Below are 114,886 nucleotides of genomic sequence, written 5' to 3'. Positions count from 1 at the left end.
TGTTGTACATAAAAGTTCTACTCTTCTCATTTGATCACAGTGGAATTCAACACACATTCTTACATAGCTGCATGATCCAGGTTGGGTCAAAGAGTATGGACGATGGGAAAGGGGAATCTTTCATGTATGGGTATTGTGAGTGAGCAATTCTCTTTCTGCTGGGGTTTCTAAGAAGTTATGTGTGTCCTTCTTGTAAATAACTTGGAACTGACCGGACTTTTGCAGCAATACAAGATATTTTTTAAGCTTCTGGGGCTGGCCATGACTAAAGTAAACATCATTCTTAGAACACTCAGTCATAGGAATCAATAAGCTCTCCTTTTTTCCTTAAGATGGTTTGAATTTCTATCATTTGCACCTGAAAAAAAAGTCCTAACCAATAAATAAACTTATGTCACATATGACAATCTCCTCAATAGTGCTATGAATAATTACCAGTCCTTTTTTGGTCCCATACCAGAATCATTTCCTAATAAAACTAAGTAGTACAACAACTTTACATTTTCTTTCTCAGCAAATTTCACTGCTGTTTGGATGCTAATTTTCACATCATTGGCATGGACCAGCATTCCATAGGCGAGTCCCAAATTTTACATTCTGCAGTATTCACATAACCACCACAAAGCAGCAGACCACCTGATCCTACAGAGAAATGTAAAATTGCATAATAATAACAGACTTTAAAAGATGAGCAAATTAGAAAATATTTTTGCTGACCGAAGTTTTACCCAATTTCAGAGAATTAAACATTGTTCCCTTCTGTAATTTTATCTATTTTATATTGTAATGCCAACTGAAAGAACAACCAAATGTAAAAAATAGGGGCTGCTGTATCTTCCACGGGAACAGGAGATAGTCACAGTCCAAATCACAACCTCCAAAAAGAAATTAAAGAAAAATATTATTGGGACCAAAATGGCAAAAGGTGACAAGAACAAATGCAAACTCCTAGAGACACTTTAAATAATTCAGAGGTCCTTCAAAGTAGGGAGAACAGCTCTAAAAGGATCAAAGATACCTGGAATGGAGGTGTGAGCAGAGTACAGGTGTCTAAAGCAAGCCTGAGAAGTGAGGGAAGGCTAAATAAGAAAATTCATACATACATCATCCTTTCAGGAAGCAAACAAGAAGACAGAGAATACACCACAGTCATTGTGGTGACAGCTAATCAAAGTCCATGAAAATAAATTAATAATGGTGAGATATATCATAGACACCTGAAACATAGGGCTTTACTGTGAAAACTCAAGATTTTCTGCTTACCAGACATAGGAAAGGTAATAATGAGTGGAAACATTTACGAAGGAGACGACAAAACAGAGGTGATGAAGATGTGTCCTAAGCTTCCACTGCTTTAGTTTATACCTCTCAGCTTTAATATATTTCAGCAGACACTTCAACCAGATATATGTGCCCCATTCAAACTTAGTAAAAGTCAGAAAGAAATAAGCGTGGATGACATACTCATAGGTAAAAAAAACTAAACATGTAGGAAAAGAGCAATGTAAGAAGGGCGAGAAAACCATCAACAAAGTGAAAAGGCAACCCATTGAGTGGGAAGAACCTATTTGCAAATGATATGTCTGTTAAAGGTTTAATATCCAAAATATACAAAGAACTCATACAGCACAATAGCAAAGAAAAACAAGTTGAGTTAAAAATGGGCAGAAGACCTGAATAGGCATTTTTTCAAAGAAGTCATACAGATGGCCAACAGGCACATGAAAAGATCTCAACATCACTAATCATCAGAGAAATGAAAATCACCTGGTCAAAGTTAATAGACCAATGACAGAATGGGAATCTGACATTTACAATACCTAAAATCAATGAGGGGTAACTTTAGAATATATTAGAAATATATGATACAAGAAATTTCTGCATATTTACAATGAAATGTATGATTTCTCATTAAAAACATAAAAAGGATATGAACAGGAATTTTGTTGGAAGGGAAAGGAAAAAAGCTAATAAGTATATGAAGTATAGAAAGAGATGTTTACACACATTAATAACTAGAGCAATGCAAATTAAAACAATAGTGAGATATGAGGATACAGGGAACTACATGTGCTGTCTGGGAAGAGAGACAGGTATAGCCATTCTGGAGAGCAGGTAAAGTGACTTTGGACTAGAGAGTAAGACTGTCTCCACTGCTTCTGGACTTCAGTTTTAAAAAATACATAATAAGCTTAAAGTAATGATTACATAGCAAAAAAAAGCGCAAACCAATGTTTTTGAAAATATTGATTTTCAAAGATGGATAAGGAATTTTACAAAGATAATGTTCTATTTCTTAAGCAAGGGTAGGTTTTTTTCATAGTTATTCTTCATTATATGTTATAAATAACAATGCATATGTTTTAAATGTTGAATACAAATTTTAGGGGGGAAATGGGAAAATCTGCATATCTTTGTATAGCAGTATAGAAAAAAAAACTGTTGAGTAGTATAAAACTGTTAAATAAGTTACCTTAAAGTAACTTAAACAGTGCATTATCATTACAAACCCACAGAAAATTACTAAAATGAAAAATTCACACAACACTGAGAAGGATTTAGAGAAACCAGAACTCTCATTTATTGCTGACAGAAATGGACATTGGTGCAACTACTTTAGATAACCCTTTGGCATAATTGACTAAATCTGAACACATGTATATCCCACAATCTAACCGTTCCATTCCTAGGTATATATTTTTATGGGAAATGTACAAAAATGCCCAAGGCAACACTATTTATAATGGTCAAAAAATACCCAAATGCCTATTAACAGCTGAATGGATAAATAAATTGTTGTTTAGTCACCAATTGAATATGATACAGCACTGAGAAAGAACAAAGTACAACTACCCAGAACAAGGAAAAGGAATCTCACAAACATAAAGTTGAGGGAAAGAAGCTACAAAAGAGTGCATGGTATATGATACCGTTTATATAATGTACAAAAACACTAGTTTTAGAAGTCAGGATATTGAAGAGGGACTTCTAGAATGTTGGTGGTTTTCTGTTTAACGATCTTGTGTCATGTACAATTATGACCCATGATCATTTATATATAATTCTTCAATAAGACATTTTATCAAAAAGACCTTGCTAAATAGACTTATAATCACTAACTTAAGATTTTTTTAAGAAGCATCATTAAACACACGGCAATGAGTCAAAACTCTACCATCCTTCCCACATAAGTACAATCATTGACACCTGAAGGTATGGAAATTTAGTCTTCTTTCAAACTGCTCACAAAATGTAGTTCAGATATGATTATTCAAACTATGCATGCCTCTTTTCATTTGATATGGCACTCTGTAAGCAAATGCTTTTATTAATAAAAAGTATAAACTTCGTGTCACGTTCCATCTGTCTTTGTTCCTATGTGAAATTTCATTTACCAAAGAACTTCTTTGTTTTCAGTCCTTTAAAGAATAAGCAAAACTATTTTAGCTGTTAGAATAGTGGTTACTCCTTGGGGAAGGAATGGAGCATGAGGGGGCTCCTAGAATGCTGGTGCTGTACTGTTTTCTTATCTATATGCTGCTCACATTGGTGTATTCACATTTATAAACTTAATGTGCTTTATATATATATGATTTGCACGTTTTCTGTATCTGTGTTATAATTTAATAAATATTTATATTTTTAGAAAAACAAGCTTAGGAGAGGAGATTGATGGAGGATATAAAGGCTATTGACATTTTCTCTGTCTCTGTGCTATATGAATGATTAAAATACCACATCTTATTTTGTAACTTAAAAAGGTAAATAAAATTACATTTAAGTTATTTAAAAAATAAAAAGCATCCTATGGGCATCCTGGAGACAAATCATGCAAATGAGAAAATAAGAATAATATTAAAGTCTTGCACATAGTCATATGTTTAAAATGACTGAAATAATGTTTATGAAGTCCTTATGAAAAAGAAGTGCAATTCAAGACTTTTTTAAGACTTTTTATATTCAGTCAAGTTGACATTTTAGTATAAAAGAAATAAATTCATGAATATGCAAGAAATCAAGAAATAGAGTCCAAAAGCCTGTTTTTAAAATTTGATTATGAACTTCAAGGAAAAATATCAAAATTAAGATCTCGATACAGAGAAGCCACAGTTGGAAAGTACCAGTGATTAAACAATAATACACTCAGATGTAAAACTAAGATTTACAGAAAATAGAAAAATTAGTTATGAAATTGAGCATAAATGTTAGAACCACAGAATACATGTTAAACCGCAGACAACCAGGAAGTGATGAAAGGAGGGTGTTGGAGGTACACAGCAGAACTGACACAGTTTTTATATTAAAAACATGCCTGGAACCTGACTTGGATGATGAAACGAGAACTGAGGTGACTTGTGTGATCTCAAGGCAGAAGCTTTAAGAAATTGTATGCAATTTGCATCTCTTTCCCTCTGTCCTAGTGACTGGTAGTCCCACATGGCCTGGACCCTGGGGCTAGAACAACATGTACTGTCAATCCATGGGTTGCCCATTAAAAACAAGTAGCATGAATGAGAGGTAATACAAACAAGTGTAAACTATTGTTACAGAAACTTGTTTATAAAACATAATATTCATTTAAATGTTTTACACTTTGTATATGGTATGCACAATTACAGTATTTTGTATATGTTTGCATTTTTACATATAAAAACAAATAGAAATATCATCTTCAGCCATTGAGATTCTAGGATTATCTATTGCTGCCACTTTATCTAGCTGCTTGGGGCTCTAAAACGTTCCAAGGCACAGTGCTGACTTCTGGAACCTGGCAGAAAATAGGCCTTCAGTATTCCTGCATATCAAGAAAATATTAGTTGACAATCAAAAATCATCAAACATACACAGATTCTTGCCTTCAAGAGTGAGAATGATCAAAAACCGAAACCAAAAGATTGACAATCACGTGGACTTTAGATACTGAAATTATCAATCAAAGAATATAAAATGTGTAACTGTGAATAACCCAAAATGCATGTGAAAGAGAAATAGAGGAAATAAAGAGAAGGCATAATGTATCTCTAATCTGAGTCTGAGAAAGAATATATAAAAGGAAAAAGAGAGAGCTCTTGAAGAGATCATGGCTGAGAATTTTTCAGAACAAATGAAGATAGGAAGCCAGGAACACAGAAGGCATGTAAATGACTAAATATACATCTACACCTTGGCATATATTCATAAAACTTAAGGACACCAAAGACAAAGAGAAAATTTTAAAGCAGGCAAAGATAAATGACAAATCACCAGCAAAATGAAGACGACTAGACTTAAGATGCCTTTTAAGCGAAGATGGAAACTGTTAAGGTGGTGGAATGCTCTCCTTATATAGCTAAGAGTAAATAAAATCAGCCTCTAATTGAGAACGTAGAAATACTATGTTTGAAGAAAAAATATTAAAAAATTATTTTTAGATAAAAAACTAAGAATTTACTAAAAATAACCAATTCAAGTAATAAGCTCACCCAGAAACACCTTCACTGACACACCCAGATATAAAGTCTAGCTAAATATTTGTGTTCCTGTGACCCTGTCAATAAATAAATATAATTAACAATGAATGTTTCTATAAAATAACAACAGAAGGATAGTCTAAGGTGCCGTTAAGTTGGTAAAGCTATAGATATATTTAAATAAATATTGCTTTTTAAATTTATATAATTTTTAAATAGCAGTGTTGAAGGAAAGTTGTTCAATTATTGAACAATAATAGCATGTAAATTGGGAAAGGCATAAACAGATATATTAAGTATTAAAATGTTCCCTTGTTGAAAGGTGAGTAAAATATAGATTAACTTTATAAAATTTAAAGGTAATCATTTAAATAATAAAAATAGAGGTAGAAAATTGAATAAGAAAAGGAAACTGAAAAATGAGATCTTGCTATTTGCGACAACATGGATGGATCTAGAGAATATTATGCTAAGTGAAATAAGTCAGACAGAAAGACAAATACCTCATGAACTCATTTATATGTGGAATCTAAAAAACAAAACAAAAGGAAAACAGACTCATATATACAAAAAACAAATGGGTGGTTGCCAGAAGGGATGGTGGAGGGAAGGGTGAGCAAAATAGGTGAAGAGGATTTACAGGTACAAACCTGAAACTCACATAATATTATACATCAACTATATTTCAATTAAAAAAAAAAAAAAGTAGTTTCCAACCACCCTTGCCCTTCTCCTGTGAACTGTTGTTAGTGACAACCATCATGTTGTACTGCCCTATATAAGTTGAGTTCCACACCAGACACTCTTTTTAGACTTTAGTACTTGGATAAATTTTCTCTCAAAAAAAAAAAAAAATCAATGTACTTTCATTTCTTAGAAAAGGCATTTTCATCTATTTTCACACTGAATTTGCAGTTGTTAAGGAGAAATATGTGAACCAATGTTTCCCTTTGTGTCCTGGTTGTTAGGAAGCTCAGTGCCAAATTTAATATTAAATTATTGTACTATGGTAATAAAGTTTTTGCTTCCTATAAAAAGAAAGAAAAGAACACTGAAAAATTCAGAAAATGAGAGAAATAGAAAATTATAGAAATAGGGAATAATTATTATAAGATGGCAGGGAAAAAAATAGAGACAATTGAAAATCACAATTACACTAATTGGGCTGAACTCAGCAGTGAAAAGCCAGAGTTGTTGAATTGAACAGAAAAAACTCCATTACACTGCAAAACATTAGCAGAGGTAAAGAGGATCAGCACGTAATGGCAAAATGTGTATTTAACAATTTATAAAAACTTTTAAATTTTATCTAACAACATACGAGGGAGGAAGAAAGGGAGGGAAAAAAAGAGAGAGGAAGAGAGATTGAGAGGGAGAGAAGAGAGAGCAAGTAAAATTGACAAAAGTATCATCATTCATGTTACTTTATTATATCTATTTTAAAAATAAGCAATTTGAAGGCTCTGATCACACCATTGCCAAATTAGAACTAATAATATATACAGAATATTGTACCTTCACACTTGAAAAATATACATTTTTTCACGCACATATAGAATATTTATGAAAAGTGATGGTGTGCCATGTCATAAAAGTAGTTTTTAAAACTTTCAAATATTTGCTAATATTGGAACTTGTCTGATGACGTTGCAATTAAGGAAGATAATGATAACAAAGGATGACTAGAATAAAACTACATTTGGAAATATAAAAATTAACACATGCAACTCGTGGTTTATAGAAGAAATCACTGTGGAACTTAGGCAATTTTTAGACATTTAAAATAGAGGAAATACTAGGTATCATAACTTGGAGTGTTGGGTAAATGGACAGACTAAAATTCTTGCATTAGGAAAGAAGTGTAAAAATTAATGAGCTAAATATCTATCTTATGATATTAAAAATAAAAAAACAGACTAAATCCAACCAAATAAAAGGAAAATAATAAAGATAAGAACAGGTCATAATGAAGTTGGAAAAACAGATGACAAATAAAGTCAAAAATTAATTTCTGGGCTTCCCTGGTGACGCGGTGGTTGGGAGTCCACCTGCCGATGCAGAGGACACGGGTTCGTGCCCCGGTCTGGGAAGATCCCACATGCTGCGGAGCGGCTGGGCCCGTGAGCCATGGCCGCTGAGCCTGCGCGTCCGGAGCCTGTGCGCCACAGCGGGAGAGGCCACAGCAGTGAGAGGCCCGCGTACCCCAAAAAAAAAAAAATTAATTTCTTTGAAATGACTAGTAAAGTAAATAATCCTTTGATAAGATTAATCAGAACTGAAAGGAGAATGGGTAGAATTAAACACTATTAAGAATGAAGTATTGTACATAAATAATGCTACAGAGGTTAAACAAATAATGAGGCTATTATGAACAAATGTATGCCAATATATTTGAAAATACGTGAAATAAATTCCTAGAGTTCCTAGAATTATTATTTAAGTAGAAGTTGATAAAAACTGATTTAAAAAGAAAGAGAAAATCTGAACAGTCATAAAACCATTAAAGACATTCAGTCTTCAGTTGAAATTCACGTGCTGACTGTAAGCAGTCCTGAGAATTCTCATTATTTCACAGCATGGACGAGGCATGCATGGACTCTGTGGACCACAGCCAGGAGCCTGGGCAAGATGAGAGTCTCCAGAAGGGAGAATAAGCCCTGTCTCCACTTCATGTCACATATATTTAAGTTAGTTTAAGGGATGCTTGCGAATGCATAACTTAATTAACAAAAAATGTCTCAAGAAATCCCCAAAAGAACAGTACAGGGAGGTCATTCTAAGACCAAAATCTGCAAACCAAGTGCTATAGGGAAAACCTTGAACGCCAGGAATGCTGTCATCAGTCAATGGTTTTGTTCCACTTAAGCTAGTCAGATCTTTGCTTTGCTATCAAAAGGGGCACGGACATGAGCCTCCAAACCATCCTGATGTGTCTCTCATACCCTGGGGAGACTCAGTAATTGTAAGTCATTCTATTGGTTCTGATTGACACAAGCTCCTAGTGGGTTTCACGGTGTGTCTGGGAGTTGAGATGTTTGCCCACTATTTTCTGAGAGTGGAGCATCAGTGAGAAGCCATGCAGCTGGATCAAGTGGGATGTGGCATAGACACACTTAGGAGGGATTCAGATTTATAAGGCATTGCCTAAAATCTTTGTAGAAAGATATTTCAGGCTGTTTGTATATGTCTGTAATAGAAAGAGGAAATATTTTATTTACTTTCTTCCCCCTACTCATCTCCCAGGGTCAGGGATTTTTATATCCAACCAGCTAAAGTCTGAATGCCCTCTTGGGAATGAGACAGACTAATTGTCCTGTGTCCAGAATAATGAATTGAGTAGGGACATAAAACCATCATGTTGTTCTCATAAGCAATCTATGGGGCTGAGAAGTGGGTCCATAAAACCACTTGAGGCAAACTCAGTGTCCAAGGTCATGTCTGCTCAGGTGTCCTTGTTTGAGCAATACAATCTTTGCCTCCACCTACTGAGGTTAAAGCAAGCATTTAAAAATTTTTCCTTGTATCTTCAGAGATCAGAAAAAGCACACACACGCACACACACACAGTAGATGTTACACATATTTAACAACACTGCTATGAAAAGGAGGAAGACGTACTGTTTCTTCTCAAAATTTTTTCATTCTCCACTCCCTGATTCATGGGTTTCTAGGAGTACTGCCAAGGCAGAAGGGGTATGGCCATGTGAAACTTACAAGAATTTGAAGACAATCAGATCATTTGTCCTTGCTTGTATAATCACAAATAATAAAGGCTTTGAAAATAACACTGGCATTCTTATCTGGTTGCATTTTCTTGGTACCTCTGAGTGTACTATGTGGGCTACACCAGAAGTAATAGCTCTATGTTCTTGATTGGGCTTTGTCGGAAAATACTTTGACTGAAACATAGTCCCTTTACTTGGACATACATGTGTGTGATGTCAAGATTTAAGTTCATGAACAAGTTATTATATCCGGTTTCATATAGATGTATTTTTAGTATTATAGCCCTAAGTTCGTATCCAGTAGCCTGACAATTTTTAGGCTTTTAGTGTTGGCCCACGAGTCTGTGTAAAGATGAATTTCAGTTAGTGTTGAGATGATGTGCTCTGTGTCTAGAACACTTTTGACGTTCAGCCCACTTTGCAGAGTCTCACTGCTGTGGGCTATTGGGGGGTCCATCATTATGTTGGAAGGCTGCATTAGTCCACTAAATGCATCCTCTTTGTGTCTAAAGGTGGATTTGTTAGGGAGGCCAAGGATGCAAGGCCCTGTTCGGCTCTTATTTGGAGGTTCCATTAGAGAGTCATGACTTGTAGTGAGACAATCTCTGAATCTACTGGGCAAGCTATATATAGGCCCTTTCATGCAGAATCCTGGAGGCTGAGGGGTACTGATGGTCTATTGCCAAAGGTTCCAATCAAAAAGCTGTGAGGCCATACACAGATATGTGTAATATCGTGGGTTCTGAAGGAGGTATGGGCTTCAGGACAGCACTTGAGGTATTAATGTTTGGATTCATTTCAAGGCCTCTACCTCAAGAGATTAGGCTTTCTGTCTGTTGGCATGGTGCAGAGGCCGCAGCAAAATTTCCGCTTGTGCTATATGCTATCTGCAACATCCAAAGAAGTCGGTCAGGTGTTGGACCTAACTTCTTTATACCTGCTGGCTGAAGAACCAACAGTTCATCTCTACCAGTTGTATGAGTCACTTAGGGCTGCCATAGCAAGATACATAAACTGGGTAACTTAAACAACATGCATCATCTTCTCACAGTTCTGGAGGCTGGGAGTCCAACATCAAGGTGCCAGGGTTGGCTTCTAGTGACACCCCTCCTCCTGGCTGGCAGATGGTGGCCTTTCCTCTGTGCATGTGTGGAGGGAAGAGGATCTCTGCTGCCTCTTCCTTTTCTTACGAGGACACCAGTCCTATCGGATTAGGATCCACTCTTATGACCTCACTCAATCTTAATTACTTTCTATAAGACCCTATCTCCAAATACAGTCACATTTTGGGTAAGGGTTTTGAAGTCTGAATTTGGGGAGGTACAATTCAGTCTATAACATAACTATAAATTACAGTCCAGAAAGTTCCCAGGGTGGTAACTTGGTGGTACCGTGGACTTTGGCTTCATTCAAGGTTGATCCATTTTGTCACTTGTGCTAGGATGGCACATGATGTGATGTAAGGAGTTTTCTCAGAATTGTTACATTCAAAAATCATCATTGTAAGAAAATCTGAACATACACTGAGTCAGTATTGTTTTACTATTTGTCCAACTTATTAATGATTTGTCATTCACATGACTTAGTTTCTTTCTTCAGAGTCACTGTTATTTCAGTGTGGAAACGATAACCACTATAGGCCTCTGCAGTGTGAAGTGGCTCCATTGTCTGGTCAGGGCTGTTAAAATCAGATATAACTTGAGACAGTGTTTCCACTTCCACTAATCCCTCTGTGAAAAGACCAAATACTGTTTCTTCTCCTAGTCTGAGACATTGTCTCAATTGTTCAAGCTAGACAAGCATCCCAGTGACCATTCTCCGTCATGCATTACTCTGACAGAGGTCACCAATAACTATATCCAATCAAGATATTTTTGCATTTAAGCAGCTGGAACATTTGTATCAACAATATAGAGAACCTTTTGGAAATTCCCTGGCAGTCCAGTGGTTAGGAATCTGTGCTTCCATTGCAGGGGGCATGGGTTCAATCCCTGGTTGGGGGACTAAGATCCCTCAAGCTGTGTGGCAGGGCCAAAAGCAAAACAAAACAAAAAAGAACAACAACAAAAAAAACCCAAAACAAACAAAAACCAAAAACAATATAGAGAACTTTTAGTTCCAGCAAGTCTTCACTGCTGTCCTTACAAGAAGAAAATCTGGATAAATTGAAAATCAACAATTTTTCTTGAACCCGAAAAAGAATTGAGTTTGCAGACAAACCACTACCCTGAAATCTGGAAAGAGAGGTAAATCCAGAGAATCACAACCAAGATCTGCTTATCTGGAGCACAAGTCACTTGAACCATGAACTGGTAAGATTTAATTGATAATGTTGACAATTGTTGGAGACTAAGTATGGACTAGAGTAAGATGAGAAGCTCCTGGGGGCTTTAGCCTTGTAGGAGACCCCCACACTTTTGTGGGCTTTACTTCCCGGAACCCCATCAGGTTCTCAAAATGAAGATCTGAGAATTATTCCCCTCCTGAATCTGCAGGGACAGAGGGAGAGTAATCCTTGCAAAATATGCCCAGACCTTCTCCATAACAAAGCCCTTCCCTCCAAGAGGAAAAACTTGACCTGAGCCTTATCCCAGAATCATAGGAAGGACATTCCTCTCACTCCAGCCCCCTCTGTCCTTCCTGTCTTACATTGAGAGGAGGGATTTTTCTAAAGGCTATACAAGAAAAAAAAAAAAAAAATCACTTGTGAAAGTCACCAGCCAAAGATTAAGGCTCACTATAAGAATGAGACTTAAATGGAAAATTACAGAACATTCACCCCACACACACACACTTTGCCACCACACCAACAGGGTTCCTGTTGATCACAGATGAAACTGCTATAAGACACATTCTTTCCGTAGACGGGTATGTAGGAAAGCCTGAAGTCCAGAAGGGAGACAAAACCAAGGATGCTAGAGAAATTTGAAATCCCTGGCACCTATAGCTTGATTAAATATGAAACAAAGCTCAGATCCTGATAAGATCATAAATTCTCATGGTAGAGGCCTGTTTACCTCAATTCTTATTACCTGATATAACATGTCTAGAATTCAACAAAAAAATTACTAGCTGCACCAAAAGGCAACAACAACAAAAACAGTCTGAAAAGACAAAGCAAACATTAGAACCACACTCAGATGTTGGTATTATCAGGCAGAATATCTTAAATAACAGTGATTAATATGCTAAGAGCTCTAATGGGATAAAATAGACATGCAAAAACAGAGGGGTAATGTAAACAGAGATAGAAATTCTGAGAAAGAATCAGAAGGAAATGCTAGAAATCAAAAACACTGTAACAAATTTAGAAATGCCTTTGGTGGGCTCATCAGTAGACTGAATAAGGCCAAGGAAAGAATTGGTGAGCTTGTAGATTGGTCAATAAAAACTTTCCAAACAAAAATTCAAAGATAAAAAAATGAATAATTTGAAAAAACCACAGAACTACTAAGAACTCTGGGACAAAACAAAAAGGAATAACGTATGTATAATTAGAATACCAGAAGGAGAAGAAACATAGAAGAGAGCAGAAAAAATAATTGAAGAAACACTGGTCAAGAATTTTCAAAAATGAATGACAAACTCCAAACCACAGATAGAGGAAGCTTAGACAATAGCAAGCAGAATAAATACCAAAAACTACTCCTAAGCATACCACATTCAAACTTAAAAAAAAAAAAAGACAAAGTAAAGAGAAAATTTTAGAGTCTAGGGGAAAAAAAAACAAAACTGATTTCTCATCAGAAAACACAGAAGAAGAGAGTGGAGTGAAATATTTAAAGTGTTGAAAGAACAATCTACCAACCTAGAATTTTATACCCAGCAAACTTAGCCTTCAAAAACGAAGAAGTAAAGACATTGTCAGACAAACAAAAGCTGAGGGATTTTATAATTGATAGACCTGCCCTATGAGAAATGTTAAAAGATTTTCCTTAGGCAGAGGAAAATAATATAGGCCAAAAGCTTGGGTCTATATAAACAAAGAAGAGCATCAGAGAAGAAAGAAATGAAGGTGAGATAAGATCTGTTTTTCTTTTTTTTTTTTTAACATCTTTATTGGGGTATAATTGCTTTACAATGGTGTGTTAGTTTCTGCTTTATAACAACGTGAATCAGTCATACATAAACATATGTTCCCATATGTCTTCCCTCTTGCAGATCTGTTTTTCTTATTTTTAATTGATCAGCTATGTAGCATGGCCGAAGAACTGCAAGTACAGTCCAGACACAAAATACAAAATAAAAGCCATATAAAATCTGGTCTCTGGCAAGTTCAAGAATGTTTGAAATCTTCCACCTGCGAGGCAAGTGGGGGACCAGATCATATACCTAATCTTTATTCCTGATCCCATCTCTGTAATTTTTTTGAAGTTCAGTCCAGGTTTTTGTATCAACATGCTGAGGATAAAGTAGACTTTCTTGGGATGGAGTTGGTGAATCAAGAACTTTGTTTTATATATGTTAGGCTTAAGATGTCTATTAAGTAGTCATTGATGCTTCAATTCAGGGAGTCTCTTGACATAACTATATTAATAAAGCAAAATTCAAGACACCACTGATAGTGCCATAGATCATAACAGATATTTGGCAAACTTCAGTTATTTGGTTTTTTAATGAAACAATTAAATAAGAATAGATGGAAATTTGATGTTTGATGATGAAACACTGCAAGAATATATATTGTCAGGATATGACACTATAGCCACAATTATGACAAGCTTTAGCAAACAAATTAAGGTAAATAATGTGTATAAAATATGGATATGGTGACAAATTCATTAAATCTTGTTGTAGCCAGATTTGGTTCATTGAATAGCTCCATTGATGCATTAAGAAATATAACTCAAAAGAAAGTAGTTTTTCAGAGCTGGAATTCCTTATATGTTAGCAAAGTGAATGTTTCAATATTATACTCCCCTTCTCTCCCAGCCTTCATTATAATAATTCAGAGGAGAGACAATTTAAGACTTTAGCCAAGACAATAAGAGATTTACTAGAGAACAAGGGAGCCAGATAATAAAAATTAGTGAGTTAAAAATTCACAATTTGATTAGGTGAAACACAGGGGATTTTTTAGGGCAGTGAAACTATTATGTATGGTACTGTAGTGATAGATGATGACATGCATTTGTCAAAAGCTCATAAAACTTTATATCACAAGGAGTAAACATTAATATATCCAAATTCAAAAAAATTACAAGGTTGAGGGAGCTCAGAATGAAATGCAGAATGTAAAAGTTATTAAGTATATTACAAATGTGTGACCGAACCTCACTGTGGGGGGGTGGCAGGGAAGAAAAGCTGCTGACCTAAGTAACTTTAGAAATGATTGGACCTGTAAGACTAAAGGCAAAGGAACTGTGTGTAAGCTCTACTCTAGTTGGTAAAATTATTTCTCATGTGGACATGGGTTAATAATTCTGAAAATGCTATGCATGTATACTGGAATTAAATAAAACTAAACAGATGTTAGATGTGGGAACCAGGCTTCTCACCATTGGAAAGGGAGATTATAGATAAGCAAGAAGGAAGGCTAGAATAAACCTTGTAGAACAGGGTTATAGTCAGAGCCATTAGCCTGAATTCATGTTTGGCTTAATACATAGATGGGTAGATTTAGAAGTTATTATAGGTATATGTATAAACATAGACTGGGATACACACGTATATTTCCTAGCTCTGCCGGCTGAAAGATCCTAGAAGAAATAACACTCCAGTAAAACAAGCACAGTTAGTATCCAGATCTTTGTTTCTAATACTATTTTCCAATAAAAGGAACCAGGGCTCCTCAGAGAAATCACTGATTCTAGGGCTGGGGCAGAAATCTACAAGATGATCCTGAGTTCAAGATCGTCTTTTAGTACTAGAAAGTAAGGAAGTGCTCAAAAACCAAGATGATGGGGGCATGCCAAAAGTACACTGGAGTCAACCTAAAAGAACTCTCGATGGCCAAAGTTGGAACAATTTGAGAAAATATATAAATATGTAGTACTGGATTATCACCTAAAAAATAAACTAAATATCCACAAATCCATGCTGATGTATTTAAATGATCGAATAAATAAATAAAGGAGTTAAGAACACATTTTCAGTATGGACGAATTCCAAATAATTTATGTAAAGACTCTCCCATCAAGAGGTGGGGCTTCATTCCCCACCTCTTGAACATGAGCTGTGCTTAGTAACTAGTTTCCAATGAATACAATATAGGAAGGGGGGAAAATAGCTTTGTGTGGAAACCTTACAAACATCACTTCAGCTTAATTGAAGTTAGCATCATCAATGATGTCATGATGATAGCATGTACCTTTGATATGATGTAATGAGAATGACACTTCCTTTTTTAATCTTCCTCCCCAAACTCATAACCTCCATACAGTCATGAGAAAAACAGCAGACAAACTCCAACTGTGGGACATTCTTCAAAACAGCTGATCGTTCCCCCTCAAAATTGTCAAGGAAATACATCTAAAAATCTGTCAGTCCAGATGAGCCTAAAAAGACATGATGACTAAATATAATGTGATATTTATATTTAATATAATTTGGATGGGATTCTGGAAAAGAAAGAGGACATTAGGTAACAGCTAAGGAAATCCGAATAAAGCATGGAGGTTAGTTAAATACAATGTATCCATATTGGTTCATTAGTTGTAACAAAAGTACCATGGTAATGTAAGATGCTAACAATGGGGGAAACAATAGAAGTATACAGGGGTTCTTGGCACTGTCTTTGCAATATTTCTATGAATTTAAAACTATTCTATAAAAAGTTATTAAAAAGTTAACACAAAGAGAAATAGTAATATGAACATTCCTATATCTATTAAAGAAATATTCTACATCATTAAAACCTGTCCATCAAGAAATAGTGTAATAGAAATTCATGAAAATTAGCCTGGTAAACACTTTGTCATTTTTTTCAAAATTCAGTTTCAGTGTCTTCTCAATTCTGTAGGCTTTCTTAATGTATTATTTATGTCCCTTTTCTATTCAGTTTTATACTTATTGATATATCTACCTATGTCCCAGTTTTACTGTAAGTTCCCAAGCAGGGACTATGATTAATTTTCTCTACATAGCCAGTGTCCAGCAAACATAAGTACGTGTAGTTACCGGTATGTGCTTATTAAATGTATGGAGATTCAGATTATGGAAGAAAAAGAACTAAAGCCAAAGTTACTGGAATAGAGGAAACAAGAAGATAAAACAAGAAGACAGAGCCAAACAAGGTTAGAGAAGATTAAGAACAGAAAAACTCAGTATCACAGAAAACAAGAAGGGGGAGTTTCAAGAGAAAAGGTCAGTAGTTTCAAATGCATCAAAGAGAAGATGGGGAATTTTTATTAAGATTGAGTGTTGTGGTTGAACCATGTCACCCAAAATAGTACGATCAAGTCCTAACCCCATACCAGTGAATGTAACCTCATTTGGAAATAGGGACTTTGCAGATGTAATCAAGTTAAGATTAGGTTAAACTAGAGTAGGGTCCCTAATCCAGTGCTTTGTGTTATAAGAGAAAGAAGAGGAAGGTTTATTCACGTAAACACAGAGACAGCACACAGGGAAGACAGCCACATGGTGATGGAAGTAGAGATTGGGGTGATACCACTGCAAACCAGGGAATCACAAGGATTGACGGCAACTACCAGAAGCTAGAAAAAATCACTGAAGGATTCTTCCCCAGTGGCTCTGGTGGTGGTCTGGCTCTGCTGACACCTTGACTTCAGACTTTTGACCTCCAGAATTGTGAGAAAATAAATTTCTATTGTTTTAAACTACCCAGTTTGTGATCATTTATTATAGTAGCCCCAGGAAACCAATACCTTGAAAGGGACTAAATGATTAGAGAGTACTAGGAGTGTTCCAGATAATTGTTTTTGAGGGAAGACAAAAGCCAAAATTATGAATAGCTGGGAAATGTATGACAGGTAAAGAAAATAATTACGTGATCATAAACCACTACTGCAAAAATTTTTAAGTGGTCAATCCAGAAATAATTTATGTTAACTACACATCATAGGCAAGACTCACTTTATTTTCCCCAAGAAATTATTATTTCCATCTTGAAGTACATAACTTATTAGATATTTTTAGGATAACTTTCAATAAAATTACAGTCTACCAAAATGCAGCTTAATATCATTATACAAAATACTGTGTTGAATCTCTATGAGTCCTCATTAGAGACTGGAAAAAGACCGATTCTAAGAGTTTCCTCTGTCCAGAGAAAAAATTGATGATGAAGTTTTTGGAATAATACACACTTGGAGTCAAAAAGGTGGTGAGTCTAAAAAAAAAAGGTGGTGAGTCTAGTGTTTAAATATTCAACTGTGGGATCAGACAGTTTGGGTTCTAATATAATTAAATAAGTTGCTTAACCCTCTCTGAAATTCAGCCACCCTATGTGTAAAAAGGGAATGATATCTCGTAAGGTTTCTGAGGGAGTTAAAGTACGTAATACAGTACCTGACACACAAAAATTAATCATTATTAATTATTAACAGATTAATAGTGTCTGGAAGGTTGAAGCAGTGTTAGCGCAGGGGCAATCAAGTGACTTTGCTCACAGATTTCTAGAAAAGCCTCGTAAATGTGCAACTACGTTGTGTGTTGTACCCTATGGTGAATGCCTGGAAAAAGGACATTAGGGAAGGGACAGCCAGTTTTCTCTGAAGGCTTTTAGAGCTTTCTGCACGTGCTCCATATGCTTGAATAAGTTGCCAAGGAGACAGCAACTTGTTTTTTCTTCTTCCTCTAAAGGGTTGAAACATTTGGAAGAGCTTGCAATCTAGTTTTAGAAATGCACCTAATAAAATAAATGCAATAATTAGGAATTGAGGCCATATGTGTTTTCACTTCCTTACAACTAGAATTAAACAAATCCAGAGTCACTGTTCTTCACTTCTATGCAAATTATTAAATTGGATTATGCTGGCGGTGTCCCCATAGGAAGAAGTAAAGGTACTAGCCTCCTAAGGAGTGGGAAACGGAACTCTGGAATGTTTAGGGCTTCTCCATGCAAGTGAGGAGATATTCTAAAATAAATCTGAAGGATGATCTTTATCTAAGGCCGTGCTTGTATAGTGCAACTTGTACATTGTTTTTCAGGATATCAAGGAGGAAAGATGACAAGGAAATGTGTCAGGATGTTTTAAGCTCTTTCCTAAAGGAGATCATTACACACCTGAGTAGGTAAGGGGAGGAAAAGTTAACCTCAGATCAGGAACAGTGATAGAAAATGACAAGCTGTTCCTGGTTTAAATTAATTAGAGAAAGGATAATGAACTCTTCACAATTTCTTTTCCTATTTTTTGCAACTCTAATTTGTATTTGCAATAGTAGTGGTGCTCTCAAAATGGTTTTATGAAAAAGAAGGCAACATTTTCTATAGGCTGACATTGATATATACTCAAAAGAGGAAGACGTGAGACAACAATTACCAAATTATATACAATTGTGAATGCAGAATATACCTCACTCATCTCCAACTACATGTATTCTCTCCTTGACTTCTTGGTTGAGTCCTCCAAAGCCTGTAATGCCAACTAACTCAGTGGAAATATGATGAAGGGGGAAATTAGAGTAGAAAAAGACAGTAGTTTATTCTCTTGCAATTCAGACATCTTTCCAATTTTTACAAAAATATACGACCTCGAAACAACATCACTAGGGTCCCTCTCAGGTCCTTGATGGTGTCTGTTCAAACGATAAGCTCTGAAGTGTAAACTCCACCAGCCTCAAAGGAAATCAAGCTCTTAACTGTTTTCATCAGTTTTTCCCTTTTTCCATCCATTGAGCTTCTGTATAATTGTTGCATGTTGAATTCATCCAGTTATCTGCTTAATTTGTTCTCCTACGTCCTTTTCTCTCCATCCATCCTAACACAACGGCCAAAGCAATGCTACTTAAACTGCATTTCCTACATTCCTTTTCCTTAATTAGATCTATCAATGATTACATATTGCTTATAAAATAATTTACAAATGTTTTATCTGGAATTCAAACCTTTCCTCATTCAAAGCCCCTCTTACTTCTTCCACAGCTTCCTTGTGCAAAACCACTGCTCTGCTGTCGATATTCTCATTAATTCTAGAATACTCTCTACACTTTTCCATACCTCAGAGTCTTTGCTTGGATGTCCTCTTCCCCTAAATTAGAATTTAATAAGTAAATATTCTTGAGACCCTCCCAAATCAAGTCTTTGGAAGAAATTTCTCTTTCCTTCAACTCCTGTGGTACATATTGACCATAATAGTCATTTGTTACTTAGTATAGATATTACTTACTTATAATTTTAAAATAGGAGAATTTTTAAAGTCTCTTAAGTCTTATAAATTTTTCCTAACTTTCTGCCCTACAAATACATAGAACACATTTGTTGAGAATGTGGCAACATGGATATTGAGAATAAATACAGGTGTTTGGGGCTTAAATTTAGTACTAACGGTTAACTATTTGCAGTCTGTTCTTGCTAATGGTCATCTAATATGGTTAAGTCCCCTACATAGGAACCTTCAAGTTGCGAACTTTCAAAGATGCGAACGGGCCCCTGTATGCCAGCTGTGGTACTGCACTACTATACTTTTCAAGGTACTGTACTGTAAGATTAAAAATGTTTTCTTTATTTTTGTGTTTGTTTGTCTTTTATGTATTATTTGTGTGAAAAGTATTATAAACCTATTACAGTACAGTACAGTACTATATAGCTGATTGTGTTGGGTACCTAGAATAACTTTGTTGGACTTACGAACAAATTGGACTTACAAATGCGCTCTCGAAATGGAACTCGTTAGGGGACTTACTGTACCATATAACAACTTTGTGTTATGAAATAATAACATGTTGGTAATTTTCTTATGTTCTTCTAAATATCTTTGAAATAAATACTTGGTTTTAAAAATATTGATGAAAATAAAAAGGAAACAAAAGCACTCAACTGATGACTTGGCCATCAGTCTTTGAAATCAAATAGAAGAGAAAAAACAGTAAAAATAACACATCTAAAAGATATTGTTGAAATTAATTTGAAGCCATTATTTTCACTTGAACAGTGGAGTGGCATCTTAAATGTTCAACAACTGCAAATAAAGTGAAAATCTGTAAAGTAAAATCACTTCTGAAAATACTTTAAATTCTCCATAAACATATATGTGTTTGTGTACGTACATTAAAAACCTGTATGGTAATATGTTTACATAATTATAAAATAAACACATAAATGTGAAGGTATTTACTAAAATACATTTGCAAATATTTATAGCATTTTAAATTATATAAAGGAGTTATTGACAATTTAATTTATATGCATTTAATAGTATGGGAAGCAAATCATTTGAAAGGCAGATCTGTATGGGTTAAAAGTAAGATTCAGGGAATCTGATGGCTGGGTTCCATTGTGGTTGTAGCACAATGTCTTTTGACTTTGAGGAAGTTGCTTAAATGGCCTGTGGCTCAGCTAAATGACCGATTGTGGCATGAAAGTCACTCAACTTCATTCCTTATCAGTAAATGCATATTAAAACCTCAGAGAATTACTGCTGCCTGCTCACCAGAATGTCTAAAACTACAAAGATGGAAGACATCAGTGTGTTGAGGGTGTGGAGCAACTTACACACTTGCTAATGGGAATGTCAATTGATATAGACCTTTTGGAAAAGTGTCTGATGGTCCCTATCACACCTAGAGATATGCATACATTATGTCCTAATATTCCACTCCTAGGTATGTACTCATCAGAAATGAGAACACGTGTTTCCCCAAAACCTCATAATGTGATGTTCACAGCAGAACTATGTGCATTGTCTCCGAACTAGAAGCTACCCAGATGCCCACTGACAGACACACAGGTAAATAAAATGTGGCATATTCGAAGAATTGAATATCATACAGCAATAAGGGTTAATAATCTACAGCAACACCCAACAGTGTGCTGGAATAATCTAAACATAGTTTTTAATGGAAGGCTCCAAGCACAAAAGAATAAATGTCTTATTCTCTGATGTATACAAAGTACAAAACCAGGCAAATCTGTCCCCTGTTCACAGAGATCAGGAGAGTGTGTCATGGGGCAGGGGGGAGGGGGGACTGAAGTGGAGGCTGGGCCTTTCCTCAGAGACTGCTGTTCTTCAACCTCTGTGCTCTTAGCACGTGTGTCTTCACTTTCTCCGTATTCAGCAAACCATTTGCTTACATTCTCTTTACGCATATTATATTTCAGTACAAAGTTTAAAAAATTCAGCATTTCAGTTTCTTGATTTTTGAATTATTAAACTCATTCATACCTAAGGAGAGTGAGCCTGTTGCTTTATACACACATTTATAACAAGTCCTTAAAAGACTAATTTCATGGACTGCAGGTGAAGCAGTCTCCCCAAATCAACCAGCACTGCCTTCCTGCCAAAGTTTAGTTCTGTTGTCTGGGTCTTGATTGTGAAAGCATTGCCTAACCTCAAGTTCTGTAAATGATTTCCGAAAGAGCTTTTATTTATTTATTTATTTAAATCTTCTGAGGTCTACCGACGGTAGATCTGAATGGGGTCTAAATAATTGGAGGGTTTATGAAATGCAGAGAATATCACCAGTTATGCACATTCCAAGAACCTGAACGTTTCCAGTGAAGAACATGCCTGGGTTTTATAAAAACAAAGCAAGGGCAGGTCAGGACATTAGCTTTCAGTGGGAGTGCAGGCTCAAACTCTGGCACTGCTGGGGCTCCTGGCTGATTGTTTTCTTTTACTTTGCAGAAGTTTCTGATGGGCGGGACATCTAGCAATGGCTTTAATCCCTAAGCTGGGTTTGGACTTCCTTCTGGAGCAAGTAGTTTCCTGCACTTTCCATAGTTTTTAACAGAGGAGAGCCTGACACAGTGTTAAGCACTGTCAACTACTACATGTGCCCCTGAAGGGTCCCCAACATGAGATTTCCAGCAACAGTTGTGTGGTTTATGTTATGGACTGTTTGTGTCGCAAAAGGTAAGATTAAAAAAGGAAGGCTTTTTTTTTTCTATATTGCAAAACATTTGCTTACATGCTTTTTACGGTGGTAATGAAAATTTGGTCTAGAAAATGTGTTTAATTACTGTGCTGTAGCCTAGTATGTGAGATGCTTTTGACACTGTTCAGTTTAAAAAATATAAGCAGCTTATTTGAATGGCGTATCTAATTATTCATCATAATTTTATTTAATGTAGAAGTTCAGAAAATGTTTTAATAATTACCTTCAAAAAATGTGCCATGTCATGATCATTTCCCTTGTGATTATCCTAATATGTAATTTAATTTTTTTGCCTAGAATTTTCACCAAAATGCCTATGTGAATGTATTAAGAAGTAGGTGAACATAGAACAAGAAAATGAATTAGACAATAAAAGCCTTCAAGCTGCAATGATTGGACTTATTTCAGATAGAGATGTGAACTCTTGCTAAAGAAAAATTGATTTATCATTTACAATTGATATTGCCATGGCTTTAAAAGTCTTGGAGACAGCCATCACTTGTATCGTTTGAATGAAAATGTATAAATTTGAAAAAAAATTGAATATGCAACCTTTGTAAAAGTTACTCAATAGGATTTTCTTCCCCTATGGTTGATATAAGATATGCTAGTAGGAAAGCCTTTAGGAGTAGTGAATCTGAGTGCAGGAGTTTTTTGCTGATACCAGTAAGAATTTATGGATAATTAAATTTACTTCTATCACTTTTCCTTGATAGATGAAAAAGTTTCTTCTTGGAGCAAATTTGGTTTCCTAGTTCATGATAGGTAACCAATAATGTGATACATGTTTGACTGACATTTTTTAAAGTTATTCATAAATTCCCAACATTCTTCACTAGGTCAACAAATTTCAATTGAATGCTTATTTCAAGTCAACCTCTAGGCAGTGAGGAATATTAGCAAATAAAACAAAACCCCTGTCCTTGAGGGTCTTTCAATCTAGAAAATAAAGCCAGATGTCTTTTTTAAGTTGTATCCTTTAGTAATTTTTTTCAGGCTTTTCTCAAATGTGTTTAAGCGTTTTTGAAAGATAGTCTTTTTCTCAGTTATACACACTATATGCTATTGCTTGATTTTTAGCTTGTAAACCTTATATCCAGCCACTTTTTAAACTAGGTGTACAATCATTTCCCTGTCCATAAGAACATCACAACTAATAATAACTAATATTACAACACAATATACCCAAATATGATTATATTGGCAAAGAGTTCTGGAGCAATGTTAATGTTACCAATAGCAAACATCTTTTTCTTTACACAAGTGTTTTTGTCTTTTCTTTAATAGGAATACTCTTAGTGCTTCACAATTTCCATATTGTTTACTGAGGTTTTACGTAGATTGCATTTGTCATGCACGGAAGACTTGTTTGGTTCCTAGCTCAGGTTTAAAGCTAAGAACCCATGCTAAATTTAATGAAACTGTTTCAGTGATGACAAAGTGGAATTTGAAATATTATTAAAATTGGGTGCTACAAAGTGTAAGTGATAAAAAGTAAATAATAGTGATTTTAAAACTCCCTGCGTCCCTAATTGATTCCAGCTGATTCATTTCACTTGCATTTTATATTTCATGAACGTATGTTGGAATGTGACAGCAGTTTCTGCTGGTGAATTGAGCTTTAGCACTACACGCATTACAGTGAGAGTGGCTGTAAATCTGGCCACTTCCCAGATAAAGTACAGCTTTGGTATTTAAAGTAACACTTACATTAGCCTCATGGCTTTCCCAAAAGCACACACAACGCACAACCAATTCCATCAGTCTAGCCCTAACAGAAGTTTTACTCAACAGAGTGGCCTTGATCATTAAAACTATCCACATCTCCTTCAACATTTGCCTCTGTTTTTGTCTCCCACGTAGAAATGACGATGGAATACAAATTGAGAAACTGAGAAATACTAAACTGAATACTGAATGCTAAGTTGAGAAAGTGAGAAAAGACGGTTGTGTATACTCTCACGATCTGCTTTACTCAACTAGAAACTGCATTTCAGCTTTTCCTAAGTGGTCTCCATCCTGTTAAGAGTGAACATTCCTCAAAAATACTAATCACTACTAAAGAGGAGTAGTAACCAACAGCAAGAATTTATAAGCTCAGCTTTCTATTTTTTCCCCCTTTTTAGAAAAGGATATTGGAGACCAAGCAGTACCTTTTTAACGCAATGGGTGGTCTGCGTCTTCATCCCTAGCTGTACAGGAACGTCAGCTGCGTGCGGGGTAGTTCACCCAGGCTACTAAGAGCCGGGTCAGCTTTACAGAGTTCAGAGTAACCGTTCCTGAGTTATACCACATCGTTTCTGCCTTCTGGAATATCTTGTGACCAAGCTTTTCAAGAACTTTTAGATTTAAGATCCAAAAAGCTTATACTCTTTGAAATTAGCCATGGCCCCAAAATTCCAGGCTGCTTAAAGTAAATAAATCAAAACACAATTGAAATATGTCCAAGTGCATGCTGGCTATGTTGTTTGGAGAGATGTGTTTCCTAATTCTGGAGGTTTAAAGGGCAAAAATGTTCTTTCAGGACCTGAAATATGTTACATATCAGAGAGCTTCTATTCCAACAGAGAGAGGAGAATTTATTTCTTTTTACTATATTGTTTCAAGTACAAGATGGTTTTGAATTTGAATTAACTAATACAAAAAAATCTATATTATGATCATAAGAATTAATTATAAATTCATAAAAGTTACTCTTTTTTAAGGATAGATGTGAATATTATGTATATTCATCTAATCCAGAAAACTTGTGATAGCAGTTTATAATCCTAAATTCTATGTTTCAGTTCCAGTGTGATAAATAAGAATTCCCCGTCTCCAAAAAAATCCCACATTTTCAGAGGTAGTAGTGTGGGTATTTACCTATACGGTGGGATCTAAAGTGGAGCAATGGCCCAATTGTCTTCAACATCTTCCCTTCTCCTAAAATGTTTTACCTATTAATAATACCATAAATTCAACCAGTCTGAAACTTATATGGAGTGACAATACTCTGAGTAAGAGTTGGGACAGTTAAATTTAGTGTTATGCACCACAATTATGTGAATTATTATCCACAGTAAGTTTTCTGTCTGATAACTTTTCTGCAACAATTTTAATGGGCAGAGGTAGAAATGAATGAGGATGAGGTAAGAACAGAACCCAGCAATCCTGGAAGATGAGGTTTTCTCAGGAAGGAAGATCTGATAGGGGAAGCAGTCTCGTGGGTACTCTGAGCAGGGGTAGAGGAAACACTCCCAGGAATGTCACGAGAGCGAGAGCCTTGCTGACTTTAAGTTTAGGCACAGCCTGGGAATGCACTTGCTACTCTTCTGCCTGCGCGTAATTTCAAATTAGAACTAAATTATTTAAGTATTGCTAACAGTATTCTTAGCTAGAAGTAAGTTTTCAAATATACATGGAAGCACAGTTTAGGGAGCATTCTTTATTTGGGGCCTTTGGGTGCTAGGGCTGGAGCCTCGGTCCGAGTTGGCCCACTTGTTTATCCCCTCCATCCCTGACAGTTTCACAGCCTTGGGCATGTTTCCTTCTTTCCAGCTCTGTTTCCTTCTCCTCACCCCACACACCATCCCCACCTGCCTGCCTGTGAGAGTCTGCCAACCAGCCTACCCCGTGCTCACTTAACTAATGTGCACTTTGCCCACTTCTTAACAGCTTTAACCAGTCTCAGAACACAGTGTACAAAACGGACGCGATGCCCCTGAAAAACTAAAGTGTTACGTTCTAGCTTAAGGTTATAAGGAAACACTATAAAAAATGGTTCAGAGGGAGTAAAGTAATGGGACAGAGAAAAAAATCACAAAACTAATAAAAAGAAAGGGAAAGAAAAAGAAGTGACAGAGCACTTTTATTTGTTTTGACATTTTGACCGAGAGAGCCAAGTTTCTCCTAACCCTTGTTAAACAGAACTGTAATAGATAGAAAAGTGATTATAGAAATGCTCCTTCAAAGGTTCCCCGAAGTTTTTTGAGCTAAATTAAAATGATTCCTGACTTCAAAAAGTATAACATACCTTCAAACATAGGACACATAGGATGTAGAATGGAATTTTACAGATGTTAGATTTCTTGGGTTCATGCAACAGAGGTTTAAGTGCACTAAACGTTTGTTCCCTTATCTTATCTTTTATGTTTGTTGCCGTCTACAATGCCTTTTCCCCAGGTTATCCATAATCTACAGATAAAATTGAAAGTCTTCGGGATAGCTTCACATTCACTCATCCATTCATTCATCTGTTTATTTGCTCATTCAATGATGATCTTTTTTCTTTTGAGTGACTGCTAAGTAAGTACCAAGCACCGTGACAAGCACTTTCCGACAGGAGGTCACTTAGGAGGCAAAACAGAAGGGACGATTATTGTATTTTATCATATAAAGTATTTTGATGGAGATAACTGAAAACACTGTAGGGTCACGTAGGGAAGGCAAGATGCTCAAATTGGAATGAAAGGATGGAGTAGGGTGGTGCTAAGAAGTTGGTTTGTAAGAGGTGCAATGAAGAGAGAGAAATATATCAGGGTTGTGATGACATCATGGGTAGGTTTTGACGGATTGTGGTAACGGTCCTTATTCTTGGGGAAGTTACATTCTGATGCGAGGATAGATACATAAACATAACTATGAACCATGAATTATGTTGTGAAGGAAGTAAAGTAGGGGCTGAGGGGAAATAACAGAGATGGGGTAGTGGGGTGTCTTGCCTACCTTGCCTAGAGGTAAGTGGACCACTTGGAGGAAGTGGCTGAAAGCTCCGTGAGCTGTTTGTATATTTGGAGATTAATCCTTTGTCCATTGCTTCATTATACAGCAGAAGCTAACACAACATTGTAAAGCAATTTTACTCCAATAAAAAAATAAAGAAAAATACACCAAAATAAATAAATAAATAAAGTTTGTGGAAAAAGCACCAGAGTTTTAAAATATCATTTGAAGTAAAAAATGTAATGAATATGAGAGCTCTTTATATGTAGTAAATATGTATACACAGAGTAAATATTGTGAGAATCTGGTAGAAAGACGGTATGAAAGAGGTGTATCCTTGTCTTTTATGTCTGGGTGTTAAAAGCAAGTAACACACATGATTACTCTTTGGGTAAATGCATTGCTTTAATAAAAATCATTTAAATTGAATAAGTTAATTGATAGGAAAATTGTATTACTTTTTTCCTTGCATGAGCTTAATAAAAGGATAGGAATTAAGTTTATCAAAATGTTAATATATTAGTGAAAAGTGGTTCAACTCCACTCACAATGTTGGCATCTACATTTGAAATTTAACTAATTTTTCCAGTAACCTAAACGCCATGAAATGGATCTGAATTTAGAAAGTGGAAAACACACATATTATCCTGTAGTTAAACACAAAATTTCCATGTAAAAACATGATCCTTAAGTTGAAAAAACAAACCCAAAAACTCGGGCTTTTTTGGGGAAAGACAGTTGCTGGTAGGAAGAGGCGCAGGCGGTTTGTGTTGTTTTATGGTAGGGTGTTAGCACCATCTAGTGGAGTAAAAGTATGTTTACTTAAATTTTAGAAATCAAAACTAATGTGGAATCATCGATTACAAAGTTTCCTAACAAATGTGCTAAACATTTGCAAAAAAGTCAGAGAACAATTAGTGCATATGAAAGCCCACACAAGTGTTATTTATTACACAAAAATGAAGTTTCATATGGAGTTTCTGTTCTACGAAATGTAGAATGTGTTTGTAATGGGATCCAGCTCCGTTGATTATTTTTTCCCCTTGCCTTTACAAAAAGAAATTCTAGAATAGAATGTTAAACCATTCTTATAAAACCAAGTAAGAAAAGGAGTTTAACAATGAAAATTATATCAATAAATATATATATGGTGAGAAGTATCTGAATTTGCCAATTTAAAAGTAATATGTTAAAAGTCAACTAATGAAATCACCCTTATATCAAGGGTAGTTGTATCTAAACTAACCAGCAAGAAGTATTAAAAAGATTAGCAATTATAATCAGTAGGCATGAGCTTCATTACTAATTTTATGTATTCCCTTCTTTATATGTCATTTTGTTAAGGAATTACTTTTTTGGAAAAAAAGAATCATACGGTACATGCAGATTCTATTACTTTAGTATCTTTATTGTGAAGTATATGAGTGAATAAAATATGAATGTACTGTAGTTTAAAATAGTTATAATTACCCATGTCAAGAAGTAGAGCATTCCCAGCATCCCCCAAATACCCTTGCGTTTCATCTAGATTAATACCCCTTTTTTCTTCTAGAAGAAAACATTACCTTAATATTTATGGTAATTATATTTTTGCTCTTCTTTAATACTTTTTAACTGTCTATATACACGTACCTATTATATATGTCTGTTCATAACTACAATTTTCTGAAAAAAGTAAGGATTCAATTTTATTCCATTTCACCTCCACTGGTTTCTAATTGCTAACCTGCCAGAGTGGGTTTCAATTTGAGATTGTCAATCACATTTACACAATACACTTGACCTCTCCAGTTCCAAGGTTACTGAGCTTCAAGAGATAATACAGAATAGGAGTATAGCAGCCTGTACAAGAGCTTGATGAAGATTTCGGAAACCCGGACACATTATCTCTTTGAATTTGTAGTTAATAACTAACCTCCTTACTAGAGTGAAAACACTTTGAGAGCAGATATTTTCTCTCTTTATCCATTTTTTTTTTCCTTCAGAGCTTATATTAGTGCCCAATATTTCCTGAATTTAAGAAAGAATAGTATTAGAGAATGCAGTGCAGCAGTTAAGAATAATATAGTAAAGTATAATTATTTATCTGGAAAGTTATTCTTACAAATCTATGTAGATTTAATTTCTGTACAGTAAAATATATATCTTATATATATTAAGACTTACATTTGCAGATAAATGAAGGCTAACAGTGATATTATGATTAATAATAATAAGAAATATACATTTTGGCCTTAATCCATGGTTCCTGGCACACAGCTCCAAAACTCTTATAATTTCCTAATGAATACAGAGCAAAGGAAGTATCTTTGGTTGATAATTTTTGGTCTTTTGTTCTCAGTCCTGAAATAGCTCCAGAGGATCAGAGGTGAAAGTAGTGTCTTTTGTTATTCACAAGCCTCTTTCAACCACACCTAAGTTTATGTTAATGAGGTAATTTTTGGAAAGGCCCTAGAGAACCAAATGATGGGGGCTGGTTGCCAGGAGGAACCAACCACTTGATTAGAAGGTTGGAACTTTTAGCCCCACCCTCCCCACCCTCCCCCAGTCCCCAGTCTCAGGGGTTCTGGGAAGGGAGGCAGAACTGGAGGTTTAGTCAGTCACCAAGGGCCAGCGATTTGATCAATCGTGGCTATGTAATGAAACCTCCATAAAAATCTCTAAAGAATGGCATTTGGAAGCTTCCAGGTTGGTGGACACAGGGAGGTGCTGGGAGAGTGACACACCTGGCCCTCCACACCCCTTCTTCCAAGTCTTGCCCTATACATCTCTTCTATCTGGCTGTTCCTGAGTTGTATCCTTTCATAACAAACTAGTAAACTAGTAAATTAAAAAAAAGAAAAGACTTACATTTGGATGGACCTGTATAGTTTCTTTTTTAATAAAAAATAACCTAAACCTACTGCATTTTTAATAGTTATTTAAACACCTATTGTGTTTTAATTTTTTTGTAGATTGTCAAGAACCCCCTCCAAGAAGAGAAACAGAAATTCTGTCAGGTTCTTGGACTGAACAAACATATCCAGAGGGCACTCGGGCTACGTATAAATGCCGCCCTGGATACAGAACTCTTGGGAGTATTGTAATGGTATGCAAGGATGGAAAGTGGCAATCTCTTCATCCTTCGAGGATATGTCAGAGTAAGTCGTTCCTACATTTGTGAAATCTGTGAAAACTTTTAGTTGTGAAAATGCTGGGTGCTACTATGGAAATGCTGGCTGAATTCTATCACTATTGTCATTTAAATACAAAATGATGCATCCTCATTATTTTCTTTTTAACTTTTCATTTTATATTGGAGTATAGTTTATTCACAATGTTGTGTTAGTTTCAGGTGTACAGCAAAGTGATTCATTTATACATACACAAGTATCTATTCTTTTTCAAATTCTTGTCATTATTCTTAACAAGGTGTTGTCATCTTCCAAAACGTACAGATAACTTTGCCATTTTTCACTTTTCCATATTTTCAATTCTGTCCTCTAATACAATATCAAATATCCCTGTCCTCAAACTCATGTAAATTGTTACTCCCCGTGCTGCATACTAACATTACATCCTTTTTTTTTAATTTTAGAAAAGCCCTGCGGACACCCTGGAGACACTCCATTTGGTTCTTTCCATCTTGCAGTAGGAACTCGGTTTGAATACGGTGCAAAGATTGTTTATACCTGTGATGAGGGGTATGTAGCCAATAGAAAAAGAGGCTTCTAATTCAGATAATTCATAATGGAAATAGTAAATAGAAACTGTACTAATTTATGTGTTTAAGGTTACTATATTTTTCTATGAACATATTTATAAGTAACATACAAGCAACCTGAAAATTTAAACTATAATGGAAATGATTATATATTGATACAATTATCATCTCCTCAACACTGAAAAATTAAAATGAATTATGATTACTCTGGGAGAGTGTAGTTATAGGAGAGTGGGAAAATAGCATGCATATAAATAAAAATTCACTGCAGTGAGCCCTCACTACATTCTATTATGTGCAGAGTATTATAGGCGTTTGATATGTCAGGGGGATCAAGAAATTACACATGGAATCATTATTCTCTTTCCATTTATTTCTTGAATTGAGGCAGTAAAATAAAATATTTTAAAGCTTAGGCTTTGGAGTAAGCCTATATTCCAAAACTCTACCACTTAATAACTATATGTATATTTTTAAAATATCTCTTTACTCCCATGTCCTCACTTATAAAAGCAGAAACATATCAAGTGCATCACAGGATTGGTGGGAGAAATAAATACGACACACGCTTGTGGCCCTTAGAAGAGTTCCTGGGATATTGTAAACACCCAATAAGTATTAGTTCTTATAACTTAGTCTCTCCTTGGTCACTACCAGAGGGAGATTTTTCAAAGAGTTTTTGCCCCAATCTCTGAAATATCCCTTTCCAATCCAGGCTAATCTTGTCCCTTTAAGTTCCACCCTTGACCTAGCAAAAGGGGTCAAAACTCATAAACTTCTCCTACTAGATTCCCTGAATCTCAGTAATAAATAATATTTATAAAATCTCAGTAATAAATATATTTATAATTATAATATCTATAATAAAGAGGTTAGTGACATACATGCTTTGACTCTGGCTCTGTTTAACTCATCTTTGCCACGTTCATCTTGTATTAACTATGGATAAACTGTCATAGACCCTGTAAGAGCAACTGTTTCCACCACCCAGCTTGGGCTTTCAACAGGACTAGATATTTGTCAGTGAAATAAAAGTCCTTGGACTGTTGTAAGGTCAGCATCAGAGGGGATATAAGTCTTCTGACCCAATAGTGGAATCTGAACATAGAGTGGGTTTACTGTACCCACGGTTTCTGCCAGCAAACCCACCCTGTGTGTCCCCTTGTCCCATCCCCCTTTTGTCTGCTGTGTACCCATTTAGCTGAATACTAGCCACTTACCAGAATACTCAATATGGAAGACCAGTTTGATCCTCCTACAGGGAGGGAGTCTTATAAGAGGCCCTCTGCACAGTGTTTCTTGTATTTTGCCAGCTTGGGGTTGCAGAAACACAAGCCCTTACTTTTCTCCAAACCAACATTTGGACAATCTCTCTATCTTTCTCTCTCCCTCGATGTACATGGGCCCTAGCATTACTGACCTTTTCGAGTCGTCTTAACAAGGGTCCTTCTGCCCGGTGTTCTTTCAGCCAATAGAATGAGACTGAGTTGGGTTCAGAAGCAAAGGAAAGCTTCATTTTTAAAAAAATTATTTTTTATTGGAGTATAGTTGATTTACAATGTTGTGTTAGTTTCTGCTGTACAGCAAAGTGAATCAGTTATACATATACATATATCCCCTCTTTTAGATTCTATTCACATATAGGTCAGATTGTCATACTGAGTGAAGTAAGTCAGACAGAGAAGGAAAAATATCATATGATATTGTTTTTATGTGGAATCTTAAAAAAGGGTATCAATGAACCTATTTACAAAACAGAAATAGAGTCACAGATGTAGAAAACAATCTTATGGTTACTGGGGAGGCGGGAAGGGGAGTGGGGAGGGATAAATTGGGAGATTGGGATTGACATATGCACACTACTATATATGAAATAGATAATTAATAAGGACCTACTGTACAGCACAGGAATGCTTCATTCTCCCAACAGGTTGCAAGTGAGCAGGGCTGCTTTATAGGGTCTTGTCAGCTGGGAGGGGGCAGGGCAGCCGCTCTGCTCAGGATCCAGACCACAGTGCTGGGTGCAGCATCTCTGCACACGGCCTGATGCCGCCATCTTGGATGGAGTGTCGTGTGCAGGGTCTGCACATGGCCCTAAGCTGAAGTTTAGGGGCAGCCGTTTTGAAGGAGGAACTCTAGTTTGAAGAGCCAGGTGCAATTCCTCTGCAGGTGCGACCCTGTGAGCCAGTGAAACTAGACTAAGCACAGCGGGGGTGGGGGAGGGGGAAAGGTTAGATTTATTCCCCAGATTCTAGTTTTATTCCCCAGAAATTGTGAATGGGCTTTGCTGGTGACGCTAGGCGGTTTTGTGTAGAATTTTGCAGAACTCCTGAGAGAGATTTGGGCGAGTGGATGAGTCCCTGGTGTAGATGGAAAATCTTCACCAGGAAATCATCTTTCTCCGTTATAAGGTAGAGCCAAGAGAGGAACCAGAGAAGAACCTTTAATAACCAACTATTTTGTTCCTTCGTGTGACAGAGGCACAGAGTAAAAGTTTGACTCCAAGTTCTGTGACTCCCATTTACTCTGTTGAAATGTTTTCTTGCTGTAGAGAATTAGGAACAAATCAATCCCAGTCCAAGAAAGACACAGTGTTTTTTGAAGGAGAAAATTTCTTTTACTTGTGTAATTTGCAGAACAACTCTTATTTGCAGACAAAGGAAACATTTGTCCACGTAGAATTCTTTAGAAGTTCATGAAAGACCATTTTTCAAAATTCTCTTTTGTGGTTATCAAAATGCCTTCCATTATTTATTTTTTGAGAAAAAGGTTTTGTTTGTTTGTTTTGTTTTTTGCCTCCAACCGTCCAATGTAATAAATATTGAGAAGGATGCTTTGCCTTCATCTGAAGCATCTGGGGATGACTGGACACTGTACACCTGCCCAAGGACCTTGCGTTAAAGTACAGCATCTTTGGTTTTAAGATCAGACTTGATGAGTTACTATAATTCGACACTGAATGACTTCTGTAAGCCAACTTGACTCAGTGACTGCACTCTGGAAAGCATCTCGGATCTCGGGGATGGAGATAGGGAGATGGAGACCAGTGCTGAAAATAAGCCACACTAAGACATTTTTGTTAGCACTATCCTTGATCATGTAAAAAGCCCAAAGCATCCAGAAAATATCACAATCATGGAGGGTAGGAGTATGGATAGAAATATGGAAAAAGAGTGGACGGGGGTGACATACAGTGACCTGCTGTTTACTATCATGTTTTTATCTTCTGTTTTTGGTGATTGTTCGTGGAGCTTATTACATTGTTAAATGTACCTCATTAGTGAAAAAATAAATTAATGAAGGAATAAAAGTGCATTGTGCATGAAACAGTAATGAGTTTGTGTCATGAACCAAGGGTTATGATTATTCCAAGTCCATACACCTGAGGGTTTGAGGGCCTTTCTTAAGAAAGGAAGGAGGGAAGTATATGCTGTTAATTTTCCATGAAATGGTATCAAACTTAAAACTGGGCATAAACACGCATTAGCTCACAACTCCGTTATTGTTGGTTTTCAGGTATCAGATGCTGGGCGAGGTGAATTTCCGTGAATGTGAATCAAATGGATGGACCAATAATATTCCCATATGTGAAGGTAGATGTAAAACTGATTTACAAGTATATTAAAACATATACTTAAAATATTAGGATTTTTTGAAATGTCTTACATCAAATATTCATAAAGTCTATAATTAAATATTTCTTACTCAAATTATTTTTGTGGATTCTACTGTAGTACAGAGTGGATATCTAGTCCTTTTATTGCTACAGTATTATGTGTTTCAATAACCAAATATAAATACAGGCTCATCTGATCTAATGGTTAATGTATTACAGATTAGAAAAATCTATTTTTTTTTCCTTTTGGATTCTAACCACTAGAAATAACACAAGTATCACATCAAAATGAAGCTGAGAATTTCAACTTTATTCATGAAGAGGCACTTGCCCAAATAACGACCCCAGTGCAGGGATCTCTGGTAGCGGCTGAAGTGGAGAACATGATTTAGCCACCTCCTCCCTCTTGCCTGGCAAGGGGAGTTTTCCTCTGGTCTTAGTTGTACTGAAAAGAGGCAGGAACTAAGGAAGACCTCTGTCCTTTCTTACTGATCCATAAAGCAAACAATGAGAATGAGAAAATGTACATCCTGTTCCCAAATTTTGAACTAGTAATTCCAGTCTCTAGTCATCATGAAAATAAGAGATCAATCAGAATTGTTTTTCAAAGTTCCATGGTGAGGAGTAAGGAGAGAGGGAGAAGAAGAGAGAAGGAAAGGGAGACAGAGAAAGAGAGAGAAAAACAAGGAGGAAGCGGAAGAGGGAAAAGGGGAGGGGGGAGGGGGAGGAGAAAAAACATGATGACTCAAAAATCCCGTTGTCTGAAAAAGAGAGTGGATTTTTCATCTGCGGAAATGAGGGGAAGGACATCAATGTTCTGCGGAACATCCACATTGGAATCACCTGGGGTGCTTCTTAGAAACTGAAGTTTTTGGTTAGTAAAGATGTATGGAATCAGTATCCCTGGGGTGATAGGGCAGCCATAGAATTTCCATTTAACAAGCATCCTGGGTGATCATTGTAAAATAAAGATTGAATATCATAAGCTAAGGGATACTGGAAAATATTAAGGAAAATCAAAAAAGTGCTCAAGTTATTTTGATATGGAAAAAGGAAAATTAAAAACTATTTATTTATTGAAATAAACATAATCAGAAAGTTTGCTTTTACACCTTTTAGGGATACAGTTTTACATTATTGTGGGACTTAAATGGAAATTTTGTATTTAATTATCCCAAACTTTATATTTCTCAATTATTTAAGAAACACTTGTTTGCTACTACAAAATATATAAACTGTCATTCAAAAATTCAAAGTAGTAATTTTCTTTGTTCACTCTCATAGAAAAGAATCAGAGATAAACTTACAGTTTTCTTTTGTTTGTTTTTTGGGGTTTTTTTTACTTAGTAGAATTTATTTCTGGCTAACAGGTATATCAAATACATCTTTAAAAAATTTAATTTTCTCCAATCTTGCTATTGGTTATATATATGTTATATTTCTATATACTCATTTTTCATAATAAAATTTTCCAATTCTGTTAAAAAAATTTATATTTATTTTTTCAGTTGTTAAGTGTTTACCAGTAACAGAACCAGAGAATGGGAAATTTTTCAGTGGTGCCCTGGACCCAGACCAAGTATATGTTTTTGGACAAGCAATACAGTTTGAATGTAATTCAGGCTACATACTTGATGGCCCTAAACAAATACATTGCTCAACAGATGGTATTTGGAGTGAAGAAAAACCGAAATGTGTAGGTAAGATACACTCACTGTTTGATTATTTGAATGAGTTTAGTTTTTTTCATGAAAATATGCCTTTCAAAACACTGTGCATCCTACAGAATCTGAGAAATACTAACTCACTAGCATTTATTCAGCACTTACTATTTCCCAGTAAGTGATCTAAGTTCTTTACACGTGTCATCTATTTTACCTTCCAAATGACTATGTGATTCATGTACTGTTTTCACCACTATTTTATAATTGAGGAATTCATGGTGCAAAGAAATTAAATCACATGTACAAAATTATCATGGCATATATGGTAGAGGTTAAGATTTAAACGTAGGTTATCTGACACTAAAGTCCATGCTCTTAACTATAATTAAATTGTAATTGACTCTTATGACTAACATAAAATCTTAAGCATTTCTGCTACGTTTAATATTAAAACTCCAGAATAGGTCGTTTTTTTATTTGAAAAACTATCATTATTTATTTCTATTGATGTGTCATGATAACATTGTGTTTTTGAATAACACTTCTAGGAAGTGCCCCTGTTTTATACTTGCACTGGGAGTTTAGCATAAATATTGCTGAACTGAATTGAATCCACTAAATAAATCTTTGTCTTTAAAGAAAAGTTCCATAGTTAGCTAGAAGTTAGCATTTCTTTAGTTTCAATACTACTGACCTGTGCCTGATGGCCAATATGATGATTCTGGCTTTTGTAATAATATATTTTGGTCAATTTATTTAAAAGTACCATACTTCGTTTGACCAGTATTTCTTTGGCAGAAATTTCTGCCATATTTGTTTTTTAACATTATCTAAAATCCCCAAATTATTTACACTTTCTTAGTCTAGTCTCTCCTACAGTGAGATGAAGAGAGAAGCGTCCCTCTTCCTAGGAAGTCTTTTTTACAAAACTAGTTCTTCGAGTTAATAATGGCAAACGTATTTATATTCAGTGTAGCAATTACTGTATACTCTAGAGGTTCATGGATGGGACTTATTTCTTGCAACTAAATTTCTGTGGTTAGTTAAACCTTTCTGGAATGACCGATGCAGAAGATAAGTCTTAAAGGAAGAATGAGAATCTTTCAGATGAAGTTGAGGAGGGCAAAAGCAAACCAGTCAGAAGAAGTTAGTGGAGAGGAAGGGACAATGGCCTTGAGGCCTCTTTGAGCATGAAGCTCCCCTATTCCCACTGTTCTCAGGGGCCTTAACTTAGAATGCAGGCAGGGAAGAAGTTAGTGATGGAGTGAAGATTGGCAGTCCAAGGTTCTGCGGGGCTACATACACCATGCTGAAGAATTAGGCTTTTATACAGACTGAATTGGGAATCAATGAAGCATTTTAAATGGAACAATAAAGTGACAAGAAGAAAAGATCATTAAGTTACAAACAGGAAAAAAAGATTAAGATGAAGGGAGAATAAGATCTGGGAAATTAATCACTGTTGCTGGAGTCCCAGAGAAAAATTTTGGAGTGACGATAGTGTGAAAGATGATGGCCAGCTCTTTATTTTTTTTTTTGGACGGAAAACTTGGATGGATAGCAAAACCACACAAGCTGATCAGTTGCTTTTTGGAGATGTAATAACAATGAGATATATTAATTTCTTTGACAAAGTGTTTTGTCAATAATTACTCTATTATCAATAACTAAAAAAATATGTAATTTTTACAGGTCACTCAGTGAAAATACATATCACATTAAACCTATTTCATTTTTTCTTTTTTTTTTTTTTTTTGCGGTACACGGGCCTCTCACTGCTGTGGTCTCTCCCATTGCGGAGCACAGGCTCAGGACGCGCAGGCTCAGCAGCCATGGCCCACGGGCCCAGCCGCTCCGCGGCACGTGGGATCTTCCCAGACCGGGGCACGCACCCGTGTCCCCTGCATCGGAAGGCGGACTCTCAACCACTGCGCCACCAGGGAAGCCCTAAACCTATTTCTGTATTCAATTTTATATATACAGTTAATGAATGTTACTGGCCACTGTTTATTTCAAGAGGACTAATTTATCCCCAAACTAAATAAATTAGCAACATGATTTAAATCAGAATTTTTACTTACTTCAAAAATGAATGTTAAGAACAACCGATAAATTATTCACCAAGCATTCAAGTCAAAACAGGACTTTTGTTTAGTTGTCTGATTTACCTAATGGAAACAAGAGTTGTATCTTTATATAATTATGTTTGGGACACAGTCCTTTAATATATAACAAACCTGTTGGAATTTAATCCCTTTTCTTTAGAAATTTCCTGCAAACAACCAACCATTTTAAATGGTTATCCTATATCTCAGAAGGAAATTTATAAGGCAAATGAACGAGTTCAATATAAATGTGCAAGAGGTTTCGGATATGGGGAAAGAGGAGATGCCGTATGCACTGAATTTGGATGGACCCCAGTTCCTTCATGTAAAGGTAATGCTATGTTTCTCTTCTATATCTTTTGCTGTATATTTTTACCAGTTGTTTTAATTCATATACTCCTTCTGGTTAAGCAGTTTATTTTTTCTCACAATGGAGTATTAATGTTTATAGGAATCAACTATTACAGAGACATAACATTTTATGTGTGCAAGGCCTGTTTTGAGATCAATTGGTGTGATTCTCTCACTCTGAAGATACACATAAACAGGACCAGAAAAGTTCAATAGCTCATTCAATCTTTGGTCTATGGTCACAAAGCAAATCTAGAGCAGAGCCAGGACTGTAACAGGTTTTCCAATCCCCAGGTATATATACCTCTCAAATAATTAGAGTCCTCTCATAAAGCCCAACATTTCACTTTAAAAAGTAAATTCTATTAATACCAGATGAGGTAATCCTCCATGGATAATGGAATTAAGTAGAAGAAACTGGAGATTTCATTAAGCACAGGCTTCATATGAATCAACTGTGGTGATGGCGCTGAAAACAGCTCCTCTTTCAGGCTTCGTAAGGGAAGGATGTTACCCAGACTCAAAGAGTTCATTTCAACGGTGCTCTTTGCCCACCAGAAATTATGTCTGCTTTTTTGTTTTCTGCTTAGCCTACCTCATTTAGAAAGGGATAGTTTCAACTATCATGGCTTAGAAGAGAAAAATATATCAATAAATAGTTGAGGAATGTAAGAAGTCATAAGAAGAGCAGGCAGATACAGCTATAGCATGGTAATAACAGTGTTGAGTCACTTGCAAACACTTGTGAAAAGGAAGGAGTTAGCTTTTGATGAGGGCTGCTTCACCGAGTAAAACAAGTAACAGTATCGTCACACATGACATCCGAGACAAGTGACTTCCTAAGAGGGTGACTTTTACAGGTATTGCCACACTGTGATCTTCACCTCTTAAGAGCCCTCTGAACTTTAAATCATGCTATTCGTAATAACATATATAAACCTTGCTTTGGTGATCCTCTTTTACAAAAACTACAGATAGCTTTTGAGCTGATTTTATTCTTAAAAAAATTTAGTTGAGCCCACAAGCAGCTCCTTGGAAAATACATCCTCCTGAATGACCTTCACTTTCAAGCATTGTTAAGAAAATATTTAGAAAGAAGTTAATGAACACAAGACAGCGATAACTGTTACCGAACCAAAACTTGGGTCTGCTCCCCTGCACACAGTAGAGCTAATCTACTGACACCAGGCTGTGGTGAAGGGAAGTGCAGCATTTATTGTAAGGCACCCAGCAAGGGGTCCAGGGCAGCTAGTGCTCAAAAAGCCCAGCCTCCCCGATGGGTTTCAGCAAAGCATTTTTAAAGGCCGGGTGAGGGAGAGGTGTCTCAGGGTATGTGATCAGCTCCTGCTGATCAATCAGCAGAATTGCTGATCATAACCAATCAGTTATCTGATTGGTTGATGGTGAGGTAACAGGGCAGTGTCACAGGGGTTAACATCATCAGTCCTCAGGCTCCAGGCATGGGGACTACATGCTCATGGTCATCAAGTAGTTAACATCTTCCATTTGGTGGGGTTTTCAAATGTGGAAAACAACTCAGGAAATGTGCATCAGATACTATTATCTAGGAAGTTCAGAGAGGAACTACAGCAGAGGATATGGGGGAGGGGTCTGTCCCAGGAAGGCCCCACAGGGTCCTGCTCGGTTACACAACCATATGAGATCTCTGTGAGGCTGATGCTGTGTGGAGTCCAGCTGTTTATCTCCATGGCATTCGTGGCTCCTGAGCAAAGAAGGTGGATGCACAAGTTCTCTGGTGTCAAACTCTGCCATATATGCTACTTCCAGAGCCCCTCTTCTATCCATCCAATCACCAAAATAGAGCTTATAAACCACTTATTTTATATCAGGACTCTTGTCCTGTATTGAGGATAAACATTAGAATAAAGTTTCAATGAATTCCAGGTTTCGATGAATTCAAAGTAAAGCTTCAGGAATTCAATTTTACTTGGACATAGGACTCAGGATAACATGACGTAGAAGTTATTGAATTATTCCTTTTTCTTGGTCACTTACCTACCTACTTAAAACTCCTCCTTAGAACAGATCCGTTTTAGTAGTGGGAAATCTCTTTTTTTTCCCACAGTGTTACTACAATTTCTAGGCTTACTTCTCTTAAAACTAGACTCCTTTACACACACACATTAAAGAATCCACATTTATAAGACATTTTCCTTTTAAAAGTTCATTTTCCCAGTCACAAGTCATAACCTAAAAATTCAAGACTGTATGCTTTAAGGTCCTGCTTTCTTTAGCGAGAGAGATACCAGGATTAGGATTGGTACTCTCTCTTTTACAAGATAATTTGCTAAAGATCAATATAAGTAAAGAGTGGTTCACCCCAAATTAGATAAGCATGCTCTGTCTCTTAAAGATGCTTCATTTTATTAAAATGCAGTTTACATTAACTAGATATAGAGAAGTCTTTTATTAAAAGAAACTCCACTCTCTTACCTCAGCTAATGACACAAATACCTCTCCCTATTTTCATGGTACATTGGAAGGATCTACCTGCTGATAATGATAAATTCCAGATCTACATATCTTATTTTGTAGAACTCTACAAGAAATTTGGAATTAAGTCATAAAAGTAAATTTAAATAAAATAGTCTAGGATAAAACACTTAAATTGTCTTCTATCTGGTCTATGATTTGTACGTGTCAGGGGTTTTATTTGAGGGTGATTTGTCCAAACTTTGGTCTCTGTATCCAATAAGGGATAGTCTCTGACAACAAGTCACTCACAGGAATAAATAAAAGTACCAAGACCTGTTAAATAAAAGCCACCTTTGATGCAAATCTCTCTGTTCCCTGTACAGACTGGATTTTTTACGATTCACAACAGAGTGTTAACCTTGAATTAATTATTCTTATTTCAAGTGCTTAATGGTTGCTTCTAAAAGTAGAAAAAATTTGGCCTTACATATTCAGACAGTCTCAAATATTATTATTATTATTATTTTAATAGAAGCACCTACCTAGGCAAACTTCTCTTAAACATTGCCCTGGCAATGTTTTAATAACATTATTTATTTTAATGGAGATCATGATTATTTTAATGGAGATACCTAGAAGTTCTTCTACTCTTAATTAATTTAACAAAATCTCCCAATATTATTTAGTAGGTATCTTAGTGAAACACGTTTATTTATATATTGTGACTTTTGAGTTCAAACTTTGGTACTAAGTTCAGCTGTAGCATGTAGTAAAAACTAAGACATGGGGCTTCCCTGGTGGCGCAGTGGTTGAGAGTCTGCCTGCCGATGCAGGGGACACGGGTTCGTGCCCCGGTCCGGGAGGATCCCACATGCCGCGGAGCGGCTGGGCCCGTGAGCCATGGCCACTGAGCCTGCGCGTCCGGAGCCTGTGCTCCGCAACAGGAGAGGTCACAACAGTGAGAGGCCCACGTACCGCAAAAAAAAGAAAACAAACAAAACTAAGACATGTAAACTGGACTTCACTGCATATATGAAAATATGATAGATATAGCAGAATGAAGTGAAAGAGAAAAAACAGAAAAGAATAAATGAACACATTTAAGGTTCATTTGAAGTTAGTGTTAATTAGTGAAGATCTGTTTCACATAAAACTTGTGTTTAGGTGATCACATGTAATTTCTATTATTTCTAATATAATTGTTGCTAATAAATATATTATCATGTTAGCAACAGAGGCATACTGAAGCTTATCTGGCAGAATGGAATATAAATTTAAGACCAATTAGGAGACTACTGTACTACCTCTAAGAGCTGACCATACACAGTGGAGGTGTCTTATGAAAGGGAGGAGATATATAAGCAATAATACCAACTTTATAGAATATGGTGTTTGACTGAATTTTGAAGTGATGTGGAGGAAGGAATATAGGGGTAAATTTCCAGGCTTCTGTCATGAGGCTCTTGTGTCACAAATTCCAATGTTATATACAGGAAGAAAAGCATATACTGAAAGAAGGATGATGATTTAGTTTGATATATGATAAGCTGAGTATGCTTTTGAGTTTTACATATGGACCTGTCCAATGTGAGCTGCAACTGGATATATAGACTGAAGAATTTATTAGCATAACAGGGAAGCTTTTTGTCATGGACAAGTCTTGAATTACACAGAGAATATGATGAGGAAAACAACAAAATCAAGGACAAATACTCATGTAGATCCAAGTACAAGGCATCTCTCTTCATTCATACAACACTTACAGGGTCTTCAGGGAAGATGTTTCTGGCGTGGTGATAAGCATCGCTATGAAGATTTAGAGGAGAATCGTTCAAGACACAAGGAGCAGAAAGTGCAAATGATAGGCATAAGCTTGGCATGTGTGAAAACCAGACCGAAGGCTAGTGTGGTGGTAGCACAGAAAATAAGTAGGAAAGTGGTAGGGGATGCGATTGGAAAAGTAGGCTGGGCCTAAGAATTAAGTGGAGTGGTGGAAGAAGAGGAGTAACTATAAGTAAACTAAACAAAATTAAATCGTGTTGTTCAGACAAAGGTAAGGAGAAGTAGGACATACAAAGGTAATGCACTGGGGAACTTCAAGAAGTCGGTGATCAGCAGTGTCAAATATTACAGAGTTTAGCTAATAATATACACCAGACACTGTAATATGTGGAATACAAAGATTTTTGAATTTGGAAATTGGAGGATATTGGTGACTTCTGTCAGAGCAATGTCAGCACAATGGTGGTGTGAGAAGCCAGATGGAAACAGGTTGAAGAATAAATGGGAGGAGGAATAGAATACCTTAGTGTAGTGTAAGTGTCTGCGACATTAAACTTTTGATTGCCAAGGCATACTTTTTTTTTTTTTTTTTTTTGCGGTACGCGGGCCTCTCACTATTGTGGCCTCTCCTGTTGGGAGCACAGGCTCCGGACGCGCAGGCTCAGCGGCCATGGCTCACGGGCCCAGCTGCTCCGCGGCATGTGGGATCTTCCCGGACCGGGGCACGAACCCGTGTCCCCTGCATCGGCAGGCGGACTCTCAACCACTGCGCCACCAGGGAAGCCCTCTATGTTCTTCCTTTAATCACTGCAGCTGTGGGGAAGAGAACATAAAAATTCACACAATGACTGTTACAGTCACAATGACTGTTCCTCCCTAAAGGAAAACATATTACTTCCATATTCATTTCGTTGTCCTATGCAAGCCATGTGTTTATGTCTACTTCAAAGGGGCAGGGGTATACTATCCAACCAAGCGTCTGGAGGGAGGAGACTCAGAATATTTGTAAATAGTACTTGTGAGAATGACAGAAGCTGAGGAACTTGCAGAAAGTAGAAAGAATAGCTGAAGTGATATACCAAGAATCCATTGCCAGGTATGGAATATCATGAAGCATGTGTTGGCTTTGGAGAAAGAGGATTCAAGAATCCAGGGGGCACAAATACATTAGATGAGAAATACAATGGAGGGAAATATGAGTGATACAGCAGGAAGGGTATGAGGCTGTGCTCATTTTAATGACATTTTGTGCTGTACTAAGAACAAATAACATCCACTTTTACATTTTTATATGCTTGATTATTCTTAATGGATAGTTATTTCTATATTGTACACATATCTTTTTTCTTTTCAGAAATAACATGTGATCCTCCTTATATTCCAAATGGTATTTACACACCTCAATTAGCCAAATACAGAGGTGAATATAAAATCACTTATGAGTGTAAAAGTGGCTTTGCTCCTGCGATCCAGGGAAATGTTGCAACATGCACCAGCCAGGGCTGGTCACCTGCTCCAAGATGTTCCTGTAAGTTTCACTCACATCTTGACCTACTTCTTAATTCTGAAGTTTCTTTCTCTTAAACACACAAAAATGGGGACAGAATAAATCCAAGTATTTGCCCTACTTTGTTTGCAAAGTAGAGGTTTTAGAGGCATTCTTCGCTTTTCAAAGTAGACAGTTCTAAGGAGGAATAAAAACATTTTTGTAAACTAAAAACTCTTTAACTTTTTTGCTACTCAAAGTTAAATATATGTCTGTGTGTATGAATATATAATTCTCAAATATAATTCTAATATCTGAACTAAAACATTGAGTAAGACTTACATCACCTAACACCTAGTATATTAGTTATCTAGTGCTGTGTAAAAATATTCTCCCAAAACATATGGGCTTAAAACAACACACCTTTATATTCTTAGAGCTCCTATGGGTCAGGAATTAGGAAGTGGCTTAGTTGGCTAGCTCTGAATCACACTTCTTGGGTTGCAGTCGGGGTGCTGGCCTGGGCTGCAAGTCACCTGATGGCTCATTTGCTTCCTAGGCTCTCTCACCTGGCTTTGGGCGGGAAGCCTCAATACCTTACCACATGGGCATCTCCGCAGATTGCTTGAGAGGAAGCTATCTTTCCCCAGAGCTAGTGATCCCAGAGAGAGCAGGAAGTTTCCATACCATTTATGACCTGGTCACACACTGTCACCGTCACTTCAGCCATATGTATTCTTTAGAAGTGAGTCACTAAGTCCAGCACATTCAAGTGTGGGGAATTAGGCTCTAATTTTGGGAGGGAGGAATGTACAAGACATTGTGGAATTTTCTAAAACTATCACATTTAGAAAAATGTCACTCAACTGAACAGAGTATTTTATTTCTAGGGATGCTTCCTTTACCTTTTTTCAAGTGTTTTCTGTCTCTACAATCATATTCTTTTTCTTTATACATCACAGTTTATTGTAAAGATGCACTACAGTTAAACTCGATCTTGCATGAAAGAAAAATGTAATGATACAAATAATAGATCAGTGACCTCAATATTAATTCCAGGCATAAGTCCAAAATGATTTTTCAAAGTATGAGTCCCTTAAAAAGGAAGCTATTATCAGTATGAAACAGATTTCAATGTGCATAAGAAATATAAGAGAAATATTTAATCATGTTAAAGTTTGGTTTAGGAATATGGCAGATGAGCCTGACTGTACCTCAACAAGTTTATCCCACAAGGGAACTTCCGAAGTTCTTGCGGACAAGATGGGGAAATTGACCAATTAGATGGTTTATCAGATACTCATAATTTCATTAAATAAGCCTATCTGATTATCAGATTCAGGACTGTGTTCTCAGGCCTGCTCCATTCCTCTAGTTTAATGGTGTAGAGGAGATGCAGTACAAATTCACCGCTGGAATGATACAGGGGTGCTGAAAGAGAATCTGCATTAGGACAGATTCATCACTCAGAAAGACTCCCATGTGTGAGGTTGGATCTAATAACATGAAATTTAACAGTGATAACTGTAAGATCCTGGGTTTGGGCCATAGGAGTCAGCTGCACAAGTACAGAAAGACTAGAAACACTTTTAAAAATTAAAAGTGAATATTAAATATTAAATTAAATTAATATTAAAAAAGTGAATATTTTAATCAGTTTTGAGATCAGTCTGAGCCAACACTGTGATGGCACAGCCAAAGCTGCTCATGAGACCAGAGCTCGTGTTGGTAGAAGTGTGAGAGGGTAGTGAGGCTGTTGTAAGTCCTGCCAATGTTAGTGCTGATCTGAGCACAGTGGAATAGTACACGTGCTTCAGGAAATGATCTGGTTAGAGAGATACAAACACATTCACATGTGACCGAATGAAAGACAAGAATAGGAACAGGGCTCGGGCCAGTGATAGTAATAATACTTACTTTCAATTATGCCCTCTGTGTGTACCTTTTAGAAACGAATCTCAATGGATTATTTAACTGTATTCCTATTGTATGAAGAAACATAATGAAGTGGATAAACATACTAGTTCTGAAATCAGATCATCAGGATTCAAATCTCTGCTCTACAATTTAATGGCAAAGTTAATTGAGTTCTTTAATATTTGGTTCTTGCAAATACAAAGACCCAAGCTTGCCCAATGTAGAATTATTGTTAAATATACATATCTTGACATAACATGATGGAATTTGTAAAATCCATGGATGAGGGGAAAATCTTCTAAATCTCCAAAAAGTAGTGTGAAAAAAACTAGTCTGTTACTTAAAAAGAATGAGAGTAAATAAGCATTTCAATCTTAAAAGAGTGGGAAGCTTCACAAAAGTGGGGGAAATCTATCAATGATGAAAGATACAGACTATAGGACAAGAATCTATACCAAGAGAAGGTATTATTCCCAAGTCTTTGTAAAGAAAGACATTAGGATATGCAAAGATTCAAAGTTTTTAATTCACATAGCAAGTCTGTAAAAACAGCTTGAGAGATTTCTGTAATCATACAAAAAAGAAAACGGATCATTGATCTTAAGGAAGATATAAATGGTAATGAATATTGTGTGTGCATGTTGTACATTTCTTTAATGTGTTGCATATGTGTTCTTTTAATATCATATTTCATGATGTAAAATAAATACTAGTGTAGTATTAAAAGTATTAGATTATCTCCAAACCATCCAATAAAAAGGGTAAATTTTTCTGAAAAATATTATATATAAAACTATTATAAACAACATAACACTTAAGAATACATGTGAAAATCACTCAATATATAAGAATAACAATAAATGTAATTATATTATACCTCATTTAAAATATTTATAAGAAACAGTGAAAAAACATCATTCTCCAATTAAAATTAGAAATAAGCATTCAAGTGTTTCCCTTAATCGTAACCATTTGGATATTAAGAATTATTCATTCATTGTTCATTTCTCTGATTAGATAAAGAAGGGAAAATATGCCTTAATGTCTAGTTTGAGAGTTAAGTAAGAATGTTTTTTTTCTGTGTAATGTGATCAATGGATCAATGGATCAACTGTTGTGCTTCTCTACACTTATCACACATTTCCAATAAATAGAAAAGTAAACTAATGAGTGTTAATCTAAAAACAAAAACTGTTTTCCTACATTGACTTGGTCTGAGAATAAAAGCCAGGATCCTGATTTTTGATGAGAATGAAAGAGAAAGAAAAAGAAGACAGATGAGCTGCATGATAAAATTTGTACTTTCATCTCTCGATTAAGATGCTAATTTAGTCAACCAAGGCTAGGACTTATGTACTTAAGGATAATTAAATCAATAGCTCTGTATAGTTTTCTACCAAGAGAGCTCACATATAAATTTTATGTAATATGACCCACAAGACATAACTTGATCTTCATTAGCAAGGACCTCCTTACATACCTCAGTCATCTGAGTTTTCTATAACTTTTCTTTTCCTAGAAACTCTAATGCAATGAGGGTAATTAAGCTAATAGGAGTATAATTCATAGATGAAACATCTGATCTCTAATTTGATTGCTTACTAAGGTAAAACATTATTCATACCGTTTTTTTTTTATTCCAAGTTAAACCTTGCGATTTTCCAGTAATAAAACATGGAAGCATTTATGAACATAGGGGATACTTTCCAGTAAGATTAGGTCGTTGGATCCACTTTGACTGTGATCAGTATTTTGTGCCACAAGATCGCCGGCCTTACCTTACATGCACACGAAATGGATGGTCTCCAGAAGTACCGTGCCTCAGTAAGTAAACCTCTTAATTTTATGTGTATAAATCTTCCAAAGAGTGGAGAAACAATAGTACATAAGTGAGTACAATTAAGTCTTACACGACAAAAATAAGGCCAAGGGTCAAGTTCTGTGAGCAAAAAGACCCAAATAAGCCTTCTTTTTATGAGGAGCTCTCCATGGAAATCACATGAGAAATATAGAGACTTCATAAGAATATCTGCATCATTTACACATATTGTAATTATAAAAACTAAAGATAAATAACATGGTATATTGATTTTTTTTTCTTTTTTAACAAACACTTGGTAGTAGCTTTCATTTTCATTAAGTTATTTGTTCTTTTTGAATACTAATGCATTGTCAGGTAAATACCATAAAGTTAATTTTTAATGTGCTATTTTACCAAATATATGTTATTTTTTTTCTTTTCTCTTGTCTTTATGATCCTTAGGACAATGTATTTTCAATTACTTGCACAATGGACATTACCCATATTACGAAGAAAAAGTGTTACAAGGTAAAACTGTGAGAGTTCACTGCTATGATGGCTACAGTCTTCAGAATAACCAGAACACAATGACCTGTACAGAGAATGGCTGGTCTCCTCCTCCCAGATGCATCCGTGTCAGTGAGTAAACTGGTCCAAGATCCCAGTATATTTATAATTTTCTAAGACTCCGCTATATTATCCACTGCAAAGTGTTTTTATCAACTTTTTCTTGTTTTGCCAAAGGACTTATTTAGTTTTATTTTTTACAAGTGTGTGTGAGTGTATGTACAGACTTCTTGATAAGTATATAACAAAATAAATGTGCCTATTGATAGACATCAGTCAAGAATACAGGGGGAAAAAAAAAACACAAAGAAGAAACCTATAATAACAGAGAGATGTCAGCAAGGTGGCCGAATAGGAGTTTTACTGTCTCTCCTGATACAAACTTTGACAATCATGAATCGATAAGAATATCTTTGTGGGATTCTAGGAGTCTAGCAGAGAAATTATAGCACACTGTTGGAGCACAGAGATTCAAGACTGAATGCATCAAAGAAGGTTAGAGGAACAGTTTCACTTTACCTGTGTCACCTCTCCCCTAAAGTAGCACAGCTTAGTGCCCAGAGAGACCCCCTCAGCACAGGATTTCACCTGTGGGGGAAAACAAGAGCATGTGAGTAAGGGCCAGCTTCCTCAACTTGCAATACTGATCAAAAGGCCCACTTCTCTTTCACCCCGTCCAGAATAATGGGGTAATCTGCATGACTGAGGGGTGGGGAGAGGCCAGGAGTACAGCATCCAGGGCTAGAATTCATCAAGAGACAAGGATCCTACTGACCATTTTGTAGACACCACCAGCTGGCTGAGGTAGAGGTGAAGAAGTTCAAGAAGATGACAGAGGGCCTGGGGCCCAGCATCATCAGGGACCTCGCTGTGGCAGGACTGGAGATGCAGGTAAAACTGCTCCAGAGCCTGGGCCTAAAATCAACCCTCATCACCGATGGCTCCACTCCCATCAACCTCTTCAACAAAGCTTTGGGTCTTCTGGGGCTCAGGTCTGAGGCCCAGCCCCCAGACAAGAAGGCAGCCTCGGGGCCCAGAGCCCAAAAGGGCTTGCTTCTCCCCTCCACTGCTGGCTCTCTAACTCTTAGAAGCAACATGTCATGCCTTAGCCCCCTACTGCACTGACAAATAAAATTGACACTTCTGGGCATTTAAAAAAAAAGGAAGCCCACCCTCTAACCATTGCAGACACCTAGTTTGTGAATCCTTCTCACCCATGGGCACCCTCAACACATCCACATCCCCCTGCCCCATGGCCAGCTCCCTGTGTATGTCCCCAAGGTGGCGATGCAAACTTTTGCAGATGACTAGTGAGACATCTAGAAGCCAGCCTGACCCTGTGGGATTGTGAGAAAATACACAAACATGAGCATTTGTCATTGCCCCAGGGAAAGCAACCAGGAAGCTGTCAGCACACAGACTGGCTTTGCCAGATAGAGGGAAGCATACAATCTTCAAAATTCTCTCCCACAGGGATCAAGATGTGTGGAACTGGTGTGTCCTTAAAAAAGGTCTGGAAAAGCCTGTAGCAGTGTGACAGAATGTATTTTCCTCCCCGGTCAGTCTGTAAAGACTGGAAGAAGCAATTGCTTCTTTAAGTGTGAAGACAGCAACAGGCGACTTCAAGAAACAAAAAAATCAAAGGACTACAATACAGACAAAGGAGCATATTAGTTTTCTGTTAACTGACCTCAAATAATGGATATGTACAATTTATCTGATAGATGCTTCAATATAGTTACTTTAAAGAACTTCACTGAGATGCAAGAAAACACAGGCAATTCAAAGAAGTCAGATAAACAATAATTGAACAAAACAAGAAGTTTAACAGCGAGATAGAAAACATAAAAAAAAAACAGTAATTCTGAAAGTGAAGAATACAATGAATGAAGTGATAAATACAATGGAGAGCATCAACCACAAACTATCAAGCAGAAAAAAAACCTCATTTGAAAGTATCCTGTCAGAGTGAAGAAAGCCTACAGGAATGATTGGAGACCATCAAGAGAAACATTGTAGAGATTATGGGCGTCCCAGGAGAAGAATGGGAGAAAGAGCAGAATGTTTATCTAAAGAAATAATGGCTGGGAAGACATGGACATTCAAGATCATGCATTTCATAAGTCCCCAAACAGATTCAAACAAGAGGTATTCTATATACAAGACACATTGTAAAAAACTGTCTAAAATCAAAGGCAAAGAGAATTTTTGAAGCTGAGAGAAAAACCTCCACAAACAAAAGGGATTCCCCATAAAGATATAAGCAGGTTAATAAAACTGCAGAAACACTGCACACCAGGAGAGAGAGGGATGAAATATTCAAATTACTGAAAGAAAAAGACCTGCAACTGAAGAATTATTTGCCTGGAAAAGCAGTCTTGTAGCAATGAACAGAATATAAAGACTTTCCCAGACGAATAAAAACTGAAGGAATTCATTAGTACTAGATCTGTCTTACAAGAAATGCTGAAAGGAGTTCTTCAAGCTGAAAGAAAAGGATATTAATTAGTAATGTGAACCCATGAAAATATACAACACATACAAAATAATGTAAATTGTGATATCAAAAACAAAATAGGTGGGGAGGAAAGTGAAAGGGTAAAGTGTGTATGCAATCAAAGTGAATTTGTTGTCAGTTACAAATAGACTGTTAAACCTATAAGATATTTTGTGTAAGCCTTGTGGTAACCACAAAACAAAACCTATTTTAGATACACAAAAGATAAAGGAATCAAAGTGTACCACTACAGAAAATCATGAATTCTCATGAATTCTCTAAGAAAGGGTGCAAGAGAAAGACCAAGGAACAATATTTACTATATGGTGGCCAGAAAACAGTTAATGAGATTGTATTAGTAAGTCCTTACCTATCAATAATAACATTAAAAGTAAATGCATTCTATTCTCCAATCAAAAGGCATAGAGAGTGCATTAAAAAAAAAAGGGAGAACAAACAGAAGATCCAACTATAAACTACCTAGAGGTAAAACTAAACTGAAACTCACTTCAGCATTTAGGACACCCAAAGGCTAAAGTGAATGAAAAGACAATATTCCATGCAAATGGACATCAAAAAAGAGCAGGGATAGCAATAGTTATTTCAGAAAAATAGACTTTTAGTCAAAACTGTAAACAAGAGACAAGGAGGGATCAAATCAAGAGGATTTAACAACTGTAAATATATATGTATCCAGCATGGGAGCACCTAAGTACATTAAGCAAATTCTAACAGATCTAAACAGAGAAATAGCAGTATAATAATAGTAGGGGAGTTCAATACTCTACTTTCAAAAATGGGTAGATCGTTCACCCAGAAAATCAATAAAGAGCAATTCGACTGGAACCAAACTTAAACAAATGTACCTAACAGACATATCAGAACATTCCATTCAACAGCAGAATATATATTCATCCTAAGCATACAAAGAACATTCTCCAGGAGAGATAACATGCTAGGTCACAAAACAAGCCTTAAAAACCTTAAGGTGATTGCAAGTATACCAAACATTTTTTGGACCACAATTGTATGAAACTAAACAATCAGTAACAGGAAGAAAAGTAGAAAACTGACAGTATGTGGAAACAAAACATTTCTCAACAATGGGTCAAAATAGATATCAGGGAGAAATAAAAATAAATTCTAAAGGAAATGAAAATTTAAGCACAACAAAAGCAGTCCTATGAGGAGAATTTATAGTGATAAAATCATACATTAAGAAAAAAGGAAGATCTGCAAAAAACAAGCCAATTTTATACTCAAAGAAAAAGAACAAACTAAGCATGAAGTTAGCAGAAAGAAGGAAATAACAAAGATCAGAACAGAAATATATGAAATAGAGGCCAGAAAATACAACAGAAAAGATCACAACATACCTGCTTTTGCAAAAAGATAAACAAAATGAACAAACCTAAAGCTAGATTAAGGGAAAAAAAGAGATAAAACTCATATAAGTTAAATCAGAAATGAAAGATGAGAAATTACAATTGATGCCACAGCAATGCCAAGGATCATAAAAGACAACTATGAACTATCATATGCCAACAAATTGGATAACCTAGAAGAAATGGATAAGTTCCTAGAAACTTATAATTCAACAATACTAACTCATTTAACAATAGAAAATCTGAACAGAATAAAATTAGAAATAAAATTGAATCAGAAATTTAAAATCTTCCAATGAAGTAAAGCTCAGGACCAGATGATCTTATTGGTAAATTATACCAAGGATTTAAATAAATGCCAAACCTTCTCAAACCATTCAACAAAACCCAATGGCATATTTTACATAAGTAAAATAAATAATCCTAAAATTCATATGGAAACACAAAATACCCCCTTTTCTTGAGAAAGAACAACAAAGCTGGAGGCATTACACTTCCTGATTTCAAACTATAGTTTGAGAGCAATAGTAATCAAAATAGTATGATTCTGGCATAAATAATAGACACATAGCCAATGGAATAGAATTGAAACCCAGAAATAAGCCCATGTGTCACCTAATATTTAACAAGGCAATCAAAAATACACAATGGGGGCTTCCCTGGTGGCGCAGTGGTTGAGAGTCCGCCTGCCGATGCAGGGGACACGGGTTCGTACCCCATTCCGGGAAGATCCCACATGCCGCGGAGCGGCTGGGCTTGTGAGCCATGGCCACTGAGCCTGCGCGTCCAGAGCCTGTGCTCCGCAATGGGAGCAACGGGAGAGGCCACAACAGTGAGAGGCCCGCGTACCGTAAAAAACAAAAACAAAAAACAAACAAACAAACAAAAAAATACACAATGGGGAAATGATGGTGTCTTTAGTAAATGGTGCTGGGAAAACTGGATATGTACAAATAAGAATGAAATTGGACCCCTATATGAAAACACCAACAAAAATTAACTCTAAATGAATTAGAGACTTAAATATAAGCCCTGAAACCATAAATGTCATAAAAGAAAACTTGGGGAACTAGTTTCTTGACATTGGTTTGGGCAATGATATTTTTTGATATGTCACCAAAAGCACAAGTAACAAAAACAAAATTTAAGTGGGACTGTATTAAACTAAAATTTCTGTTCAGCAAATCAACAAATGAAAAGGTAAACTATGGAACTGAAAACCATATATCTAATAAGAGGGTAATATTTTTAAAAAAGGACTTTTACAACTCAATAGCAGAAAAATCAAATAATCTGATTTAAAAATGAGCAAAGGATCTGAGTGGACATTTTTCTGAAGAATACACGCAAATGGCCAACAAATACATGAGTAGATAGTAAAACAATTACTAATCTTCAGGGAAATACAAATCAAAACCACAATGAGTTATTACCTCACACCTTTTAGAATGTCTTTTATCAAAAAATATAAGTGTTGGTCTTCCCTGGTGGCGCAGTGGTTGAGAGTCTGCCTGGTGATGCAGGGGACGCGAGTTCGTGCCCCGGTCCAGGAAGATCCCACATGCCTCAGAGCAGCTGGGCCCGTGAGCCATGGCCGCTGAGCCTGCGTGTCCGGAGCCTGTGCTCCGCGACGGGAGAGGCCACAACACTGAGAGGGCCGCGTACCGCAAAAAAAAAAAAAAAGTATATATATATATATATATATATATATATATATATATAGAAGTGTTGGCAAGGATGTGGAGAAAAGGGAATCCTTGTATACTTTGGTTGGAATTTAATTTGTTACAACTCTATGGAAATCAGTGTGGAATTTCCTCAAAAAAATTAATAGAACTTTCACATGACCCAGCAATCTCATTCCTAGGTATGTATCCAACAGAAATAAAATCAATATCTCAAAGACATATGTGCAGTCCCATGTTCATTTTAGCATTATTCACAGTATCCAAGCTTTGGAAACAACTTAGGGGTCAGCAAATAAATAAATAAATAAAAGAATAAATAAAGATGTGATCTATATATGTAAAATGGACTATTACTCAGCCACAAGAAAGAAAAGAAGTCCTGCCATTTGATACAACATGGACGAACATAGAGGACATTATGCTAAGTGAAATAAGAAAGAAAGAAAGAAGGAAGGAAGGGGGGAAAGAGAGAGAGAGAGAAAGAAAGGGAAAGAAAAGATTGAATTCATAGAAACAAAGAGAAGGAAGGAAGAAAAGGAAGGGAGAAAGGAAGGAAGGAAGGAAGGGAGAAAGAAAGAGAGAAAGAAGAAAGAGAGAAAGAGAAAGAAGAAAGAAAGAAAGAAAGAAAGGAAAGAAAGAAAGAAAGAAAAAGAAAGAAAGAAAGGAAAGAAAGGAAAGAAAGAAAGAGAGAAAGAAAGAATGAAAGAAAGAAAGAAAGAAAGAAAGAAAGAAAGAAAGAAAGAAAGAAAGAAAGAAAGAAAGAAAGAAAGAAAGAAAGAAAGAAAGAAAAGAAACAAAGGGTGGAATGGTAGTTACAAGGACATGAAGGTGAGGGAAATGGGGAGATGCTGGTCCAAAGGTGTAAGGTTTCATTTATAATATGAATAATTCTGGGGATGTACAGCTTGGTGATATAGTTAATAATACTATACTGTATGCTTGAAATTTGCTAAGAGAGTAGATTTACAGCATTCCAAGCACACATACAAAGAAAAGGTAATATGTGAGGTGATAGATGTGTTAATTAACCCTATTGTGATAAATGTATATGTATATCAAATCATCTCATTGTATACACTATACATATAAAGTTTTAATTGTTAACTATACATCAATTAAGCTGGGGGATACCTACAACATACACAAAAGATAAAAAGAAAGTAAAAAATTACAAAACAATCAAATAACAATGAAAGGTAGAAAGACATTGAAAAAGCAATTGCAGAGTAAGCTAGTTAACAAAATATCAATAGTAAGTGCTCACTTATAATGATTAATTTAAATTTAAATGGACTACACTCACCTATCAAAAGGAATAGAACACCTGAATGGTTAAAAAAACAAGACTTAATAATTTGCTGTCTATAAAAGGCTTATTTTAGAATTAAAGACACAGATGGGCTAAACATGAACATACGGAAAATGATATTCATGCAAATAAAAGCCAAAAGACAGCAGGAGGGGCTGTCAGAAAAAATTGACTTTTTGTCTAAACTGTTTCTTGCAACAAAGAAGGTTGTTATATAATAATAAAAGTGTCAAATCAACAGGAAAATGGATTATAAACATATAAACACCCACCATTAGAACTCCTAAATATATAAATCCAATATTCACAGGTCTGATTAGAAGAAATTGAGAGCAATACAATAATAGTAGGAGATTTTAATACTCCATTTTCAATATTGGATAGAATGTCCAGACAGAATTTTAATAAAGAAAAAGCAGACTTGAACAACACTGTAAACTAAATGAACCTAATAGATATGTACAAAACTTTCCACTCAACAACAGAAGAATACACATTCTTCCCAAGTCCACATGGAATAATCTCTAGAAGGATATGACCTGTTTGGTCACAAAACAAGTCCTGACAAATTTTAGAAGAGAGAAATCGTGCCAAGTATCTTTTTTAACCACATTGAAATAAAACAAGAATACAGTAACAGAAAAAAAGAAGAAAAGAGAAAATCTACAGATATGTGCAAACTAAACAACAAACTCTTGAACAACAGTTTGATCAGAGAGGAAATCATAAGGAATTTTTTAAAAATCTTAAGACAAATGAGAACAAAATAGGACATACGAACAATAACGAGATACTGTAAAAGCAGTACTGAGGGAAGTTTTTATTATAAATGCATACATTAAAACAAAAGAAAGATCTTATGTAAACAACCTAAATTTATACTTTAAAGCACTAGAAAAAGAACAAACTAAGACCAAAGTTAGAGAAAGGAGGAAATAATGAAGATAAGAACAGAAATAAATCAAATGAAGAATAATAAAAAAAAATCAACAAAATGAAAGGTTGGATTTTTGAAAAAATAAACAAAATTGATAAAAGCTTAGCTAGACTAAAAAAGGTAGACCACTCAAATTTATGACAAGTAAAATCAGAAATGAAAGAGGAGACATTATACAGGATGACTCAAGAATAAAGATAACCATAGGGACTAATGAACAAAAATATGCCAACAAATTTTATAACCTAGAAGAAATGGACAAATTCTGAGATACATATAACCTACCAAAACTGAGTCAAGAAAAATATATATAAAGTCTAAAATGTCCAACAACAAATAAGGAGATTGAAGCAAGTCTCCACCAAAAAAAAAACCTCCCGAAAGAGAAAATACTGGGAACAGATGGCTTCATGGGTGAATTCTTTGAAGCATTTAATAAGAATTGGTAACAATCCTACTAAAAACTCCTTAAAAATCAAAGAAAATTTACATTCCCACCAACAGTGTTCCCTTTTCTCCACACCCTCTCCAGCATTTATTGTTTGTAGATTTTTTGATGATGGCCATTCTGACTGGTGTGAGATGATATCTCATTGTAGTTTTGATTTGTATTTCTCTAATGATTAATGATGTTGAGCATTCTTTCATGTGTTTGTTGGCAATCTGTATATCTTCTTTGGAGAATGTCTATTTAGGTCTTCTGCCCATTTTTGGATTGGGTTGTTTGTTTTTTTGTTATTGAGCTGCATGAGCCGCTTGTAAATTTTGGAGATTAATCCTTTGTCAGTTGCTTCATTTGCAAATATTTCCCCCCATTCTGAGGGTTGTCTTTTGGTCTTGTTTATGGTTTCCTTTGCTGTGCAAAAGCTTTGCAGTTTCATTAGGTCCCATTTGTTTATTTTTGATTTTATTTCCATTTCTCTAGGAGGTGGGTCAAAAAGGATCTTGCTGTGATTTATGTCATAGAGTGTTCTGCCTATGTTTTCCTCTAAGAGTTTGATAGTTTCTGGCCTTACATTTAGGTCTTTAATCCATTTTGAGCTTATTTTTGTGTATGGTGTTAGGGAGTGTTCTAATCTCATACTTTACAATGGAATATTACTCAGCCCTAAAAAGAAACGAAATTGAGTTATTTGTAGTGAGGTGGATGGACCTAGAGTCTGTCATACAGAGTGAAGTTAAGTCAGAAAGAGAAAAACAAATACCGTATGCTAAAACATATATATGGAATCTAAGAAAAAAAAAAAAGGTCATGAAGAACCTAGGGGTAAGACAGGAATAAAGACACAGACCTACTAGAGAATGGACTTGAGGATATGGGGAGGGGGAAGGGTAAGCTGTGACAAAGTGAGAGAGTGGCATGGACATTATACACTACCAAATGTAAGGTAGATAGCTAGTGGGAAGCAGCCGCATAGCACAGGGAGATCAGCTCAGTGCTTTGTGACCACCTAGAGGGGTGGGATAGGGAGGGTGGGAGGGAGGGAGATGCAAGAGGGAAGAGATATGGGAACATATGTATATGTATAACTGATTCACTTTGTTATAAAGCAGAAACTAACACACCATTGTAAAGCAGTTATACTCCAATAAAGATGTTAAAAAAATAAACTTGGTTAGACTATGACTGTCCCAGATTAAAACAAAAAAAAAATCAAAGAAAAGAGAATACTTCCAAACTCATTTTATGAGCTCAGCATCAGTCTGATAGCAAAGCTAAAGATACCATAAGCAGAGAAAACTATAGGCTTATAGAAAACTATAAGCAGAGAAAACTCTAGATTAAAAAAAAAATCAAAGAAAAGAGAATACTTCCAAACTCATTTTGTGAGCCCAGCATCAGTCTGATAGCAAAGCTAAAGATACCATAAGCAGAGAAAACTATAGCTAAAGATACCATAAGCAGAGAAAACTATCTGAACACAGATGCAAAAAATTGTAGTACAATGATAAAAGAAATTAGACATAGATAAATGGAAACATATCCAGTGCTAGTGCATCAGAAGCTTGAGTGTTGTTAAAATATCCCTACTACCCAAAGTGATGGACAGATGCAATTCAGTCCCTACCAAAATCCCACTGGTGTTCTTTATAGAAATGGAAAAAAATCATAAAATTTGTATGGAACCACCAAAGGCCTGAATAGCCAAAGCAATCTTGAGCAAGAAAAAAAAGCTGAGGACATCATGCTTCCAGATTTCAAATATATTACAAAAATTACTGTAATCAAAATAGTATGCTACTGGCATAAAAACAAATATACTGTCCAATGGAAGAGAATACAAAGCCCAGAAATAAATCCATGCATTTATTAATAATACATAATTGAGACACAATCAACTTATCTATGACAAGGGTGCCTAGAATACACGACTGGGAAAGGATAGTCTCTTCAAATAGTTTTACTGAAACTGGATATCCACAGGCATAAGAAAAAAACTGGGACCTTATTTCACACCACATACAAAAATCGACTCAAAATATATTAAAGATTATATGTAAAGTCCCTTTATCATTATATAATGCCCTTCTTTGTCTTTTTGTTATAGACTTTGACTCTGGCTACCCCACCTTTCTTGGCATTTCCATTTGCAGGAAATATCTTTTTTCATCACCTCAATTTTAGTCTGTGTGTATCTTTTTTTTTTGCGGTACACGGGCCTCTCACTGCTGTGGCCTCTCCTGTGACGGAGCACAGGCTCCGGACGCGCAGGCTCAGCGGCCATGGCTCACGGGCCCAGCCACTCCGCGGCATGTGGGATCTTCCCGGACCGGGGCACGAACCCGTGTCCCCTGCATCGGCAGGTGAACTCTCAACCACTGCGCCACCAGGGAAGCCCTAGTCTGTGTGTATCTTTAGCAGGCAGCATATAATTGAGTCTTGTTTTTCTATCCAATCAGCCACCCTATGTCTTTTGATTGGAGCATTTAGTACATTGACATTTAGAGTGATTATTGTTAGGTACGTACATATTGCCATTTTCTTACATGTTTTTTCGTTGTTTTTGTAGTACTCTCTGTTTTGTTTTTTGGTTTTTTTTTTAATTTTTATTGGAGTATAGCGGATTTACAATGCTGTGTTAGTTTCAGGTGTACAGCAAAGTGAATCGATTATATATATACATATATATGTATGTATGTATATATATATCCATTCTTTTTCATATTCTTTTCCGTATATGTTATTACAGAATATTGAGTAGAGTTCCCTGGGCCATACAGTAGGTCCTTATTAGTTGTCTATTTTTATATATACTAGTGTGTATGTGTATACATTAACCCCAATCTCCTAATTTATCACTTCTCCCTGTATTTCCCCTTTGGTAACCATAAGTTTGATTTTGAGATCTGTGAGTCTGTTTCTGTTTTGTGAATAAGTTCATTTGTATCATTTTTTTAGATTCCGCATATAAGTGATATCATACAATATTTCTCTTTCTCTGTCTGACTTACTTCACTCAGTATAACAATCTCTAGGTCCATCCATGTTGCTGCAAATAGCATTATTTCGTTCTTTTTTATAGCTGAGTAATATTCATATATATATATAAAATACCATTATATATATATGGTGTATATATATATATATATGGTGTGTGTGTATATATATATATAATATATATGTATTATATATATATACCACATCTTTATCCATTCATCTGTCAACAGATATTTAGGTTGCTTCCATGTCTTGGCTGATGTAAATAGTGCTTTAATGAGCATTGGGGGTGCATGTATATTTTCGAATTATACTTTTCTCCAGATATATGCCCTGGAGTGGGATTGCTGCATCATATGGTAGCTCATATTCAGTTTTTTAAGGAACCACCATACTGTTGTCCATAATGGTTGTACCAGTTTACATTCACACCAACAGTGTAGGAGGGTACCCTTTTCTCCGCACCCTCTCCAGCATTTATACTTTGTAGATTTTTTGATGATGGCCATTTTGACTGGTGTGATGTGTTACCTCATTGCAGTTTTGATTTGCTTTTCTCTAATAATTGGTGATGTTGAGCATCTTTTCATGTGCCTCTTGGCCATCTGTATGTCTTCTTTGAAGAAATGTCTATTTAGATCTCTTGCTGATTTTTTTTATTGGGTTGGGTTTTTTTTTTTGATATTAAGCTGCATGAGCTGGTTCTATATTTTGGAGCTTAATCCCTTGTCGGTCACTTTGTTTGCAAATATTTTCTCCCATTCTGTGTGTTGTCTTTTCATTTTGTTTATGGTTTCCTTTGCTGTGCAAAAGCTTTTAAGTTTAATTAGGTCCCATTTCTTTATTTTTGTTTTTATTTTCATTACTCTAGGAGGTGGGTCAAAAAAGATATTGCTGTGATTTATGTGAGAGAATGTTCTGCCTGTGTTTTTCTTCAAGAGTTTTATAGTATCTGGTCTTACATTTAAGTCTTTTATCCATTTTGAGTTTATTTTTCCGTAAGGTGTTAGGGAGTGTTCTAATTTCATTAGTTTACATGTAGCCATCCAGTTTTCCCAGCACCACTTATTGAAGAGACTGTCTTTTCTCCATTGTATATTCTTGCCTCCTTTGTTATAGATTAGTTGAACATATGTGCATGGTTCTTTCTCTGGACTTCTTATCCTGTTCCATTGATCTATATTTCTGTTTTTGTGCCAGTACCATACTGTCTTGATTACTGTAGCTTTGTAGTATATTCTAAAGTCCAGGAGCCTGATTCCTCCAGCTCCATTTTTCTTTCTCAAGATTGCTTTAGCTATGCATGGTCTTTTGTGTTTCCATACAAATTGTAAAATTTTTTATTCTAATTCTGTGAAAAATGCCATTGGTAATTTGATAAGGATTGCATTGAATCTGTAGATTGCTTTGGGTAGTATAGTCATTTTCACAATATTCATTCTTCCAATGCAAGAACATCATATATCTCTCCATCTCTTTTTGTCATCTTTGATTTCTTTCATCAGTGTCTTATAGTTTTCTGCATACAGGTCTTTTGTTTCCTTAGGTAGGCTTATTCCTAGGTATTTTATTCTTTTGCTTACAGTGGTAAATGGGATTGCTTCCTTAATTTATCTTTCTGATCTTTCATTGTTAGTGTATAGGAATGCCACAGATTTCTGTTCTTTAATTTTGTATCCTGCAAATTCACCATATTCATTGATTAGTTCTAGTAGTTTTCTGGTGGCATCCTTAGGATTTTCTGTGTATAGTATCATGTCTTCTGTGAACACTGACAGTTTTACTTCTTTTCAAAAGTGTATTCCTTTTATTTCTTTTTCTTCTCTGATTGCCATGGCTAGGACTTCCAATACTATGTTGAATAATAGTGGTGAGAGTGAACATCCTTGTCTTGTTCCTGATCTTAGAGGAAATGCTTTCAGTTTTTCACCATTGAGAATGATGTTTTCTGTGGGTTTGTTGTATATGGCCTTTATTATGTTGAAGCACGATCCCTTTATGCCCACTTTCTGGAGATTTTTTATCATAAATAGGTGTTGAATTTTGTCAAAAGCTTTTCCTGCATCTATTGAGATGATCAAATGGTTTTTCTTTTTCAATTTGTTAATATCGTGTATCACATTGATTGATTTTCATATATTGAAGAATCCTTGCATCCCTGGTATAAATCCCACTTGATCTTGGTGTATGATCCTTTTAATGTGCTGTTGGATTCTGTTTGCTAGTATTCTGTTGAGGATTTTTGCATCTATGTTCATCAGTGATATTGGCCTGTAACTTTCTTTTTCTGTGATATCTTTGGCTGGTTTTGTTATCAGGGCGATGGTGGCTTCATAGAATGAGCTTGGGTGTGTACCTTTCTCTGCAACTTTTTGGGAGCGTTTGAGAAGGATGGGTGTTAGCTCTTCCCTAAAAGTTTGATAGAATTTTCCCATGAAGCCAGCTGCCCTGGACTTTTGTTTGTTGGAAGATTTTTAATTACAATTTCAATTCCATTACTTGTGATTGTTCTGTTTATATTTTCTATTTCTTCCTGGTTCAGTCTTGGAAGGTTGCACCTTTCCAAGAATTTGTCCATTTCTTCGTGTTTGTCCATTTTATCGGCATATAGTTGTTTGTAGTAGTCTCTTATAATCCTTTGTATTTCTGCAGTGTCAGTTTTGATTTCTCCTCTTTCATTTCTAATTTTATTGATTTGAGTCTTCTCCCTTTTTTTCTTGATAAGTATGGCTAAAGGTTTATCAATTTTGTTTATCTTCTCAAAGAACTAGCTTTTAGTTTCATTGATTTTTGCTATTGGTTTCTTCATTTCTATATCATTTATTTCTGCTTTGATTTCTTTCTTCATACTAACTTTGGGTTTTGTTTGTTCTTTTTTCTCTAGTTGCTTTAGGTGTAAGGTTAGATTGTTTATTTGAAATTTTTCTTGTTTCCCAAGGTAGGATTGAATTGCTATAAAATTCCCTGCTAGAACTGTTTTTTGCTGCATCTGATAGGTTTTGGGTCGTCATGTTTTTGTTGTCATTTGTTTCTATGAATATTTTGATTTCCTCTTTTATTTCTTCAGTGATTTCTTGGTTATTTAGTTGTGTATTGTTTAGCCTCCATGTGTTTGTATTTTTTAGTTTTTTCCTGTAATTGATTTCTAATTTCATAGCATTGTTTTTGGAAAAGATGCTTGAAAGGATTTCAATTTTCTTGAATTTACTGAGACTTGATTTGTGACTCCAGATGTGATCTATCCTGGAATTTTCTGTGTGCACTTGAGAACAAAGTGTATTCTGCTGCTTTTGGGTGGAATGTCTTAGAAATATCAGTTAAGTCTGTTTGGTCTATTGTGTCATTTAAAGCTTGTGTTTCCTTATTTATTTTCTGTCTGGATGATCTGTCCATTGGTGTAAGTGGGGTGTTAAGCCCCCCACTATTATTGTGTTACTGTCGACTTCCCCTTTTATGGCTGTTAGCATTTGCCTTATGTATTGAAGTGCTCCTATGTTGGGTGCACAAATATTTATAATTGTTAAATCTTCTTCTTGGATTGACCCCCTGATCATTAGGTAGTGTCCTTTAATGTCTCTTGCAACAGTCTTTATTTTAAAGTCTATTTTATCTGATATGAATATTGCTACTCCAGGTTTCTTTTGATTTTCATTTGCATGGAATAACTTTTTCTCTCCCCTCACTTTCAGTCTGTATGTGTCCCTAGATCTGAAGTGGGTGTCTTTTAGGCAGCATATATATGGGTCTTGTTTTTGTATCCATTCGGCCAGTTTGTGACTTTTGGTGGGCATTTAATTCATTTACATTCAACGTTATTATCAATATGTATTTTCCTACTACCATTTTCTTAATTTTTTGGGTTTGTTTTTGTGGGCCTTTTTCTTCTCTTGTGTTTCCCACCTAGAGAATTTCCTTCAGCATTTGTTGTAAAGCTGGTTTGGTGGTGCTGAATTCTCTTAGCTTTTGCTTGTCTGACAAGCTTTTGATTTCCGTGTTGAATCTGAATGAGATCCTTGCTTGGTATTATAGTCTTGGTTGTAGGTTTTTCCCTTTCATCATTTTAAATATATCCTGTCAATTCCTTCTGGCCTGCAGAGTTTCTGATGAAAAATCAGCTGATAACCTTATGGGGATTCCCTTGAACATTATTTGTTGCTTTTCCCTTGCTGCTTTTTGTATTTTTTTCTTTGAATTTAATTTTTGTTAGTTTGATTAATGTGTGTCTTGGCATGTTTCTCCATGGGTTTATCCTGTATGGGACTCTCTGTGCTTCCTGGACTTGTAGTTTAGTTTTATAAACTAAAACTAAAACTTATAGTTTTTGCCTATGATCTCTTCAAATATTTTCTCAGACCCTTTCTGTTTCTCTTATTCTTCTGAGACCCCTACAATTTGAATGTTGGTTTCTTTAATGTTGTCCCAGAAGTCTCTGAGACTGTCCTCATTTCTTTTCATTCTTTATTCTGCTCCTTGACAGTTATTTCCACCATTCTATCTTCAAGCTCACTTATTTTTTCTTTTGCCTCAGTTACTTTGCTATTGATTCCTTATAGTGTATTTTCCATTTTCCATTATTTTGTTTTTCACCACTGTTTGTTTATTCTTTAGTTCTTCTAGGTCCTTATTAAACATTTCTTGTATTTTCTTAATCCATTCTTCCATTCTATTTCTGAGATTTTGGATCATCTTTACTATCATTACTCTGAATTGATTTTCAGGTGGGTTGCCTTTTTTCCTCTTCATTTATTTGGTCTTTTAGGTTTTTACCTTGCTCCTTCATCTGTGACATATTTTTTGTCATCTCATTTTTTATTTTGATGGGTAGGGCTGTGTTCATGTCTTGCTGGTTGTTTGGCCTGCTGTGTCCAGCACTGGAGTTTGTAGGCAGTTGGGTGGAGCCAGATCTTGGTGCCGAGATGAGGACCTCTGCGAGATCTCATACCGATTAATATTCCCTGGGTCCTGAAATTCACCGTTAGTCCAGTGGTTTGGACTTGTCACTCTCACCACAGGAGCTCAGACCCAATCCCTGGCCTGGGAATGAAGACCCCACAAGCCATGCAGCATGGCAAAAAAAAAAAAGAGAAAAGAAAAAAAGGCCAGAAAAGGCCTTGGGGGTGGCGGGGATTAGGCTCAGGGCCTGTGCTGCCAGAGGGGGCCCAGGAGTGCAGAGTTTCAGGCCCAGGCCTCCAGCAGGTTTGCCGGGTCAGAGTGGGGAGGGGAGACACTGGCCATGTTCCCTTCTTATCTCCTGATCCCCTGAAGGTCTCTCCCCATTCCCACTGATTCCCTGACTGTGAGTTGGCCCCTCCAAGCATGGTAATGCCTCCCCTCCCCCAGCTGCCCCTCAGGCATGCCTGTCCCATCCCGCCTCCACTTTTCCTCTCCTCCTCCTCACCCCCTCCACGTCCTACCTTGTCACATAGGGGTTCCTCCCTTCCCCTTAGGTGTCCAAAGTTCCCCACCAGCGCCTCCTAGGTGCCCTAGTTATGAGGAGACACGAACTCTGCGTCCTCCTACTCCTCCATCTTATCCATCCTATGCCTTTTTATTGAAGAATGTAATCCATTTTTATTTAGAGTAATTATTGATAGGTAATGACTTACTAATACCATCTCTTTTTTTAAGACTCTTTTGTAGTTTCCTAATTCCTTTCTTCCTCTCTGACTGCCTTCCTTTGTGAATTAATGATTTTTATAGTGGTATGCTTTTAATAAACTTCTCTTTACCTTTTGTGAACCTAGTGTGGTTTCTTGCTTTGTGTTTACCATGAGACTGAAATAAAACATCTTACAGAGTCAGCGGTCTATTTTATACTGATGAAACATGAGCATCAACCACATACAAAAACTCTTTCCTTTTACCCTCCACCCTTTTGTATATATATATATTTAAAATATATTTATTTATTTGGCTGCACCGGCTCTTAGTGGTGGCATGTGGGATCTTAAGTTTCAGTGTGCGGACTTCTTGCGGCCTGCATGTGGGATCCAGTTCCCTGACCAGGAATCGAACCCGGGCCCCCTATATTGGGAGCACGGAGCCTTACCCACTGGACCACCAGGGAAGTCCCACCCTTTTATATTTTTGATGTCATGATTTGCCTCTTTTTATAGTGGGTACTTATTAGCCAATAGTTGTTGCTATCATTTTTATATTCTTGTCCTTTAACTTTAATATGTTAAGTGTTTAACATTCCATATCAAAGTACTATAGTATTCTGAATGTGACTGTATACATAAATTTACCAGTGTATTGTGTATTTTCATGTTATTAATTAGCATTGTTTTACTTTACCTTGAATAACTCCTTTCAGTGTTTCTAGTAAGACAGGACTACTGGTGTTCAATTCCCTCAGTATTTGTTGGTCTGGGGAAGTCTTTATCTTCCATTCATTTCCAAATGACATTTTCCAAATAAAGTATCCTTGGTTGGCAATTTTCTCTTTCAGCACTTGGCTTTCTCCTGGCCCACTAGGTTTCTGCTGGGAAATCTACTTAGAGCCATATGAGGGTTCTGTTGTAAGTTCCAAGGTCTCTTTCTCATGATACCTTTAAGACTTCTCTTTTTTCTTTGATTTTTTCTGTTTTATTATAACATGTGTTGTAGAGGACCTTTTTATGTTGAATTTTATTTGGTCACCTAAAAATGTCATGAACTTAGATATTCAAATCTCACCCTTGATTTGGGAAGTTTTCAGCCATTATTTCTTTAAATAAGCTTTCTGCCCCCATCTCCACCTTTTCTCCTCTGGAACTTCAATAATTCACAGATTGGTTCTGTTGATGACATACCATATATCATGTAGCCTTTCTTAATTCTTTTTCATGCTTTTTTCTTTGTTCTCCTCTGACTGGATAACTTCATTATATCTGTCATCTATCTTACAGATTCCTTCTTCTGCTTGTTTCATTCTGTTGTTGATGCTACTCTATTGCATTTTCATTTCATCATTGGAATTTTCAGCACCAGAATTTCTCTTTGGTTCTTTTTTTGGATTTCTATCTTTTTGGTAAACTGCTCATTTTGTTCATGTATTGTTTTCCTGATGTTTTTCAGTTGTCTTCCTGTATTTTCTGGTAGCACATTGAGTTATTTAAAACAGCTATTTTGAATTCTCCATTGGGTAAATCACAGATCTCCAATCTTTGAGTTTGAATACTGAAGATTGTTGTGATACTTTGTTGATGCCATATTACTTGATTTCACGTTCCTTGAAGTTTAGTGTTGTTGTGTTTGCTTTGGAAGTACCAGTCTCCTTTGGGGGTGAGAAAACTTCCTTCAGCCCTGCTACAGACTTTTAGACTATCTCAGATCTTCTATGGGAACACCAGCTCACACTTCTTCTCCCTCTAGTGGCAGAACTTCTGTGCTTGTGTGCCTTGTCTAGATCCTACAATGCACCAGGATGGGTGCTGACAGCCTGTCTTTTGTTTCCCCAAAGATGGCACTACATCTTAATCTTGTATTCTCTCCCTGGCCCACAGATTTGAGCCAAATTTCTGTGTGTGCTCACTAGCTGTCTATCAAAGCTTGCTTTTACCTCCAATGTCAGTTGCGCCCACAGGGGCTGGCCACAAGATGGGAGGGTGTGTGAGTGAGGCAGACAGAGCCCTGAAGGGGCCAGTGGGCCAGTTGAGTGAATAAGAAGGTGAGGCATTCCCAGCAGCTTTTGAGTGAGTTCTTCGATGGAGTTTGCAATGCAGTTAGTAGGATCAGCCTCCCTTTAATGCTCTGTAAGTGTCCTGTCTTCTGCTTTCATAGCCTCTTCCTGACTCCCAGACATATAGCTCATTATTAGTACTCTGGACGGAATGAAAGGGAAATGAGCCTTTTGGCAGATCCCATACAGATGAGGAAGCTGCAAAATCATACACACACTCCCCCTTTCCCCTGTGGGAGAAATCAGGGGCCCAGGAAGTTTTCTATTAGCCTTAATCTGTGCCTCCTTTGGGGGAGGGGTGATGAAGGTAAAGTTGAGCTATTCCTCCTACCCAGTCCAATGAATCCAAACTTATATATTTTTTTCTCCAGTGTGTGCTGCAGCTCCTCCTGTGAAAACCTGGACTTTCACATAAGTACTCTCCTCCATGTGTGACTGTTTAAGGTAGTGTTTCCAGTGACTACTGGACTGAGGCTGAGAGAGGATAGAGCTGGTTCATGGGCCACTGCAGACACCACAGTCAGGACAGAGATCTTTCTGCCTTTTATTTCATGCGTATGTGGGTGAGACACCTCCTGGGTCCCTTGGAATATTGTGTTGAGTCCCACACCTCCCTCAAAGACAGGTTTGTTTGTGGATGGATGTCAAATTTCTGTTGTCAGATCAGGAACAAAAACAATGAATGTCTTGTGCCACCATGATCCCATGTTTTCTGGTAAGGGTTTAAAGTCTATTTTATCTAACACAAATATCACTTACCCTGCTTTCTTTTGGTTACCATTTTCATGGAATATCATTTTTCATCCTTATATTTTCAGCCTGTGTTTTTCCTTAAAGTTAAAGTTAGTTTCTTATAGAAAACATAAAGGTGGATCTTGTATTTTTATCCATGCATCCAGTTTATGTCTTTTAGTGTTGCATTTAATATATTTACATTTAAAATATTTTTGTTGATAATTTTTTTCTTTTTTTTTTTTTTTTTTTTGTGGTACGCGGGCCTCTCACTGTTGTGGCCTCTCCCATTGTGGAGCACAGGCTCAGCAGCCATGATTCATGGGCCCAGCCGCTCCGCGGCATGTGGGATCTTCCCGGACTGGGGCACGAACCCATGTCCCCTGCATTGGCAGGCGGACTCTCAACCACTGCGCCACCAGGGAAGCCCAATCATTTTTTACTTTTATCATTTTATTACTTATTTTCTGTTTGTCTTGTAGTTCTTTTGTCTCTCTTTTGCTTTCTTGCTATCTTCCTTTGTTTCATTGGGTTTGTTTCCTTATTTGTTTGTTTGTCAGTTTAAGTAGGCTTTGATTCCTTTCTCTTTTCCTTGATGTAATGTATAGGTATACTCTTGTTGGAGCTTACATAAAATATCTAATTTTTACAGTTGTAAACTTTTATCGCTCTCCCCTTCCATGTTAAGTTGTTGACACCACAATTTACATCCAATTTTGTTTGCAACCATTTATATAATTTTTTATATTTATTCATAATACTTTTGCCTTTTAACTTTTATACTAGCATTAAAAGTGATGTGGGGGGCAGTGTCAAGGTGGTGTTGTGTGGAGACGTGGAGTTAGCATCTCCCCACCACTAGGGTGCCTGCTGGCTGCTGGTGGGGGACTCTGACCCCCCAGGAGACAGGAGGAACCCCCAAGTGAACGTTTAGGATGTGGGGGGATGGAAGGGGGAGGAGAAGTTGAGGCCAGACAGGATTGGCACTCCAGAGGTCAGGGAGATCAGGAGAGGCAGGTGGGAGGGACACTTGCGAGGAGCAGGAGAGGAGCAGAGGACAATGACCCCACCCACTCGAGCCCAGGAAGCCTGCTGGGCTCTCAGGTGAGGTCCCCTGCCCTCTGAGACCAGGGATGGGGGGCACGCCTGTGCCCCTTCTGTTCCTTGAGCCTAAGCACCACCCCCCACAGCTCCCAGGGCCTTTTCTAGCCCTGTGGGTCCTAAGCATAGGCCCTGCCCACCACCCAAACTTCGCCCTTACTTAGGCCCCACCCTCCACAGCCAAGGCTTTCCTCCTCCTTTTTTTTTCCTCTCTCTTTTCTTTTTCTTCTTTTCCCTCCTCCGCTTTTGTACTATTGTGGTACTGAGGTACCTCCCGGTTGTTGATTCATCTGTATTTTTATTTTTATATTCTTTCTAATATATCTGTTAGTTTCCTAGTCTAATTTTATTTTTTACTTTGTTAATGTTCTCTTTTTATTTACCACCCCACGTGGCTTGGGGGATCTTGGATGCCCCATGAGGCAGGGGTTGGGCAAATCTTCTTCCGTGGGAGCTCCAAGTCCAAACCATGGGACTAAAAGAGAACCTAAGACCGCAGGGAATATTCATCAGAGTGAGGTCTCAGGGAGGTCCTCATCTCAGCATCAAGACCCAGGTCTACCCAACATCCTATAAACTCCAGTATTGGAAGCCTCAGGCCAAACAACAGTAAGATAGGAACACAGTCCCACTCATTAAAAAAATTAAAAAAACAGACAGCAAAAAAATATGTCACAGATGAAGGAGCAAGGTAAAAAAGTACAAGACCAAATAAATGAAGAGGAAATAGGCAATCTACCTGAAAAATAATACAGAGTAACGATAGTGAAGATGATCTAGAATCTCGGGAATAGAATGGAGGCACAGATTGAGACGATACAAGAAATGTTTAACAAAGATCTAGAAGAACTAAAGAACAAACAAAAAGAGATGAACAACACAAAAACTGAAATGAAAAATACACAAGAAGGAATCAGTAACAAAACAAATGAGGCAGAAGAAGAAATAAGTGAGCTGAAAGACAAAATGGTGCAAATAACTGCTGAGGAGCAGAATAAAGAAAAAAGAATGAAAACAATGAAGACAATCTCAGAGACCTCTGGGACAATGCTAAACATACCACATTCGAATTATAGAAGTCCCAGAAGAGGAATAGAAAAAGAAAGGGTCTGAGAAAATATTTGAAGAGATTATAGTGGAAAACTTCCCTAACATGGGAAAGAAAATAGTCACTCAATCCCAGGAAGCACAGAGAGTCCCATACAGGATAAACCCATGGAGAAACACACTAAGACATATATTAATCAAAGTATCAAAAATTAAATTCAAAGAAAAACACTAAAAGCAGAAAGGGAAAAGCAACAAATAACATTCAACGGAATCCCCATAAGGGTATCAGCTGATTTTTTCAGCAGAAACTCTACAGGCCACAAGGGATTGGCAGGATATACTTAAAGTGATGAAAGAGAAAAACCTACAACCAAGATTACTCTACCTGCAAAGATCTCATTCAGATTCGATGGAGAAATCAAAAGCTTTTTCTGACAAGCAAAAGCTAAGAAAATTCAGCACCACCAAACCAGCTTTACAACAAATGCTAAAGAAACTTCTCTAGGTGGGAAACACAAGTGAAGAAAAAGACCCACAAAAACAAACCCAAAATAATTGAGAAAATGGTAATAGGAGCATACATATCAATAATAACCTTGAATGTAAATGGGTTAAGTGCCCCAATCAAAAGACACAGACAGGCTGAATGGATACAAAAACAAGACTCATATATATGCTGTCTACAAGAGACCCACTTCAGACCTAGGGACACATACAGATTGAAAGTGAACAGATGGAAAAAGATATTCCATGAAAATGGAAATCAGAAGAAAGCTGGAGTAGCGTTACTTGTATCAGATAAAATAGACTTTAAAATAAAGCCTTATAAGAGATAAGGAGGGACACTGCATAATGATCAAAGGATCAATCCAAGAAGAAGATATAACAATTATAAATGTTTATGCACTCAACACAGGAGCACTTCAATACATAAGGCAAATGTTAACAACCATAAAAAGAGAAATTGACAGTAACAAAATAATAGTAGGGGACTTTAACACCCCACTTACACCAATGGACAGATCATCCAGACAGAAAATAAATAAGGAAACACAAACTTTAAATGACACAATAGGCCAGATAGATTTAATTGATATTTATAGAACATTCCACCCAAAAGTGGCAGAATACACTTTCTTCTCAAGTGCACACGGAACATTCTCCAGGATAGATCACATCTGGGGTCACAAATCAAGCCCTGGAAAATTTAAGAAAATTGAAATTGTATCAAGCATCTTTTCTGACCACAACGCTATAGGATTGGAAATCAATTACAGGAAAAAAACTGTAAAAAACACAAATACATGGAGGCTAAACAGTGCACTACTAAATAACCAAGAGATCACTGAAGAAATCAAAAAATACCTAGAAACAAATGACAACAAAAACATGATGACCCAAAACCTATGGGACACAGCAAAAGCCATCTAAGAGGAAGGAAAGTTTATAGCAATTCAATCTCACCTCAAGAAACAAGAAAAATCTCAAGTAAACAATCTAACCCTACACTTAAAACAACTAGAGAAAGAAGAACAAAGAAAACCCAAACTCAGTAGAAGGAAAGAAATAAAGATCAGAGCAGAAATAAATGAAATAGAAACAAAGAAAACAATAGCAAAAATCAATAAAACTAAAAGCTTGTTCTTTGAGAAGATAAACAAAATTGATAAACCTTTAGCCAAACTTATCAAGAAAAAAAGGGAGAAGACTCAAATCAATAAAATTAGAAATGAAAAAGAAATCAAAACTGACACTGCAGAAATACAAAGGATTATAAGAGACTACTACAAACAACTATATGCCGATAAAATGGACAAACACAAAGAAATGGACAAATTCTTAGAAAGATACAACCTTCCAAGACTGAACCAGGAAGAAATAGAAAATATAAACAGAACAATCACAAATAATGGAATTGAAATTGTAATTAAAAATCTTCCAACAAACAAAAGTCCAGGGCAGCTGGCTTCATGGGAAAATTCTATCAAACTTTTAGGGAAGAGCTAACACCCATCCTTCTCAAATGCTCCCAAAAAATTGAAGAGAAAGATACACACCCAAGCTCATTCTGTGAAGTCACCATCGCCCTGATACCAAAACCAGCCAAAGATATCACAGAGAAAGAAAGTTACAGGCCAATATCACTGATGAACATAGATGCAAAAATCCTCAACAGAATACTAGCAAACAGAATCCAACAGCACATTTAAAGGATCATACACCATGATCAAGTGGGATTTATCCCAGGGATGAAAGTATTCTTCAATATACGCAGATCAAGCAGTGTGATACACCACATTCACAAATTAAGGAATAAAAACCATTTGATCATCTCAATAGATGCAGAAAACTCTTTTGACAAAATTCAACAGCAATTTATGATAAAAACTCTCCAGAAAATGGGCATAGAAGGAACTTACTTCAATATAATAAAGGCCATATATGACAAACCCACAGCAAGCATCATAATTATGAAAAACTGAAAGCATTTCCACTAAGATCAGGAGCAAGACAAGGATGTTCACTCTTGCCACTCTTCTTCAACATAGTTTTGGAAGTCCTAGCCATGGCAATCAGAGAAGAAAAAGAAATAAAAGGAATATACATTGGAAAAGAAGAAGTAAAACTGTCAGTTTTCACAAATGACATGGTACTATACATAGAAAATCCTAAAGATGACACCAGAAAACTACTAGAACTAATAAAGGAATTTGGTAAACTTGCAGGATACAAAGTTAATGCACAGAAATCTCTGGCATTCCTATACACCAACAATGAAAAATCTGAAAGAGAAGTTAAGGAAACACTCCCATTTACCATTGCAACAAAAAGAATAAAATATCTAGGAATAAACCTGCCTAAGGAGGCAAAAGACTTGTACTCAGAAAACTATAAAACACTAATGAAAGAAATCAAAGATGACATAAACAGATGGAGAAATATATCATGTTCTTGGATTGGAAGAATCAATATTGTGATAATGACTACATTACCCAAAGCAATCTACAGATTCAATGCAATCCCTATCAAACTACCAATGGCATTCTTCACAGAATTAGAACAAAAAATTTTACAATTTGTAGGGAAACACAAAAGACCCCAAATAGCCAAAACAATCTTGAGAAAGAAAAACGGAGCTGGAGGAATCAGGCTCCCCGACTTCAAACTATACCACAAAGCTACAGTAATCAAGACAGTATGGTACTGGCATAAAAACAGAAATATAGATCAATGCCACAGCACAGAATGCCCAGAGATAAACCCACACACATATGGGCAACTAAGTTATGACAAAGGAGGCAAGAACATTCAATAGAGAAAAGACAGCCTCTTTAATAAATGGTGCTGGGAAAACGGTACAGCTACATGTAAAAGAATGAAATTAGAACACACCTTAGCACCATACACAAAAATAAACTCGAAATGGATTAAAGACTTAAATGTAAGACCAGACACTATAAACTCTTAGAGGAAAAACACTCTTTGATATAAACCACAACAAGATCTTTTTTCACCCACCTATTAGAGTAACAGAAATAAAAACAAAAATAAACAAATGGTACATAATTAAACTTAAAAGCTTTTGCACAGCAAAGGAAACCATAAACAGGACAAAAAGACAACCCTCAGAATGGGAGAAAATATTTGCAAAGAAACAACAGAGAAAGGATTAATCTCCAAAATATACAAACAGCTCATGGAGCTCAATATCAAAACAACAAAAAATCCAGTTAAAAAATGAGCAGAAGACCTAAATAGACATTTCAACAACGAAAACATACAGATGGCCAAGAGGCACATGAAAAGATGCTCAACATCACTAATTATTAGAGAAATGCAAATCAAAACTGCAATGAGGTATCACCTCACACCAGTCAGAATGGCCATTATCAAAAAGTCTAGAAACAATAAATGCTGGAAAGGGTGTGGTGAAAAGGGAACCCTCTTGCACTGTTGGTGGGAATGTAAATTGATACAACCACTATGGAAAATAGTAAGGAGGTTCCTTCAAAAACTAAAAATAGAACTACCATATGACCCAGAAATCCCACTACTAGGCATATACCCTGAGAAAACCATAATTCTGAAAGAGACATGTACCACACAATGTTCATTGCAACACTATTTACAATAGCCAGGAGATGGAAGCAACCTCAATGTCCATCGACAGATGAATGGATAAAGAAGATGTGGCACATATATACAATGGAATATTACTCAACCATAAAAAGAAACGAAATTGAGTTATTTTTAGTGAGGTGGATGGACCTAAGAGTCTGTCATACAGAGTGAAATAAGTCAGAAAGAGAAAAAAAAATACTGTATGCTAACACATATATATGGAATCTATATTAAAAAAAAAAGGGTACTGATGAACCTAGTTGCAGGGCAGGAATAAAGATGTAGACATAGAGAATGGACTTTGAGGACACGGGGTGGGAGGGGGAGCTAGGCCAAAGTAAGGGTAGCATCGACATATATACACTACCAAATGTAAAATAGCTAGTGGGAAGCAGCAGCATAGCACAGGGAGATCAGCTCGGTGCTTTGCAGTGACCTAGAGGGGTGGGATAGAGATGGTGGGAGGGAGGCTCAGGAGGGAGGGGATATGGGGTCATATGTATGCATATGGCTGATTCACTTTGTTGTACAACAGAAACTAACACAGTATTGTGAAGCAATTATACTCCAATAAAGACCTATTTTTAAAAAAACTTATTTACCCATCACTGTATTCTATATTTGTCTCTATATTTACCATTACCAGTGAGTGTCATACTTTCTTACGCTATTGTGCTGGTGTTTAGCACCCTTCTTTTTCGACTTGAAGAACTGCCTTTAACATTTCTTGGTATGCACATCTAGTGGCGATAAACTCCCTAAGCATTTGTGTGTCTGGTCATATTTGTACCTCCCCTTTATTTGTGATGGTCCAATTTGCTGGTATAGTATTCTTAGCAGTTTTTTCTTTTAGCACTTTGAGTGTATCATCCCACTCCCTTCTGGCCTCAGCGTTTCTGCTGTAAAGTCACCTGGTGGTTTTACGGTTCCCTTCTTTGTGATGTTTCCTATTGCTGATTCAATATTTTACTTTGTCTTTGACTCTAGACAATCTGATTATGTGTATCAGTCGGGGTGGGGGGTTGTATTTTTTTGCAGTTCATCTCACTTCATTCGGGCTTAGTGGATCTGAATGTCTGTTTCCTTTCCCAGATTTAGTGCATTTTCAGTTGTTTTAATATGTTTGATTCAGTTTTCTGCCCCTTTCCCTCTCTATTGTCCTTCTCAGTCTTCTGTAACATATATAGTGATCATTTTGGCAGTGTCCCATAAGTGCCGTAACCTATGATCACTTTTTTACTGTTTTTTTCTTTTTGCTTTTCTGAGTCAATTACTTTTAGTGACCTCTGCGTCCACTGATCCTTTTTTCTGCTTGTTCTAGTCCGTTGTTGAGCCCCTTTATTTAATTTTTCAGTTTATTTATCACATTTAAATAGAACTGGTAGAACATTTCCCAGTTCTACCATTTCTCTTTTGGTAATTTTTATATTTTCTATCTCTCTGTTGAAATTCTTACTTTGTACATGTATTGCTCTCCTGTCCTTGGTAAGCATGTTTATGATGGCTATTTTGTGGGTTTTGGGGTTTCTGTTTGTTTTGGGGGTTTTTTGCCACTGAAAAATGTATTTTATTTCTAAATATTCCCTAGTAATAAACCCACAAGCTTTAGTTACAAGAGGGCGAACATCAGAAGCAAGGGAAGAAGCTGAGTACTTAGGCTTGGACATGGGAGCTGCCCGTGACACTCACCTGGGACATATGTCAGGCCCAAACCACCTCTGCTTTACTCTTTTGTCAAATTTTTTGCTCTCTGACTGCTATTTTGAATTTCTGTTGGGGAAATCACTGTAAATGTAAATCACCTGTCAGGTGATTTACATTTAGTTAGTGTTGGTTTATAGATACTTATCTTGTTCTTCTGACTGGAACGTATTTCTCTATTATTATTTTTCTCGAATCTCTGTGTTGATATCTGTGCATTAGATGAAACACCCACACCTCCTAGTCTTCACAGACTGGCCTCATAAGTAGAAAGCCTTCATCAGTCAGCCTGGCCAGAGATTCTGGATGCCTCTCTAACCTCTATGCTCATCCAAACTGCTGTCTTTGTACCTAGCATCTTCCAGGGGTCTAGAGTATGCCAACTCCCATCTATGTCCTGAGACAGGTGACCTAGAAGCCAGAAAAGCTGCTGAAGCTGGCAGCTGGACTTTATCCCCTCACTCACTCTGCACTGAGCTGGGGAGAAGGGCTGTGGAAATGCCTGCATGCTCCTTCAAACCCTGTGCTCTTCCAAACCATGCTTTTGCTCTCTGTAGTCCCCAGGCATCAACAAATTCTGGGCTTCATCAGCTCTCAGAGAGAGGTTAGTTAGGAGCCAGTTCCTTAGGCAGCAGCCAGAAAAGACGAGGGTCTAGGGCTTCCCTGGTGGCGCAGTGGTTGAGAGTCTGCCTGCCGATGCAGGGGACACGGGTTCGTGCCCCGGTCCGGGAGGATCCCACATGCCGCGGAGCGGCTGGGCCCGTGAGCCATGGCCGCTGAGCCTGCGCGTCTGGAGCCTGTGCTCCGCAACGGGAGAGGCCACAACAGTGAGAGGCCTGCGTACCGCAAAAAAAAAAAAAAAGGATGAGGGTCTAGATGTGTAGTCTAACTCCTTCCATGGAGAAACTGGGAGCTGCTCCCTTTGCACTAAGGTAGGGGATGACCTGTGAGCAGTGCTAGCACAGCCATTCCACTTTGTCCTCAGTAGTCCCAGGAGACTGGAAATGCTGGGCCCTCCCAGAGGCAGGTGAGTTAGAAGCCAGACCCTGGACTAGCAGTTGGAAAACTGGAGCCCTAGATTGTGGTTCAAACTCTTTGCTCCTCCAGGAGAAGCTGGGAGTTGAGGGTTCCCTCCCAATTATATGGTGCTGTGCCTAGGTGGGATTTATTGTGAGAGTGTGTCTCAGTTTTTCCTAACAGTTAGGATTTTAGCATTTTCTCACTTGCCTTGAACGCAGGAGCCTCTCAACCAGTGTTTTGAATAAGGGGAGCTGATACGTGCATAGCTGTTAATTCAGTGTGTCTGTGGGGAGAGGTCGAGGCATCCTATTCCACCATCTTACTAATGTCACTCTATTCTTTCAAATTTATATATGTTGTGTTTGTTTGCTTTTCTTTTTATAGTTTTTAAGTAAAAAGAATTATTGATTTTCAATCATTGTTTTCTATTACAGATTTTCAATCTTTATTATTTTCTATTATTGCTATTTAATGTTAAAATTCCCCTCTCAGCACACTTTCGTGTCATTTCATAAATCTCATAAAATTTTACTTATCATGTTTTTATTTTCATTCAATTCAAAATATTCACAGTTTTCTCTTTTGATTTCTTCTTTATCCACGAGTTATTTAATAAATGAAGCTGAGCTCTGTGAAGAGACCTAGTAAGTGACAGAAATGTACTTTACTATTTCAAGTTTAGTTATACATAGTTTGACGAAGCATCATTTAGTCCTTTGTAGACTGAATACATGTGTTGATCATTGTCATCTCCATTGAACTCCATATATTGACATGGCTTTAAGCACCCAGTTTTGATGACAAACATTTCAAATTCTCAGATACAAAGGCTATGGTAACTGTGGTGGAAGATTCCGAGATCATCACCTGATCTGAGATACCCCAATTTGTTAACTGTGTTCTGGGTTGCTTAAGAGATCCAGACTAAGCAATGTTTTGAACAAGTCCCAGGAAAGGAAACCCATTGTTACTAGAGTTCTGACATGCTGTAGGATTCCAGATCCATTAGACAAACAGATTTCTAATAATTTCCTAGTAAGGATTCTGAGTACTTTAAATCTTGCTTTGTTCTAAAAACATGAATAAAGTGTCTTGATTTAATATCTTTGGAAACTCGTAGATTTTTTTCTCTCACACAAGAACTTAAATGATTAGAATTTTTCTAGGTTTACATTTATAAATGACTCCCCATTTTTCTATAGTTATATTATTTGCATCCTTATAAAATGTTTATCAAATATATGCTTATCTTTTCTTTATGCTTTCTCCCTTTTAGAAACATGTTCAAAATCAGATATACAAATTAAGAACGGATTTTTTTCTGAAGCTGCCTTTACATATCCTTTAAATAAACAAACAAAGTATAAGTGTAAATCAGGATATGTAACAGCAGATGGTAATACATCAGGATTAATTACATGTCTGCAAAGTGGATGGTCAATGCAACCTGTATGCATTAGTAAGTAATTGATTATTTTGTATTCATTATCCTAATGATCACTCTAGAGAAGTTTTCTTTAACTTCATTCTTTTTACCCTTTTTTTTTTTTTGCTGGGGTGGGGTGGTATGAGGTGTTGATGTGGTCCCATGGCTGTATTTGAAAAGATAAATTTTAAAATGTGTATCATTTTTTACCTTTTATGATTAATTACTAGTAGGGTAGAATATCATTGCATCCTTCACTTCAAGGTTTTTTCACTTTAACACATCCCGTGATTATAAACTAATTTAGCTAGGAGACATACCTATATTCTGGTATAAACTCATTTATTTTAACCTGAATCCTTTATGCCGATTGCATCTGACTTTATTTTTTGAGACTTTTATGTCAGAATCTTTCCTCCTAAGCCTAAAGGTTATGTTTTTAAGTGAAGATATGAGTCCATAGTGCATAATCTTCAAATAATATAACTTGTAAAATTTATATGTTTGAAACTGTAGGGTAGATCCACTTGAGAAAAATTCTCTCTGTTAGGAAATCTTCATAAACATCTAGTAAGTGGAGACACAGAAACACTTCTAGATAGGACCAAATTCTGCTGTGCTGAGAGGTTTTTCTGTCCCACCACACAGATGTTTATGACGATTTTCTAAGGAAAATTTGCTGAGTTTATCTTATTCACCCCAAAGCTGCACAATGATTTTTTGAAGTGATATTTTACATAGTCACTTCAAGTGAAGTGGATATTTAAAATATCGCTTTCTACTGTTTACATTTTATTTCTTTTTCTTTCCAATGTCTATGCTTAATATGGGCACTAGCCAAAGAGAAAATGATAAAACTTGCCCCCATATCAAACTCACTTCGTACTAATATGCGACCAATTTTCCATTCTAACACTCTTTTCATGGAAGAGAAAACTTCTCTATTACTTTTGTTTTTACTAGTATAGTTTTGCTTTAATTTTTTAAAGTTTTAAGCTGGCTGGCTACATAACACATTATGAAATTTGAGATTAATTATTTAAACCTTTATTAACATCACTCTATTACAGTGTTAGTGAAAATTGATACTGTTCAATTTTACTTTCTTGTAAAGAAACATTTTACTTTCTTGTAAATTGTTATAAATAATAGAACTACTTCTGCATTCAACCTTGATAAATATAAAAGAATATACAACCATTAGAAATATATTTGGGAAAGCAAAATCAGCATGTGACTTTAAATATTAGTGTGTTTTAAAGTAGAATTCTATAGAATGTTTAAAAATTTACTTACCTTGTTGGAAATTACTCTTTTTTTCAATTAATCGATTTTTCTCTGGCATATATGTCACAACTGCTAATAAGTTCAGCATATTAATTCAGAAAATGCTGTTACAAAAATAGTACAATACATCTGTAATGGCTTATTTTATTACTAGCCTGGGAAAAATGCATAAGTATAATTAAATTGAGAAAAATGTTCATAAAAGAAATATTTCAGAGACATTAAGTGTTGAGAAAAATGTTGTGTAGAAACATATTTTTTCAGGAATTCCCTGGCTATCCAGTGGTTAGGGCTCTGCACTCCCACTACAGGGGGCAGAGTTTCGATCCCTGGTCAGGGAATTAAGATCCCGCAAGCCGTGTGTTGCAGACAAAAAAAAAAACAATAACAGAAACATACTTTTTTCATTTTGAGTAACTATTCCAGGACAGTGATCTATCACTGGTATTCTTGGATTATTTTTGCATCATAATTTATTAGCACATACTAATTGGTAAAGCCCCCTTTCCCCTTGAGATGAAACTTAATCAGATTGCCCACTAAATAATATTAGAAATGAAATATTTTTATTCCATTATCCCTTAGAATCCTGTGATATGCCAGTATTTGAGAATGCCAGAGCCAGAAGTGATGGCACATGGTTTAAGCTCAATGACAGCCTGGACTACGAATGCCTTGATGGGCATGAGAGCCGAGGTGGACACACCACAGGCTCCATAGTGTGTGGTGAAAAGGGCTGGTCTGATAGACCTGCATGTTATGGTAAGAACTCCTTTACAGCTGTTATTCTTTTCAAGATGAACATAATTAACAATAATCATCAAAAATGTTTTATTTTTACCAAATTTGACTGATCTAGAGTCATTATTAAGGCATGATGATTAAAATCAAGATGTCTCCTTCCGCTTTAATGTAAACTGGGTGGAGGGGAAATTTTGAAGTCCAAAGACTCACTCATTACCAAAGTGACAGTGTCTTACAACCTCTTCAACTGTTTTGCTCCTGAGTTTCTGCTCTATACCTCCTAGCTTGAGTATTAATTTCTGCAGGTACTGAGAGGAGCTCTTTATTTTCCCACCGTGACAAGTTCTGAGGACAGTGACATGAATGTCTTTTATGTTTGCCAATCAGCGGTCTTTTCTCCAGGGCTAGAAACAGGGCTTCAATCTCTGGCCAACTGAATGGATGTTGAATGTTCCAAGCCAAAGGAACAGTATATGCAAAGCTTTGGCAACAAAACAATATTTGGGAAATACCAAGGTTAATGGATTCTACTCAAGGTGTGGGAGAATTTTATGAGCTGAGGCTGGATAGGAGGCAAAGGAAAGATTATCCAGGTTACTTCAGGGCATGTTCACATTTGGATTAATTTTATGATTGATGAAAAGTCATAAGGAATTTTAAGGAAAGGAATGATATAATTTTATTTGGATTCTTGAAAGTTTTTTTTTTTTCAGGAAGCCATGTAGGGTGAGAAAGAGTGGGGATTAGATAAGGTTATGGCTGAAGAGATGCACAGCAGAGGGTAGATTTGAGATATATTTCGTTGGCAGAAAACACAGATAATGTCACTAAATGGTGGATGTCAAAAAGAGCAAAAAGTCAAGGGACTCGCGTGCTTGCTCTCCATTGCTTCATAAGCAAGCAGGTAAATGGAAATGACTTTGTCAGGTGCTACTGGCAGGAGAGAGAACACTTTGGGAAGAACATGGCAACTTTTGACTTGAACACATTGTGATTGGGCTGCCCATGGACCATAAGAATTGGATATATCCACTACAGAGTTGAATATCTAACCAGGAGACACACCTGTGAGATCATCACCCTATAAATAATGATATCACATAGGGAAAGAATGTAGAATGAAAACAGAAGAGAGATCAAGACTGAGCCCTGAAGCATTCCAGCATTTAGGTGTCAGACAAAGAGGAATAGATGGCAAAGTAGATAGGAAAAAGGAGAACCCAGAGAATTTAGGGGAAAAACTTAGAAATGAATGTTTCATAGATGTGGGGAGAAGAAAATGTGTAAAGGTAAAGCAAGTATAATAGATCAACTAATGGTGAATCCTGTGGAGTCAGCCTGGATGGGTTCTAATTCCAGTTCTACAGTTTGCTAGGCATGTATCTTAGGGCAACAACCAAGCCTATTTGAAGCTTTGTTCACACTTCCTAATCTGGAAAATGGATTAGTAATTACAAATGTTCTAATATTTCAAAGGATTTTGGACTAAATTATTCATATAAAGTTCTTGCCATAATGCCTGCCATACAATAAAATCAAGGAAATTGTCATCTAATTACATTATTATGATTGTTAGAGTGGTGAATATTTCTAATTCAGTAGATATGTCCCGTTAGAAGACTGTAAAAATGTGGTGGATTTGGCTACATAGAGGGCAACAAAAACTGCAACAAAGATGGTTTTGGATGGAGTAGACAGGGAAAAACCTACATAGAACCTGCTGAAAAAAATGATTAATAAGAAACTTATCACAGCATGTGGACATAATTCTTTCAAAAGATTTGCTTGTGGCAGAGAAGAGGAGGTTCAGGATATATTGCTAGGGAAATTACGCACTGAATAAAGAATTGTTTTCATGGGAAAGATGAGAGTGTGTTGAACGCTGAAGAGGATATGCTAGAGAGGGGAGCAGGCAGAGACTGAACACAGGAAGTTCCCTGTGAAGGAGAAGGGAAAGGAGCCCGCGCTGCTGAGAAAATCCTGGGCTTTGGTGGCAACAGCTCTACTTCCAACTTCCTATCAGGAGGAAGGAAGGAAAATGGATGTGTAAATCTAATGCTGAAAAGAAGCAGTCGCTGATGGTTTCTATTTTCCTTTGAGGTAGGAGACAGAGTCATGTGAGATTAAGTGGTGCACAGGGGAAGGAGGAGAAAGAACACTAGGCAGAGTAGAAAAGATTAAAAATAGAGATTTCAGACAGACACACAGAGTGAATTTATAACGGAAAAGAAACAGGCTTGTTCAACAGTGTTCTGGGCACAAATTTCACTTTCAGGCTGTCAACAAACACCTAATATGTCCTAGAAGTAGGCTAAGAGAAAAATGGTGAAAGATACAAACAGGGGACCTGCCTTTCAAGAGCTTTCATTCCACTATGAAAAAACAACAAATAATTAAGGTAAATAATGAACCAAAAGGTAAAATATTTCTAGTATATTTTCCAAGTAACTGTATTCGAAGAACAAAAGAATCCAAGCGCTTAGAAAATAGGAGGGGACTGAAGGCTCTAGTTCCTACAGGAAGACATCTATGCAAAGAAAAGTTGGAAACCATTCATTCAGCATAGAGATAAGGGTCTGTGCAACAGCCGAGGCAGCAAAGAAATTGACCTATTTTAAAAATTCTGTATTGACTCCGACTCCAGGGGCAGATAGATGACATTGGAAGTGTAGGAAGGAATGGATTGTAAAGTGTTTGGATCTTACTCTAAGTAAAAGGGGAGGCTCTTAACACGATCATGGCATTCTTAAAGTCACTGTCTTTATGTGAAGACAGCAGTTGGAAAATAGCCTACAACCGATGTTATTGTTAATGCAGCATTTTTCACAATATGATAAAATAGGAATTGTATATACGCACAACATATATAAACACAGACACATACCAATAAAAGTATTGCTATGTGGAAATTTGGAGTAGAATTTTCGGAAAGGAATCTCAATTGTTCTCATCAAGCGTGACCTTCTCAACTAAGCTACAAAACTCAATATTAACACAAAACGAAAACTATTTTTTGAGTTATTTTTTGTGACATTACTTTTAAAAGTAGTTAACTTACATCTAACTTTATGACTATGTGTTAAGACTTGACTTTCAGACGGTATGAATTTTCATTTTGGTGAAATTCTAATTTTCAAATTCCAGTTTTGAATTTTATAAATTAATTAACAAGATAGGAAGACTCCAAATAAGAAAAATGCAATTTTTCATAATTTGTAGCAATGTCACAAATTTCATACATTTTATAAATTTGGGGGTATAATTTTACACATTTCTAAATTGAGTCAGAATAATTATAAATATATTAATAGTAAGATCATTTACAGGTACAACAAGAATAGATACTTGTATATCCTATACATAATCATGACACCTAGAATATGCCTATCTCTATGGCCTTGAACATGTTCCTCATTTTGTTTCATGTTTCAATTTGATCATGTTTCAGTTTGATTTCCACACTTGTAAAATTAAGGGATTTTTAATGTTCCTGTAACTCAAATACATGAGAAATGTCTCCCTTGTGTGTTCTGGTTTCCCAATTATATTTTTAAAAATACCATTTTTCATTTGTGTGCAATTTAAAAATTGTAGCATTCGTTTTCTTTAACATGAGAGAATCATTTTACGTTTTGAGACAGAAAAAGTAACATTAAATTTTATAAATGTCAGTGATAAAATCATATCCAGTTCAAACAAGCTGACTTAACAAATAAATTATCAGGACACATACGTTGCTGTTCAATACCTTAATATTTCTCAAAGAGCCCCATATGAATGAAGAGGGTGTATAAAACCTAATATGTAATGTTTTTCAAGGAAGAGCATTTATGTGCTGCCCCTCTGTATATGCATGCAGTACCCAGCACCTCATTTTTACATGACACATATAATATTTATTTGGCAATGATTAGTTGTATATTCTCACTAAATTATTTGTCTCTTTCTATAGAAAGAGAATGCAGTATTCCACAAATGGAAAACAATTTAGATGCTAATCCCAAGAAAGACAGATATAGATGTGGAGATGTGTTGAAATTCTCCTGCATACAAGGCCTTATTATGGTTGGAGCAGTTTCAATTCAGTGCTACCACTTTGGATGGTCCCCTAATCTTCCAACATGTAAAGGTAAATATTTATCTTGCAGCTGCTGAACAAGAGTTAAAACCTTAGACATCAACCATTTCTTTCCTCTCTTAATTTTCTGTCTGCTTCCAGTGCATCTATAATCTAATGCATTAAGCCAGAGGTGTACCCACCATGGACAAGTGTTGGGTTGTAGATAAAACAGTTTTCCTTATTTAAGAAATTAATCTCCAGTTGCTTCTTGAAGTGTGTGGTGGAAGTATCCACAGATATGTATAAGGAACCTGACACTGGCAGGATTTCTTGTTAGGTTTCCTTTTGCCTACAATTCCACCATTAATATTGGACATTTTATATAATGTGGGACTTACCTTAAGTGTCATCAAGTGTGTCTAAACAATGTTCAAGTAGCTTATAGTCAATTCAATCATATGTATGGCTGGAATAAAAGTTAAAACTTGATCAAGGGGCTTCCCTGGTGGCGCAGTGGTTGAGGGTCCGCCTGCCGATGCAGGGGATGCGGGTTCGTGCCCGGGTCCGGGAAGATCCCGCATGCCGCGGAGCAGCTGGGCCCGTGAGCCATGGCCGCTGAGCCTGCGCGTCCGGAGTCTGTGCTCCGCAACGGGAGAGGCCGCGACGGTGAGAGGCCCGCGTACCGAAAAAAAAAAAAAAAAAACTTGATCAAATGCTTGTTTCAAAGGATAATATTTTTTCCAAAAGTTTTGATACAATGTTTCCATGGAATAAGAATATTGTTATAATTTTACACACCCATATTTATGAATTGGTTTGCATACCTATTTAGGGTATCTGGATTATTGAACATGTTTTCTGGGCTTAAATAGACTTCCAGTATGTTAGCTCAGGATGAGTAATAGAACTAGGAAACAGAGTCTGGTGTAAACACCATTGTTTTTTCATTGTTTAAGAATGCTAAAATAAATTATGTAATAAATAATAAACTAACAAAAAAATCTCTGCATTAGCTGGATTTTTAAGCTGTAAAATAGACCACGTGACCATTATTTACACAGCATGTCTACTGTAGGGCAAGTAAAATCGTGTGCTCCACCTCCTCAACTGCTCAGTGGGGAAGTTAAAGACACACAGAGAGAAGAATATAGACACAGTGAGGTGGTGGAATATGTCTGCAATCCTGGATTTCTGATGAAGGGCTCTCATAAAATTCAGTGTGTTGATGGACAATGGACAGCTTTGCCCGTGTGTATTGGTAAAGTATTAAAAATAGTAATATTTAAAGGTAAGTCAACACTTTTATTTGTATTCTTATACAAACTTAAATGATAAAGACGAACATATTTTTGTGAAATTTTCCAGAGGAGAAGAGTACCTGTGGAGATATACCGGAACTTGATCACGGCTATGTCAACCATTCTGCCCCTCTCTATCACCATGGAGACTTGGTAGAGTTCAGTTGCAGAGAAGCATTTACAATGATTGGACCCAGATCAGTCACATGTATTAGTGGAAAGTGGACCCAACCTCCTCAGTGCATTGGTGAGAATGCACTTCTCAAATTGACATTTAACATTTGCAGCCATATTGTTGAAATTTAGAGTTATCCTTGAAAATGTCAGCTTAAATTATAATGATTCCCAACATTTGTTGTTTATAATTCAATATATGTCTGAAGAGGAAAAGTATAAACTAGAAGAGAATTTTATGAATCTTTCTGTCCTGATATTAACATTGTTTATCTTTACAAGTGTGAAGCTAAATCTTACTGATATTCACATGATTAAAATATGAGTACTAGTTACCAGGAAAATACAACTATCTCTGCAGAAATACCAGTTTTGTTTTTATATGATACTCTTTCTTTTAGGACCTTTAAAACAAGGAAATATAGCTAAGAAAATACCCATTTCATGCATTCCTTTAGGAATCTTGCCTCTCTCAAAACTTCTAACAATGATGATTTCTCAGTCAGTTTCAAATGCAGCAAAAAGAAGTTAATGTGCTGGAGGGAAGGTGGGCTCAGGCCCTCCCAGTCAGTAGGTAACTCAGTCACAGGAGGCCCTTGGGCTGGGGCCAGGAACCTGCCCTGACTGATGCATTTCACTGTAAGTGAATCATCCTGACCTTTGGATGACCAAGTCTTTGATGACTGACCGGGAGAATCTTAGCTATCTTCCTTCATTTTTCCCTTAGATGACTTCTTTCCTGGAGTTTTCCTGGGCCCTCAAAGAGAGCCCTGGATGCCCGGTCTTATTTATTCATCAGATTTCTAGTCATTAATTATTCCAAGAAGAAGGTAGAGCTTAGGCTCAGGCTCCATGAGAGCAGGGATTCATACCTGTTTTGTTCACTGATATATTGCCAATACCAAAAGACTGGCTGACAGATGGGAGATATTCAATAGGAGCTTATTAAGTTAATCAGTAAATTTCATTGTTTATTACTCCCTACATTTTTACTAAACACAGTCTGGTCCAAGGTATTGCCAGTTCTTCACCAAACCTCATCTTTATCCTCTTCCATCTCCACAAATGACCTCGCCTCATTAACTTTTCATTCTACCTTACACCAAAACATGTGCTTCAATTATTACTCCCCTGATCTCAGAGCTTTCCTTGCAAAGGTTAATCCTCTACCTGTATTCAGTTTAACATAATCCCTCTCAGCTATAATAGACCTTATTCCAATTTTCTCCTCTCAGTGTTTATTTTGTAACTCTGTCTAGTCTAGCTTTTCATTCTTCTTACTATATTTATTTTCTCCTAATAAATAAGTTTGCTTTCCTTTCAGAAACCAGTCAATCATAGGATGATGACAGCAGCCACCACTGCTCCTTTTGAGTATACATCTTCCTTCGGTTACCATTCCCTGAAGAATACTATCGGCTTTGTCTCCCTCAACACTCTGAACAAATCCTAAAAATAGGGCTGATTCTCAAGCCTCTAGTGTGTTTTGAATTCGTCTCCTTATTTCATGTTATTTTTTCAGGGTTGCATTTTCAAATCATTACTTTTCGATAGCCAACTACTTGACTTTTATTTATTCTGTTATCCTCACTTGACTCTTATCACTAACAAATCATAAGAAATACTACCAAAGACCTATACTGATATTTTGTCATATTCAAAAAGGACTTCCACCTGCATTGATTTTTTGAAATAGGTAGCTACATAAAAAGCTTTTTTAGTCCATATTTAACTTTTTTTATGGAGCCAGAAAAAAAATTGTTATTATGGCATTATATTGGATCATAGAATGACCTGGTGTATAATATAGCTTCTCAAAGACTCTACGTGTATATACAGAAAACAAGTTTTAACTTTAAGTACCCACTTTCTTATTCCAAGTATTTGTTATTTTTTGGTGATCATTCAAAAGATCTTAAAAATTAAGATTCTATTAAAAAACCCTTAAATGTACTTTTCTTATTATGTTTCATTACTTTTCTTGAAAAAATATATATAAACTAGCAACTTGATATTCTATATCCGCACATAATTGTTTTTATTTTAATGTTTTAAGATTGTGAATTAAAAGCAATGCAGAGATGCTTGAGATCTAAAAACAAATGAATATGAACATTTGCACATGTTTCAAGTTTGGGACCAGATTATTCATGCAATGACTATTCACTATGTAGATCATGCAAAAATGTTCCAATCCAAAATGCAGAATGTCTTTAGGATGGATATTTTCTCTGAAATTTCAAAAACTGGATGCAGGACTCAGGTTCATATATAATAGTCCATTTCATGCAATTTGATCAGTAATAACTTTGTTGGTGGAACTTGTAGGCATAAATTGTAAGTTCATTATATTACTGACTTCATAGCTATTTATTGTATTTGTTATTTGGTTCTTAGAATTAGTCTTTTCAAGGGAATATTTTCATTTTATAGCGACAGAGGAACTTAAGAAGTGTAAATGGTCAAAAGTATTTGCATCTGAGGGAAATCCATCGAATAAGATTGAATTTGACCATAACACCAACATAAGTTACAGATGTCGAGGAAAATCAGAATACAAACACTCAATCTGTATAAATGGAAGATGGGATCCTGAAGCAACCTGCAAAGAAGGTAAACTCTTCTTTATAATGTTTTCAAAAATGTATTCTATTTCTTTCTAACTTGTAAAAGTAGTATCTTTGTGTCTTTCAAGGAAATTTAGTTATTTATCATTACAAATAATTTTCAATCTGAAAGGTAATTTAGAAACAAACCAAAACACTGTTTCTAAATATTAATTGTATCGTGTGCATTAGTCAGCTATATGACACAACACCCAGAGCCTTGGTGGCTTTAAATTAACATCTGGGCAGTAGGTGTGCTCATTAGCATGGGAAAACCATTGCTTTTGATTTCTTACATTACACATAAATGTGTTTATGTCTATACTGAACTATTATGTATTTATTCATGTATCTATTTATGTATCAATCTATGTATCTATCTATTTATATATATTTATGTATCTATCAAGTCATCTATTTATCTGTTTGTGTATCTATAGCTATCTTAAAAAGTCTTGAATCATATTGACACCACCAATTCCAATTGAATAGGCTCATTTCAGTTTTTTACTTTCACATCTGTTATCTCTCTTCTCTAACTGTAGGACACCTTGACTCACTATCCTCAATATTTTTACTAATTTCTACAAGCCTATAATATACAGAAAGTAGCTTCAAACCAATATAAAAACAAATCTACTATCTAGTGTTCAACATCTTGTAGTTCTTTCTTATATGAAGTTCTCTATGTAAAAATCATACCACACTAAAGCTGTTAAAGGAGAATAAATTATTTAGAAAAACATAAATATTGGGAATTAAACAACAAACTTCTAAACAACTGCCATGGCAATATACAATGTGTACTGTATATTATACATGATACATTTATGATTGCTTAGTCCTTGTGAATTAACTCTTTTATAATTATAAAATATTTATTTATAGTTTTTATAACACATTTTGTCTGCAAGTCTATATTAGCTTATTTAAATATAGGTAATTTACTTAAAACAATTTATTACTTTATATGATAAAGGAATGCCCAACAAATTTCAAGTAATCAATGTCCTCAAAGCAAATATAAAATTAAAAGAGAACTTGCTACACAACTGCATCTTTAAGGAAACAAATAATATTTAGAGGCAGTGAAGTACATGTGTTCTTCTACATTTTCTTCTAGAAGCTTTATAGTTTTAGTATGTATATTTAAGTATATTATCCATCTTATATTAACATTTAAGTATTGCATAAAATAGGAGTTGATTTTTTTATGTATGGATAGCCAATTGTTTTAGCAATATGTGTGGAAAAGACTTTGAAATGAAAATCAATTGACTATGGAAGTGTTGATTTATTTCTGGACTTGCTATTCAGTACATTTATCTATTTATCTGTCTTTATTCCTGCCAAATTGCCTTTGTAACTAGCTTTTTAGTAGACTTGAAGTCTGTGAAGTCTGATATGTAGTCTCCAAGTATGTTCCTCCTACTCAAAATTGTTTTAGTTATTCTGGTCTTTACATTAACATAGAAATTTCAGGGAAAGCTTATTAATTGTTATAAAATATTTTTTTGTATATGGAAAGGGATGGCTTTATAATGAGAAATAAATTAGGGAGAATTGACGTCTTTACCATATTGAATATTCACATCATAAACATGGTATGTCTCTTTATTTATTTATGCTTCTATTTTTCCAGTAATGTCTTAAGTGTAAAACACTTATAGTTCTAAAAAATTTTGAATTTACGTGTGAAGTCATCTGATATGTAGTTTTCTTTTTTGGAAGTTTCCCTTGATGAAGAATTCAATTTCAATAGGAAGTGTGCTATTTACATTTTCGATATTGTCTTTTGTCAAGGTGTGAAAGTTGTATTTTTCAAGAAATGTCTCCATTTTACCCAATTTATGAAATTGATTGATGTAAAATTCTTTCTAATAGTCACTTAACATTCTATTTTTCTTAACTCTACAGTATATTTGGTGATATCACTTCTTTCGTTCTTGGTATTGATAGTTGTTTCTCTCCTTTATTTTGATCTTCTCCCAAGAGTTTTGTTTTTCAATATTATTATTTTCAAATAACCAATTTTAACACTCTTAATTTTCTCCATTTCCTCTCTTCTCTAATTTTTAGCTCTGTTAATTTTCTCTGTTTTCTCTTTTCTATTCATCTTTCTCAATTTTCTCTCTTTTGTGGACTTAATTCTCCTTCCTTATACTTTCTTGATTTTAATTTTACTCTCTCATTTCTTAAGATAGAAAATTAAAACATTGATTTAAGCCATCCTACTTTCTAAATGTAAACCTGTAAAACTACCTTTTTCCCTTCTAAGTGCTGCTTTAGCTGTGTCTCAAAAAATTATAAATACATCCAATTTACTTTCATTTAGTTCTATGTGGAATATTTTCTAATATTCCTAATGACTTCTTCTTTGACATGGCAATTGTTTAGAAGTTTGTTGTTTAATTCCCAAATATTTATGTTTTTCTAAATAATTTATTCTCCATTTAAGAGCTTTATTGTGGTATAATTTTTATATAGAGAGCTGAATATATTTAATGTATACAGTTTGATGAGTATCATGGGTGTTTGCATAGAAAATTTATTCTTATTGATTTCTAATCTAATTCAATTGTCACAGAACACACTGTGTAATTTTTCAGTATTTTGAAATTTGTTGTTTCTTTATTGCACAGCATATTGCCTATCATTGTGGTATTTCCTTTTTCATATAAAGCATATGTATAATCTAGTTGCTAGATCAGGTTAAAGTGGTTCCTAGTGTTCTAAAAATTTATCTATGTCTTAAAATGTTTTTTTTCTAGTTGTTCTATCAGTCAGAGTAAGAAGGCTATCAGTATTGTTAACTAGGATTATGGATTTGTCTATTTCTTCTTTTAGCTCTGTCCATCTTTGCTTCATTTATTTGATATATTTTTAGATACATTATACATTTATGATTGCTTAGTCCTTGTGAATTAACTTTTTTATAATTATAAACTGTTTCTTTATAGCTCTTGAATACACCTTGCCTGGAAATCTATATTAGCTTATTTAAATATAGTTAATTAATTTAAAACAATTTATTCCATACAATAAAGGAATTCCCAACAAATTTCAAGTAATCAATGTCCTCAAGTTATTCTCTCTAAAGTAAAAGCAAATATAAAATTAAAAGAGAGCTAGCTACACATCTTATTCACACATGTCAAAAATCCCTAAACTAAAAAACCCCATTTTTGGTGGTTTACTAACAGAAAATACGTTAAATTAAGTAAAATGAAAAGGAAAACAGTATACTTTGAAATCTATGGGATACAGCAAAAACAAAGATATTTGTAGTTTAAAGCATGCATTACAAAACAAGGAACAAACTTAAAGTAATAGGAAGTACAATCTAGAATCTAGAAAAGAACATACACCCAAAGAACATAGAAGGAAAGAATAATTAAAATTAAAATATCAATTATTATAATAAGCTAAAAAATCATAAATTGCTGATTTACAGAATATTAATTCAGTTTATAGGGAAATGTAGTGGATAGACCAACTTCTGCAAGACTTATTAAGAAGTACAGATTAATATTATTAGGACAAAAGTGGTTAAACATCAGACACAAAAGAAAATAAATTCTTGAAAATACATTGAAAAAAATGTCAAGATAGTTAAAACAGAAATAAGAAAAATATTTTGGATGAAATATAAAATACTTCTATTGATGTAGAGCAAAATAGAAAATCTGATGATATTAGCATGAATGAAGTGTATTCAGTCAAATATTTCCCTGAATTTAATACAAAATATTGAACAATTGAAAAGATTTACAAGACTTTCCAGTATATACTTGCATATGGCTTCTAATGAAATAAAAATGCAGTATGGCAGGAGAAAACAAAATCAAGAAGTCACAGAGAGGTCGAAAATCTTCCAGGTATAGTCATGCAGAGTCTTCCCTCAGTTAAGCAGGACAGGCTTTGTCTTCAAATTATGAACTGCCAATATATATCTGAGGTATCTCAATTTTATGGGACTCAGACACAGTTTACAGAGGGGTCTTTTATACCCTGCTGGTCACGTAACTAAAGCCAGGTTGTCTAATCCGTTAAACCAGGTGTATTTCATCAATCTGTATATCTCTTAACAGCACAGGAAAGCTAGTAAATTGTACCTCCAGAAGAGTTCTGAACTGTAAACAGTATACTATAAATCCCAGTGAACATATCTAATTCTTACCTTGGCCAAGACTCTGCATCAAATTAATCGATCATTACCTAAGTGTAATTTTTCCTCTGGCTAATCTGCTTCCACTGGGAGAAAATCTTGTGGGGATTTTAAGCTGATTCCAATACATCTGATCACCAATATGTGTAAAAAAAAATACCCTGATGTCAGTTTTTACTTAGTGCCTGTAATTGAGTGAGCAATTCACTTAGAACATTCTAAAGGTTAGAAGTAATTAAAATCGATTTTATGTAAATTATGCAAGATTGACCACAGAAATAACAGAAGGAAGAACCTGCAAGGAAGACCATGACACTGTAAACCAAGTGTGATATATTAAAGTGCTTAACAAGCTTAAGAGTATAATTGAGTCTAATATTGTTTAATCATTTATGATATATTATTAGAGCTTTCTATTTATTGAAAATTATTCCTTTAATATTTTTAACTTATGGTTTTTAATCAAGAAATCTAATTTTAATATTTTCAGAAGCACAAATACAATCATGCCCACCCCCACCTCAGATTCCCAATTCTCGAAATATGACAACTACAGTGACATATCAGGATGGAGAAAAAATATCTATTCTCTGTCAAGAAAATTATCTAATTGAAGATGAAGAAGAACTTGTGTGCAAGGATGGGAGATGGCAGTCAATCCCACACTGTATTGGTCAGTAGTGCATAACGTGCTTTATAAGATTCTTTTAAATAAGAATAATACTCCTCTAAGCTTTGTATGGATCAGCAAGGTCAAGATCTCTCTATTCCACTTTATCTTGAAACGGTAAATCACAATTAAGTATATAAATTAATGAACATTCTTTCACTTCTAGTGAGAAGTAAATACAGACAAAATCTTTGGCCTACTATGTAAATACAAGATAAAATTTATGTTTATGCACATTTTATTTCTAATGATCAAAAGGACAAGAATGAAGGGGCAGTTGGGCTGCCCAGCCTGGGAGTCACAGACTTGGAAGATAATTCCCCCAGCATGTCTGACTTAGAAGTCCAGTGTAGCTTGTGTACAGGAAAGCCAGAGGGCTGTAGGAAACAGAGATTCTGTTCTTAAAAGGCACACAAAAATTCTCACTTGCTCCATGTCCCAGTGCAGAGGCAGCAATTAGAAAGAAGTCTGGGTTAGACTGACTTGCTGATCTTTGTGAACCTCCCAGAGAGGCAGGAGGCAACTGGGGACATGGATACTGGTGCCAGCCATTATAAGAGACAAGTGCCACTTTGGAGTCCTCCCTGTAGCTTATTAGCACCAGAAGCTTACCAACCCACGACAGCACCAACCCCAGGCCCCACCAGGCCCCACAGCTCCTACAATGGGACCTGGCCCTGTTCCTGGGTGGGACAGCACCAGCACAGGTACCCTTGGGCCCTGCAGCCAGCTGCCCCAGGACTTGGTCCTGCCCACCAGTGGCTGACAGCCTCTGCATGAGGCAGAGTCTGGTAGCCAACCAGGTGGGGGGCCAGCCTCACCTACCAGTGCACCCACAGTAATTGGCCTTGCTACAATAGATGGGCACCCTTATAGCATAAAGATCTGGTGTATAGATCCTACAGAGGGGAGCATGCTGCTGGGTCCCATAGACTTTTCCTACATAAGGTCACTCCTCCAAGATCAGGAACATGCCTCACACATATTAATAAACACAGAGAATTAGGCAAAATGAGGAGACAGAGAAATACATTCCAAATGAAGGAGCAAGACAAAATCTCAGAAAAAACTCTAAACAAAGTGAAGATAAGCAGTATGCCCAATAGAGTTCAAGGTAATGACCATAACAATGCTCAGTGAACTCTGGAGAAGAATGTATGAAAACAGGGAGAATTTTAAGAAAAAGGTAGAAAATATAAGGAAGAACTAAACAGAACTGAAGAATACAGCAGCTGAAATGAAAAATTACACCAGAGGAAGTCAACAGCAGATTAGAGGATTCAGAAGAATGGATCAGTGATCTGCAAGACAGGGTAGTGGAAACCACTCAATAGCACAGGAAAGAGAAAAAAAGAATTAAAAAAAAAAATGAGGATAGCCTAAGGGACATCTGCAACAACATCAACTATAGTAACATTCTCATTATAGGGATCCCAAATAAAGAGAGACAGAGAGAAACAGAGAACATATTTGAAGAAATAATAGCTGAAACATTCTAACAAGAAATATACAGATTTCCAGGTCTGGAAATCAGAAAGTCCCAAACATTTACCCAAAGAGGGCCACACCAAGACACATTATCATTTAAATGGCAAAAATTAAAAATAAAGAGAGAATCTTAAAAGTAGTAGGAAAAAGCCATTAGGTACATACAAGAGGACTCCTCTAAGACTATTAGCAGATTTTTCTGCAGAAACTTTGCGTGCCACAAGGGAGTGGCACAACATATACAAAGTGATGAAAGGAAAAAACTTACAACCAAGATGACTGTATCCAGCAAGGCTATCAAAGGATGGATCAACAGCTTTACAGATAAGCAGATGATAAAAGAGTTCAGCAGCAATAAAATGACTTTACAAGAAATGCTAAAGGGACTTTCTAAGAGGAAAATTAAAGACCACAACTAGAAATAAGAAAATTACAAAAGAAAAAAATCTTAATGGTAAAAGCAAACATACAGTAAAGGTAGTAGGTGCTAGTAGGAAGGTTAAAAGACAAAAATAGTAAAATCCTCTGTATACACAATAAGTAGTTAATATAGAAACACAAAACAAAAGGATGTAAAATATGAGGTGGGGAATAGAAATGCAGGGTTGTTAGAATGTGTTTGAACTTAAGAGACTATCAACTTATAACCCATATGAATATATGTTGTTATATATGAATCTAATAGTAACAACAAAACAAAAAATCTATAATAGATCCACACACACAAAAGAAAGTAATCCAAACATAACACTAAATATAGTCAGTAACTCACAAAGGAAGAGAGAACAAAAGGAACAAAAATGAATTACAAACACAACCAAAAAACAATTAACGAAATGGCAAAAGGTACTTACCTATCTATAATTACTTTAAATATAAATGAACCAAAATGCTCCAATCAAAAGACATAGAGTGGCTGAATTGATTTAAAAAAAAAAAACCAAAAAGATGCATATATGTGCTGTCTATAATCACTCACTTCAGATCTAAAGAAACACTCAGACTGAAAGTGAGGTAATGGAAAAAAGCATTTCATGAAAATAGAAATAAACACAAATCTGGGGTAGCAAAATTTATATCAGACAAAATAGACTTTAAAACAGAGACTGAAACAAGAGACAAAGAAGACATTATATAGTGAGAAAGGGACCAATCCAACAAGATTATGCAACAATTTAAAATATATATGCACCCAAACTAGAAGCACCTAAGTACATAAAGAAAATACTAACAAACACATACAGAGAAATAGACAGTAACAAAACAATAGTAGAGGACTTTAACTTCCCACTTACATTAAAGGACAGGTCATCCAGACAGAAAATCAAGTTTAAATCCAGTGAAGAAACATTGGACTTAAACTATAAGTCAGATGGACTTACTAAACATATATAGAACATTCCATCCAAAATCATCAGATACGCATTATTTTCAAGTGCACATAGAACATTCTCCAGGATAGATTATGTCTTGGCCACAAAAGAAAGTTGAGAACATTGAAATCATAGCCAGCATCTTTTCTGACCACAAATGTATGAGACTAGACTTCAACTGCAGGAAAAAAAAAACCAAAACTGCCAAAAGTGCAAACAGTTAGAGGTTAAACAATATGCTACAAAACAACCAAGGGGTCACTGAAGAAATCAAAGAGGATATTAAGAAAAATACTTGAAGACAAATGAAAATGGAAAAACAATGGTCCAACATCTATGGGACTCAGCAAAAGCAATTCTAAGAGGGAAGTTTATAGTGATACAGGCCTACCTCAGGAAAGAAGAAAAATCCCAAGTAAATAGTCTAACCTTAGACCTAAAGAAACTAGAAAACGAAGAGTAAACAGAACCCAAAGTTAGTAGAAGGAAAGAAATAATAAATACAGAGGAGAAATGAATGGAATAGAGACTTAAAAAAAAACAATAGAAAATATCAATGAGACTAAGAGCTAGTCATTTGAAAAGATAAGCATAATTGATAAACCTTTAGAAAGACTCATCAAGAAAAAGAGATGAGGGTCTGACTCAATAAAATCAGGAATGAAAGAGGAGAAGCTACAACTGATACCGCAGAAATATAAAGAACCATAAAAGATTACTATGAAAAATTACACACCAATAAAATGCACAACCAAGAAGAAATTGATAAATTCCATGTAATGCACAATTTCTCAAATATAAATCAGGAGAAATATAGAAAATATGAACAGACTGATTACCAATATTAAAATTGAATCGGTAATTTTAAAACCCAAGAAACAAAAATCCAGGACCAGACAGATTCACAGGTGAATTCTACCATTTACAAAAGAGTTAACACCTATTCTCAAAATATTCCAAAAAAATTGAAGAGGAAGAACACTTCTGAACTTATTCTGCAAGTTCAGCATCACCCTGAGGCCAAAAACAAAGACGGTGCAAAAAAAGAAAATTACAGGCCAATATCACTGATGAACTTAGGTGTAAAAATCTTCAATCAAATATTAGCAAACCAAATTCAACAATACGTTAAAAGGATCATACATCATGATCAAGTGGGACTTTTCAGAAGGATTCAAGTATGTTTCAATATCTGCAAATCAATGTGATATACATCCACAAATTGAAGAATAAAAATGATATGATTATCTCAATAGATGCAGAAAAAGCTCTTGACAAAACAACATCTATTTATGTTAAATCTCTCAGTGAAGTGGGTAGAGGGGAAACATACCTAAACATAATAAAGGCCATATATGACAAACGTCCAGCCAATGTCATACTCAACGGTGAAAAGCTGAAATCATTTCCTCTGAACCAGGAACAAGACAAGGATGCCCACTCTCTCCACTTTTACTCAACATAGTATTGGAAGTCCTAGACACAGCAATCAAACAAGAAAAGAAATAAAAGAAATTCAAATTGGAAAGGAAGAAGTAAAGCTATCACTATCTGTAGATAACATGATACTATACATAGAAAAACACCACCAAAAACTATTAGAACTAATAAATGAATCCATTAAAGTTGCAGGATATAAAATTAATATATAGAAATATGTTGCATTTCTATGCCTGAACAACAAAGTTTTAGAGGGAGAAATCAAGAAAGCAATCCCATTTACAATTGCATCAAAAAGAATAAAATAGCTAGGAATAAATCTAACCAAGGAGGTAAAAGACTTGTACTCTGAAAACTATAAGAAATTGATGAAATAAATTGAAGATGACAAAACAAATGGAAAGATATCATGTTCACAAATTGGAAAAATTTATATTGTTAAAATGACCATGCTACTGAAAGCAATCTACAGATTCAATGCAATCCTTATTAAATTACCAATGGCATTTTTCACAGAATTAGAACAATTTTTTTTTTATTTGTAAGGAAACACAAAAGACCACAAATAGCCAAAGCAATCTTGAGAAAGAAAAGTGGAGCTGGAGGAATCAGGCTCCCTGACTTCAGACTATACTACAAAGCTAGAGTAATCAAAATAGAATGGCACTGGCACAAAAACAGACACATAGATCTAGGGAACAGATTAGAGAGCCCAGTAGTATACCCACATTTATGTGGTCAATTAATCTATGACAAAGGAGGCAAGAACATCATGGGGAAATGATTGCCTCTGTAAACGGTGTTGGGGAAACAGGAAAGTTACATGCAAAAGAAGCAAGCTGGACTACTTTCTCACACAATATACAAAAATAAAATGAAAATGAATTAAAGACTTAATTGTAACTCTTGAATCCATAAAACTTCTAGAAGAAAACAAAGGCAGTATGCTCTTTGACATCAGTTTTAGCAATATTTTGGGTTTTGGGGGGTTTTTTGGATATGTCTCCTCAGGCAAGGGAAACAAAAGCAAAAATAAGCAAACGGGACTCAAAAATGAGAAAGCTTTTCCACAGCAAAGAAAACGATCAATAAAATGAAAAAGGTAGCCTACTGAATGTGGGAAGATATTTGCAAAGGATATATCCATTAAGGGGTTAATATTCAAACTATACAAAGAATTAATGCAATCAACATCAGAAAAACAAATAACTAGAAAATAGGCAGAGGACCTGAATAGACATTTTTTCCAAAGAAGACATACAGATGGCCAAAAGACACACGAAGAGAAGCTCAACATCATTAAAAGGCAGGCAAATGCATGTCACAACCACAGTGAAATGTCCCTTCACACCTCTCTTAATGGCTGTCATCAAAAAGACAACATCCAGTGTTGGCGAGGATGTGGAGAAAAGGAAATCTTTGTGCACTGTTGGTGCAACTGTAGATTGGTGCAGCCACTATGGAAAAGAGTATGGAGTTTCCTTAAAAACTAAAAATAGAACTGCCATATGATCTGGCAATTCCACTGCTGGGTATTTATTCAAAGGAACCAGAAACATTTGAAAAGATATATGCACTCCAATGTTCATTGCAGCATCACTTACAGTAGCCAAGGTTTGGAATCAACCTAAGTGTCCATTGATAGAGGAGTGGATTAAGAAGATGTTTTATATATACACACAAAATGAACTATTACTGAGCCATAAAAATTACACATTTCCATTTGCAAAAACATGGATGGATCTAGGGTGTATTATGTAAATATACATAATAGATAGAAAAATAAGTTAGTATTTAAAGTTAAGTAAAATAAAGTTAGATAGAAAAAGACAAATGCCACATGATCTCACATATACGTAGACTCTAAAGAAGCCAGGGGGATGTGTATTCAGCATAAGGAATATGGTCAATGATATTATAATAACTTTGTATAGGGACAGATTGCTATTAGACATCCTGCTGGTCATTTCATAATATATGTAAAAGTCGAATCATTATGTAGTAGACCTGAAACTAACACAATATTTTTTTTTATTTATTTTTTTCACACCTTTATTGGCGTATAAATGCTTTACAATATTGTGCTAGTTTCTGCCATACAACAAAGTGAACCAGCCACATGTATACACGCATCCCCATATCCCCTACCTCCCAAGCCTTCCTCCCATCTTCCCTATCCCACCCCTCTAGGTTGTCACAAAACACCAAGCTGATCTCCCTGTGCTATGCAGCTGCTTCCCACTAGCTATCTATTTTACATTTGGTAGTGTATATATGTCCATGCCACTCTCTCACTTCATCTCAACCTCCCCCCACCCCCATGCTCTCAAGTCCATTCTCTACTTGTGCATCCTTGTTCCTGCCCTGCCACTAGGTTCATCAGTACCGCTTCTTTAAATTCCATATATATACATTAACATACGGTATTTGTTTTTCTCTTTCTGACTTACTTCACTCTGTATGACAGATTCTAGGGCCATCCACCTCACTACAAATAACTCAATTTGTATCACATCTTTCTCCATTCATCTGTTGATGGATATTTAGGTTGGTTCCGTGTCCTGGCTTTTGTAAATAGTGCTGCAGTGAACATTGTGGTAAACGTCTCTCTTTGAATTATGGTTTTCTCGGGATATATGCCCAGTAGTGGGTCATATGGTAGTTCTATTTTTAGTTTTCTAAGGAACCTCCATACTCTTTTCCATAGTGGCTGTATCAATTTACATTCCCACCAACAGTGCAGAAGTGTTCCCTTTTCTCCACACACTCTCCAGCATTTATTGTTTTTTTGTTTTGTTTTAAATTTATTTATTTATTTTTGGCTGCATTGGGTCTTCGTTGCTGTGTGCAGGCTTTCACTAGTTGCGGCGAGTGGGGGCTACTCTTCATTGCAGTGTGCAGGCTTCTCATTGCAGTGGCTTCTCTTGTTGTGGAACATGGGCTCTAGGCATGCGGACTTCAGTAGTGTGGCTCATGGGCTCTAGAGCACAGGCTCAGTAGTTATGGCACACAGACTTAGTTGCTCCGCGGCATGTGGGATCCTCCGGGACCAGGGATTGAACCTGTGTCCCCTGCATTGGCAGGCAGATTCCTAGCCACTGTGCCACCAGGGAAGCCCCTTATGTTTCTAGAGTTTTTGATGATGGTCATTCTGACTGGTGTGAGGTGACACCTCACCATGGTTTTGATTTGCATCTCTCCAACAATTAGTAATATTGAGTATCTTTTCATGTATTTGTTGGCCATCTGCATGTCTTCTATAGAGAAATGTCTATTTAGGTCTTCTGCCCATTTTTGGACTGGGTGGTTTGTTTTTGTGATACTGAGCTGCATGAGCTGCTTGTATATTTTGGAGATCAATCCCTTGTCAGTTGCTTCACTTGCAAATATCTTCTCCCATTCTGAGGGTTGTCTTCTTGTCTTGTTTATGGTTTCCTTTGCCATGCAAAAGTTTCTAAGTTTCATTAGGTCCCATTTGTTTATTTTTGCTTTTATTTCCCTTACTCTAGGAGGTGGCTCAAAAAGGACCTTGCTGTGATTTATGTCATAGAGTGCTCTGCCTATGTCTTCCTCTAAGAGTTTTATAGTGTCTGGCTTTACATTTAGGTCCTTAAAACATTTTGAGTTTATTTTTGTGTATGGTGTTAGGATGTGTTCTAATTTAATTATTTTACATGCAGCTGTCCATTTTCCCCAGCACCACTTATTGAAGAGGCCATCTTTTCTCCATTGTTTATTCTTGTCTCCTTTGTCAAAGATAAGGTGACCATATGTGCGTGGGTTTATCTCTGGACTTTCTCTCCTGTTCCATTGATCTATATTTATGTTTTTGTGCCACTACCATACCATCTTGATTACTGTAGCTTTGTAGTATAGTCTGAAGTCAGGGAGCCTGATTCCTCCAGCTCCGTTTCTCTTTCCTAAGACTGCTTTGGCCACTCAGGGTCTTTTGTGTTTCTGTACAAATTGTAAAATTTCTTTCTTTAGTTCTGTGAAAAATGCCATTGGTAATTTGATAGGGATTGCACTGAACCTGCAGATTGCTTTGAGTAATATAGTCGTTTTCACAATAGTGATTCTTCCAATCCAGGAGCATGGTATATCTCTCCATCTGTGTATGTTATCTTTGATCTATTTCATCAGTGTTTTATAGTTTTCTGAGTACAGGTGTTTTGACTCCTTAGGTAGGTTTATTCCTAGATATATTATTCTTTTTGTTGCAATGGTAAATAGGATTGTTTCCTTAATTTCACTTTCTGATCTTTCGTTGATAGCGTATAGGAAGGTCAGAGATTTCTGTGCATTAATGTCGTATCCTGAAACCTTACCAAATTCATTGATTAGTTCTAGTTGTTTTCTGGTGGCATCTTTAGTATTTTCTATGTACAGTATCCTGTCATCTGCAAACAGTGACAGTTTTAGTTCTTCTTTTCCAATTTGTATTCCTTTTATTTCTTTTTCTTCTCTGATTGCTGTGGCTAGGACTGCCAATACTATGTTGAATAATAGTGGCAAGAGTGGACATCCTTGTCTTGTTCCTGATCTTAGAGGAAATGCTTTCATTTTTTCACCATTGAGAGTGATGTTTGCTATGGGTTTTCTTACATGGCCTTCACTATGTTGAGGTAGGTTCCCTCTATGTCCACTCTCTGTACAGTTTTTATCATAAATTGGTGTTGTATTTTGTCAAAACTCTGTCTGCATCTATTGAGATGATCATATGGTTTTTATTCTTTAGCTTGTTAATATGGTGTATCACATTGATTGTTTTGCATATATTGAAGAATCTTTGCATCCCTGGGATAAATCCCAGTTGATCATGGTGTATGATCCTTTTAATGTGTTGTTGGATTCTGTTTGCTAGTATTTTGTTGAGGATTTTTGCATCCATGTTCATCAGTGATATTGGTCTATAGTTTTTGTGTGTGTGATATCTTTGTCTGGTTTTGGTATCAGGGTGCTGCTGGCCTTGTAGAACGAGTTTGGGATTGTTCCTCCCTCTACCATTTTTTGGAAGAGTTTGAGAAGGATAGGTGTTAACTCTTCTCCAAATGTTTGATGGAATTTGCCTGTGAAACCATCTGGTCCTGGGCTTTTGTTTGTTGGAAATTATCAGTTACAGTTTCAATTTCATTACCTGTGATTGGTGTGTTTATATTTTCTAATTCTTTCTGGTTCAGTCTTGGAGGGTTTTACTTTTCCAAGAATTTGTCCACTTCTTCCAGGTTGTCCATTTTATTGGCATAGTGTTGCTTGTAGTAGTCTCTTAGGATACTTTGTATTTCTGCAGTGTCTGTTGTAACTTCCCCTTTTTCATTTCTAATTTTATTGATTTGAGTCCTCTCCCTTTTTTTCGTGATAAGTCTGGCTAACGGTTTATCAATTTTGTTTATCTTCTCAAAGAACCAGCTTTTAGTTTTATTCATCTTTGCCATTATTTTCTTTGTTTCTATTTCATTTATTTCTGCTCTGATCTTTATGATTTCTTTCCTTCTACTATCTTTGGGTTTTCTTTTTTCTTTTTCTAGTTGCTTTAGGTGTAAGGTTAGATTTTTCATTTGAGATTTTTCTTGTTTCTTGAGGTGAGCTTGAATTGTTATGATCTTCCCTCTTAAAACTGCTTTTGCTGAGTCCCATAGGTTTTGGATCCTTGTGTTTTCATTGTCATTTGTTTCTAGGTAATTTTTGATTTCCTCTTTGATTTCTTCAGTGATCTCTTGATTATTTAGCAGTGCATTGTTTAGCCTCCATGTATTTGTGTTTTTTACTGTTTTTTTTTTCCTGTAATTGATTTCTAATCTCATGGCATTTTGGTCGTAAAAGATGCTTGATATAATTTCAATTTTCTTAAATTTTCCAAGGCTTGATTTGTGACCCAAGATGTGAACTATTCTGGAGAATGTTCCATATGCACTTGAGAAGAAAGTGTATTCTTCTGCTTTCAGGTGGAATGTACTAAAAGTATTAATTCTGCCTGATCTATTGTGTCATTTAAAGCTTGTGTTTCCTTATTTATTTTCTGTCTGGATGATCTGTCCATTGGTGTAAGTGGGGTGTTAAGTCCCCCACTATTATTGTGTTACTGTCAATTTCTCCTTTTATGGCTGTTAGTGTTTGCCTTATGTATTGAGGTGCTCCTATGTTGGGTGCATAAATATTTATAATTGTTATGTTTTCTTCTTGGATTGATCCCTTGATCATTAGGCAGTGTCCTTTAATGTCTCTTGCAACAGTCTTTATTTTAAAGTCTATTTTATCTGTTATGAATATTGCTACTCCAGCTTTCTTTTGATTTCTATTTGCATGGAATATCTTTTTCCATCCCCTCACTTTCACTCTGTATGTGTCTCTAGGTCTGAAGTGGGTTTCTTGTGGACAGCATATATGCAGGTCTTGTTTTTGTATCCATTCTGTGTTTTTTGGTTGGAGCATTTAATCCATTTATATTCAAGATGACTATTGATATATATGTTCCTATTATCATTTTCTTAATTGATTTGGGTTTGTTTCTGTGGGTCTTTTTCTTCTCTTGTGTTTCCTGCTTAAAGAAGTTCCTTTAGCATTTGTTGTAAAGCTGGTTGTAAAGCTGGTGGTGCTGAATTCTCTTAGCGTTTGCTTGTCTGTAAAACTTTTTATTTCTCCATTGAATCTGAATGAGATCCCCGACAGGTAATCTTGGTTGTAGGTTTTTCCCTTTCATCATTTTAAATATGTCCTGCCACTCCCTTCTGGCTTGAAGAGTTTCTGCTGAAAGATCAGCTGTTAACCTTATGGGGATTCCCTTGTACGTTATTTGTTGTTTTTCCCTTGCTGCTTTTAATGTTTTTTTCTTTGTATTTAATTTTTGACAGTTTGATTAATATGTGTCTCAGTGTGTTTCTCTTTGGGTTTATACTGTATGGGATTCTCTGTGCTTCCTGGACTTGATTGACTATTCCCTTTTCCATGTTAGGGAATTTTTTGACTATAGTCTCTTCAAATATTTTCTCGGACCCTTTCTTTTTCTCTTCTTCTTCTGGGATCCCTATAATTCAAATATTGGTGTGTTTAATGCTGCCCCAGAGATCTCTGAGACTATCCACAATTCTTTTCCTTCTTTTGTCTTTATTCTGCTCTGCTGTAGTTATTTCCACCATTTTATCTTTCCAGGTCCCTTATCTGTTCTTCTGCTTCAGTTATTCTGCTATTGCTTCCTTCTAGAATATTTTTAATTTCAGTTATTGTGTTGTTCATCATTGTTTGTTTGCTCTTTAGTTCCTCTAGATCCTTGTTAAATGTTTCTTATATTTTCTCCATTCTGTGTCCGAGATTTTGGATCATCTTTACTATCATTACTCTGAACTCTTTTTCAGGTAGGTTGCCTCTTTCGTCTTCATTTATTTGGTCTTGTAGGTTTTTACCTTCTCCTTCATCTGTAACATAACTTTTTGTCGTTTCTTTTTTTTTTTTTTTTTGATGGGTGGGGCTGTATTCCTGTCTAACTGGCTATTTGACCTGAGGCATCCAGCACTGGAGTTTGCAGGTAGTTGGATAGAGCCAGGTCTTGGTGCCAAGATGAGGACCTCTGGGAGGCTTCATTCCTATTAATATTCCCTGGGGTCTGAGGTTCTCTGTTATCCAGAGTTTTGGACTCGGAGCTCCCACCACAGGAGCTTGGGCCCGACCTCTGGCCTGGGAACCAAGATCCTGCAAGCCACATGGTAAGGCAAAAAAAATTAAAAAGATAAAAGAAAGGAGCTGTACAATAACAAAGACTAAAAGACAAAATAAAATTAGAAAGATAAAAACTGTATTAGGAAAAATAAAAATATAATTGAAACAACTGCAATAAAGTAGAACAAAACCACAACAGAAAAAAAGGGGGTGGGGGAACAAGCCAGAAGGAGCAGAACAATGACAAAGTATAAGGAATAAAATAAAATTAGAAAAGTAAAAGATTTATTAGAAAAAATAAAAATATAAATGGATCAACAACAAGGTAAAACAGAACCCCAATCTAAAAGAAGAAAAAAGAAAAAAAGATAAAAAAAGAAAGGAAGAAAAAAAGAAAAAACCTTGGCTATGGGGAGTAGGTGTTTAGGCAGAGATGGAACTTAGGCAGGGGCGGGGTTTAAGGTGGAGTGGGACCTAGGCAGGGAGGCTGACGTTTGAGCATGAGGCAGAGCCTAGGCCCAGGACCCACGCAGCCAGAAAAGGCCTTGGGGGTGGGGCCTAGGTGGGGCATCATTCAAGTGGAAGCAGAGAGACAGCAAGTCTAAAGGACTGCCTATGGAGTGTGGAGTTCCAGAGTTTGGAGGTAAGGCCCTGGTTGAGGGTGTGTGGGTGGGATTTAGGCCCAGCGTGGTTAGAGTGGGTCTCAGAGGGGGTCTCCAATTATAGGGGTAGGGCTCTTGATGGGGTGTAGGGGTGGGGCTTGGGCTCTGAGCCGCAGGAGGGAGGCTCCAAGGGCAGTGGATTAGGCCCAGGAGCCCAACAGGCTCCTCAGTGCCTAAGTGGACAGGGAAAGTTCTGGCTGCATTCCCTTCCATTCCTCTGTGTTCCCCCACGTCTCCCCCAGGGTCTCCCCCATTCCTGCTGGATCCCTGACTGTTGGTGGGTCTTGCTGGGTGTAGGAACTCCTCCTCTCCCCCAGCCGCCCTTCAAGGGTGCCAGTCCCAGAGATCCAGGCTTTACTTTTGCTCTCCCTTCCCACCCTCCCACTCGCTCAGGACCTCCGCAGCTGGAGGGGGCCTAGGTTGCCAGAGGATCAGTCCCGGGATCTCAGTAGCCTCCTGGAGCCCAAGAGGGCAGGAGAAACCTGGCCACGCTCTCTTTTGATCCTCTGCCCTCCCAATGGTTCCCCAATTTCCCCCTTTGGGCAAGGGATCCCTTCCCCTCCCCCAGCCACCCCTCAGGGGCGCCAGTCCCATCCCACCTCCACTTCTCCTCCCCCCTCATTCCCCCCATGACCCACGTCCTACCTGGTTGCTGGGGGTTCCTCCTGTCCCCTTAGGTGTCCGTGGTCCCCCAATGGTGCCTGGTAGGTGCCCTAATTGTGCGGAGACATGAATTCCACGTCCTCCTAGTCCACCATATTGACTCCTCTCCCTAACATACTATTATATATCAAATATATTTCAATAAAGATAAATTTAAAAAAAGGATGAAGGGGCATACTGAACAAGTGGATAGCAGCATAGTGTTTATGGAGACAAATACCTTGCAAGTTTCAAATATTTTTCAGCTTTAAAATTCTTTAACTTGTCCAGATTATTTTTATTTTTTATTTATTTATTTTTTTTGCTGTACGCGGGCCTCTCACTGCTGTGGCCTCTCCCGTTGCGGAGCACAGGCTCTGGATGTGCAGGCTCAGCGGCCATGGCTCACGGGCCCAGCCACTCCACGGCATGTGGGATCTTCCCAGACCGGGGCACAAACCCGCGTCTCCTGCATCGGCAGGCGGACTCTTAACCACTGCGCCACCAGGGAAGCCACAAATTATTCTTATTTTAATGTATTTTTAATTTAAACATTACACTTATACTTTACCCTTTGATCTCTGTTCTTCATGTAGAAAAACTTCCATGTTCTCAACCACCTCAAATAGACCATGGAACGATTAATTTATCTAGCTCTGCAAAAGAAAGGAGAGAAACATTTGAGCCCAAGCTTTATGCACATGGCACCAAGTTAAGTTATACCTGTGAAGATGGTTTCAGTATATCTGAAGAAAATGTGATAACATGCCACATGGGAAAGTGGAGTTCTCCACCTCGTTGTGTAGGTGAGGACAGCATGCAAACCAAAATTCTATTTTCAGTACCATTCTTTACTAATCAATTATCATCAAAGTCATGGAACAGAATCCTTTAGATTCCTAAATATATCAATTATTTATATATTTATAGGTCATTTATGTATTAATATATAATTTATATTTTTATACATTTAATCGATTTTTGTATATTCATTTTCTGTTAATTTCATCAGTTCAGTATAGAATCACTTTTAAATCTGGTACTTTCTTTTGTATTAACGCTGTATGTGTAAAAAAAGTAAACCTACCTATTCATATACTTAAACCTATTTATATTCCTATTTATTCATATAAGTTGCAATGTATGCGTTGCCACCAAGTTTTTTCAAAAAAAACTTACGTTCTTCCTACAATGTCTCTTTTAATGTCTTACAATATATAGTACTTTTCTCAAGGTGATGAAGTCTCAGTGTGTTCTCTTTTATTAATCATAATTGCTTAGAGATGCACTGACAGTCTCATTCATAAATATATTGGTATTTTTAGTTTCAAGTTCTTGTTCAAGTGGACAGCTGGAAACACACCAGAATGCTGATTTTTGGGTGCATTTGTGCATTTCTCTGCAATGTGATGGAAGTTCCTGTAAAATCATTTATTATTTTCAAGTAAAACTATCAAATATGGCAAGCAGTACATCAAATTAAATTTCAGAGTTAGTGAAACATGAAATCGTTCTTTCATTTATTCCTAGGACTTCCTTGTGGACTTCCACCTTTGATTCAGAATGGTGTTGTATCTAATGAGAAAGGCAGTTACCAAGATGGAGAAGAAGTTACATACGACTGTGTTGAAGGTTTTGGGATCGATGGACCTGCATCTATAAGATGTTTAGGAGGAAAATGGTCCCTTCCACCGGAATGCATAAGTATAGTATATTTTATTTTATTCTGAGGCTGATAAATATCTTTAATTCAGGACATAAATGGCACAAGTATGAAACTAAGCTGTAATTCTAGAATTAAACAAGGTGTCTTTGGAAAGTTCTGGATTCTGGTAGAGAATTAATAACCCTAGTAATAATAAAAGTTTGATTCATGAACTAAATTATCTCACTATCACATCATCTTGTGTACACTTTGGACATCCTCTGATACACATTCTCAGACTTCTGGTCTCTGTTCCTATAACATAGCTGGCCCCTGCTCATCAGTCTTATCAGCACTCAGTTTACTGTTAATTTATCAGTTATTTCTTTATGATATACAATTTTCTAAGATATTTGACATAATTCAAGGGAACAGAGTTTGACAGAAGCAAAAAAAAGAAACACATCCATAATGTAGGTGACCTGTGATGGGGAAAAATAATTTAAATGTGAGAAGTGTGGTCTCAAACATCAAAGGCATCCCTGTCTCTTTGAGTATCACCATTCCCATGTTATAGTTTTGATGAATATAGACACAATCAATGTAACTAAGTCAAGACTTCTAACATTTTAAGTTGTAAGAGAAATATTGTACAGTATTCATTGGTTTGATATGTGTATATCTATTTTTCTAGAATATAATTATTGGCCACTATTATTTTTAAAGATGTACTAAAGAAATACTTTTTTTCTTTTTTTCAGACACAGATTGTTTTAACGTACCCAGCTTTGATGATGCTGTACTCATAGACCAGAAGAAGAAATCGTATAGGTCAGGAGAACAGGTGGTTTTTAAATGTCTACCATCTTATCAATTGGAAGGAGCCAATACCATACAGTGTATTAAGAGCAAATGGATAGGAAGGCCAGCATGCAGAGGTACTTTGGTAAATTTTAAAACTTTATTTATTAAAGTATCTTAAGTAACATAATACAGAAAAGTGCCTCTACCATCATAAAATGGACACAGATTATTTTCAGGTCAAGTCAAAGAAGGTTTATGCCTGAACATAAAAAGGGATGGAATTGTGTACTCAGTGCTCAGTCTTGTAGCCCAATAATTCTCAAAGCACAGCCCCTGACACAGCAGTCTTAGCATATTCTGGAAGATTATTAGACATGCAAGCACAGATTCACAGGCTCACTCACACCTGTTGTATCAAAAACTCTGGAGATGGAACCCTGAAACTGTTTTAAAGATTCCCAAGGGATTCTATGCACATTTCAGTTTAGGAACCATAGCTACAGTGTATTGTACTTTATATCCACCTGAATCTCATTGATGAATTACACATTACTCATTGTTGTATACTGAAGCATTTGCAAAAGTATATTATTAAAGAGCATTTTAATAAATACATACATTTATTTTTCTGTTAGTTTTCCAGATCTTTGTTTGGATCTTTTAATTAATCATCTTCTTTCAACTACGGTATTCTTAAAAGTATGCTAACTCTTGATCAAGTCTTTAAAGAATTACCTAATGTGTTTATTTTTCTAAGGGCCTAAAGTTACAGTTCATAAACAGGATGACTATAAACCGAATCCTGATGTCAAATGATCTTTTATTATGATTTTCTTATGGTTCATAAATTCATTTTGAATTTATATAATTTATAACACTTAATTTACTAAACTCAGAAAGAGATGTCCAGAAAAGCTTTCATTTTCACTGGCCTAAAAAATGTGTATCAACCTTCTAGTGAAGGATGGGGGAGAGATTTAAGATACAGAAGCTTAATTTGTACTAAAAAATATTGCTTTATCTCCTTATCCTCAAACTTACATGTGAGTTTATTAAAATTAGCAGTCTTTCATGACAGATTAACTCTTGATTTTAAATGACCATATGGAATATATGTGACATCCCACTTGGTAGCTTGCTGTTCATAATGATCATTATATTAGAGATACTATTTTTCTTTCTATCTAGATGCTTCCTGTGTGAATCCACCCCAAGTGGAAAATGCTATTATACAAAATGAGAAGTCTAGATATCAAAATGGTGAGAGAGTATATTATGAATGCATCTGGCCTTACTACCCTTTTGGGGAGGTAGATGTGATATGTTTAAATGGAACTTGGACAAAAGCACCTCAGTGCAAAGGTAGAGTATTTTACACCGCCACCCCCCCCAATTTTAGAGAATATATTAGGGACAAAATATGTTGATATAAATGTATAATGAAGTAGTTCTTACGGAATTCTTTTTTGATGCAAATAAAATGAAGGTGCTTAAAATCCAGTTCTTTTGTGGACTGAATAAGTGATCTGACATACTTATTGTTTGAAAGAGTTGACCAGATTTGAACAGTTGGAATCTTGGAACACTTCTTATCTTAAATATTAAGACATTCAGTTACTTCCTGGTGAATAAATGTGTTAACGATACCATAAGTACATTTGACAGCCCAAGAAATACCACTTTGAGACATGGAATATAGGCAGCCAGGGCCTGATCACAGAATGTGACTTAAATTTGGGCATCTTCAGCATATGGGTGAGATTTAAAGGTATGTTACTAACTGAACTCATTCAGGGAATTAGTATACACATAAAAAAAGTAAGTCTGAGAACTTGGTCCTGGGACACTTCAGTGTTTAGAGTTCAGGAAGTAAGGGAATCCAAACCAAGAAATATATTAGCCACTTCTAGTTTTTCAAGTTAACTTTTTCCTGGTATGTATTTTTTGCAGTCTTCCACTTGAACATGTTTTCATGTTTATAGTGATTTTCTTGTAGACAACATAAAGATGAATCTTGTTTATGTGTCCACCCTGCCATTTTCAGTCTTTCCACTGATATATTAAGGCTATTTACATTGAAAATGTCTATTAACATAATAGGGACAATGTCAGCAATTTTATTCTTTGTTTTCTGTGTGTTTCCTCGGTTTCTCATACCCATTTCCTTTTCTTGTCTTCCCTGTGGGTTTTTGAACATTATAAATAACTTAATTTTTATACATCTGCATTGCTTTGGAGTATATGTCTTGTCATGTTTTTATTAGCGGTTGCTCCAAGTATTAAGATCCACATAAGCGGCTTATCACTCCCTACTTGTATTGACATTTTACCACTTCAGGTGAAATGTGGAAACCTTACTTCCATTTAGATTCTTTTTATCTCCCCACATTTCAACATAAGTGTCTTTAGTATTCTCTCTATATACATTGAGCAACATTTCAAATGACATAATTTTACACCTAATTTAACAAAATCATTAGGGAAAAGATATTCTTATTATATTTACCCTTATTTTTAAAAATCAATTCCATTGTTTTTTCTTCCTTCCTAAAGTCTCAATCCCTTTTCTAGTTTCCTTTATATTTGAAGAATTGCTTTAGCAATTCTTTAGGTATAGATCTGCTAGAGACAAATTCTCTCAGTTTTCCTTTGTCTGGAAAGATTTTTCTTTCTCCCTTTAATCCTAAAATATATTTCACTCAATATAGAATTTGGGGTTGACAATTCTTTTCTTCCAGCACTGAAAAAATGATGTCACTTCTTTCTGGTTCTATGTTCATGGATGAAAATCCTACCAGTTTTTGAATCCCTTTTCCATATAAGTATTGCATAATATCTATCTAGCTCTTTTAAGATTTTTTTCTTTTTCTTTAATTTCCAGCAATTTGATTTTGATGTATCTTGACATTGATTTCTTTGGATTTATCCTGTTTGGAATTCACTTAGCTGTTTTATTATGTAGATTTGTGCCTTATGCCCTATTTCAGAAATTTTCAGCCATTATTTTTACATTTTTTTTTCATCTCATCCCCTTCCTTTTCATTTTCTGGGTCTCCAATCTTTTTCTATTTTCCCATGGGTTCCTGAAGCTCTGTCCATTTTCTTTTCAGTCTATTTTCAAAGTTAGTCTATAGTCAAGTTTATTTATCCTTCTGCCATCTGCAATGTATTATTGAGCCCATCCAGTGTGTTTTTTTAAAAAGTTATATTACTCTATTTTCCAGTTCTATCAATTTGACTGGATTTTTAAAAACCATTGCCCAATAATTTCAATATGTATGTCATCTCAGTGTTGTCTTCTTTTGATTGTTTTTTCTCTTTTGAGGTTTTCCTCATCCTTGGTATGATGAGTGATGATCAACTGTATTCTGGACATTTTGGGTATTATGTATTGAGATTAAGGACGTTATTGAAATCTTTTATTTATCAGACCTCCCTTACTGCCATGCAGGGTGCAAGTCCAGGGTTCCCACCTGGCCTCCACTGGCTCCTGGAGAAAGGGGAGAGGTGTCTTCTTCCCTCACCATGTGGGTGGAAGTCTGGACTCCTCACTTGGCCCCTGCTGATCAAGGTGGGGATGGGTTGGTCTTAGGTTCTATGGTGTATTTCTAGAGAAAGTCAGGATTGTAAAAACTGTTTCTGTCTTACTATGCTGATCCTTTCCTGGGACTTTGCTTAAAGAGACCAAGTGCTTCTTGGGACTGTTTTTTTTTAAATTTTCTTTCTGAACTTGCTATCATTTCTGGGTTGCAGTCTCAGTGGTCCATCCAGGGTACAAAGAAGGGAAAAGGAAAACCCAAACAAGTCTCTGGAGTGTAATTCCTTGAATCCCAATGTCTCTAACCAGATATCTTCTCTACATCTTTCACAGTCTCCTGAGTTGGTTTATTATAATATGTTCAGGATTTTTAGTTAGCAGAAATAATACAGAGCAGATGCAATAAGCAGAAATATTTCTACCTCATCTTGTCCAGAAAAGGAAGAAAGCATTCCCTCTCCCACTATTGAGATCTGTAATTCTTTGACTTTTATAAAAGCAGCTGTTGGGGCTGATGTTCATTTTGTAATAAAAATGAAAATCAATAAATATGACTAGAGATTCAATAGACACTGCTGTATGTTGTATACAAGGATATTTTTTTATCTTAGTTATCCATCTGTCCAGCATATATTCACTAAGAAAACATGTTTTAATACCAGAACACTGCAAAGCAGACATATTTGTTAATGTATTATGTGTACTTTCTTGTGGGGTAAAAGTAGGGACTTAAAAATGTGCCTTTTCGTTTAAGTGTTTCAAATTTCTTCAATAAATCATTTCTGTCATCAGAAATCAAAAGCCTGATTATTACATACTAGGCTACATTTTTATCTTTTTATTTTAAACTGTGGGGTTTCCTTTTCTGTTTTTTCTCTTTCAATAAATCAAACATATTTTTTAGACTCTCAAGGAAAATGTGGGCCTCCCCCACCAATAGACAATGGAGACATTACCTCATTCCCGGCACCAGTATATCCTCCAGGATCGACAGTTGAGTACCAATGCCAGTCCTACTATGAACTTCAGGGAAAAAGAGACATAGTATGTCAGAATGGAGAGTGGTCAGAACCACCAAAGTGCTTAGGTAAATATTTCAATCTTCTTGTGGATCCTGGGAAAATCGGTGTACTGAGTATGATGTTTAGCTGTTTATAATAGAATTTTCATGGATTAACTACCAACCATTCTGTTGCATGCTTGACTACCAACTAATAATATGTGTGGAAATAAATTTTGAAAATTTCCTGTTCAAGCAACAATAGCAACAAAAGATTCCTTAATGAAAGCTCTTCATATGATAACTGACATTATGAATCTTTGATTATAACATTTAATTATTACACTAAAAATAGTACCTCATTCTTACAACATTAACTGTTTAAAATGATGGAAACTACATACTGGATTTTCAATGAATTGGTTTGTAAAAGGTTTTGAGAAGGAATTTTTGGACCAGAGCAAGAGATTCTACTTGAAAGCCTGAAATTCTGTGGAAAATATTTGTATACTACTTAACAGTTTATGTTTATTTTTTTAACTTCAGATGCATGTGTAATTTCAGAAGAAATGATGGAAAAACATAACATAGAATTAAAATGGAGAAGAGATAAAAAACTTTATTCTAAAACAGATGACACTGTTGAATTTAAGTGTAAAAGAGGATATTGTACAAAGGCACCTAGCTCTGCACTTCGAACAACCTGTCGGGAGGGAAAACTGGCATATCCTACTTGTCACCGAAACTGTCGTTAAAGTGCAGTTGTAAAACTGAAATATGTACATGTATTCAGAATTTTTCATTATTATTCCAGTTCTCAGTTTCTTTTTATCAAGTATTGTTTAACTCATCTCTATTCATAAATCAGCTTCATGTTAAACATTATAGGGATGATGTAATTATAATCTTGGAGACCAACTAATCACTTCTTAAAAGCACCTCATTAAAACTTGGCAAACCAAAATGCTACGTGTCCTGTTGATAAAACATCTACGGCAAGAAATTAGATGCAATCACTTCAGTACCTCCTTTCATCCATCAGTTTCCTAACTTTCTAAAGATTTCTCCATAACTTCTGAGGTTTCCTAAGATTCTGTTTCAGAAGAAATGGGAAGAAATACTTGTCTCCATTTTCAAAATAACATCACTTTACAAACATGTAAAATGCAAACTATGTAATACCTATATTAGTAATTACATGTAAGTAGTTATTTCTTACTTTTGCTCATCCGTCAATAGATAAATATACCAAACAATAATGA

At 36.0% G+C, this 114,886-nt stretch overlaps 1 protein-coding gene across 1 annotated transcript; it reads left to right on the top strand.

The window, feature by feature from the left end:
- Positions 1–22,002: 22,002 nt before the first annotated feature.
- On the top strand, positions 22,003–114,588 carry LOC132507504 (complement factor H-like). Its single transcript, XM_060126943.1, has 22 exons — positions 22,003–22,151; positions 29,829–30,014; positions 30,452–30,557; positions 34,094–34,170; positions 35,702–35,893; positions 38,123–38,293; positions 43,886–44,059; positions 47,579–47,758; positions 48,198–48,374; positions 78,223–78,405; positions 80,245–80,421; positions 84,356–84,532; positions 85,539–85,721; positions 85,829–86,008; positions 88,369–88,548; positions 93,200–93,382; positions 107,234–107,443; positions 108,168–108,341; positions 109,044–109,220; positions 110,275–110,448; positions 113,529–113,711; positions 114,171–114,588. The coding sequence occupies exons 1-22, from the start codon at positions 22,094–22,096 to the stop codon at positions 114,377–114,379; spliced, it is 3,711 nt and encodes a 1,236-aa protein (XP_059982926.1). The 5' UTR covers positions 22,003–22,093; the 3' UTR covers positions 114,380–114,588.
- Positions 114,589–114,886: the final 298 nt, after the last annotated feature.

Source organism: Lagenorhynchus albirostris, chromosome 2, assembly GCF_949774975.1.
Source record: "Lagenorhynchus albirostris chromosome 2, mLagAlb1.1, whole genome shotgun sequence".
NCBI lineage: Eukaryota > Metazoa > Chordata > Mammalia > Artiodactyla > Delphinidae > Lagenorhynchus > Lagenorhynchus albirostris.
The sequence above is the reverse complement of the archived record's forward strand: the minus strand, read 5'-3'. Positions and strand labels throughout refer to the sequence as shown.

Coding starts and splice junctions, on each gene's coding strand:
- LOC132507504 (XM_060126943.1), top strand. CDS start 22,094: ATGAGATTTCCAGCAACAGTTGTGTGGTTTATGTTATGGACTGTTTGT. Junction 47,759..48,197: donor TCCAGAAGTACCGTGCCTCA/GTAAGTAAACCT, acceptor TATGATCCTTAG/GACAATGTATTTTCAATTAC. Junction 84,533..85,538: donor TAATCTTCCAACATGTAAAG/GTAAATATTTAT, acceptor TGTCTACTGTAG/GGCAAGTAAAATCGTGTGCT.